The sequence below is a fragment of the Pan troglodytes genome, chromosome 13 (genome assembly GCF_028858775.2).
Source record: "Pan troglodytes isolate AG18354 chromosome 13, NHGRI_mPanTro3-v2.0_pri, whole genome shotgun sequence".
Lineage (NCBI taxonomy): Eukaryota > Metazoa > Chordata > Mammalia > Primates > Hominidae > Pan > Pan troglodytes.
Window position 1 is genome coordinate 76,384,066 of NC_072411.2, and position 144,179 is coordinate 76,528,244.

At 38.4% G+C, this 144,179-nt stretch overlaps 3 protein-coding genes and 1 long non-coding RNA gene across 7 annotated transcripts in view; 2 read left to right on the forward strand and 2 right to left on the reverse strand.

Annotated features, from left to right (window-relative positions):
- Nucleotides 1-4,169: 4,169 nt before the first annotated feature.
- Nucleotides 4,170-52,374, reverse strand: CIR1 (corepressor interacting with RBPJ, CIR1). Of its 2 annotated transcripts, XM_001148591.7 has the most exons (10): nt 52,187-52,362; nt 44,279-44,373; nt 38,277-38,350; nt 37,379-37,389; nt 37,226-37,290; nt 36,777-36,825; nt 35,497-35,614; nt 7,423-7,529; nt 6,465-6,550; nt 4,170-4,978 (listed from the first exon to the last, which is right to left on the reverse strand). In XM_001148591.7, exons 1-10 carry the CDS (start codon nt 52,256-52,258, stop codon nt 4,303-4,305), a joined length of 1,353 nt encoding a protein of 450 aa, XP_001148591.3. In that variant the 5' UTR covers nt 52,259-52,362; the 3' UTR covers nt 4,170-4,302. The 2 variants fall into 2 exon arrangements, with proteins under 2 accessions (XP_001148591.3, XP_063647379.1); XM_063791309.1 differs by lacking the exon at nt 37,379-37,389 and having other exon boundaries at nt 52,187-52,374.
- A 329-nt stretch (nt 52,375-52,703) lies between these two features.
- Nucleotides 52,704-86,691, forward strand: SCRN3 (secernin 3). The gene is given in 9 exon segments (XM_009443784.5): nt 52,704-52,839; nt 52,842-52,858; nt 54,905-55,072; nt 56,548-56,729; nt 57,613-57,812; nt 60,726-60,938; nt 79,517-79,679; nt 81,101-81,275; nt 84,334-86,691. Coding segments are annotated over 9 exon segments (1,329 nt in total). The 5' UTR covers nt 52,704-52,811; the 3' UTR covers nt 84,517-86,691.
- A 2,162-nt stretch (nt 86,692-88,853) lies between these two features.
- On the reverse strand, nt 88,854-143,240 carry GPR155 (G protein-coupled receptor 155). Of its 3 annotated transcripts, XM_016950063.4 has the most exons (17): nt 142,972-143,186; nt 139,108-139,256; nt 137,595-138,085; nt 129,393-129,792; nt 126,830-126,995; nt 125,357-125,512; nt 122,993-123,076; nt 122,234-122,351; nt 118,051-118,135; nt 117,865-117,955; nt 116,347-116,557; nt 110,038-110,142; nt 103,245-103,381; nt 101,723-101,818; nt 98,759-98,823; nt 96,537-96,674; nt 88,854-93,057 (listed from the first exon to the last, which is right to left on the reverse strand). In XM_016950063.4, exons 3-17 carry the CDS (start codon nt 138,052-138,054, stop codon nt 92,757-92,759), a joined length of 2,613 nt encoding a protein of 870 aa, XP_016805552.1. In that variant the 5' UTR covers nt 138,055-138,085; nt 139,108-139,256; nt 142,972-143,186; the 3' UTR covers nt 88,854-92,756. The 3 variants fall into 3 exon arrangements, with proteins under 3 accessions (XP_016805552.1, XP_016805551.1, XP_016805554.1); XM_016950062.4 differs by lacking the exon at nt 139,108-139,256 and having other exon boundaries at nt 142,972-143,240; XM_016950065.3 differs by lacking the exon at nt 139,108-139,256 and having other exon boundaries at nt 91,792-93,108; nt 142,972-143,240.
- Nucleotides 143,241-143,503: 263 nt separating this feature from the next.
- LOC107973834 (uncharacterized) overlaps nt 143,504-144,179 on the forward strand; it is a 2,563-nt gene continuing 1,887 nt past the window's right edge. Inside the window, exons 1-2 of the long non-coding RNA XR_001716323.4 lie at nt 143,504-143,738; nt 144,155-144,179. The exon at nt 144,155-144,179 is cut by the window's right edge and continues 853 nt beyond it. This is a non-coding gene — a long non-coding RNA (uncharacterized LOC107973834). The remainder of the gene's footprint in view (nt 143,739-144,154) is intronic.

A 144,179-nucleotide genomic window follows, 5' to 3' on the forward strand; every position in this document is an offset into this window, starting at 1 on the left:
GACCTCCACTTCTGTCTACCCCCTCGCGAAGCCCTTCAAGCCCAAGGGACTGGAGAAAGGCGGCTCCGGGGCAGCTCGGGCCGGAGGGTGCGTTTCTTTTCATTCCAGGCAGCTCTCCGCGTTCGTCCCGCACATCTTCGTCATTACTGCTACATTCTGGGCATTCTGGGGGTGATAAGTGTGGCGTGAAGGGAGGAGAAAGGGGAAGGTGCTGTGGAGTTACCTCTTCCTTTCCCATTAGCAGGAACCGGGTTTTAGGAGCCTCGATCAGGTAGGAGAGTTTTCAGAGGCCCCCGCTTTCCCAAACCTTAGTTTCCCCGGTCTGACTTGTTCCTCACAACTTTTTAAAGGTCTTTCTCCTTTTTGATCAGAGAATGCTCCCAAGGCCTGCAGGTATTGCATGCTTTTATCTCTTTTCAAGAAATGATAACTATAGCAGAGCTTTTCTTTTTCAGAAAACCTAAATAAGATTTTTAAATATCCTTCAGCTGCTGAAGCTAAAAATGCTACTTTCTTCCTGGTCTTACGTCCGGAGTGTGGAGCTGCGGCCCTCCGGAGCTACCTCCACCAGCATCTTGGCCCAGTGGTCATTAGGTAAGGAGAAGAGTGAAATGGCTCAGGTGGATTTTGAACTCTGAGCTTCAATGCCAAAGCATACGAAATGTTCAGTGATTAAAACTGGGAAACGCCTGCTCCCAGCAGCGTGGAATGATTTGATTCACTATCAGCAAGCAGTCTCATGGAAGAACAGCAAGAAAGGTCTCTTCAAGCCTTTCAGATGAAAAGCTTTCTTAAGATTACAGCCCTATGGTTCAAAACAAGATCTCCGCTTCACAATGCAAGGTAAGCAGACCTGCCACTATGCTGCAGAAACCTCTGCCCATTTTGGCCTTTATTAAAATAAATTATGACTAATTTACCACAGAGACGTTCAGATAAACAAGTTCTAACCTAGCAACTTGGTATTTCCTGATTATTTATAAATCGACAGCACCTCCTACAGGAATTAATTTGTTAGTGTTATGTTAAATGTTAGGTTAGGGGAAAAGTCCCTGCGAAGGCAGAGGGAGAAATGCCTCCAAAATGTGTCCTATGCCTTGTGCAGTTCCAGGCTCATGGATAAATAAGAAACTTGTAAGTGTGCCAAGATTTCTTTAAAGGAACTTCTCTATTAAGGGTAAGAATGACAAATTTCACCAGGCTGGTTTTCTAAAAAATATCCCCGTTGAGGACTTTTGTTTGGGTTCTTAAGTCATAGATTTATTAAACGTGGAGGATTCTTCTTGGGCTTTAGGTACGTAGAGGAATCTCTACACGTACTAGACATCCCTTTTATTATGAGGTTCATCTTATGAGGTTCGTCTCCTTGGTTTCTACCTTATATTTCAAAACAAAAGTAGAATTACATGTCCAATATTTTTATTTTGAAAAATTATTTTCCATCATTAGGGTATGTGGAACACATTAACTGAGCCTCTTTAAAGCTATTTGTTATCATGGTATGATTTTGTGTGAAAATGCCTCTCTTCCGTTTTTAAGTTTACAGTTAGAATGGTAGTTCGTTAGGGCTTTTGAGCACCCTTGGGTGACCAAGGCTGAAAGCCAAACAAAATCAACATCTTCCATAACTACATGGAAATTTTTTCTCAGAATTAGATGGTTAAAAATATTGGAGATTTTGGCAGTACTTTATAGTTTCTCAATCCTAACAATAAGGATAATTAAATCAGAGACTAAAAAAAATCTCATGGCCACTTTATAAAAAGTGGACCACATTGGCCAGGTATGGTGGTTCACGCCTATAATCCCAGCACTTTGGGAGGTTGAGGCAGGCAGATTGCTTGAATTCAGGAGTTCAAGACCAGCCTGAGCAACATAGCAAGATCTCATCTGCATTAAAAAAGTGGACCACGGTTTGTGAGTCAAATGAAAAAAGTGTAAGAAATAACGTTTTTAATTCATTTTTAATTTTAGGATGCATTTCAGCATTTCTCTTCATGAACACTGTATTGCTTCAGAAACCCTTTAAGGTAGTAAGTATTGCATAGGTTTTGACATTATAAAAATTATAAAGTCTAAAAAGGCATAAGGTAGAAAATAATCACTGCAACACTGATGAACTCAAGTTGTAAATTAGCAGTGTTTACCAATTTCAAATGCATGCTTTTTTTTAAGTGAATAAGGGATCTTTGAGGTGCGCTGTAAGTTATTTAACAATACTGTGGAAGGAATTCAAGTTCCTCCCCGCGCCCCCCCCCCCCCCACCCTGCGTCTTAAAAATCTAAATAATCAAGGGTTGTTTACCTCTTCACTTAGTTTTTCTTAGAGGACATTTGTTTTGTGTGTGTGCACAGACAAGGCAAAACATACATATCAGATGATGTGGAGTGGTTTTACTTCTTTCAAATGTTACTCCTACAGAATTTATGAAATTGTGACTGCCAACTATCAAAACCATCTAATCAGTATTTGTTTTGTATTAAGTAGCAGATGGTTAAAAAATATAGAACACTGATAAAAAAAACTTGTGTCCAAGATGTGAAGCTATGTTTTTTGGAACTGCATGTTACTTGTGATTTGTACCAGTTCTTTCTGTAGTTTTCCTTTACCATATCCTTTGAAACACAAGGGAAAATTTGCAGCTAAATTTAAATATACCTTATATACCTATACTGGTGAAATATCAAAACAGTTTGCATTGTTTCATTTGAAAATCTACCCCCTGCCCCCCGCCACGGACCACTGGTACGATCAACCAGGTATGAAGTAAAATCTTTAATAGTTGTATGCCAGTAATAGAAGGGCCAATTGTGGAAGGCAGAATAATAGTCCCTCATAGATGTACATATCCTAACCCCTGGAACCTGTGAATATGTTACATTACAAAGAAAAGAGGAATTAAAGTTGCAGATAGAATTAACATTGATATTAAAATTGGGAGATTATTGCATGATTCTTCAGGTGGGCCTGATGTAATCACAAGGTCCTTAAAATTGGAAGAGGGATGCAGAATGTCAAAGTGTCAGAATGATTAGATTTGAGAAGGACTTGACTCCTCTCTTAGCTTTGAAAACGGAGGAGGGGGGGCCAGGAGCCAAGAAATGCAGGCAGCATCTAGAAGCTGCAACAGGCAAGCAAACATATTTTCCCCTTGAGCCTCTAGAAGAAACACAATTCTATTGACATCTTGACTTTAGCCCATGTCAAACTTCTGACTTCTAGAACTGTTAATACAGCTGGACTGTTTTTTGTTTTGTTTTGTTTTTGAGATGGAGTCTTGCTCTGTCACCCAGGCTGGAGTGCAGTGGCGTGATCTTGGGTCACTGCAACCTCTGCTCCTGGGTTCAAGCAATTCTCCCACCTCAGCCTCCTGAGTAGCTGGGACTACAGGTGCGCACCACCATGCCTGGCTAATTTTTTTTTTTTTTTTTTGAGACGGAGTCTCACTCTGTCGCCCATGCTGGAGTGCAGTGGCGTAATCTTGGCTCACTGCAACCTCCACCTCCCAGGTTCAAGCGTTTCTCCTGCCTCAGCCTCCTGAATAGCTAGAACTACAGTGCATGCCACCATGCCCAGCTAATTTTTTGTATTTTTAGTAGACACGGGGTTTCACCATGTTGGCTAGGCTGGTCTCGAAACTCCTGACCTCAGGTGATCCGCCCGCCTGGGCCTCCCAAAGTGCTGTGATTACAGGCGTAAAGCCACCGTGCCTGGCCCCAGTTGGACTGTTTTAAGTTTGAGGTAATTTGTATACCTGCACAGAAAACTAATATTATCCAAATGTAAACAGCTTATTCTATAGAACAAAACACCTAAAGGGGGCTTAAAAGTCTTAAAGATTTATTAATCCTTGTTTAATTTATACTAATGAATTTGAATAATTATTACAATTCACTTCAAGCAAATTCAAATCCTAGAATAACAAATTTGAATTGAAAAAAGTAAATTATACCCATTTAAGGTACTGTCATTCTTTTAATGATGTTTCAGAACAAAGCAAATGTCACAGAGTTATATGCGGTTTTTATCTGGTATGGGGAACAAGAAACAGTTACCAACAGAAAATATTTCCACAGCCCCAAAATAGCTTACTTACAAATATTTGCAAAATTCATTCTTATAGTACTCATGTAGTTTTGTACTTGAATTGACAGTCTAGAGATGAAAAATTAAAATTGAGCTTTTTTATTAGAAAGACAACAGTACATAATTTACCCCTTGCTAAAGGTATTCAATAAAAAAGTGGAGATATTTTTATTCCCAGGTAATTGTCACATACAGTCTTTCTTCTCTACTTCTGCTTCATTCTCTTTGTGTCACTTTAGTATGTGTACCTCCTGGGTGCTCTCTGTACATTTTTTCTCCTCTATACAAGTCTGTGCCATGGCTTCTGCTGTCATTTCTTCTGCTTTGCTCTTCACCAGGATTTCGCTGTGGCCGTTTCCTTGTCTCCCTTTGCTTGTAACTACCAGGACTTCTGCTCCGGCTTCTCCGGCTCCTTTCCTCCCTGCCGTGGCTTCTGCTGCTCCCCTCCTTTCTTTCAGAGCCTCTCTTCTCTGGGCTGTGTTTATGGGTTCTGGACTTTTTGTCAGAATCAGAATGGCTCCATTTGCTGTCCTCCCTAGAACTCTCGTGTTTTAAGAACCTGGGCTTTTCCTTGGCTTTTTCCCGGTTACGGTGACTGCTAGAAAGTTCTTCATGAAGCTTTCTCTTCTTAGACTTGTCCTTCTCTTCAGAATCACTGTTGTTATGCCCTGAACACTTGTTTTTCTTTCTTTTCTTCCTTTGTATTTTTTTTTCTTTATTGTTACTCTCACTCTCACTACTGCTTTCTGAAGTCTCAGTAGAGGAAGAGGAGGAGGAGGAGGAAGACGAGGAAGAAGAGGACTTATGTTTTTTGTGTTTACTTCTGCTCTTCTGAAACTTTTTCTTTTTTCTATCTTTTTTCTTTTTTTTCTTCTCCAGTCGATCTAATTTCCTGTAATTGGGAAATAAACAGTAACAGACTGTGTGAAAAACAGTTATTTCATCAACTGTAAGTTATGAACAAACAATATATTTTCTTAGAAGTTATTAAAAATAGTATCCATGGCAGAGCGCGGTGGCTCATACCTGTAATCCCAGCACTTTGGGAGGCCACGGTGGGCGGATCACAAGGTCAGGAGTTCGAGACCAGCCTGACCAACATGGTGAAACCCCATCTCTAGTAAAAATACAAAAATTAGCCGGGCATGGTGGCACCTGCCTGTAATCCCAGCTACTCAGGAGGCTGAGGCAGAAGAATCGCTTGAACCCGGGAGGCGGAGGTTGCAGTGAGTCAAAATCATGCCACTGCACTCCAGCATGGGCAAAAGAGTGAGACTCTGTCTTAAAAAAAAAAAAAAAAAAAAGAACTGGTATCCATATATGAACGTATTGTTTACTAAATGACAACTCATTTTCTTCCTTTAAAATTATTCAAAGCGTGAATATATTAAATTAAAAAATTAAATGCATCAAGCCAATTTTCTGACTATACTTCAATAGTAATGACTACTTTTTTGTTAAATTCTTACTGAGTTGAAATTATATAGCACTCTAAAGGGTCATCCTAAAGAAAGCCTGTGAAAGGTGTGTAACATCAGTTGGAACTACTATAAAAGCAAATATATAGCTATAATCAGATGAAAAATTAATTTTATGTACTATTTTATAGTATATAAATATTAATCAACATTATCAAAATTCAAGAGAATATTCTCCAGAAATTCTGAGTAAGAGTACACATTAAACTTCTGAAATATTGGTTTTATAAAATAATATAGTTAATACTTGTTTTCAACAATTGTTTAGTTTTATAAATAGGACAATCCTATTAAAACATTCTGAATTTCTAAAGAGTACTTCACATTCTTGGAGGAGTAACTTGTTTATATGGTATGTTTGAGTTACTCTGAAAATAAGTCTCTAGGTTCTGTCTAGCCATTCTCAAAACTCTACATACTGAAAGCATCATGAGCTCCCTCTATTGGACCCAGCAGACATTTCTTGGATTCTTTTAATTCAGAGGTAGTCTGTTTAACAAAATTCACGTTTACCTTAAATTTAAGCATTCTTTCTGCATTCTCATAAAATTTTACAAAACATTTTAAAAATGGCCAAAAATGTTTCCTAAGAACAAATTGTGTGCGAAGATACATACAAATCTATTTTGAAAAGTAAAAGCTATAAATAAGTCTAATTCTAAATTAAACATTCTGAAAAGTGCAATCGTTTTGTGGTACAATCTGAGTATACAATCTTACACTCATTTCCATGTTACTGAAAAGACAGACAAAATTGTATTAGCTATGGGTGAAGAATAATCAATAAATGTGATGCATGGTATAAGGACCTTCATGAGCTCTTAGGATCAGAGTTGAATACGATACTGAGATGAATACTAAGGAAAAAATAAATCTATTAAATATATACTTTTAAATTACCTGAGAAGTTTCTGTTTTTGTTTGGTTGTTAGTGACTTTAAAAATTCAACTTCTGGATCTTCTTCACCCTCACTTGCAACATACTCCTGAGTCAACAAAGATATCATTAAATTGCTAGATTTCAACACAAGGTAGTTAGTAGATAAAAAAGAAAACATTTATAAATAAGTTTTGTATCAGGGACACACTGTAGATGAATATGATATTTTGGATTGGGAAGTGGGAGAGAATTAAAAAATTTTTTTGTAGTCTCCCTGCCGAAGTGGATCATATAGCACTAAGAGGTTAACGTGACTGCTTTGCCAGCATTAGGAAACTTTTCCAGGAAAAGGATGATAGACACACACAGATAAAATGTTTAGAGCATGACTTCCATTCTCTATCTCTTGAATGTTAACACTTGCCAGTTTAAATACTTTATTTTTAATTTAATGAAATATAAAAAAGAAGATTATGAGATTATGAGAATGTCAAAATATCCACAATTTTAGCTTTTATTATAATTTCAACAGCACATTATCAAATATATAATAATATAGCCCTTCAAACTCAATCATTTTATGGATCTATGTATAGTTTAATAAAATAAATAAGTTTAAAATATTTTCTACAATTTTTAGGAGTTTTTACATACTTCTAACCATTGGTTCTATTTAATGTCATATCAGGGGTAAGTTAGCAGGAAGGAAAAACCAACAACCTCATCACCAGTTCAGTTAGATATTTTATCCACATAAACTCAGAGGAGCAGTTTCATTTATTAAAATACAGGTTTATAAACAATTTCTCATTTAGATTAAAATAATAAAGCAAAATCAAAATACATTTTGGGCATTTTCTTTGCTCTATCTTACTTTCCTATGGATATATGCATATTGGAAAACATTAAGTAGCAATTCACAAGCAATCACATTTAGATTTATAGACATTTTCAGCTTACTGATAAAAAGATCATTACCTGTGATGGATCATTTGCGGTCAAGTTTCTCCCCAGTACATTTCGTTTCAGTGCAAACCCACTGTTTCTCATCTCCGCTATTAGCTCCGAGGGGTGCATCGATGGCCCTGTTCACAAAAATCACAGTTTGAATGTATCATTTATATCTCTCTACCTTTTTCGGACTCCACAGTAGGAATGCAGTTGAAGCTTTGTTAAGTAAAATCACAGCTAAATCAACTCAATAATCTTCTGCTGAGCAAATAATCAGATATGATTTTCTAAAACAGCAGTCTGGAGATTCAGAATAGAAAATAATTGCATTTTTCTTTACGTGCAAGGGGAGTCTTCTTATGTAACTTTGTCATATTGAAAAAGATACATTTAGATGTTATCTGGTTGGCAGTTTTTAGTATAAAATCAAAGCAAAATATTATAATAAAAAACTACAATTAAACTTTTAGTAGTTATTCTCTCAGTAAGAGTTCATTTAAAAGATGTATTTTTAAAGGTACATGAGGAATTTATCATCCTTATTTCCAATGCAAAATTCCTCATCCTTACTTGTCAAATAACAATACTGAATACATTGCCAAGTAGTTGCTAATCACACACACACACACACACACACACACACACACACACCTATGGGTAACCACCAAGTACTTTAATTAATCTTGCTTTTATTCCCAGATTTCAAAATTTTTAATTACTAGCTTGGGTTGCTAACAAGCAGTTTTAGGCTGGCTATTGGTATGTATGTTTTATATTTTTTTACACTACACTTCCACTTTTGCAAAATCTCAGACTGAAGAGTGAGCTTTTTGTTTCCCAAATATGAACTAACAATAAATTTTAAAAATTTTCAGCTGGGAGTGGTGGCTCATGCGTGTAATCCCAGCATTTTGGGAGGCAGAGGCAGGAGGATCACTTGAGCCCAGGAGGCCAACTTGGCCAACATGGCAAAACCATGTCTCTAAATAAATAAATAATTTTTTTTAAAGGTTTGCCCCCTGCCCTCAAACATAAGGTTTATGTAAGGTAAGAGAGACTCTTATCTCATTTTGTATATTCCTGTTTCATTTTGTTTTCCCTGCAGATAGCAAACTAATGACAACATTTCATGGCAGCTATTTAAAGTTGCCAGCCTAAATCACCTACACTGGCTTAAATGACGTACTCCAGCTGATGTGTCTGTCATTTAGGGAAGAATGAGACAGTTACTGCCAAAAAGGAGTTCATACGGGAGGGTAGGGGGATAGAAAAATATTCAGAAATGAGTTCTTTAGTTTGCTGGTTAAATACTTTGTCTATTTCTTTTTACTGCTTTGTTGGTCTTTTACCACTTATTTGCGCACTCACCTGCATATTATCATGGAAAGCAAAAGGCAATCAGTTCAAATTTGTTTACCTGTCAATAGCAGATGTGGTTAAAAATTTGGTGAGAAAAACTCAGTTATAAGATAATATATTTTACTGGACTTTCCAGGCTTTACCATTCCATTCATATTGCCAAGAACAACTGTAAGTTTGCCCTAGGTACTAGGGAGATGATGGGAAAAAATTGTCTATTATTGGAGTATGGGGGAAGTTATTAATGATGTCATAGTTTTAGGAAAAAAAGCCTTATTTAGTTAAAAACAAACAAAAACACCTGTCTTATATTAATATTTCATTTTAAACCAAGAGGGTTTTTAATTTTTTTCTTCTATACAAAATGTTTAATTCCTATGTATTACTTTAATGGCCCTTTAATTATTCAGTCTGGTTGCTAATATTGATAATACAATCTTAAAATTGAATTTTAAATATTAATACTGGTTGCCTCTAAATGGCATAGAGGTGCTCATACAATTAAGAGCTTTTTTGTGTGTGTGTGTGTGTGTGTGAGATGGAGTCTTGCTCTGTTGCCCAGGCTGGAGTGCAGTGGCACGATCTCAGCTCACTGCAACCTCCGCTACCTGGGTTAAAGCAATTCTCCTGCCTCAGCCTCTGGAGTAGCTGGGATTACAGGCACCTGCCACCATGCCTGGCTAATTTTTGTATTTGTAGTAGAAACGGGGTTTCACCATGTTGGTCAGGCTGGTCTCAAACTCCTGACCTCGTGATCTGCCAGCCTCAGCCTCCTAAAGTGCTGGGATTACAGCCGTGAGCCACCGCGCCCGGCTCAATTAAGAGCTTTAAATGAATAATAGAATGTTTACTTTGGTGGCTTCTCAAATTTCACATGTAGGAACTTAATTTTATAAAGTAGAAAATGTCTCTTCTGAAGTGTCAAAACTACATTTCCTTGTCAACAATTTTATTAGATATCGAATGAATTCAGACACCAAACTTGTTAATAATTAGAATAAAAACCACTCCAATAAAGGGTCACAAAGCTTGGCCATCATGATGAGAGGTTATACTAATTTCATCAGTTTTCATCACAAGATGGGTAATTTTAATAAGATGTTATAGAAAGCATGCCTTCTTTACAGTACTTCCAACTATGTCAAGAAAATGATGTATTTCCCCAGTGTTACAGAGATTATACAGACTATTAAACAATCATTACTCTTCTAGCATTTATATTTTTCAAAAACCCCAACTGAAAACTCTGTGTAGTATATAAATTTAGCACACTTTCACAATGTATGACTGTAAATACAGTTCTTAGTGAAGTGCTCGACAAATACTACTAAAGAGTAACAACTATTATTTTTACCAGTAGCTATTCAACTTTCTTATATAAGAAATTGTCTTTTTATAAGATATATATGTACATATATCACTTATATATGTACATATATATTTTATATTATATATAAAATATATATTATATATTATATATTATATATTATATATAATATATAATATATAATATATATTATATAATATATAATATATATTATATAATATATATTATATATTATATAAAATATATAATATATATTATATATATTATATAATATATATTATATTATATATGTAATAATTTATAAAATATAATATATATTATATTATATATATTATATATTATATATAATATATATTGTATTTTATATATTTTATATATAATATATATTGTATTTTATATATTTTATATACAATATAATATATATTGTATTTTATATATTTTATATATAATATAATATATATTATATTTTATATATTTTATATATAATATAATATATAATATTTTATATATTTTATATATAATATAATATATAATATTTTATATATTTTATATATAATATAATATATATTATATTTTATATATTTTATATATAATATAATATATATTATATTTTATATATTTTATATATAATATATATTATATTTTATATATTTTATATATAATATAATATATATTATATTTTATATATTTTATATATAATATAATATATATTATATTTTATATATTTTATATATAATATATATTATATTTTATATATAATATATATATTATATTTTATATATTTTATATATTATATATATATTTTATATATTTTATATATAATATAATATATATATTTTATATATTTTATATATAATAATATATTATATATATTTTATATATAATATATATTATATATAAAATATATATAATATATTATTATATATTTTATATATAATATATATTTTATATATGTATATATATATTATATATATATATATTTTTTTTTTTGGTAGAGACAGGGTTTTGCCATGTTGCCCAGGCTGGTCTTGAATGCCTCAGCTCAAATAATACACCTGCCTAGGTCTCCCAAAGTACTGGGATTACAGTTGTAAGCCACTGCACCCGGCCACTATCCAAATTCCATGACTATCTTATGGTACTTTTCATAATACAAAAAAATGCTCTTAGTAGTAATACTTTTCACAATGCAGTCTTATTCACATATTTTTTTATACTTAAACCTTCTCCTATCAACCAAAGTTCTGGGTTTAAAGTTCTAGGTTTAGGAGATGAAACAAGTCAGGTTTAATCAAGATATATTTAGCAAGTATCTTTCTACTTTCACATTATTATGACAGAGGCTATGTAGAGTTACACTGACAGAAATGACTCCAGATCTTTTGAGAACTCAAAATTTGGTTGATAAAATAGATGATTACAGATATGTTGATAAAATAGATTACACAAATATGTTCAAATGTAAAATAACTACTTTTATGTATGGTGCCTTAATAATTTCAATTATAGCTGGAGTTGGATCTTAAAAATTGTTTGGCTTATTCTTAAATTTGTCATGGTAGAATAATACTAGAGAATTCAGAAAGAAGGCATTTGTTCTAAAATGCAGATTTGTGAGGGCCCCTTTCTAGATCATCTCAGCCAAGCCTTCACAGCATGAAAACCAATGTTCCCACTTAGAAAAGCAGGTCCACTGAAGAAACTGCTTTCAACATTCATTTATTTTACAAACTTTTCTTTGCTGTGATATGGATAAGTATCAAAATACCAATTGTGTACAGTTCCATGTTCTGATTAGACCCAGGCTCTACTAGAAAAATACCATGAAATCGAGTCTCAGGAAAGAAAAAATTCCTAGAAGGTAAATTATGCTATACAAAATAATGTGTGCAAAGCGCTTAATCTACTCACTAAGAGTATTCATTTTTACAGAACAAAAACAATGAAAGGTAAAAAAAGAATGTCCTGTTGTAAAATAGGTATTTTATCAAAGAATAATATACAAACTCAAAAGTTCTGGCTATGAGGAAATGGCATACAACTGACTCCACAATTATAGTATGGCAGTCCCAGGGGAATGCCACAAATGGCATAGGAGGGAGACTAAAGCTGAAGTCAAAGACACTTGTGTTTCACTGCAAACACTAGGTCCATCTGCTCCATTCCAAGTTCATCATTCTTTTCTTTAGCCAGGATGGTCTCGATCTCCTGACCTCGTGATCCGCCCACCTCGGCCTCCCAAAGTGCTGGGATTACAGGTGTGAGCCACCACACCTGGCCCATCATTCTTTTCAAACAATGCATTATCACCTACAATTTTATGGTATTAAGTAGGAGAAAAGGGGGCAGTGAGTTGTAGGTTAGGTAAGGCTGAATTAGAAATGCCTTTCCTGGCCAGGCGCAGTGGCTCATGCCTGTAGTCCCGGCACTTTGGGAGGCAGAGGCGGGTGGATCGCCTGAGTCCAGGAGTTCAAGACCAGCTTGGGCAACATGGTGAGACCCTGTCTCTACAAAAAATACAAAAATTAGCTGGCCGTGGTGGCGCACATGCCTATACTCCCAGCTACTAGAGAGGGTGAGGTGGGAGGATCACTTGAACACAGGAGGTTGAGGGTGCAGTGAGCCTGTGATCTCACCACTGCACTCCAGCCTCAGCAACAGAGTGAGATCCTGTCAAAAGAAAGACAGAGGCCGGGCGCGGTGGCTCACGCCTGTAATCCCAGCACTTTGGGAGGCCGAGGCGGGCGGATCACGAGGTCAGGAGATCGAGACCATCCTGGCTAACACGGTGAAACCCCGTCTCTACTAAAAATACAAAAAATTAGCCGGGCGTGGTAGCGGGCGCCTGTAGTCCCAGCTACTCGAGAGGCTGAGGCAGGAGAATGGCGTGAACCCGGGAGGCGGAGCTTGCAGTGAGCCGAGATCGCGCCACTGCACTCCAGCCTGGGCGACAGAGCGAGACTCCATCTCAAAAAAAAAAAAAAAAAAAGACAGACAGAAAAAAAGACAGATGGGAAGGAAGAAAGAAAGAAAGAAGAAAGGAAGGAAGGAAGGAAAGGAAGAAAGAAAGAAAGGAGAAAGAAAGGAGAAAGGGGAGAAAGGAAAGAAAGGAAAGAAAGAAAGAGGGAGGGAGGGAGGAAGGAAGGAAGAAGGGGAAGGGGAAGGGGAAGGAAAGAGGACAGACTGACTGACTGGCCTGTCTCTCCTTCTCCCAAATTTAACATATTATGTACTTAATTTATAGGATGCCACTGTTGGCTGAAACTAAATTGCTACCCTAAAGTGAATATAGTTTTTCTTCCTATTACAGTGATGATCTATTTTTTTTCCCTTCTCATTGTGTGTGTGTTTTAATTTAACTTTATACTACGGAAAATTGCAAACCTACATCACATAGCTTCAACAATTAACAATATTTTGTCATTCTTGTCTTAGCTATTACTTCCAAATTTATTTTTTTCATAGAATATTTTAAATAAAATCTCAACCTCAATACCTTTATTATGCTTCTCAACATTGATAATTTTAAAATGTCATCGAATAGTCAACATTCAGATTTCTCAAACTGTCTCAAAAGTATCTTTTTACAGTTGGTTTGCTCAGATTAGGATACAAACAAGGTCCACATATTGTATTTGATTTATAGATCTCTTTTAATCTAAAACATTTACCTATCTTCCCCTCCCTATTGTTATTCATTTGTTAAAGAAATTGGGTAATTTGTCCTGTAGATTTCCCACATTCTGGACAGTGATGCCATTTAACATGTTTCTCTAGCTCTTATATTTCCTATAAATTGGTAGTTAAGTCTAGAGGCTTATTATTAAATTATTTTGATATTTTATACCACATACTTTGGGGGAATATATGGCAAGTTTTGTAAAGTTTGGATTTAGGAAAATGACACCTGAAAATACACTTCTGGTTAATTAAAACATGTTTCTAGCTAAAGAAAAAGGAGGCCAAGACTACTTGTATGTTCTTGTAATCACTTTCCCATGTATTTATTGCAGTCAAACTAACAGTAATATAACCATAAAAGTTGTTTTAAAATAAACCCCAACATTATCACAAATGAAAGAAAGTACAATCTTCTGTCCCTTTTTCTTTCCTAAAGTTAAATTGGCTATATCTAGCGAATAAGCCAGTCCCTGTCACTAAATGCAAAAAGGACAGTTAGACACTAGTTAGAGTATGTGATCAGGAGGGAGATATGTGTCTAACGGGACTTATCAAGAATTATCTTACACTTATATTTGATTACTAATATTACCGTAACCTTTCTGCTTTTAAGAAAGCTTAAAGTTATCTTTTAAAAGGACTAAAAAAAGGGGCTCAGTAGGAACATGCAGCATAACACCCAGGAAAAAAAGTGAACAAAGCTATTAATAAAGTGTGTGGGTGATTTTTATTTATATAGATGAGAATGTTTTATGTATGATTTTCTAAAGGTTATGCAAGAACCAACTGTACTGAATTGTAATAAAACTGCTCCATACTGGGAATTTTCCTGACACACTGCCAGTTCATCTTAGTGGAGGCTGGAAACATAGGGTTTCTTATTGCCCTCATCCCAAGTTCATACTGAAGACAGCTAATTGATGTCTATTGAAACACACAATATAAAGGAAAAATTAAACATTTCGTTTTAGTCTATGTGTCTGGAAAGTACACAAAGGCAAAGAAATATGAAACTGTCCTTATTGTATGCTAGTAAAAAAAATCACTGTTTATTAGAAACTTTGCCTTACAGAATGAAGATATTTTATTTTTATTTATTTTTATTTTTTTGAGAGGGAATCTTGCTCTATCGCCCAGGCTGAAGTGCAATGACACCATCTCAGCTCACTGCAACTTCCACCTCCTGGGTTCAAGCGATTCTCCTGCCTCAGCCTCCCAGCAGCTGTGATTACAGGCGCTGGCCACAAAACCCGGCTAATTTTTGTATTTTAGTAGAGATGGGGTTTCATCATGTTGGTCAGGCCGGTCTCGAACTCCTGACCTCAAATGATCCACCAGCCTTGGCCTCCCAAAGTGCTGGGATTACAGGCGTGAGCCACCGTGCCCGGCCTAGAATGAATATAAAGATATATGACTTATATGTAATTACTTATATTTTCAACTTAATTTATATGCAAATATTTTAGTGATGATATATCTGGCAATAATAGTTAATTCATAGCCCTACAAGACTACAAAAAATCATTTGTGCTGTGATGAACCTGAAGTATTAGAAGTTAGCATTATTATTACTATTATTTTTTGAGACAGAGTCTCAGCCTGTTGCCCAGACTGGAGTGCAGTGGCACAATCTCAGCTCACTGCAACCTCTGCCTCCCAGGTTCAAGCAATCCTCTTGCCTCAGTCTCCCAAGGAGCTGGGATTACAGGCGCACGCCACCATGCCCAGCTAATTTCTGTATTTTTAGTAGAGATGAGGTTCACCATATTGGCCAGGCTGGTCTCGAACTCCTGATTTCAGCCTCTCAAAGTGCTGGGATTACAGGCGTGGGCCACTGTGCCCAGCCCAGAAGTTAGCATTATGTTTTAAATGAGTTATGGGAATATGAATGCTCTTGAAAAGTTAGGCATCCATGAGCCTCAAAAACTTGTTGAATCAAAGAAATGAGATACAAAAGAGTACCTACTGTATGATTTCACTTATAAGAAGCTCAAGAACAGATAAAATTCATATATTGGATTAGGAATTAGAAAAATGGTTGTGGGAGGAGAAGGCAGCCTGGAAAAGGACAGAAGGGCATTTTCTAGGGTGATGGCAATGCTCTGTATCTTGTCAGGGATGTTGGTTACCTGGGTGTATACATTTGTCAAATTCAAACTCTACATTTAAGACCAGTGCATTTTACTTAAAAAAAAAGAGATTTTAAATCCATAAACAGTGATTACTGAGTGACTATGGTACTGTAGCCACTCATTATATCTATATATTATATATCTCTCTATGAGAAGACCTCTGCATAGGGAATTCAAACTTACATATCCCAAGTATATAACTTAGAAAATGGTTTAAAAAATTAGTGTGTAATACCAGTTAGAATGGCAATCATTAAAAAGTCAGGAAACAACAGGTGCTGGAGAGGATGTGGAGAAATAGGAACGCTTTTACACTGTTGGTGGGAGTGTAAACTAGTTCAACCACTGTGGAAGACAGTGTGGCAATTCCTCGAGGATGTAGAACTAGAAATACCATTTGACCCAGCCATCCCATTACTGGGTATATACCCAAAGGATTATAAATCATGCTGCTATAAAGACACATGCACACTTATGTTTACTGCAGCACTATTCACAATAGCAAAGACTTGGAACCAAAGCAAATGTCCATCAATGACAGATTGGATTAAGAAAATGTGGCACATCTACACCATGGAATACTATGCAGCCATAAAAAAGGATGAGTTCATGTCCTTTGTAGCAACATGGATGAAGCTGGAAACCATCATTCTGGGCAAACTATCGCAAGGACAGAAAACCAAACACTGCATGTTCTCACTCATAGGTAGGAATTGAACAATGAGAACACTTGGACACAGGAAAGGAGACATCACACACTGGGGCCTGTTGTGAGGTGGGGGAATGGGGGAGGGATAGCATTAGGAGAAATACCTAATGTAAATGACGAGTTAATGGGCGCAGCAAACCAACACGGCACATGTATACATATGTAACAAACTGCACGTTGTGCACATGCACCCTAGAACTTAAAGTAAAATAAATAATTTTAAAAAATTGGTGTGTAATATTGAGAGTTTATTATTTTATCTCCTTAGTACTTGAGAGAACTTGTTTTTTGCCTTCAAGTTTATAATATTTTGGGGAAAATTATTTCATAGGAAAGACTTAAATTGTAAATTTTTATTATACATTCAGAAGAGATTATAAATGGTAATGTTTAGAATAGTTAGCAAAGCCTTTCCATTCACTCACTCACTAAACCAGTAGTGGAACATGGGGGTTTGTGTTAAATTCATTAAGTATGATTTGGGTAGAAGAATTAATATTTACTGAGTGAACTAAATTTCATTCATTCTCCTTTTCTCAGGTAATCACAAGCTAATTTCTTTACTTGAAGCTGATAGACCTTGAGTAGATGAAATGATGGTAATAGGAAGAGTCATGTAGAAGAGAGTTATGACTGTGATTGGAGAATCATAATACCCCTTTGAGATTATGGGAGGTGTAGCTTCCACTAGTACATGCCTTTAACATCAAGCAGGGTCATTTACTGACAGAACAAGATTGTAATTAAAAATTTGTTCAAGTCAACAAAATTTCAAGGAACAGCCATGCTAACAACAAATTTAATTACAAAATTATAATAATGTGTATAAATAATTTGAAATGACTTAACCATTGGTAATACCTAAAATAAAATAGCCAAAATTTGAAGTACTAATAAGGAGCATTATTATGACCTTTGAAGTACTATGACTGGACAAGTTTTACTAAAATTCCTTGTTAATAGGCCAGTATTTCTTTTCAACTAACTAGCTTCCTCTTGCATAAAAAAATTTTAAACATCAAATCACCTACATATTATAAAGGAGAGACTTATAATCAACTATAATCAAGTACAATCAACTACGATCAACTATATATTATAAAAGAGGGAAATGGTGCCTAACTTCACTTCTTTATTTTGAGGTCAGTTCTTTATTTACTAGTTACAATATTTGCCTGTTTTAGGAGTTTAGCTTTAATAAAATTCTGGTAACACAAATGTTTTTCTGCAGTAGAATCATGTTGGAGGATTAAAAAGAAGTCTGCCATTAGATGCAGGGCTATGAGTAGCTATCCTGGTAGGACTTCACCTCTCCAAGGAGTTGCATAAGGGAACTGCTCTGTAACAGATTCAGGTAGGATTGCCAGAAGGGCAAGTGAGTTTGTCATCTTTCTTTCTACAGGAAGTTCCTCTGGTATGCTCCTAGGTGTCTTCCTAGCAAATATTATGATCAGACAATTATTTTGGTAAATTTCCCAAATGTGTTCCCAAGCAACAAAAATGGCTTCAACACGAAAGGTTTATGAAAAGATGGAGGAGAAGCATGTGCAGCGCTTCTTGCAAAAAATGTCTATCAGTACCATGGCTTAATGCAGCATTCTTCAAGAAAAATTAAATCAAGAATTAGGAAAAATTAGGCAAGGAGAAGAACACTGACACACAAACAAATCTTTGCAGCAAGTGTAAAATAAAACTTCCTTAGTTTAAATTGTTCATTTTCATATGGTTAGAACACACTAAAAACTATAGTGTAAACAAGATTGGATAGAAACATTTGAGGCATTAAGTCCTTATCATATTTTACCCATTTGTGGTGTGTCTAGAACTCAGACTTAGGCAATTCTTATTTTTTTTTAAAAGCAATTTTGTATATGTATAGTGTATCTGGTGACATTATTTTGAATTTGAAATTTACTTTTATTCGAATCATGAAATTTACCATATTATCCTATCTACTCAGTCCCAAATATTTGAAAAAATTAGCTAAATTTAAAAAAATTATGGCAGGGCTGGGCATTGTGGCTTATGCCTGTAATCCCAGCACTTTGGGAGGCTGAGGCCAGAGGAACACTTGAACCCAGGAGTTTGAGACTAGCCTGGGCAACATAGTGAGAGCCTGTAAATTTTTTTACAAAAAAAAATTGAAAATGAGCCAGGCATTGTGGTATATGCCTGTGGTCCCAGCTACTCTGAAGGCTGAGGTGGGAGGATTGCTTGAGCCCAGGAGATTGAGGCTGCAGTGAGCTGCGACTGTGCCACTGCACTCCGGCCTGGGGGACAAAGCGAGACCTTTTCTCAACAAAAACAAAAACAAAAACAAAAAATTATGGCAAAGTAACTAGAAATATATAATAACTTAAACTGAAAAATCCAAAACTCAATTAGTAAAATATGAAATAAATGTTAACAAATTTGGAGTCAATGTTTATTCACTTTTTGTTGCTTTTATAACTTTGAGCTTGAAAGTCCTCTTATTCTCATAACAAGAAAAAAGCTGAAACAACAGAAAATTTAAAAATCTTAATTAGCCAGGCGTGGTGATGGGCACCTGTAGTCCCAGCTACTCAGGAGGCTGAGGCAGGAGAATGGCATGAACCCAGGAGGGAGGTGGAACTTGCAGTGAGCCGAGATCATGCCACTGCACTCCAGCCTGGGTGACAGAGCGAGACTCTGCCTCAAAAAAAAAAAAAAAATCTTACATTTATCAGAGAATTGAGGTCGCAGGGCAAACCGCTGCCCTGAAAACTGGAGAGATAGGTAATACAGAGTATTATAGCTTGCTGGAATGAGAAACTACTGCTGGAGCCAGCCATTGGTAGGAATACTTAGAGTAATTTGACTAATTGTTGGAGACTGAGCATGGACTAGCTTGACAGATAAAAGCTCCTAGAGGCCCAACCATAGTAGAGCCCCCTTTCATGAGTTTTATTTCCAGAGTCTCCACCAGGTTCTCATTGTGAAGACCAAAGAACAGTCTCCGTGTGCTTCCCTTCCATCAATGGGAAGGGAAAAGTAACCATTTCCAAATATACCCAGAGCATTTTGTTTTCCTTAACAAATGCTTACTCTCAAGGACAACTATGTCACCATAGCCAAGCCTACATGGGAAAATAAAGCTGAGAAGCACATGTGAAGGTTACAGCCCACAAGCACAGGCTCACTGAAAGACTAAGACCTAATCACAGAATAAGAGAATGCTTCCTTCTCCCCTATATCTTACTACCACATCAGGAGCATTCCTGTATAATATCAGGGGATTAAAAATGAAAGAACTGCAAGGCTCAGACCCTTAATACTGAAAGAGGAGTCTTTTGGGAAAGCTAAAGATAAGAGCAGACAAAAACAAGGACACTAGAGGAAATTTAGCCTCTGACATCTACAGTGACAGCAAACAGTAGACACAGTCTTAAGGCCTAGCCAGATAAACATAAAACCTCACCTTACAGGCCTGTTTACCTCAGTTCCTTTTACCTGATACACCATGTCCAGCTTTCAACAAAAAATTATAAGGTATGCTCTATTAGTCTGTTTTCATGCTGCTGATAAAGACATACCCTAGACTGGGAAATTTACAAAAGAAAGAGGTTTAATTGGACTTATAGTTCCATGTGGCTGGGGAAGCCTCACAATCATGGTGGAAGGCAAGGAGGAGCAAGTCATGTCTTACATGGATGGCAGCAGGCAAAGAGAGAGAGCTTGTGCAGGGGAATTACTCTTTTTAAAACCATCAGATCTTGTGAGACTTAATCACTGTCACAAGAACAGCATGGGAAAGACTTGATCCCATGATTCAATTACCTCCCACTGGGTCCCTCCCATAACACATGGGAATTCAAGATGAGATCTGGGTGGGGACACAGCCAAACCATATCATCCCACCCCTGGCCCTTCCCCAATCTCACATCCTCACATTTCAAAACAAATAATGCCTTCCCAACAGTCCCCTGAAGTCCTAACTCATTTCAGCATCAACTCAAAAGTCCACAGTCCAAAGTTCCATCCAAGACAAAGCAAATCTCTTCTGCCTATGAGCCTCTAAAATCAAAAGCAGGTTAGTTACTTCCTAGATTCAGTGGGAGTACAGGTATTGGCTAAATTCAGCCATGCCAAATGAGAGAAATTGGCCCCTTTGTTTTCACAGGGGCTACAGGCTCCATGCAAGTCCAAAATCCAGCAGGATGGTCAAATCTTAAAGCTCCAAAATGATCTCCTTTGACTCCATGTCTCACATCCAGGTCACACTGATACAAGAGGTGGGTTCCCATGGCCTTGGGCAGCTCAGCCCCTGTGGCTTTGCAAGGTATAGCCTCCCTCCTGGCTGCTTTCATATGCTGGCGTTGAGCACCTGCAGCTTTTCCAGGCACACTGTGCAAGCTGTCAGTGGATCTACCATTCTGGGGTCTGCAGGACGGTGGCCCTCTTCTCACAGCTCTACTAAGCAGTGCCCCAGTACTGCTTAGTAGACTCTGTGTGGGGGGGCTCCAACCCCACATTTCCCTTCTGCACTGCCCTAGCAGAGGTTCTCCATGAGGGCCCTGCCCCTGCAGCAAACTTCTGCCTGGACATCTGGGAGTCTCCATACATCTGAAATCTAGGTGGAGGTTCCCAAATCTCAATTCTTGACTTCTGCACACTTACAGGCTCAACACCACATGGAAGCTGCCAAGGCTTGGGGCTTGCACCCTCTGAAGCCATGGCCCGAGATCTACATTGGCCTCTTTCAGCCACAGCTGGAGTGGCTGGGACACAGGGCACCAGGTCCCTGGGCTGCACACAGCACAGAACCCTGGGCCTGGCACACAAAACCACTTTTTCCTCCTAGGCCTCTGGGCCTGTAATGGGAGGGGCTGCCATGAAGACTTCTGACATGCTCTGGAGACATTTTCCCCATTGTCTTGGGGATTAACATTTGGTTCCTTGTTACTCATGCAAATTTCTGTAGCCGGCTTGAATTTCTCCTCAGAAAATGGGATTTTCTTTTTTATTGTATTGTCAGGCTGCAAATTTTCCAAACTTTCATGCCCTGCTTCCCTTAAAAGACTGAATGTTTTTAATAGCACCCACGTCAACTCCTGAATGCTTTGCTGCTTAGAAATTTCTTCCGCCAGATATCCTAAATCATCTCTCTCAAGTTCAAACTTCCACAAATCTCTAGGGCAGGAGCAAAATGCTGCCAGTCTCTTTGCTAAAACACAAGAGTCACCTTTGCTCAGTTCCCAAGTTCCTCATCTCCATCTGAGATCACCTCAGCCTGGACCTTATTGTTCATATTGCTATCAATATTTTTGTCAAAGCTATTCAACAAGTCTCTAGGAAGTTCCAAACTTTCCTACATTTTCCTGTCCTCTTCTGAGCCCTCCAAACTGTTCCAACCTCTGCTGTTACCCAGTTCCAAAGTTGCTTCCACATTTTCAGTTATCTTTTCAGCAACACCTCACTCTATTGGTACCAATTTACTATATTAGTCCATTTTCACATGCTGATAAAGCTATACCCCAAACTTACAATTTACAAAAGAAAGAGGTTTAACTGGACTTACAGTTCCATGTGGCTGGGGAAGCCTCACAATCATGGTGGAAGGCAAGGAGGAGCAAGTCACGTCTTTCATGGATGGCAGCAGGCAAAGAGAGAAAGTTTGTGTATGGGAATTCCTCTTTTTAAAACCATCAGATCTCATGAGACGTATTCACTGTCACAAGAACAGCATGGGAAAGACTTGTCCCCATGATTCATTTACCTCCCACTGGGTCCTTCCCACAACACGTGGGGATTTAAGATGAGATCTGGGTGGGGACACAGCCAAACCATATCATATGCCAAAAAGCAAAAGCCACAGTCTCAAGAGAAAAGCAAGCATCAGAACCAGACTTAGATAGGGCAGAGATTCTGGAAGTATCAGACTGGGAATTTAAAATAACTAAGATTAATATGTTAAGGGCTCTAATGGAAAAACTGGACAACATGCAAGAACAGATGGATAATGTAAGCAAAGAGATGGAAACTCTTAGAATCAAAGGAAATGCTGAAATCAAAAACACTATCAGACTTAGATTAGTTGTAAATTCATATTTACAATGCCTTTGACGGGCTCCTCAGGAGGAAGGAACCAGTGAGCTTTAAGATATGTCAGTGGAAACTTCCCAAACTGAAAAGAGAGAAAAGAAAAAGAATATTCAAGAACTGTGGGACAATTATGAAAGGTGTTACATGTGTATAATGGAAATAATAGAAGAATAGAGAGAAAGGAACAGAAGAAATATTTGAAATAACAATGGCTGAGGATTTCCCAAAACTAACGATATATAGCAAACCACATATCCAGAGCCCAGAAAACACCAAGCAAGATAAATACCAAAAAATCTATACCTAAGCATATCACATTCACACTGTGAAAAAATCAAAGATGAAGAAATTTAGTATCTAGTGCAAGTATCCTTCAAAAGTGAAGAAGAAATAAAGACCTTCTCAGACAACAAAAATGGAGGAATTTTTTGCCAGTAGACTTGTCTTGAAGGAAATATTAAAAGAAGTTCCTTAGTGAGAAGGAAAATGATATAAGCCAGAAACTCAGATCTACATAAAGAAAGGCAGAATGTTTGAGAAAGAAATGAAGTTTGTAAAATACAATCTTTTATTTTCCATATTCTTAACTGATCTAAAAGACAAGTTTGTTCAAAATAATGAAAACTGCAAAATACTGGGTATTACAGCTTAGGTATGAATGAAATGTATGGCAGCAATGTTATAAGGGATGCGAGGGAGCTATTCAGTTGTAGAACAGGAATTGGGTTACTCTGTTATGAGATACTTGTACTAACCATGAAGTTGTATAGTATTCGAAAGTGGACTTAGATTAGTTGTAAATTCATATTTACAACTGTGGCATACATACAAAAGTGGTTCTAGGGCAATCGCTAAAAAAATTTTTAGAGTATAATTAATATGCTAAAAGAGGAGATAAAATGGATTCCTATCAAATGCTCAATTAAAACCAGAGAAAACAGAAACTAAGAGACAAAAAAAGGAAACAAAAAATTAGGGTAATGAATAGAAAACAATTACAAATATAGTAGATATTAATCCAACTATTTCAATCATTGCTTTTGATAAGAATGGTCTTAACACACCAATTAAAAGACAGAGGCTGGGTGTGGTGGCTCACACCTGTAATCCCAGTGTTTTGGGAGGCCAAGACAGGAGGCCAGGAGTTGAAGACCAGCCTGCGCAACATAGTGAGAGCCTGTCTCTCCAAAAAGTTTTTAAAAAATTAGCTGGGCATTGGGCGCGGTGGCTAACGCCTGTATTCCCAGCACTTTGGGAGGCTGAGGCAGACGGATCACGAGGTCAAGAGATCGAGACCATCCTGGCTAACACGGTGAAACCCCGCCTCTACTAAAACTACAAAAAAATTAGCCGGGTGTGGTGGGGGGCACCTGTAGTCCCAGCTACTTGGGAGGCTGAGGCAGGAGAATCGTTTGAACCCTGGAGGCGGAGGTTGCAGTAAGCCGAGATCATGCCACTGCACTCCAGCTGGGCAACAGACCGAGACTCTGTTCCCCACCAAAAAAAAATTTGGTGGGCATGATTGTGCATGCCTGTCATCCTAGTTACTTAGGAGGCTAAGGTGGGAAGATAGCTTAAGCCTAGGAGTTTGAGACCACAGCGAGCTATGACCTCGCCACTGCACTCCAGCCTGGGCAAGAGAGAGAGAGATGCTGTCTCTTAAAAAAAAAAAAAAAAAAGACTATTTGAGTAGATAAAAAAAAAACAAGACCCAACTATATGTTATTGTTGTCCACAAGAAACCTACTTTAGAAATAAAGACACAGATAAATTAAAAGGACAGAAAAAGATATACCATGCTAACACTAATTGATAAGGCTGAAGTAACTATATTAATGTCAGACAAGTAGATTTCAGAGCAAGGAAAATCATCAAGGATAAAGAGAGACATCACACAAATTATAAAGGGGTCAATTACCCAGGAAGACACAACAATCCCATGTGTACGTGCCTAACAACAGGGCATCAAAATATATGAGGCAAAAACATATATAAATGTTTTTAGAAATAGACAAATCCACAATAATAGCTGGAGATGTCAACACCCCCCTATCAGTAACTGACAGATCCAGCAAGCAGAAAATCAGGAGGATATGGTTCAACTGAATAGTACCATCCATCAACTGGATGTACTAACATTAATAGAACACTTCCTCTAACAACAGCAGAATATACATTCTTCTCCCACTTGTATAGAACATTCACCAAATAGACCACATTCTGGGCCATATGACACACCTTAACAAAGGTAAAAGAATAGAAATCATACAAAGCATGCCCTCAGATCATAATGGAATTCAACCAGAAATCAGTAACAGAAAGATAGCTGGAAAATCCCCAAATACTTAGAGATCTAAAAACACACTTATAAATAAACACAGGAGTCAAAAAAGTAGTCTCAAGAGAAAGTTAAAAAATATATATTTTGAACTAAAGAAAATGGCTGGGCGTGGTGGCTCACATCAGTAATCCCAGCACTTTGGGAGACCAAGGCAGGAGGACTGCTTGAGCCCAAGAGTTTGAAGCTGAAGTGAGCTATGACTGTGCCATTGCATTTCAGCTCAGGCAACAGAGACCCCGTCTCTAAAAAAGAAAATGAAAATACAACTGCTGTGTAATAAGGAATTTGGCTGGTCTTTGTCCCTAGAGCTCTTGGGTCACTAGGTGCATTGTAAATGAGCAGTAAGATTTTAAAAGGCATCTTTTCTCCTGAGCAGCAATTCTCAACAATGGGCTTAAAATCTTCAGTAAATCATGCTGTAAACAGATGTGCTGTCATCTAGGCTTTGTTCTTCCATTTACAGAGCACATGCAAAGTAGATTTAGCATAATTCTTAAGGGCCCCAGAATTTTCAGAATGATAAATGAACATTGGCTTCAGAAATTACCAGCTGCATTAGCCTCTAACAAGAGAGTCAGCTTGTCCTTTGAAGCTCTGAAGCCAGGTACTGACTTGTCTTTGCTAGCTATGAAAGTCGTAGATGGCATCTTTTTCCAATAGAAGGCTGTTTCATCTACATTGAAACTCTGTTGTTTAGTGTAACTACCTTCATCAATTATCTTAGCCATATTTTCTGGAGAACTTGCTGCAGCTTCTACATCAGCATTTGCTGCTTCACCTTGCAGTTTTGTTAGGGTTGTGGCTTCTTCCCTTAAACCTTATGAATCAATCTCTGCTAGCTTCCAACTTTTCTTCTGCAGCTTCCTCACCTCTATTACCCTTCACAGAGTTGAAGAGAGTCTGGGGCCTTGCTTTGGCTTAAGGGAATGTTGTGGATGGTTTGAACTTCTATCCAGATTACTAAATTTTCCTCCATATCAGCAGTAAGGCTGTTTCACTTTTTTCTCATTTGTGTGTTCACTGGAGTAGCACTTTTGATTTCCTTCAAGAACTTTCCCTTTGCATTCACAAGTTAGCTAATTGGTGTAGGAGGCCTACCTTTCTACCTATCTCAGCTTTCAACATGCTTTCCTTATAAAGCTTAATCATTTCTAGCTTTTGATTAAAGTGAGAGATGTGTGATTCTTCCTTTCATTTGAACACTTAGAGGCCACTGTATGGTTATTAATTGCCTAAATTCAATATCATTGTGTCTCAGAGAACAGGGAGGCCTGAAGAAAGGGAGAGAGATAAGGGAAGAGGCAGTGGGTGGAGCATTCAGAATACACAAAACGTTTATCCATTAAGTTTGCCATCTTCTATAGGTGCAGTTTGCGGCATCTCAACACAATTACGATAGTAATGTCAAAGATCACTGAGCACAGATCACCATAATGATATAATAATACAAGTTTGAATTATTGCAATAATTACCAAAAATGTGACCCAGAGACAAAGTAAGCACATACGGTTGGAAAACTGGTGCTGATAGATTTGCTCAGCACAGGCTTACCAGAAACCTTCAATTTGTAACACAGCATCTGCAAAGGGCAAGAAAGTGAAGCATGATCAAATAAGGCATGCCTGCATTAGAGTTTCAGGGCTGGTTCATCCACTATCACTGCTGGTGTAGAGCTGAGTTCAACGGCGGGCATAATGGGTGGTTGAGAAGCAGGCTGAAGGAGAGCTAGCACTCCCAGCAACCCCAGCTCTAGCTTTCCTATACAGTAACTGTTTATTTATTTACAAAAAGTTTCTGTAGCAATAGGGTCTTGCTGTGTTGCCAAAGTTGGTCTCAAACGCTGGTCTTGAACTATCCTCCCCTCTCAGCCTCACAAAGTGAGGAGATTATGGGTGTGGGCCACCACACCTGGCCCAGAGTGACGGTTTAGTGTTACCTGTTTGCTTCGTGAAGAAATAAATCTGCAATTCAAACATGGAAAGATGTGCAAAATCTTTGTTTGCTTGGGGAAAAGAATTACTTAATAGATAGAATTTTGCTTTATATTTATTTTGACAATCTTACTAACATTAATTTGCTTTATAGGTACCTATACACAAATTCTTATCCCCTTGTGGGTTGGAAACTTTAATTATTATAAGACTATGCACTCTGCTGTGTGTATGTGTTTAAGCATCACAGAAAAATACATTCCACGGGTTGGGCACCATGGCTCACGCCTGTAATCCCAGCACTTTGCAACACCGAGGCAGGCAGATCACAAGGTCAGGAGATCAAGACCATCCTGGCTAACACGGTGAAACCCCATCTCTACTAAAAAAAAATATTAGCCAGGTGTGGTGGCAGGCGCCTGTAGTCCCAGCTACTTGGGAGGCTGAGGCGAGAGAATGGTGTGAACCCAGGAGGTGGAGCTTGCAGTGAGCCAAGATCGAGCCACTGCAATCCAGCCTGGGTGACAGAGCGAGACTCCGTCTCAAAAAAAAGAAAAGAAAAGAAAAGAAAAATGCTCCATGGATGAATGTGGGGCAGGTATCAGTGGTTTTACTTGTATTACACTGTGAAATTCAAAGGCAAAGAAAATGGTATTAAAACCACGTTCTTTCCCTCATATTATATGATTCTATTTATATAAAAAGTACAGAGTAGGCAAATCTATAGAGACAGAAAAAATTAGGTGGTTGCCTGAGGCTGGGGACTAGAGGGTGAGGGCTAACGGGTATCTTTCTTGGGTAACAAAAATATTCTAAAATTGACTGTGGTGATGGATGTATAACTCTGTGAATATACTAAAGGCCACTGAATTGTATGCTTCAAATAGGTAAATTGTATGGTATGCAAATTATAGTTCACAAAAGTTGTTAAAAGAAAACAAACTTGCTGTTGATATATCCCACTGTGGATTTAAAAATGTTTAATTTAAATATACATTAAAAACACAAGTAGCTGACAGATGTTAAGAGTCAATGATAAGAATAAGGGCTATAGAATATAGATAAAAGCCAGGTGGGCTGGCCATTTAATTGTATTGTAGTATAAAAATATTTTATAAAAATTCAGTCAGCACTGAAGCTTACAAGTTTTACATATAATTTTGAGTATCTGGAGTGGATGAAAACTTATAAAGTTAAGATGATCTTATCAGTAGAAAAGATATTCTAAACCATTTTAGCCCAAAGAAGCATTTTGATTGCCTAATTTAACTTTGCAAAGGAGAAGTAAATCTTATGCTGGTCTCTGTAAACCTCACAGCTGGAACATTCTAACAGCACCTTGCAGTTTCCAGTGATCAAAGTTACTTTATATACTAAACTAAGAATTTCATAATAGAAATAATGCAACACCAGGGGGTGCGGTTATCATGAAATAATTACACTCCTGAGAGATTACAGGTACAAGGCTGTACCCCAGGAGTGTGATTATCCCATGATAACCACATCCACTGAAATTGCCTTATTGCAAAAATAATCTCTATTCACTGGTGAGACATTATTCAATAGGTGATTTTTTTTTAAATGAAAAGACTTTTTTTGTAGCTTGAATCAGCAAGTGGATTAGAAAATTGGTCAGTTTATTTTTCATTGCATTCAAATTCAGAACACAACATCATTATTTGCTTTCCTATTTCATACAGAATTTTGATTTTGATTTTGAGAAATCTTTGAGAGTTTCTATTAGCTTTAGTTAAGTACTACTGCTAAATTTAAGTCAAACTTTAAAGGCATTAATTGAGCAATTCAATTTTAAATAATTTACTTCTATGTACAGTTTTTAATTCTTCTAAAACACTGTTCATTTAAAAAACTTATAAATGTAATGTACCTTCACTAATGGAATTACAGGTAAGCCAAAAAGATGAAATTAAAAGTCGCAAGTAATCCTACCACCCAGACACAACCACTGTTAATATTTGTCTATCTCCTTCCAATCCTTTTTCTAAAAGTATCTGTCTCTCTGTCTACATGTCTACCTAAAGATACAAAGAGAAACACAAATGTAACTACTGTTTCATAACCTGCTTTTCTTATTTGACCAAAGGTTGTAAACAATGTCCATATCATTAAGAAATCTTCATATCATTTAATGGGATAATATTCCACTGTAACAATATTCTATAATTACTCACTTAATATCATTTTATTAGATATCTAGGTGTTCTTTCTCTATTTTTTTTTCTCTGTAGCCCAGGCTGGAGTGCAGTGGCACAATTTCAGCTCACCGCAACCTCTGCCTCCCAGGTTTGAGCGATTCTCGTGCCTCAGCCTCCTGAGCGGCTGGGATTACAGGCGCCACCATCACGCCCAGCTAATTTTTATATTTTTAGTAGAGACAGGGTTTCTCAATGTTGTCCAGGCTGGTCTCAAACTCCTGACCTCAGATGATTTGGCTGCGTTGGCCTCCCGAAGAGTTGGGTTACAGGTGTGAGCCACCGAGCCTGGCCTCTCTTTTACTGTAATATTATATACAATCCTTTGTGACTGAATGTTTGAACATATCCATGATTATTTCCTTAGGGTAGATTCATGACTTTGTAATAAGTAAAACATAATTTAAAGAAACAGAAAAACGTACTTTTCTCCCAAATCATCAATTGTTCTTACATATAGTTTAAGCTGATGGTTCTCAACCTTGATGATGCCTAAGAAATAGATCAGTAACTTTCATCATTTTATGTGGCATCACAGATGGTGAAAGTTACTGATTTTTTAAATCATAATTTTATCATAGAGTTCAGACATTCTAAGACACAAGATTTAAGAAATTAAAATATCCAATGTATTTACAAGTATTTGTTCTTAAACCATGTCAGTTTGAATGGAAAAACTGGAAATGGAAATTTCCCTAGCATCTTATTCTATAAAGACTGAGACAAAGAATTAATTCAGTCGGCTAGTTATTTCTCATCATGAACATAGCCTTTACAACACACCAGTAACTCTGCTTTTTTTAGCTGTTCCAATTATTCTGAAAATAAGTTTAATACGGGAGTACAAAGGAAAACATTAGCCTTCTGAAGAATATCATGTGACAGTCAATGTTTGAAAAGCCTAAATTTTAAGTTTCTTTTTAATCACACATTTTAATATAAAAATAAAATTACCTGTAATTTCATCTAATTAACATACTATTTTAATTTTTCTGTTTCTTTCCAGTCCTAATTTACATGCCCATAGATTTATATTAGAATCATAGCATAGATTCAATTGTATTCCTTAGTTTACTCAAGATATCAACAGTTGACTTTGCCATTCCCCTAGGGCTGGATATTTAGACTGTTTACAATGGTGAAAAATTAGAAATGTTGAAAATGTCTTCCCTCACCTTAAAAAAAAAAAGCTCTTTCAACACATTACCATCTTTCCTTTTCCTCAATACTATCCTGTGTGTGTGTGTATGTTTTGCCTGTTTCTTCTCACAAGCAAAACACACACATACACACACACACACACACACACTCTTCCATGGCATTAATTTTGCTTACAATGGTTTCACCAAACTTTCGGATCGTGAACGTCATCTTGGAGAGTAAGATGCTCAGACTTCTCCCTCCTCTCAGGACTCTTCTACAACAGCCCCTCTGCAACAGGGGCTTGGGAACCAACATTTACACAAAATACTTAAGTGAACCTTTACATTAGGTAAGTTTGAGTAAACACTGGCTACAGCATCAGTGGCCAAGCCCTTTCGGCCAGCTTTTTGAGAGCCATTTAAATCTGTTGCTATCATTTAAAGTCATCCAAGTTAAATCTTCTGTGCTTATGTTTTTCTTTGAATCTTTCTTTTTTGGTCAACCTTTCTTTCTACCTAAGTTTTAATTCTTCAAAGCTCATTTTAGTCCCACCTCCTCTATTAGCTACATAATTTAACACTCAGTTACTCTCTATTAAATAGAGCCTTACATAATACCATACTTTGTTTTCCTGACTAGGTTGTAAACTGGGATTACTCTATGTTATTTTGACGTGTCTGATTAGATTGTAAATCAGGGGTTGTGCCTGTATCTTCTATGAGCTTGGGTTCAAAAAAATAAAACTTACTGGCTGATGTGCAAGATGTCAAATACAGAATTGGCAAATACAATTATTTCAAAAAGTAAGCAAAAAACTTCAGTTCTAAGAATTAAGCAAATGCAGGCAGAGAGATGTTAAGCAGCTTGCCTAAAGTTACACAGACACTAAGTAGCAAAGCAGTTAGCTACGTATGGAGCTACATAGATGCCTGGCTGTAAACCTGGCAGCTGTGTAGCTCCACAGCTCCTCAGTCTGTGTGCTTAACCGCTAAGTACATGGCTTCTCAGAACTGATGGTTTCCTCTATACGAAAGGTTATTCCTTTTGCCTAAGATGCTCAATACTCTTTTCCCATGTCTTGCATGCCAGCATCCTTCCTGTCATTTAGGTCTCAGCTTAACATTGCTTCCTTAGAGGAGCCCTTCCTGATCACTTAATCTAAAGTAATTCCCCATTTAGTTCTTATCACAGTAACCAATTAAACATTCATCACAGCACTTATAAATACCTGAGATTTTCTTATTTATTAGTTGACTGTGTGTCATTCCCAATATAATGAAAGGTTTTGGTATTGTGTTCCTAGAGCCTAGAACAAGGCCTGGCACAGAAAAAGTGCTCCATAAATGATGATTGAATAAATATGTTTATCTTACAAACCACTGATGAACATTTAGGGTTGTTGCCAATCTTTCACTACTATAAATCTTTGAAAATCTGCCTTATCACTTTTTTTTATAAATTACTGGAGGGCAAATTTCTAGGTAAAAAGGTATGCATGTTTTTCAGGCTTTTGATATATATATCAGCAAATATATAACCTCTCCAGAAAGGTTGCTCTAATTTACCAAGAGAGGATTAAAATGTTCATTTTGGCTGGGCACGGTATATCACACCTGTAATCCCAGCACTTTGGGAGGCTGAGGTGGGATGATCATTTGAGCTCAGGAGTTTGAGACCAGCCTGGGCAACATGGTGAAACCCCATCTCTACAAGAAGTACAAAAATTAGCTGGGCATGGTGGCTTATGCCTGTGAGTCCCAGCTACTCAGGAGGCTGAGATGAGGGGATTGCTTGAGCCTGGGAAGCAGAGGTTGCAGTGAGTTGAGACCCGTGTCACTGCCCTCCAGTCTGGGCAACAGGATGACACCCTGTCTCAAAAAAAACCAAAAAACAAAATAAAATGTTCATTTTACCACACTTGTGCCAATATTGGATGCATACCTTTTAAAAATCTTTACCAAGGTTCGATGGGCAAAAAGGTAACATATTATTTTAGTTTTCATTCCTTTGGTTATTAATGTTGAAAATATTTTCATATGTTTAATGGTCATCTGAATTCCTCCTTTTGTAAACTATCTTTATGTCCTTTGCTCCTTTATGTTTGCGTGTTCATCTTTTTCTTATTGACTTGAAAGAACATTTTTGTTTTTGAGACAGTCTCGCTTTGTCACCTGGGCTGGAGCACAGTGGTGCAAACCTGGCTCACTGCAGCCTCAACCTTCTGGCTCAAACAATCCTCCTGCCTCAGCCTCTCAAGTAGCTGTGACTACAGGTGCAGACCACCAAGCCCAGCTAGATTTTTTTGTATTTTTTGTAGAGATGGGGTTTCATCACGTTGCCCAGGCTGGTCTCAAACTCCTGAGCTCAAGCAATCCTCCTGCCTTGGGCTTTCAATGTGCTGGGATTACAGGCAAGAGCCACCATGCCCAGCCCTGAAAGAACATTTTATATGTTAGGGGTATCAGCCTCACGCAGAGAAACCATACTATTTCCACAAAGGTAATGTTCTCATCTTCTCCCACCCAGGTGCTCAATTCATTTAGATAGAGAAAAAGAATCACTAATATGTAGACTTCTTAAGCCTGGTTACATAAATGTTAAAACTTGATAGGAACCAAATACTTGAGCATTTTTTCTGCTTCATTCACTTGATCCTGAAAAAGTTCATTTCACTAAGGAATAGTACCACAGTAAAACCCCACCATAAGAGGGTTCCAAAAATGTCAATTGTATAAATTGAGTGACTGAGTTATTATAAGGTTAATGAATAGAAATGGAGGGCTGGAGGGCCGGGCACGGTGGCTCACATCTGTAATCCCAGGACTTTGGGAGGCCGAGGCGAGTGGATCACGAGGTCAGGAGATCAAGACCATCCTGGCTAACATGGTGAAACCCTGTCTCTACTAAAAATACAAAAAATTAGCCAGGTGTGGTGGCAGGCACCTGTAGTCCCAGCTACTCGAGAGGCTGAGGCAGGAGAACGGCATGAACCTGGGAGGCGGAGCTTGCAGTGAGCCGAGACCGCGCCACCACACTCCAGCCTGGGTGGCAAAGCGAGACTCTGTCTCAGGAAAAAAAAAAAAAAAAAAAAAAAAAAAGAAAGAAATGGAGGGCTGGAGAAGAGCCAATAACCAGCTTTATTATATCTGAATTCACATAATTATGGGCATGTTTTTTTGAGGTTTTAGTGTTTTCAATACTCTTAAAAACAGGTTAACTATTCAGTTAGCACAAGTTCTTTTGAATGTTAGCAGACTTTCTAATACAGACTCAAAGAAAATCAAGTCTACTGATTATTAAAAGAAAGCACTGAGTCTGGAGTCTATACTACTCAGTATCAGAGTTACACAAGGCTGAGGCATAAAGACAACCACTACTTCTGCCTGTCCCAAGTCAACCCATGAGTCATGCAGTTGTAGGGGCACTATAAGGTTCGAGTGAAAGAAAAGATAAGATGCAACCCCTTCCAGAAAACAGGTTATACTTCCAGATATAACAACAAATCCCTGTGACTAAAAAAGAAGTGGTCAGAAATATTTGAGCCAACGGGTATATAACATACACCACTCCATTTTCTTTGGGGCTTTATTTCCTTTGAGGCCTTTCTCCCTTCTTCTACTAGTTAGCTGGGGGCAAGGGAGGAGGAGGCATTAGGTATGTAAGCTTTTAAGGGTACCTGTACTGTGGTATCAGTGGGATGTTCTTTTGTCAGAGATTGCCAGACCTATTGTGTCACCTGACAATACTGAGCGAATAATTTCCTTCTACTTAAACTGCACAAATAGTTTCCTTCTACTTAAAAGGTGGTTACTGGCCAGGCATGGTGGCTCATGTCTGTAATCCCAGCACTTTGGGAGGCCGAGGCAGGTGGATCAATTTGAGCCCAGGAGTTCAAGACCAGCCTAGGCAACATGGCAAAACCCTATCTCTATTAAAAAATACAAAAACTAGCCAGGCATGGTGGTGTGTGTGTCGGTAGACTCAGCTAGCTACTCGGGGGGCTGAGATGGGAAGAGAGCTTGAGCCCGGAAATTGGAGGTTGCAGTGAGCCGAGATTGCGCCACTGCACTCCAGCCTGGGCAACAGAGCCAGACGCCATCTCAAAAAAAAAAAAAAAAACAAACCCAAACTTATTCATCAAATTCCTAAACTCCTAATAGGAGAACTGGCACTTTGAATCCTATAGCCTGAATCAGCTTGCTGGAAAGAAGCAGGATCTCTAGCTAGTGATTAGTGGCTGAAGAACGTATGTTGATTGAGGGTAAACCCTGGGCTCAGAATGAGGCAGCAGTGAAAGCCAAAGGAAGTCTAAGGAGGTGCATCACAGGCCTTGGTGGCCTGAGAGGACAGGGCTTCATGCCCAGAGCATCTGCTTCAATAGAGCAGCCCTGCTTTTATATGTTCTGTATACTGAGGTTTCATGTAAGATTTCTTAAAAGAAAAAAAAAGAAGGTTCTCTAGCTGCTTTAAAAATGCAGAAAATCTCTGAGTTATACTATCACCCTTATTTTAAAATAAGGAGCTGAAGTTCATAAAAGTGAAAGGACTTGCTTAAGGTTACAGGATTAAACAGATTATTTCTATTATGATCTATTACAAGTTAGGGTTGGATTATTGTGCCTGTTTCAATAATATACTAACAAAGCACTAATAAATTTAAGTTAAAACTTCTCAGTTTAATATCTCTTTAGAAAAAGAACCAAAATAATCTAAACCAAATTAGATCAATTTTTCTGAAGTAGACCGTAATATGTAGGACAGTAAGTAACTTTAAGTAAAAAACAATTTTAACATACTCAGCTTTGTTTTTACCTCTGTACTAAAAAGAGATGGCTGCTGAGGCTTTCAGTACAGTCTATTTTTATAATTCAGGATATGAATATGAGAAATAAGCATTTTTTCCTTCCATTTTTAGGCTACTAGCCTGATAAACTATGTTTAATGTATTTTACTTTAAAACTTAGTTCATAGGGCCTTTGGCTGGAAAAATTAAACTTAATCCTGTTACACAGCATTTTAATTCAACATATATGATCAGACTTTCCCATTAATCATATTTTGGGAATGGTCTTAGTCAAAAACAAACAAACAAGCCACACACACAAACCCAAATAAAACAATACCCAGAAAGAGTAAAGAAAAATGTTGTTTTATCTTTCCTTGTTTGTCCTCTCCCGAAAAAAATCATGTCTAGTGCCTACCTGAGCCATCAGTGGGAACCGAACTTGCATTGATTCCAGAAAGACCAAACAAAGGACATTCTCGATCTGTGTTGACATGACCCCATTTGTGACATTTAATGCACCTCACATTTCGAACCTGAGAAATAATGAATGTGATTTTGGTTACTAAAAAAGAAAGAATCTAACCAATGTTCAAATTCCTATTCCTTGATAGAATTTAAGCTAAATTACATTTTTAAAAGATCTCCAGGGAAAAAGACTCCAAACTATGTTTGGTAATTTAATACAAAGACTAAATCTTTCACTATAAATTTTGCCTAGAAACTAAGCTGAATCCCATTTCTTTTTGCCTCTCACTTGGTGGCAATATAATGTCATCCAAAAAGAAATGGTAAAATACCAAAAAGAATTATGGCGTTATGTGAAGAATTTAAGCTTAAATTCTCTCATTTTAAAAAGTAAACCTTACAAGTTTCAAATTTCAAAACCTGGAGCTGGTAAACATTTTCTGTAAAGGTCCAAATATAGTAAATATTTTAGGCTTTTTGGGACAGATGTTGTCTATTCTAACGACTCAACTCTGCTGCTGCAGTGGGAAAGCAGCCACAGCCAATAAGTAAATGAATAGGCAAAGCGGTGTTCCAATAAAACTTTCTTTACAAGGATTTGCCCTCTGATGATAGTCTGTCCTGATTCTAAACCAATAATAGATTTAAATCTTTTCTTGACCTTGAGCTGATTCTCCAAATTTTTTGAAAACTGCAGAGACCAATATCATTATAGCTCTCACTATAAAAGTTTGATTCCTGTCTTTTTTTTTTTTTTTTTTTTTTTTTTTGAGATGGAGTCTCACTCTATTGCCCAGGCTGGAGTGCAATGGTGCAGTCTCGGCTCACTGCAACCTCCACCTCCTGGGTTCCAGCGATTCTCCTGCCTCAGCCTCCTGAGTAGCTGGGATTACAGGCGCCTGCCACCATGGCTAGCTAATTTTTTGCATTTTTAGTAGAGACAGGGTTTCACCATGTCGGCCTGGCTGGTCTCGAACTCCTGACCTTGTGATCCGCCCACCTCGGCCTCCCAAAGCGCTGAAATTACAGGCATGAGCCACCACACCCAGCCTGATTCCTGTCTTTTATCAGCCTACTACATTTTATGTTTTCTCCTCTATTCCTTATATTATCTGATACAAATAAAAACCATAGTGCCCCTTTTCAGCTTAAACACCTTTTAGACAACAATATAAAGATACATTTATTAAATAAAAATTATTCTTACAGAGTAAAATATGTGTCACTTGCCTGAATACCAAAGGGCTGATCTCTGATGTTCATGTCATCTTTGGCATATCTATTAAATAGAGGAAATGTACAAACACAATATTAAGAATAATTTAAAAAATTAAACAGCAGTTAATCAGAAAAATAGTTTTATAGTTCTAAGAACATTATGAAATATATTACTTCAGTAAGAATACAGAACTATAAAATCTATCTAGTATTTCCAAACACCATTTAGTTATTATGTATCTAGTCTGATAATTTGTGATATTAAAAAAATGAAAAAGTATATAAAACAAAAGACTATGAGCAAGCAGATTAGTTGAATAAGACAGCTAATTAAAATCATTAAAAATAACTTTTCACATCAGTTGCCTCCTCTAATGATTGAAAAAGCAACATAAGATGGGATATCAGTAAATGTAAACTTAATGATACATATCTTGTCTTAAAAGTAAACCAGTCCTTACTTTTCTCGTGGGGCTCCTTTCTGCCATTCAAATTTGTATTCGGTCTCTCCTTCTGTTTCTTCTTTCTAAAAACATTCATTGAAAATTCTTTTAATTTTTCCATATAATACAATCAACTGCAAGTAAATTCAGACATAGAAAATAGTACTTTACCTCTTTGTTTTCTTGATTGCATATCAAAAATATGGAAGAAAAAAGGTATGACAAGTTAAAAACTTCAATATAAAAATCTACTGTATACACTATGATATCATGTTATTTAATTGTCACTTATAAGAATTCATTGGTTTGACTTTTTTTCTTCTTTCACATGATAAAAATTCAGACCATTGCAGGATAAAATACAAAATTAAAATTAATAAGTATGTTAATTCACAGTTTTTAAACTTTTCACTGTTCATTGACAGTGAATATTATGTTTTTTATTTACAAATGCATTAAATATTTAGTAAGAAGGACTAAAGATACATATGCAAATTATTAAAGAATAAGTGTACTTTGGACATGAAAGTTTCTTCCTTCTCAAAGGGCACATTATGAAATATTATCAGATTAGAAAGATATTTTTTAGTATTTATTCTGTTGTATGATTATAGTTTTTATTATCTTCACAGGATAACAGCAATTTTAAAAGATGGAGAGCAACTTTAAAAAAATATCTGTCATAGTACTTTTCCATCTTTAGCTGCAAACACATCAAAGACTTAAAAGAAAAGGAAGGAGGCCAGGTGCGGTGGCTCACGCTTGTAATCCCAGCACTTTGGGAGGCCGAGGTAGGTGGATCACGAGGTCAGGAGTTCAAGACCAGCCTGGCCAACATGGTGAAACTCTGTCTCTATTAAAGATACAAAAATTAGCCAGGCGTGGTGGCATGCTCCTGTAATCCCAGCTACTCGGGAGGCTGAGGCAGGAGAATTGCTTGAACTCAGGAGGTGGATGGAGGTTGTAGTGTGCTGAGATGGCGCCACTGCACTCCAGCCTGGACAACAGGGCAAGACTGTGCCTCAAAAAAAAAAAAAAAGAAAAAGAAAAAAAGAAACGGAAGAAGTACCTTTTTTAGCTCCTGGTGGGGCTTCATACATGAAATTAAGGCCATTCTTTACACGTTCATCTCCCATAAGCAATCTAAGTGAAACAAGACAAAGTTAATGATTTTATGTAGGACAAAAAAAAAAATTATAGAATAATCCACTCCCCACCAAAAAGCCTAAGGGAATTAAGATAAAATATTTTTGTTAGAAACAGAGTTCTAAAACTTTACTCCACTAACTAGATTACATCTGAATGGAAATTAAACAGTGCTGTCTCTTTAGTAACTGGTTATAAGCTCTGAGACTTTCTTACTACCTGAGAGATCCTACCCATCCTAACAAAAAAGGGGAAAAATAACATGGTCATTTTTCTTACAGGATTTTCTTAAACCCTGAAATGCTGTGGAAATTACGACAACTTTGAAATCCCATATGCCATCACAAATTTACAATTAAGTTAAATAGTGCCAACACTTTTTCTTGATTGTGAGGGATCAAACGGTTTTGTTTTTTCCCACCAAAAAAAGAAAAGGCAAAGGAATCAGTTTTGGAAAAAATAAGTCTCTCAGGGATTTCTTTAGGAAGTCAAATCCAATCAGGGCTTGTAAGAGTCACAGTAAATGAGAAAATAAAATTCTTTCGTGAGGCCAGTGAAAAAAGAATAAAGAAAGTCTGCAGCTGGGCACAGTGGCTCACACCTGTAATCCCAGCACGTTGGGAGGCCAAAGCAAGTGGATCACCTGAGGTCAGGAGTTTGAGACCAGCCTGGTCAACATGGAGAAACCCCGTCTCTACCAAAAATAGAAAAATTAGCCAGGCGTAGTGGTGCGTGCCTGTAATCCCAGCTACTCGGGAGGCTGAGGCAGGAGAATCACTTGAACGTGGGAGGCGGAGGTTGCAGTGAGCCGAGATCGTGCCACTGGACTCCAGCCTGGGCGACAGAGCCAGGCTCTGTCTCAAAAACAAACAACAATAGCAAAAAAGTCTACACATGCCAAGTAGTATGATGGACTCAGTGTCTGCTGCATGACAAAAATCACATTCTTTATAGTTCTGTTTTAACACTCGAAGTTCCCTGTTTGAGCTCTGTTTAAAAAAAGATACACTAGGCTTTTTAGAAAAAAAAAAGCTCTGTAACAAATGGAATGACTGGTTCAGTCAAAGTTTTAATTCATAAGATCCAAGTAAAAATAATAAAGAAGGAGGCTAAAGAGTGAATATAATTTCTCCTTATATTTGGAAAAGACAATCACAAAGGATATACGACACGATTATAATTCCTCTCCTTATATCCACTGGATTCTATAAAGACCTGTAAAAAAGAAGCAAAAGGCCACAGGGATCTACATCCAATATATGTAGATATAAATAGAGTGATATTCAGCAATAAAAGGGACTGAAGTACTGATATATGCAATACCGTGGGTCAACTTCAAAAGCATTATGCTATGTGAAAGAAGCCAGTCATAAAAGACCACATGACATATGATCTAATTTATAGGTCATGTCCAGAATAGGTAAATCTATAGAGACAGCAAGTAAATTAGTGGCTGCTCAGCGCTGAGAGGTAGAAGGAGAAAAAAGCAGGGGAATGAGAAGCGACTGCTAATGGGTAGAAGATTTCTTTTTTGGATAATGTAAATGTTCTGAAATTAGATTACAGTGATGGCTCCAAAAGTCTAAATATACTTAAAAACAACAAACACTTTAAACAGGTGTATAAGTTACATTTTAAATTCACATCATTAAAAATATCAAAATCAGTTGGGCACGGGGGCTCACATCTGTAATCCCAGCACTTTGGGAGGCTGAGGCGGGTGGATCACCTCAGGTCAGGAGTTCGAGACCAGCTTGGCCAACATGGTGAAACTCCGTCTCTACTAAAAATACAAAAATTAGCCGGGCGTGGTGGCAGGCGCCTGTAGTCCCAGCTATTTGGGAGGCTGAGGCACAAAAATCGCTTGAACCTGGCGGGCAGAGGTTGGAGGGAGCCGAGATCGCGCCACTGCACTCCAGGCTGGGTGATAGAGTGAGACTCCGTCTCAAAAAAAAAAAAAAAAAAAAATCAAAATCAAATACACTGAAAGCCAAGCTCGGTATCACTAGTTATTAGGGAAATGCAAATCAAAATCACAATGAGATATCACCTTGCACCTACTGGCTGGCTATCTTCCAAAAAAAAAAAAAAGAAAATAACAAATGTTAGAGAGGATATGGAGAAACTGAAACCCAAGTCCATTACTAGGAGGAAATGTAAAATCGTGTAGTCACTGTGACAACCAGTTTCATGGTTCCTCAAAACGCTAAATATAAACCTACCATGTGATCCAGCAATTCCACTCCTAGGTATATACCCAAAGGAACTAAAAACAAGGACTTGACCAGGTATTTCTATGCCAACGTTTATAGCAGCATTATTCACAATAGCCAAAAGGTGGAAGTAACCCAATACTCAAACAGATGGATAAACAAAATGTGGTATGTACATACAAAAGAGAATTATTCAGCCACAAAAAGGAATACAGTGCTGATACATATTACAACATATATGAACCTTGGACACATTATACTAAGTGAAACAAGCCAGACACAAAGGAACAAATATATGATTCAATTTATATGAGGCATTTAGAATAGGCAAATTCATAGACACAGAAAGTAGAATGGTGGTTGCTAGGGGCTGTGGGCCAAGGGGAATAGGGAATTATTCTTTAATGGTTTAATGGTTACAAAGTTTCTGTTTGAGATAACGAAAAAGTTTTGGAAATGATGATGGTTCACCACACTGAATTTAAGGGTACACTGAATTGCACACTTAAAATGGTAAATTTTATGCAATATATATTTTACAAAAAAACCCACAGACAAACCATTTCATTTATATGTGTATTTTTTATTTATTTCTCTTTTTTGTTTGTTTTTTTTAGAGACAAAGTCTCACTATGTTGCCCATGCTGGTCTCAAACTCCTGGACTCAAGCAATCCTCCTGCCACAAAGTGTTGGGATTACAGGCATAAGCCATTGTGCCCAGCCCAATTCATTTATATTGAAACAAAAATAATAATAAAACCCAAACTGAAGATTGTTTCCCACTTTATGCAAAATTCAAGACATATATAAAATAAAAGGTAAAGGTATAATATTGGTATTTTTGTTTCAACCTCAACTAAAAATTTACATAGATTTTTTTGACATCCCATAAAATCTTTGTATGTATCTAGACAGAATAATAAATGTGATTTTCAGCTGGGCATGGTGGCTCACGCCTGTAATCCCAGCACTTTGGGAGGCCAAGGCGGGAGGATTGCTTGAGTCCAGGAGTTCAAGATCAGACTGATCAACACAGTGAGTGAGAGACCCTGTCTCTACAAAAAAGAAAAAATTAGCCGGGTGTGGTGGTGTGTGCCTGTAGTTCCAGCTATTCAGGAGGCCGAAGCAGGAGGATTGCTTGAACCCAGAAGTTTGAGGCTGCAGTGAGACATAATCATACCACTGCACTCCAGCCTGGGCAACAGAGTGAGACCTTCCTCTCAAAAAAAAAAAAAAAAAAACAAAATTTTTTTTTCATCTTAGGAAAAAAGTATAAAGTGACTAAGGTGATTGATATAATAAACATTAAGAAATCTCTAGGACAGTAAAAACAAAAGAGAAACAATAGATTACTGAAGAATGAAATTGGCTATCAAAAACAGTACTTCTGAATGAGGAAGAAATAAACACTTGGCAAATGACCAATTACTCATAAATTTGCATTCAAATGACCAAACCTAGAAGTAATAATATCTTAGTAGCAATGAACACACTTAGTGCTCAGATCGTGGTTTCTAAATATCATTCACCAATGAAAGGAATCTGGGTGCCTTGGAAAACTGGTTGATTCCAGTGTTGCAGCAGGGAAAATAAAAGACGAGTCTGACCATCTCGTGGGACCAGAAGCAGCATTAAAAAAACAAAACAAAACAGGGTTGGTGCATGTTAAATGGATATACGAGCCAATCTAACAGAGCTCTCAATGGCCCAAACTGAAACAACTGGAGCAAGAAAATAAGTAACAATAGTATTATACTATAATCCAAAGAATTAAATAAACAGCCATGAGTCCATATTGATAGAAAATTAATAGTAACTAGATAAGGGAAATTCTTCCTTACAGAGGAATTCAAATTAATAAATGTAGAGGGAATGATAGAAATAGAAAATAACCATTAGAACATCACAGAAATAAATAATTGATGCAGGCAACATCTACTGATGAATACCAAAATTAGGCAAAAGTCCAAGGAGAAACAGGGTATTTGCAGGGCTTCAAATATTAATTAAAAGGGAAAATAGTAACTTTTTTTCAAGATAAAGAATAAACATGAACACTGTGATCTGTTTCAAACCTAGTTTTTCACCTCCACTCTGTTTTTATCCCTCTAACTCAACAACTGTTTCCTGAATACCCTCTCCATTTTCCAATATGTTTTTACTATTAATAATCTAAAAATAAGGTTTTTTGTTGTTGTTGTTTATTTGAGACGGAGTTTCGCTCTTGCTGCCCAGGCTGGAGTTTAGTGGCGTGATCTTGGCTTACCGCAACTTCTGCCTCCCAGGTGCAAGCAACTCTCCTGCCTCAGCCTCCTGAGTAGCTGGGATTACAGGCATGCACTACCAGGTTTGGTTAACTTTGTATTTCTTAGTAGAAACGAGGTTTCTCCATGTTGGTCAGGCTGGTCTCGAACTCCCGACTTCAGGTGATCTGCCTGCCTTGGCCTCCCAAAGTGCTGGGATTACAGGCATGAGCCACCGCGCCCGACCAAATTAGGGTTTTTAAACAGTGATGCTATTGACATTTTGAACTAGATAGTTCTTTGTTGTGTGGAGCTGTCCTGTGCATTGTAGGCTGTTTTGCGGCATCCATAGTCTCCACCCACTAGATGTTGATAGCACCCCAGTCCGCAGTTGTGACAATCAAAACACTGTCAAAACAATGTCTCCAAACATTGCCACGTTCCCTGGGCAGGGTGGCGGGGAGGGTGCAAAAAACGGTGCTCAGTTGAGAACCACCTATCTAAATCCTTATCATTCTTCAGAGTTCAGCTTAAATGTCACCTCTTCCATAAAGCCTTCCGTTATCCTAAATGGAACTATTATTTCCTATACTAACATGCTGTATTTTTAAAAGCAGTGTATGTTTTTAATATATCAGTTATTATATTTGGCCTTCAACTATATGTATTTGTATCTCTTACTAGGGTTTCTTAAGGATAGAGAGAAACTACACTTCACACACTTTTATAGGTCCCTATAATACCACTTATTGCCATGCATGGAGTACTCAATAAAAGTGACTAAGATTAAATAAAATTAGTGAGAAAGCTACTTAACTTTTATTTCTTTAACTTTCCTCTCAATATATTATATTTTAAATAGTAATAGTTTAGTATTACTTTGCTAAATTCCATATTTTGATTGAAAACTGAACTTCATGGACAATTTACCAAAACACCACTATTCAGTGGCTTAAGATTAACCAAGAGAAACCAGCTTCAGTGTTAGATCTGCATATAGAAACACAATAGCTAAAGGCAGGTACCATGTTAGAAGACACCAATGAAGAACTCTAGCCACGAAACAGCTTTTAACAGAACAATGACATGCGTGTCAAATAAAGTCACTTTACTTTTCCTCTTGAAAGTATGCTGGGTATCTTTTGAGTGTGTTAAAGAAATAAGTTTGTAAGAGGTCTCAGCAGTTCAAGTGTAGACATGATTGTTCTTCTAAGCTTTGCCTAATTTGAGACTTGCTCAAAGACTGTATATGAGTCACGTGAATCTATATTTTACGTGAATTATGGGTAAAGCTGGAAAAAGTGGCCATCTACAGGTATGAGAGTAAAAGAGATAGCCCTCAGGGAAAGACACAAATCCTATAATTGGGTATTTGATTCCAAAAAACTGACTTAATATATCATTCAGTAGGAAATTATTCCCATGAAATTGGTAATTCTAGATATACTGGCATAACAGAATTTCTTACCTATTATCATATGATTCTTGTTCTTTAAGATATTGCTGCATCAATTCTTCTTGTTTCTTCTTATCATATGATATTTTCTGTTCTGCCATCCATACCTAGATTAGTGAGGTAAAAATGCAAATTAAATTGTTGGATTTAAATTAAACAAACTTTGCTTTTCTTGTATAATAAAATATAAAATGCAATTGTTTAAAGCAGGAGTGCCCAATCTTTTGGCTTCCCTGGGCCACAGAAAACACACTAATACACAGTGGAAGAAGAAGAACTGTCTTGGGCCACACAAAATATACTAACGATAGCCAATGAGCTAAAAAAAAAAAAAGGGCAAAAAAATCTCATAATGTTTTAAGAAAGTTTACGAATTTGTGTTGGGCCGCATTCAAAGCCGTCCTGGGCCACATGTGAGCCACAGGCCAAGAGCTGGATAAACTTGGCTGAAAGTTTACAACATAATCCAATTTGGCCATAATTATATCATTACAAATTAACACCTGAAAAATCTGAAGTGTCTTGATACGAGTTCTTTTTATTTTTGAGACGAAGTCTGGCTATCACCCAGACTGGAGTGCAATGGCATGATCTTGGCTCACTGCAACCTCTTCCTCCCAGGTTGAAGTGATTTTCCTGCCTCAGCCTCCGGAGTAGCTGGGATTACAGGACCCTGCCACCACACCAAACTAATTTTTTTGTATTTTTAGTAGAGAAGGGGTTTCGCTATGTTGGCCAGGCTGGTCTTGAACTCCTGACCTCAGGCAATCCGCCTGCCTCAGCCTCCCCAAGTGCCGGGATTACAGGCGTAAGCCACTGTGCCCAGTCCACAGAATGCTTTATAGCAAGTTTTGGTTTTTTCAAAGCTGTATTTATAGTTTAAATTATATTAACTATATTCATAGGTAGTCAATGTTATACATTTCTTATATATCCTTCCAAGATGTTCTAATATATATATATATATGCAAAAGAACATATACCACATTCTTCTTATATAAATGGTAACATACTTTACGCAAACACACACACGCACACAAAATATATATAAAATAAAATTATATACCATGGAGATCTGATATGGTTTGGCTGTGTCCCCACACAAATCTCATCTTGAATCGTAGTTCCCATAATCCCCATGTGTCATGGGAGGGACCCGGTGGGATGTAATTGAATCATGGGGGCGGTTACACTTCATGCTGTTCTCATGACAGTGCGTGAGTTCTCACAAGATCTGATGGTTTTATAAGGGGTTTTTCCTCTTTTGTTCAGCACTTCTCCTCACTGCTACCATGTGAGGAAGGACATGTTTGCTTCCCCTTCTGCCATGATTGTTAAGTTTCCTGTCAATTAAACCTCTTGCCTTTATAAATTACTCAGTCTTGGTCATTTCTTCATAGCAGCGTGAGAATAGACTAATATAGTAAATTGGTATAGGTAGAATGGGGTGCTGCTAAAAGGATACCCGAAAATGTGGAAGTGACTTTAGAACTGGGTAACAGGTGGAGGTTGGAACAGGAAAATGTGGGAAACTTTGGAACTTCCTAGAGAATTGGAGTGCTCAGAAAACAGGAAGATGTGGGAAAGTATGGAACTTCCTAGAGACTTGTTGAATGGCTTTAACCAAAATGCTGATAGTAATATGGACAATGAAGTCCAGGATGAGGTGGTCTCAGATGGAGATGGGAAACCTTTTGGGAAGTGGAGTAAAAGTCTCTCTTGCTAGGCAAAGAAACTGGTGGCATTTTGCCTCTGCCCCAGAGATCTGTGGAACTTTGAACTTGAGAGAGATGACTTAAGGTATCCGGTAGAAGAAATTTCTAAGCAGTAAAGCATTCAAGAGGAAGCACAGCATAAAATTCTGGAAATTCTGCAGCCTGACAACGCAATAGAGAAGAAAACCCTATTTTCTGGGGAGAAATTCAAGCCGGCTGCAGAAATTTGCATAAATAATGAGAAGTCGAATGTTAATCACCAAGACAAGGGAAAATGTCTCCAGGATATGTCAGAGACCTTCACAGCAGCCCCTCCCATCATAGGCCTGGAGGCCTAGGAGAAGGAAAAAAGTGGTTTCCTGGGCAGGGTCCAGCCTCTCAACTGCTGTGTACAACCTTTGGTCTTTGTGCCCTGCATTCTAGCCACTCCAGCTATGGCCACTGCTTCAGAGAATGCAAGCCCCAAACCTTGGCAGCTTCCATGTGATGTTGGGCCTGCAGGTGCGCAGAAGGCAAGAACTGAGGTTTGGGAACCTCTGCCTAGATTTCAGAAGATGTATGGAAACACCTGGATGTTCAGGCAGATGTTTGCTGCAGGGGTGGAACCCTCTTGGAGAACCTCTACTAGGGCAGTGCGGAAGGGAAATGTGGGGTCGGAGCCCCCACACAGAGTCCCTACTGGGGTACTGCCTAGTGGAGCTGTGAGAAGAGGGCCCCTGTCCTCCAGACCCCAGTATAGTAGATCCACCAACTTGTACCATGTGCCTGGAAAAGCCACAGACACTCAACACCAGCCCATGAAAGCATCCAGGAGGGGGGTTATACCCTGCAAAGCCACAGGGGCAGAGCTGCCCAAGGCTGTGGGAGCCTACCTCTTGCATCAGCACACCCTGGATATGAGACATGAAGTCAAAGGAGATCCTTTTGGAACTTTAAGGTTTAATGACTGCCCTATTGGATTTTGGACTTGCATGGGGCCTGTAGCCCCTTTGTTTTGTCCAAATTGTCCCATTGGGGATGGGTGTATTTACCCAATGCCTGTACTCCTGTTGTACCCAGGAAGTCATTAACTTGCTTTTGATTTTACAGGCTCATAGGTGGAAGGGACTTGCCTTGTCTTACATGAGACTTTGGACTTAGACGTTTGAGTTAATGCTGGAATGAGTTAAGACTTTGGTGGACTGTTGTTAAGGGCAGGATTGTGTTTTGAAATGTGAAGACATGTGATCTGGAAGGGGCTGGGGTGGAATGATAAGGTTTGGCTGTGTCCCCACCCAATCTCATCTTGAATTGTAGTTCCCATAATCCCCGTGTATCGTGGGAGGAACCCGATGGGAGGTAACTGAATCATAGGGGCTGTTACCTCCATGGTGTTTTCGTGATAGTGAGTGAGTTCTCAGGAAATTTGATGGATAAAACCATGAGAAAAGGAGCTTTTCCTCTTTTGCTCGGCATTTCTCCTTGCTGTCACCATGTGAAGAAAGACGTGTTTGCTTCCCCTTCTGCCATGATTTTAAGTTTCCTGAGGCCTCCCCAGCCCTGCAGAACTGCAAGTCAATTAAAATTCTTTCCTTATAAATTACCCAGTCTCAGGTATTTCTTCATAGCAGCATGAGAACAGACTAATACTAATACAAGACTAATATGGATCAGTAAACAAACACTTTCTTCTTTTGGGTGGTAAAGTTGCATATTGTGGGACTATACCATAATTTATAATTTATTTATCTCCTACTGTATAAATGGGCACTTAAGAAATTTCCAGTATTTTGCTATTAAAAACTTTGCTGCAAGAACTCAATACACAGGTAATTTCACACACATTTGACAGGGTTTTGAAAAGGATCAAGGCATGGCCAAGGAAAAAAACAGGGCAAGATATAACTGGCAGAGAGAATGACTCAGGCAAAGGCCCAGAGACATAAAATAGAACGTAAGTAGTTCAATATTACTAACATATAAAATCTTAGGTTGGGCTGAGGTGGGCAGATCACCTTAAGTCAGGAGTCTGAGACCAGCCTGGCCGACATGGTGAAACTCCATCTCTACTAAAAATACAAAAATTAGCCAGGCGTGGTGGTGTGTATCTGTAATCCCAGCTACTTGGAAAGCTGAGGCAGGAGAATCACCTAAGCCTGGGAGGTAGAGGCTTCAGTGAGCTGAGACTGCATCACTGCACTCTAGCCTGGGCAACAGAGTGAGTCTCCATCTCAAATAAATAAATAAATAAATAAATAAATAAATAAATAAATAAATCTGAGGTGGGAGAATAGTAGGAGGGGAGAAGCAGAAAAACGATGGAGTGAGATTACTTGGACTCAATCCTGTAATATTTTAATAACGGGCTGAAAGAGATCAGATTTGTGCTTAAAAAAAGACAATTCTATCGAAATAACTTACATCCATATAATGGAATATTATTTAGCAATAAAAAGGAAAAAGTACCAATACATGCCATACCATGGATAAACTTCAAAAACATTATGGTGAGAGTAGCCAGTCACAAAAGACCACAGATTGCATGATTCCATTTAAATGAATTTCCAGAATAGGCAAATCCACTAACAGAAAGTAGATTAGTGCTTGCCTAGGGCTGGAGAGAGGGAGAAGAGTTAAGGAGAAATGGGAGTGACTAACAGGTATGCGGGTTTCTTTTTTTTTTTTTGAGTCAGTGTCTCACTGTCACCCAGGCTGGAGTGCAGTGGTGCAATCTTGGCTCACTGCAATCTCCGCCTCCCAGGTTCATGCGATTCTCCCACCTCAGCCTCCCAAGTAGCTGGGATTACAAGCGCTCGCCACCACACCCAGCTAATTTTTGTACTTTTAGTAGAGACAGGGTTTCACCATGTTGGCCAGGCTGTCTTGAATTCCTGACCTCGGGTGATCCACCCACCTCAGCCACCCAAAGTGCAGAGATTACAGGTGTGAGCCACCGTGCCCAGTGGGGGTTTCTTTTTGGGGTGATGACAAACTTCTAAAATTGTTTGTGGTAATGATTACTTAACTCCATGAATATATTTTAAAAACCACTAAATTGTACATTTTACATGGGTGTTTGTATGATACGTAAATTTATCTCAGCAGAGCTGTTAAAATGAAAAATGACTATTCTGATGGCTGTGTAGTGAATGGGTTTGAGAGGACTCAAGATTGGAGGCAGTAGAACCACTTAGGAAATGCAACGATATAGGTGAAAGATGATGAGAGTCTGAATTAAGACACAAGCAGCAGTGACAGAAAGGAAAGATGGATTCAAGAGATATTTGGAAGGTAAGACCAATAGCATTCAGTGATTGACTAGATAAAGGAGTGATGGGAAAAGGGATGAATCCTGAGCTTCTGGTTTGGGTAACAGGATGAAGGATTGTTTTACTATCTATATTTCTACCCATATGAGATAGCAAGTATAAAAAGGGCTGATTTGGGGTAAAAAACTTTTATATCAGATATGTTGAGTTTGAGGTGCCTATAGGACATCAAGATGCAAATGTCTAGTAGATAGCTGTCTTGAGCCACATCAAAGTTAAGAAGAGAAAACTGGGACTGCAGATTTGAGTCATGAGTAAACAGGCTAGTTAAAACAGGCTAGTTGGATGTGATTGCTTGGGGCAAGCATACTAAGTAAGCAAGAAGTGGGCCAAGGATGAAACTCTGGGGAACACTTATATTTTAGGAGCAGGCTAAGAATAAAGATCCAGTGAAGTTGATGGGAAAAGAACAGTCTAATAAGAGAGCCGGAAAACTAGAAGAGAGTAGTTATTACAGCTAAGGGAACAGAGAGTTTCACAAAAAAGGGAGTTTACAGTGATGCAATTGTCAATAGCCAGTTTATGAACTGTTTGCCAGTCCACAAGAAGACTAAAGAGCTTGGACCACAATGTAAATTAACTGCTTCCTTCATTAACAAAATCAAGAAAAAAAAAGAACAGCTGAACAAAACAGTGTATCCTGTGACATAAATGATTGAGGCAGCGCATAACAATACACAACAGAGTGACCAGCAGATATACAGCATTCACTCTTATTTTTGGTGAACAAATGAGACCTTAAAACCTACTGGACTTTTTATAAGCTTGGGAAACTGAAAACAAACAAGGAAAAAAAGAACCTACTGGACTTTAATAAACCCAACATGCCTAATTTTACAATTAGAATTTTCTTTCTTTCTTTCTTTTTAAATATAGATGGGGTCTCACTTTGTTGCCTATGCTGGTCTTGAATTCCTGGCCTCTCAAAGTGTTGGAATTATAGGTATGAGCCACCATACCTGGCCCTTAAAATTTTCATGGTGGAACTCTTTTGCACTCTTTGATCAAACTCCTTTGTTTCTTCCACTTCTATTTCTTAAAAAAAAAACACAAAAAAAACTTTACTGGAGTATGACATATAAAAAGCTGTACGTATTTAATGTATACAACCTGAGTTTGGTGACAAGTATATCCCTGTGAAACATCGCCACAATCTACACTATAAACATATCCATCACCTCCAAAAGTTTCCTCCTACCCTAATAAATTTTTCTATTTATCTTCATTTAATATAGTTCCTTTATCCTTAGTTAATAAAGAATGCTAGAGGTTACCCCCTCTCCCCATAAAGTGTTAACTATCTAGAAAGGTCTGCTAATCAAAAACATTTCATTCTTCTCCTCTATCCTGGGAAAAGTATAAAACAGATCAAAGAGGCCAACAATATTTGGTACATTTTACATAACACTTTACACAGATGAGAAGAATGTAGGTTCTAAGCCTATAACTGCTTTACTGAATTTCTCATAGCGGACTTGCAAAAGTTATTCTCCGTGGATTTCTTTTTTCTTGTAAGAAAGCTGATACACTGAAATTTATAAAGCGAAATGTCAAAAGTTCCAGTAAAAAATTATGATTTCTCAGGTATATTTGTCTCTAAATATAAACAGCAAATAAGCAAGCACCTGAATTCCATCTAATCTCTTCATTCTTGTAAAAATAGTAACAGCTGACCCCCTAAGTATGCAGAGAAAGGAAATGTCTGTGTTTGGTGTCAAAAGTTATTGAGCCAACCAAATACAAGAAACCTCTCCCTCCCACAGTTGCAACCACACAAACACAAACTGGTGCAGTGGAAAAAAATCACTGGGTTAATCAGGTGTTCCAGATCCTAGTTCTGGTACAACATTTAACTAGCTGTGTAACTCTTGGCAAATTTGTTTCCTCATTTATAAAATGAGGTGATGGGGCTGGATGGTTACCAAAGAGCTTTCAAGGTGTATCTGTGTTACTAAAATTTCATGGGGGAGTTATTAAGAAAAAATGTTTAATAAGACTCCTTAGGAAGGTAACAGTGAAAAAAAGTTGAGAATCACTGGTCTAGAAGTGAGAGTATATAGCAGTATCTCATCACCTCAACTCGTTCTAAAAACAAATAAAAGCTTAGTTATTTTCACAAGTTTCTATGTAGGGGCAATCAACATTTTACTGAGCACCTCCTCTCTGTAGTGGACACAGTGATAGATGCCTACGTTGTTTCAAATCCTTTATCTTCACTATTTCACTTAATCCTCACAATTAAGTCAATCATCCTTAATTTACAGATTAGAAGACTGAGGGTCAGATATTACAAATATTTTGTGCAAGGTCTTAAGGCTAAAAGTGACTGCTCGAATAACTAGAATCCAGGTTTGACTCCAAAGCTGATTCTTTCTACTTCACTCTTTTGCTTTTCATTACTATGATATTCACCAAAGTATTACAACTGGTAGACCTGTAATTATGTAAAACACTAAACTTCAACGAGGTCATCAAAAAGACACTAGATTATTGGGTAAATTTTTTAAAGATCTATCTTAAATAAACGGGGAGGCTTCTTTGTACAGAAAAGTAGAGTTCAGAAGCCGTGATCCCTGGGATCCGAAAAGACAAAAAACCAGAATCAGCTGAAGGAAGTACTGAGGAATTTTGACATTAGTCTTCACATATTATGGATTTGCATTCTGGCCGACAAAGATTCTCTAGGCCACCGGTCTCCTCGCTGTTGCAGAATAAACGCTGAGGACCCGCTGCGTCAGCGAGCTGCTCAGCAGAGAAAGGCGAGACCACCAGGGCTTTAGGCCTCGAGAAGCGGAGGCTGTCCTAGGGATCTCAGAGACACCATCACTTTCACTTCCAGCAGCCTCTGGGAAGGCGGTCCCTGTGGGCCTAATCCCTCCCCGGGTCTGTTTACTCACTTTTTTGATATTGGATTTGGAGGCAGGATGAAAGTCTTTCTTGCACATGAAGTTGGCGAAGGATTTCCCCATCTTGGAACTGGAACTAGGGAAAGCAGGGGCTAGATCTGTAAGCAACGTAAACAAACTCAGCCGCCTAACCGGAACTGCGTTTCCAGCAGCAAGGGGGAACTTCCGAGATCAAAGGTGACAGCTTCCGGCAACTGATGCCTCCACTGGCCACTCCTCCCCCCGTCCACCTGTCACTTCGGGTAGCTGGGAGGCCAGGTGAGGGGCGCGCACGGGGGAGGGGCGTGCATAGTTGAGACAGAAACCGGGAAGACCCAACTGTGGCGCGGCACTGCTTGACCGAGGGGCTCCGGAGCCCAGCTGCACCGGCTGCGGTTTGAGCGCCCAGGGCCGGGGTGCGGGGTGGACCGCGGCGGCCCTTCGACCAAAGGTGCTTGAAGCTCGAGCCCATTACTTTCTGTGGACTCTGACTCGAGCTGCAAAAGCTTTTCTGCACTGTTTTTCTCATCTATGTTATGAAGATAATAATTCCGGCCCTAACCGTAGTATGCTTGCGAGAATCCAACAATATGATGTTTCTGAAAGCGCCGGCTGAACTAAGAGCGCGTGAAATAGAATGACAGACAGCTCTGCAAGAACGGAGGCCCTATTTTGTACCCAGCTGTACGGTACTGGCGCCGAAAGACGTTCAATAAATACTTATTGAATGACGAATACGCGTTAGGAGTTGGTAAAGTCTCTCAAGGCTTCACCTCCTCAGTGGGCTAGGTGCAATTCTAACCAGGGGGCAAGTTTCCTTAGCTTTCCCTACGACCCCAGTTAGGCAGCTCAGGTTACTATTGCAGCTTGATGGCCCTTGGGACTCCAGGTTTTTGAGTGGACGTGGCTGCTACTGCAGCAGGTGATCCACCAACCAAGTTCTCTATCAGGGTAATGTTAAGAATAAACCTTGGCCGGGCGCGGTAGCTCACGCCTGTAATCCCAGCACTTTGGGAGGCCAAGGTGGGTGGATCACCTGAGGTCAGGAGTTCAAGACCAGCCTGGCCAACATGGTGAAACCCCATCTCTACTAAAAATACAAAAAATTAGCCGGGTGTGGTGGCACGCGCCTGTAATCCCAGCTACTCGGGAGGCTGAGGCAGGAGAATCACTTGAACCCGGGAGGCAGAGGTTGCAGTGAGCCAAGACTGCGCCATTGCACTCCAGCCCGGGCAACAAGAGTTAAACTCCATCAAAAAAAAAAAAAAAAAAAAAAGAATAAGGCTTTATGAGAAATTTTCTCTCCTACCAAATAATAACAATAACAGCTTTCATGTGAGTATCTACTATGTTCTATGCACTGTGCAAAACACTTTACGTGTTGCCTTAAGTTCTCATAACAGCCCATCAAATAGTGTCTTATTTTTCTGATGAGGCAGAAGGCATAGGTAAGAGAGAGATTAAATAGTCTGCCAAAGTTATATAGTGATAGAACTAACTATAAAACACAAATAGAAGGAGATCCAGGACATAAGAGTTGAAATACAGAAAGAAAATAACAGAAGCCATCAAGACATCAGACTTCTCGTCACTGAGGAGAAGAGGAAAACCCTTAAGAGTTTCAGTCTGAAGTTTTTATTTAGTCATTTTGTTTAAATTTTGACTTTTATTTATTATATTTAAATTTTGTTTTTAAGTTGCTAGCATCTGCCTGTGTAAAGCCATTTTAAGGTTTTGTCATTATTAAAGGAAAGAAGGAAACTCTGTAAAACAATGTGTCTGTTCTGGCAGCAAAATAAGGACCTTTAGGTGTTCTATTGTAAGTGAAGATCTAAGATTTTCCAAGTTACAACTGAAGAGGTAATCTAGATATTAAAGTATATAATTGCGATTTATTAATTAAATATGTGAACTTTCTCCTAGAAATATCAGCAATTTGGAATTATATTGACATATTTTTGTCTGAATCAATGAGTCTGTTTCAAAATTTCAGTCTCATCAGAATTATAATGTGTATTATTTCCCAGCTCAAATAAGACCCCTTCTTCCTTCCTTTGAGGAAGTACTGGGCACATAAGATTTTTTTCCATAAGACAAGTTCCAGCAAAGAGAATACAAAGATTAGTAAGACATACTGCCAGCCCTCAAGGATCTCATTGTCCAGTAAAGGGACTTATATATACACGAATGTAATGGAATCTAGCCTTTACAACAATAGAGCTAGGTACACAGATTCCCAAATATGGAAATGGTGAAACGAAATTCAGGGAAGACTTTAGGAGAGAAAGGTCTTAGAGAATAAATGTGAACTATACAGTAGAAGAAGGTAGTTCTCATTGCCATTTTCTTACTGAGTTGTAGTACAAGATTGAGTCCCAAGTCATATTCTTACTGATTTTTAGGCTATAGTATACAAAATTTAAAACTTTAATGAACAGCCAAGCACGGTCACTCATGCCTGTAATCCCAGGGCTTTGGGAGGCAGAAGGGGGAGGATCTCCTGAGCCCAGGAGTTCCAGGCTGCAGTAAGCCCTGATCATACAACTGCACTCCAGCCTGGGTGAAAGAGCTAGACCTTGTCTCCAAAAAATAAAAATAAAAAAATCAAAGCTTTAATGAACATCCTTAATTAGATATGGCAATAATATCCTTTGGTCATTGAGTAAAACTCTTTATTTTTATATACTTAAAAGTGTTTTTTTTATTTTAAAACATCTGTATAATTTTTAGTTAAAAAAAATGGAACCTTTTTCCTGTGACACTTTCGTGGCATTACCTCCAGCAACAGTCGATAACAGGATTATTTTTGGAAAAAATTCAGATAGACTCTATGATGAAGTACAAGAGGTGGTTTATTTTCCTGCTGTAGTTCATGATAACCTGGGAGAACGTCTTAAGGTAGGTGAAATAAATGTTTTGTTAGCAATATGCCTTTTAAAAATATCATAAAGTTATTTCTATAAATAGCGATTTGGAAGAAACTGTAGAAGTTAAAATTGAGGAGTTTACATTTGAAAAATAAATGAGTCAGAAATAAACTGTGATCTTTTATTTCAGTGATTTGGAGGAAGTTGAAATAACAATAATAAAATTATCCATTGTTTGAATAAATATTTGAATGCTTTCCATATGCAAGCATGTTAGATAGGGCAAGAGATTTAAAGTCAGCTGTCAAGACTCTGTTCCAGGAGCTTAGAGTCTAGTATAGGAATAAGATGTGTATGCATTATACCCCATTATAAAATAGGATGGTTTAAATGCTAAATTTAAGTAACAGTAGCATGCTGTGGCAGCGGAAGAGAATGAACATTTAATTCAGCTTGGAGTTAGCTGGAATTTGATGGACAAAAAGGATTCTGATTCTGAATTGGCATAGGTTCTACTTGATGTAGAATAGGAAAGTCATCCCAGACTTTGGGAATGACAGTTTTATGACACATCAAAAAAGGTTTATTAGGCCCTATGTTAACACTATCAATATACATTTTATGCAGTCACTTGGTAGTATACACATTAATTAAAGGATCCTTTAAAAACTTATTTAAAAAAACCATTTAATGTGGAACTTAAAATGAGAGCTTCAAATTATGCTATTGTTGCTAATTCATACTTTTTAGATTTTATTTTATTGATATTCTAATATTAAAACATATTAAATATTAGACTTTTTTCTGTATCCTATGCCATATTTTTTTCTTTTGCTAAGACCACTTATTCATCTGTGATACCACTTCCACTTTATCTCTTCATATTTAAATATAGCCTGTCCTGTAAACCAGTGGTTCTCATTCTTTTCATTGCTGTGGACGTACCTAATGGTTGACTTCAAAATGTGATGTGAGATTCCTATGGCAAAACTCTTGTGTTCGAAGGCTACCATATGAGTAATTATATCACTAATCAAGAAACACTGGATATTGAGGTTGAGAACTACTTCCTTAAGCTTCAACTCACACATCTACAAAAATGTTTCAAGATATTACAGCTAGAGACCATCTTTCTCCTGAGCTCCAATAGCACCTTGTCTTCACTTCATGACCCTAATACTTTATACTTTATTTTATCTTAATGTAGAAGTTTTAGTTTCTCAAAAGTGAGATCTTTATCTGATTCATCTTTGTAACTAACATATCTCTTGGCAGAATGTTTTATAATAGGAAATGCTCAGCAAATATTTGAATGAATAAATATTTTAGGGTTATTCTGAATATGTTTTAAGGGTAATGCCTTTATTATTGAAAATTTCAATTTACTTATATTTCCTTTACCTCTTTCATAACAGTTTTGTCTTCTGACTGATTTTTTTAAATTCTGGATTTTGATAACTTTTCTGGTTTTGTGGTTCTTGCTATGACTTTTTTTTTTTTTTACAGTGTACATATATAGAAATTGATCAAGTTCCTGAAACATATGCTGTTGTCCTGAGTCGCCCAGCGTGGTTGTGGGGGGCAGAAATGGGAGCCAATGAGCATGGAGTTTGCATTGGGAATGAAGCTGTATGGGGAAGAGAAGAAGTTTGTGATGAAGAAGCACTATTAGGAATGGACCTTGTCAGGTTATTTTTTGTTACATTTTATACTACAGACCTTGTCTAAATTTATAATTTTTGTGTAACTCTTACTTGTTTTATTTTCCTATTTTTGAGGGGGCTTTGATACTTTGCAGTTTGTGTCAAAATGGTTTAAAGTACTGGCATGCAATTTCATGACTCTCAGTTTTGCTTGGTTTTTTAAAATTAATTAATTTTTATTTTTTTGAGATGAGATCTCACTGTGTCATGCAGGCTGGAGTATAATGGTGTGATCATGGCTCACTGTGCCCTTGAATTCCTGAGCTCAAGCAATCATCCCACCTGAGTCACCCAAGTAGCTTGGATCAAAGGCACGTGCCACCACACCTGGCTAATTTTTAATTAAAAAAATTTTCTTTTCAGAGACTAGGGTCTTGCTGTGTTGCTTATACTTGTCTTGAACTCCTGGCCTCTAGCCATTCTCCTGCCTCAGCTCCTGAGTAACTGGGATTACCAGCACGGGCACCATGCCCAGCTTTCAGATATTATTATTTGGGAGAAGGGAAGAAGTAGGAAATTATAATTCATTGGAAGTACCTAACATACTTTAATCACACCTTAACTCATTCTCACAATAACCTCATGGGCTATCGTGCTCATTTTACAAATGAGATATCTGAGGTTCGGAGATAAAGTAACTTGACAGTGAATTACCAACCGAATTTGATAGGTTTGTTTGACTCCAGAAACTTTATTTCCATGATTCCAAACTGACTTCAGAAGGAAAAGTTTTAAAGTTAGATGTCATTTCATCTGTTAACTTGAAAGAAATTTTACTTTGAATCTAAAAAATCTCATGAGCATGAAATTATTTAAGAAAAATAATGGAAATTTATTTTAATATGAGAACTTTATATTTTTGTTTTAGACTTGGCCTTGAAAGAGCTGATACAGCTGAAAAAGCCCTCAATGTCATTGTTGACTTACTAGAAAAATATGGCCAGGGTGGAAATTGCACAGAGGGTAGAATGGTATTTAGCTATCACAACAGTTTCCTGATAGCTGATAGGAATGAAGCCTGGATTCTGGAGACTGCAGGGAAGTACTGGGCAGCAGAAAAAGTACAAGGTATGGACAACTTTTTGTGATTTAACTTGTTTTTGCAATTAATAAAATACACCCTTACCTATAGATATTGCATTTAATTGCTTCCAAGATTAATAATCTAGTGTAATGAAGGGTTGAACTGCAAGGGAAATTTAAAAATTTGAAAGAACAGTGAAAAAGTGCCATAAAGAGCTTTCTTGAAAAAGATAAAAAGGTAGCATTACCTCTGGGAATATGAATTTCATATAACCTGTATATACTTTCTTTGCTGCAGCTCTTGGCCATTTCATAGTACTTTTTCACTTTAATAATCCCTTACAATTTCTTCCCCTTTAAACTTTGGGCTGCACTCCAAAATCTTATGTGTAAGTGTGGAGGTGAGGAAATGGGAGTGGGGTTAGAGACAGGTGTTTGTGAGTTGGTGGTTGAAAAAGCTGTGTTGATACAATAGTAAAACACAAAAGTTTGATATCTTTGAATAAAACAACATTATTTGATTGTTTTAGAATGCTTTGATTTTTCATTCTCATTTTCTTTGTGATCATATATTCCTCTAATTTTTCAAGTGAGGAAAGCCAGAGATGTAAAGTGATTTAAGGTGGTAAATGAAAGACCTAGAATTTAAATCTTTTCATCTTGAATCTCATCACTAGAACATAGCCTTATGTTTAAGCATAATCATGTCCTTCTCGGGTATTTAACTTCTGGACTCCTAGTTTACTAGAGAGATAAGATACACATGTGAAAATGTTAAATGGTGCACGCATGATACAGACACATAGATGATTTGAACATTTAGAGAACAGAAAGGTTATTATCGTGAGCTAGAGGAGTTCAGAAAGCCTTCATGAAGGTAGCCTTGAACTTTGGAGGATTTGGGTGTTATTTTTCAAAACAGGTCATTACCAGTTGTTTTGATGGACATTTTGTTTTATGTTTTGCATATATGTTTATTAATGTATAACATTGTAGTTAGACTTTTTCTTTTTGTGATAATTGGCTTGATAATACCATTGAGCACTTTTATTTTATTAAATGTACTACGTGCAAGAGAGAACTGAATAAATACATTTTGTTGAAAAAGTGCCACCTGGCCATCTAAAATGAACACCTTCATTGGGTCTCATTGTCTAGCTGTAGATTAATTTTGCCAACTGTTTTCTCTTTCTATTACTAACTAAGCCCAAGAACTAAATTGTTAAATGATAGGGAATTATTTATTAGATGGAAAATTATTGGCTGGGCATGGTGGCTCATGCCTATAATCCCAGCACTTTGAGAGGCTGAGGCAGGAGGATCACTTCAGCCCAGGAGTGTGAGACCAGCTTGGGCAACACAGTGAGACCTCAATTCTACAAAAAATACGAAAATTAGCTGAGTGTGGTGGTGTGTACCTATAGTTCCAGCTACTCAAGAGGCTGAGGTGGGGAGGATAGCTTGAACCCAGGAGGTCGAGGCTGCAGTGAGCTATTATTATGCCACTGTACTCTAGCCTGGGCGAGAGAGTGAGACCCTGTTGAAAGAAAAGAAAAGAGGGAAGGAGAAGGGGAAAGAAAAAAAAGAAAATTCTTCCATCTGATTCTTTCATGACTTGGATCTGGTTTTTGTAATGAGGGTATCCCAAGTATGACCTCATTAGAGTAATTTCATTGATTTTTACTTGACAGACTGTCATTTCAGCTGTTTTTAAAACATTATCAATTTTTATTTATCGTGATCTGTTTCATTTAGTATAATCTCTAAGACAGGCTTTTATTTTTTCTATTTTGTATTTTAGTTGAAAACTTTGTTTATAGCTTCATGCCATAATATTTTTGGAAGTCATATATTTTGGTTCTAGACTTATTTATAATTTAAAAAAATTTATAGAAAGGACTACTATCTGGAATATATAAAGAGCAGTCAAAACTCAATAGTAAAAAAAAAAAAATCCAGTTAGAAAATAGGCAAAAGATATGAAGAGTCATTTCACCCAAAGGGATATACAGATTTGAAATAAGCATGAAATGATGTTCAACATTATTAGCCATTAGGGAAGTGCAAAACCCCAAAGAGATTTTACTACACCTCTATCACAGTGACTGAAAGGTAAGAATGTACAGCTAGCCACTCTAGAAAATAGTTTGTCAGTTAAAAAAAAAAAACTAAACATGCAACTACCATACAACTTAGCAACTGTACTCCTGTGCATTTATCCCAGAGAAATAAAAACTTACATACATTTACACAAGAACCTGTACGCAAGTATAGCAGCTTTTTCCATGATGACCAAAAACTAGGAACAATTCAGATATCCTTTACCTTGTGAATAAGTAAGCAAGTTATCATACATTCATACCATGGAATATTACTCACCAATAAAAATAATAAACTATTGATATATACAATAACATAGATGAATCTTTAGAGAACTGTGCTCAGTAAAAAAAGCCAAAAGTTTACATATTATTCCATTTATATAACATTCTTGAAATTACAGTTATAGAAATGGAGAACAGAATAGCTGTTACCTGAGGTTAATGAAGGATTTGGGGTGGGAGATAAGTAGGTGTGGCTATAAAAGGGCAACATGAGGGATCCTTGTGGTGATGGAAGTATTCTTTATCTTGACTATAGCAATACCAATATTCTGGTTGTGATATTATACTACAGTTTGGCAAGATGTTACCATTGGGGGAAACTGGGTAAAGGGTACACAGTATCTCTCAGTATTATTTTTTTATAACTGCATGTGAATCTATAATTATCTTAAAATCAGTTTAATTTTAAAAGTAATTCATTTATCTTTTTGAAAATGTAATAGATGCCCATGGCACAAAATTTAGAAGTCTATATTCATGTTTACATAGTGATTAGGAATCATGATGTACAGATACATGCTTTATGTTAAATATGACTTTTCTTCTCCTTTCTCCTCTTCTTCTTTGAAAATAGAGGGAGTTCGTAATATTTCTAATCAACTTTCCATAACAACCAAGATTGCCCGGGAACACCCAGACATGAGAAACTATGCTAAGCGGAAAGGTTGGTGGGATGGTAAAAAGGAGTTTGATTTTGCTGCAGCATATTCCTATCTTGACACAGCCAAGATGATGACTTCATCAGGCAGATACTGTGAGGGCTACAAGCTTCTAAATAAGCACAAAGGTAATTTTATCATATAAATAATATTAGGATGACAAACTATATTTTGTGTAGATGTAATATGGAAATGATAACATCTGTTTTGGGGAATTATAATTAGTAAAAATATTGTTCTATTAAAATGAAAAATATTTATTTATTGTAAACCTATTTTTTGTTTTGTTTTGTTTTGTTTTTTATTATACTTTTAAGTTTTAGGGTACATGTGCACATTGTGCAGGTTAGTTACATATGTATACATGTGCCATGCTGGTGCACTGCACCCACTAACTTGTCATCAAGCATTAGGTATATCTCCCAATGCTATCCCTCCCCCCTCCCCCCACCCCACCACAGTCCCCAGAGTGTGATATTCCCCTTCCTGTGTCCATGTGATCTCATTGTTCAATTCCCACCTATGAGTGAGAATATGTGGTGTTTGGTTTTTTGTTCTTGCGATAGTTTACTGAGAATGATGATTTCCAATTTCATCCATGTCCCTACAAAGGACATGAACTCATCATTTTTTATGGCTGCATAGTATTCCATGGTGTATATGTGCCACATTTTCTTAATCCAGTCTATCACTGTTGGACATTTGGGTTGGTTCCAAGTCTTTGCTATTGTGAATAATGCCGCAATAAACATACGTGTGCATGTGTCTTTATAGCAGCATGATTTATAGTCATTTGGGTATATACCCAGTAATGGGATGGCTGGGTCAAATGGTATTTCTAGTTCTAGATCCCTGAGAAATCGCCACACTGACTTCCACAATGGTTGAACTAGTTTACAGTCCCACCAACAGTGTAAAAATGTTCCTATTTCTCCACATCCTCTCCAGCACCTGTTGTTTCCTGACTTTTTAATGATTGCCATTCTAACTGGTGTGAGATGGTATCTCATAGTGGTTTTGATTTGCATTTCTCTGATGGCCAGTGATGATGAGCATTTTTTCATGTGTTTTTTGGCTGCATAAATGTCTTCTTTTGAGAAATGTCTGTTCATGTCCTTCGCCCACTTTTTGATGGGGTTGTTTGTTTTTTTCTTGTACATTTGTTTGAGTTCATTGTAGATTCTGGATATTAGCCCTTTGTCAGATGAGTAGGTTGCGAAAATTTTCTCCCATTTTGTAGGTTGCCTGTTCACTCTGATGGTAGTTTCTTTTGCTGTGCAGAAGCTCTTTAGTTTAATTAGATCCCATTTGTCAATTTTGTCTTTTGTTGCCATTGCTTTTGGTGTTTTAGACATGAAGTCCTTGCCCATGCCTATGTCCTGAATGGTAATGCCTAGGTTTTCTTCTAGGGTTTTTATGGTTTTAGGTCTAACGTTTAAATCTTTAATCCATCTTGAATTGATTTTTGTGTAAGGTGTAAGGGAGGGATCCAGTTTCAGCTTCCTACATATGGCTAGCCAGTTTTCCCAGCACCATTTATTAAATAGGGAATCCTTTCCCCATTGCTTGTTTTTCTCAGGTTTGTCAAAGATCAGATAGTTGTAGTTATGCGGCGTTATTTCTGAGGGCTCTGTTCTGTTCCATTGATCTATATCTCTGTTTTGGTACCAGTACCATGCTGTTTTGGTTACTGTAGCCTTGTAGTATAGTTGGAAGTCAGGTAGTGTGATGCCTCCAGCTTTGTTCTTTTGGCTTAGGATTGACTTGGCCATGTGGGCTCTTTTTTGGTTCCATATGAACTTTAAAGTAGTTTTTTCCAATTCTGTGAAGAAAGTCATTGGTAGCTTGATGGGGATGGCATTGAATCTGTAAATTACCTTTGGCAGTATGGCCATTTTCACGATATTGATTCTTCCTACCCATGAGCATGGAATGTTCTTCCATTTGTTTGTATCCTCTTTTATTTCCTTGAGCAGTGGTTTGTAGTTCTCCTTGAAGAGGTCCTTCACATCCCTTGTAAGTTGGATTCCTAGGTATTTTATTCTCTTTGAAGCAATTGTGAATGGGAGTTCACTCATGATTTGGCTCTCTGTTTGTCTGTTGTTGGTGTATAAGAATGCTTGTGATTTTTGTACATTGATTTTGTATCCTGAGACTTTGCTGAAGTTGCTTATCAGCTTAAGGAGATTTTGGGCTGAGACAATGGGGTTTTCTAGATATACAATCATGTCGTCTGCAAACAGGGACAATTTGACTTCCTCTTTTCCTAATTGAATACCCTTTATTTCCTTCTCCTGCCTAATTGCCCTGGCCAGAACTTCTGACACTATGTTGAATAGGAGTGGTGAGAGAGGGCATCCCTGTCTTGTGCCAGTTTTCAAAGGGAATGCTTCCAGTTTTTGCCCATTCAGTATGATATTGGCTGTGGGTTTGTGAGAGATAGCTCTTATCATTTTGAAATACGTCCCATCAATACCTAATTTATTGAGAGTTTTTAGCATGAAGGGTTGTTGAATTTTGTCAAAGGCTTTTTCTGCATCTATTGAGATAATCATGTGGTTTTTGTCTTTGGCTCTGTTTATATGCTGGATTACATTTATTGATTTGCGTATATTGAACCAGCCTTGCATCCCAGGGATGAAGCCCACTTGATCATGGTGGATAAGCTTTTTGATGTGCTGCTGGATTCGGTTTGCCAGTATTTTATTGAGGATTTTTGCATCAATGTTCATCAAGGATATTGGTCTAAAATTCTCTTTTTTGGTTGTGTCTCTGCCCGGCTTTGGTATCAGAATGATACTGGCCTCATAAAATGAGTTAGGGAGGATTCCCTCTTTTTCTATTGATTGGAATAATTTCAGAAGGAATGGTACCAGTTCCTCCTTGTACCTCTGGTAGAATTCGGCTGTGAATCCATCTGGTCCTGGACTCTTTTTGGTTGGTAAACTATTGATTATTGCCACAATTTCAGCTCCTGTTATTGGTCTATTCAGAGATTCAACTTCTTCCTGGTTTGGTCTTGGGAGAGTGTATGTGTCGAGGAATTTATCCATTTCTTCTAGATTTTCTAGTTTATTTGCATAGAGGTGTTTGTAGTATTCTCTGATGGTAGTTTGTATTTCTGTGGGATCGGTGGTGATATCCCCTTTATCATTTTTTATTGCGTCTATTTGATTCTTCTCTCTTTTTTTCTTTATTAGTCTTGCTAGAGGTCTATCAATTTTGTTGATCCTTTCAAAAAACCAGCTCCTGGATTCATTTATTTTTTGAATGGTTTTTTGTGTCTCTATTTCCTTCAGTTCTGCTCTGATTTTAGTTATTTCTTGCCTTCTGCTAGCTTTTGAATGTGTTTGCTCTTGCTTTTCTAGTTCTTTTAATTGTGATGTTAGGGTGTCGATTTTGGATCTTTCCTGCTTTCTCTTGTCGGCATTTAGTGCTATAAATTTCCCTCTACACACTGCTTTGAATGCTTCCCAGAGATTCTGGTATGTCATGTCTTTGTTCTCATTGGTTTCAAAGAACATCTTTATTTCTGCCTTCATTTCGTTATGTACCCAGTAGTCATTCAGGAGCAGGTTGTTCAGTTTCCATGTCATTGAGCGGCTTTGAGTGAGATTCTTAATCCTGAGTTCTAGTTTGATTGCACTGTGGTCTGAGAGATAGTTTTTTATAATTTCTGTTCTTTTACATTTGCTGAGGAGAGCTTTACTTCCAACTATGTGGTCAATTTTGGAATAGGTGTGGTGTGGTGCTGAAAAAAATGTATATTCTGTTGATTTGGGGTGGAGAGTTCTGTAGATGTCTATTAGGTCCGCTTGGTGCAGAGCTGAGTCCAATTCCTGGGTATCCTTGTAGACTTTCTGTCTCGTTGATCTGTCTAATGTTGACAGTGGGGTGTTAAAGTCTCCCATTATTAATGTGTGGGAGTCTAAGTCTCTTTGTAGGTCACTCAGGACTTGCTTTATGAATCTGGGTGCTCCTGTATTGGGTGCATATATATTTAGGATAGTTAGCTCTTCTTGTTGAATTGATCCCTTTACCATTATGTAATGGCCTTCTTTGTCTCTTTTGATCTTTGTTGGTTTAAAGTCTGTTTTATCAGAGACTAGGATTGCAACCCCTGCCTTTTTTTGTTTTCCATTTGCTTGGTAGATCTTCCTCCATCCCTTTATTTTGAGCCTATGTGTGTCTCTGCACGTGAGATGGGTTTCCTGAATACAGCACACTGATGGGTCTTGACTCTTTATCCAATTTGCCAATCTGTGTCTTTTAATTGGAGCATTTAGTCCATTTACATTTAAAGTTAATATTGTTACATGTGAATTTGATCCTGTCATTATGATGTTAGCTGGTGATTTTGGTCGTTAGTTGACGCAGTTTCTTCCTAGTCTCGATGGTCTTTACATTTTGGCATGATTTTGCAGCAGCTGGTACCAGTTGTTCCTTTCCATGTTTAGCACTTCCTTCAGGAGCTCTTGTAGGGCAGGCCTGGTGGTGACAAAATCTCTCAGCATTTGCTTGTCTATAAAGGATTTAATTTCTCCTTCACTTATGAAGCTTAGTTTGGCTGGATATGAAATTCTGGGTTGAAAATTCTTTTCTTTAAGAATGTTGAATATTGGCCCCCACTCTCTTCTGGCTTGTAGGGTTTCTGCCAAGAGATCCGCTGTTAGTCTGATGGGCTTCCCTTTGAGGGTAACCCGACCTTTCTCTCTGGCTGCCCTTAACATTTTTTCCTTCATTTCAACTTTGGTGAATCTGACAATTATGTGTCTTGGAGTTGCTCTTCTCGAGGAGTATCTTTGTGGCGTTCTCTGTATTTCCTGAATCTGAACGTTGGCCTGCCTTGCTAGATTGGGGAAGTTCTCCTGGATAATATCCTGCAGAGTGTTTTCCAACTTGGTTCCATTCTCCCCATCACTTTCAGGTACACCAATCAGATGTAGATTTGGTCTTTTCACATAGTCCCATATTTCTTGGAGGCTTTGCTCATTTCTTTTTATTCTTTTTTCTCTAAACTTCCCTTCTGGCTTCATTTCATTCATTTCATCTTCCATTGCTGATACCCTTTCTTCCAGTTGATCACATCGGCTCCTGAGGCTTCTGCATTCTTCACGTAGTTCTCGAGCCTTGGTTTTCAGCTCCATCAGCTCCTTTAAGCACTTCTCTGTATTGGTTATTCTAGTTATACATTCTTCTAAATTTTTTTCAAAGTTTTCAACTTCTTTGCCTTTGGTTTGAATGTCCTCCCGTAGCTCAGAGTAATTTGATCGTCTGAAGCCTTCTTCTCTCAGCTCGTCAAAGTCATTCTCCATCCAGCTTTGTTCTGTTGCTGGTGAGGAACTGCGTTCCTTTGGAGGAGGAGAGACGCTCTGCGTTTTAGAGTTTCCAGTTTTTCTGTTCTGTTTTTTCCCCATCTTTGTGGTTTTATCTACTTTTGGTCTTTGATGTTGGTGATGTACAGATGGGTTTTCGGTGTGGATGTCCTTTCTGTTTGTTAGTTTTCCTTCTAACAGACAGGACCCTCAGCTGCAGGTCTGTTGGAATACCCTGCCGTGCGAGGTGTCAGTGTGCCTGCCCCTGCTGGGGGGTGCCTCCCAGTTAGGCTGCTCGGGGGTCAGGGGTCAGGGACCCACTTGAGGAGGCAGTCTGCCCGTTCTCAGATCTCCAGCTGCGTGCTGGGGGAACCACTGCTCTCTTCAAAGCTGTCAGACAGGGACATTTAAGTCTGCAGAGGTTACTGCTGTCTTTTTGTTTGTCTGTGCCCTTCCCCCAGAGGTGGAGCCTACAGAGGCAGGCAGGCCTCCTTGAGCTGTGGTGGGCTCCTCCCAGTTCGAGCTTCTCGGCTGCTTTGTTTACCTAAGCAAGCCTGGGCAATGGCGGGCGCCCCTCCCCCAGCCTCGCTGCCGCCTTGCAGTTTGATCTCAGACTGCTGTGCTAGCAATCAGCGAGATTCCGTGGGCATAGGACCCTCCGAGCCAGGTGTGGGATATAATCTCGTGGTTCGCCGTTTTTTAAGCCGGTCTGAAAAGCGCAATATTCGGGTGGGAGTGACCCGATTTTCCAGGTGCGTCCGTCACCCCTTTCTTTGACTCGGAAAGGGAACTCCCTGACCCCTTGCGCTTCCCAGGTGAGGCAATGCCTCGCCCTGCTTCGGCTCGCGCACGGTGCGCGCACCCACTGGCCTGCGCCCACTGTCTGGCACTCCCTAGTGAGATGCACCCGGTACCTCAGATGGAAATGCAGAAATCACCCGTCTTCTGCGTCGCTCACGCTGGGAGCTGTAGACTGGAGCTGTTCCTATTCGGCCATCTTGGCTCCTCCAGAATAAACCTATTTTTTGAGGTAAGTATTATACAATTGTGAGAGGGTCATGATTCTTTTGAAGGTCAAGTTCAGATTTTCAATGCTCAGATGCATTTTTTCAGTTCTTATTAATATTCTTAAAACAAAATTGAGATTACTTTTCTTCTGAGAATTCATTGCAACCTGGAGACAGGCTTCTTTGACTATTGCTGCTGCTGCTGTTATTTATTTTTGAGTAGTACTCTTATCAGTTATTTTCTTATATATAGAACTTCTGGCCAGAAGGCAAACTGAGCAGATATAGGAATTCCCTCTTTCCACTCCAAAACTTGAGAGATGTTGGATAAAATATTTAAACATTCAAGACATATATAGCTAAGTTCAAATACAAGAAGAGAAAATCACCAGGTACCAAAAATGAAGAGAGGGCCCACACAATCCTCCTCATCTCTGTGTCAGTTGGGGGATTCTGGACCAGATATACACCTTAGAGGCTAGAGTGTTAACATCCATGAGAATGTAGGTGTACAGGTGAAAAAGATCCATTTGGGGAGCAGGAACTGGACTCCTTGTTACGGCTATGAGTCTGAAAAATGCTACTCCACTCCCTACCCAGAGTTTAGGATGGAACTGAGCTGCCTGCTGCTCCAGGATGTGGATCAATACAGTTTCTTGTGAGAGATTGAACTCTGAGCCACATTTATTTTGTGGGCTCACCTGGAGCTACCTGGTGAGGAACAAACACTGGTTTGTAACCAGTAAACCAGACAAGATCCCAGCATACCTGTATTTCTATACCCACTATATGAATATTTGGTATGACAGATATTTATATTTTAGTCAAATTTCCCATCCAAATGGCAAATCTGCTATAATGAATCTACATGTATTTGCCACTGAAAATATTTGTTACATGGGGGTTCAGTTGAAGATGTAGTTTCTACGACTATTATGATTGTTTCTACTGTAATGTCCTCAAGTTCACTCCTCTTTTCTTCTGCATGATTTAATCTGCTGTTAATCTCATCTAGTAATATTTTGATTTGTTATTATAATTTTAATCTCTACAAGTTCCATTGGTTCGTTCTGTATAACTCCCATTTCTCTATTCTTTACTTTCAAGTTTTTAAAAAATCCTTAAGCATGTTTTGCATCTTTATAATAATAATTAGAGTGGCTGGGTTCCGTGGCTCACGTATGTAATCCCAGCACTTTGGAAGGCCAAGGAGGGCAGTTCATTTGAGGTCAGGAGTTCGAGACCACCCTGGCCAATATGGTGAAACCCCGTCTCTACTAAAAATACAAAAATTAGCCAGGTATGGTGCAGGCACCTGTAATCCCAGCTACTTGGGAGGCTGAGGCAGGAGAATCGCTTGAACCTGGGAGGCAGAGGTTGCAATGAGCCGAGATTGCACCACTGCACTCCAGCCTGGGTGGCAGAGCCAGGCTCTGTCTCAAAAAAATTTTTTTAAATTAAAAATTAAATAATTAGAGTATAGTTCATTAACATTTAATGGAAGCTGGTTCTCATTGCAGGTAAGATGGAATAAGTAAACTCTACTCTGTCTCTCTCTCTCTGAATATAACTAAAAATCTGGAAAGAATGCATGGAGCAGCTTTCTGAGGAGTCTTAAAAGTAAAACGGAGCAGTTAGCAGGGCAAAAAAAAACCAGAAGTCAAAGTAGGAATGATCCAGGAGTGAGTTTCATGGTTGTTGTTGTTCTTGTTTTTCTCATTTCATCCAGCCTGGTGTTAAACAGCATGAATCCCAGAACTGTGTACTGGGTGTCAACAGAAAGAGCTCCAAGAGAAACCTTCTTTTTCTTGTCTGAGGAGAGGGAAGGTGGGCACCAACAAGACATAGCATGGGAGAAATCTCCTGGGAATTTTTTTTTTTTTTTTCTGCTTTCTTTCTGTCTTGTCCCAGCTCCCAGGCAAACTCCAGTCCTGAATCTGCAATCTTGTGATGGTTATGTGATGAGGGTAGCAGCTGCTGGGAGGCATCTAAAACTCTGAAGGAAGGGAATTCTCTCCCACTAGAGGAATTGTGGTCCAAATACCACAGGAGAAATTCTGTTGCTTTTTGCCCTCTCTCTGTTTTCCTGCCTCTTGGCTTCAGAGGCAGACCCAGATGTGGGAAGCAGTTGGGCAAAGAAGGGAGACCACCAAGGCTCTGTTGTTCTAGCTAGAGGACCTGGAAGGGGGATCCCTGGAAGCCAGAATGTCAGGGAGAATTGAGGAGCAGAAGTAGCTCAGGAAAGAAATCCCATGAAGTTGTGTAAGAATGCCTGGGCCTACCCTAAGCTGCACATAGGTGTATCTGACCCTAAACAGCATACCAAAGCCTTTGAGAACTAACCTATGGAGTAGACAACTGCTCAGTTTCCATATAGTGCTTTTTTTTTTTTTTTGAGATGGGGTTTCACTCTTGTTGCCCAGGCTGGATTGCAATGGCGCGATCTCAGCTCACCGCAACCTCCGCCTCCCCAGGTTCAAGCGATTCTCCTGCCTCAGCCTCCCTAGTAGCTGGGATTACAAGCGTGTGCCACCACACCCGGCTAATTTTGTATTTTTTTTTAGTAGAGATGGGGTTTCTCCATGTTGGTCAGGCTGGTCTTGAACTCCCGACCTCAGGTGATCCACCCGTCTCGGCCTCCCAAAGTGCTGGGATTACAGGCATGAGCCACCGCACCCGGCCGATAGTGCTCTTTTAGGACAGCAAAAGAGCACTGCAAAAAGGTTTTGTAAACAACTGACATGGGAATCTAGTCCACAGAAGATGGCTCAAAACCATGATTTCTGAGGAAATGAACCAGTTCCTTGAAAGCTACAAATCACCAAAATTCACCTAAGAACAAATAGATAATTCTTGTTTTAGCAGCTACTTTAGTTGGTTGTACTCAGCCTGCAAATTCTGTCTCTTGGTTGGCAACTCAAATTTCAGTTTAGCTCTTTTATCCTTAGCTGAGCTGCTTGCAGTCTGCCCCACACATGCTTAATCAGCAATCAGATGGAGATTTGGGCAGTTCTTTTACATAGAATTTGGGAATTCTCCTCTCTGACTCTCTCTTTTATGGGATTGCCCCCTCACTTTTCTTTTTTTTGTCTTTCCTTTTTTTTTTTTTTTTTGAGACAGAGTTTTGCTCTGTTACCCAAGCTGGAGTGCAGTGGTACGATCTTGGCTCACTGCAACCTCCTGCTCCCGGGTTCAAGCAATTCTCTTGTGTCAGCCTCTTGAATAGCTGGGACTACAGGCACATGTCACCATGCCCAGCTAATTTTTGTATTTTTAGTAGAGATGGGGTTTCACCATATTGGTCAGGCTGGTCTCGAACTCCTGACCTCAGATGATCCACCCACCTAGGCCTCCCAAAGTGCTGGGATTACAGGTGTGAGCCACTGCACCCAGCCTGCCCCCTCACTTCCTACTGCTTGTGGTTGAGGTCTGGTTCTTCAGGCCAGAAAGACCAAAGTTTTCTATTGCTGTCTGCATAGAATGACACAGCATTGACCATGAGCTTCCCTCAAGCTAAAGCCATAACAAAAATAAACTTACCCTATGCTTTCATTCTGTCTCCCAACTTTCACCTTTCCTCCAGAATGTTACTTCATTTGTTAATTGTAAAGAGCCTTCAGGTAGTTGTTTTTCTGTATTTTGTCCCAAGTTGATAGTTATCTGCGGGAGGATTGGCCTGATAGGAGCTCACTTAGCCACACTGAAAGTAGAACTCCTTCCCATGTCATTTAATATTCTATGATATTATTTTACTTATAAAAATTAATATATTCACATGATTCAAAATTCTAAAGTACACAAGATTATACAATGAAGTCTCTCTTTCCTACCCTGTCCCGAGATACTTAGTTTTTTTTTCCCATATGCAGTTCCTTATGTGTTCTTCCAGAGATGATATATGCTTAATGAAACAAATATGTAATTTTTCTTTTTTTACAGAAATGATAGCATGCTATTTACACTTTTCTCCACGTAACTTTAGTTAGCAATATACGATGTAGATCAGTTAGCAATATATGATGTAGATCATTCTGTTTCAATATATACAGAACATTCTCATTTTTTAAAACAGATATGTAGTATCCTATTATTTTGTTATTCCCTTATGGTAGTATTTTAATCATTGTATAATAAAGATTGATTGTATGAATCATACTTTAGCTATCAAATTCCCTGTTATTTGGGTTATTTTTAGTTTTTCATTATTGAAATTATATAACATGCTTATAGCTTATTTATATTCATATCCATGACTATTTTCTTTTCTATTTTCTTTTTTTTTTTTTTTTTTTGAGACAGAGTCTTGCTGTGTCCCCCAGGCTGGAATGCAGTGGCACCACCTCAGCTCACTGCAACCTCTGCCTCCTGGATTCCAGCGATTCTCCTGCCTCAGCCTCCCAAGTAGCTGGGATTACAGGTGCCTGCCACCACGCCTGGCTAATTTTTTAATTTTTTGTAGAGATGGGTTTCACCATGTTGGCCAGGCTGGTCTCTAACTTAACTGACCTCAAATGAGCCGCCCACCTTGGCCTCCCAAAGTGCTGGGATTATAGGCGTGAGCCACTGCACCCAGCCAAGCCACCGCACCCAGCCCCATGACTATTTTCTAAAAATGAGTTTGTAGTAGAATGTCAGGTCAAAGCTTATATACATTTGAAGGTTTTTGAAACACATTGTTAAATGACCACCAGAAAAGTTACATAAATTTAAATTACTGCCAATAATATTTGAGTACCCATTTTCTAACATGCTTATCAATAGAGGATTTTTTTCAACCTTTATAAATTTTGTAGGCAAAATGGCATGTAAATATATACACCTACTATGTACCCACAAAGAGAAATAAGAAAAAAAATGGCATGTTACAATTTTAATATTTTTTTTAGTGAAATTAGATATATTCTTACATTTACTGAGAATTTGTAATTGCTTTGTGAGTTGTTTATTAATGTATCCTTTTCCCATTTTCATGTTGGGTTATTACTAACTCTTAAAAAATAACTTCCAACGTATTTTCTCCTTTTGCTTCCAAATAATTCCAGCAAAGTAAGCTTTATTTAGATTACTGAGTGGCAGATAATTGCTAAAAGGGTCATGCTACTAATAAAAATGTGACTAATATACCCTCCTTCACTTGAAGGATAAAATGTTTCTATTAAAAAAAATTTTTTTGAGACAATGTCTCGATCCAATACTCAGGCTGGAGTGCAGTGGCGTAATCTCAGCTCACTGCAACCTCTGCCTCCCGGGTTCAAGCTATTCTCGTGCCTCAACCTCCCGAATAGCTGGGATTCTAGGTGTGCACTACCATGCTAGGCTAATTTTTGTATTTTTTGTAGAGCTAGGGTTTCACCATGTTGTTCAGGGTGGTGTCGAATTCCTGGGCTCAAACCATCTGCCCACCTTGGCCTATCAAAGTGCTGGGATTACAGGTGCGAGCCATTGTGCCTGGCTGGTAAATGGTTCTATAAAGCGGTCAGAAAGCAACTACTCTGAGATGGATCAGTGATTGATATTTGCTTCTCATGTATTCATTAAACAAATTATATGGTAGTTATTATGAGGGTGTGGCCAAAACATTACGGAATTGATTACAACAGTACAGGATGGCTTGGTCTGGGGTCCAGGGCCACCAAGCAAGGTTATGGAGATCATGCCCTGCACAAGGGGGTAAGTAGGGCTGAAATCCAGCCCCACTATCTGCCCCAAAGAAGAGGCTCCTTTCTCTAATTTTCTTAAAGGTTAGCTAGCCCAGAAATAGCAGTGGTGGCATGGAGTTGGAGCAAAGTGGACAGATTTGGCATATACTTTGGTGGCAGAATGGACAGGACTTAATTAATTGGAGTGAAGGTTAGAGAGAGAAAGATGTCATAAATGAATACCAGGTTTCTGCTGGGAACCAGTGAACAGTTGGAAATGCCATTTGTAGAGATAGGATAGATGGAAGATTTGAGGGTAAAGAGTGTAGTTTTCCATCTTAGAAGAATCAACTACTCTGAGATAATAACCTAACCATCCCAGAGGGATGATTTGCATCTTCCTTTGTCTGAGAGGACAACTCATCCTCTTCCCTTCCTGGGTTTAGAACTTCACCCAAAAGGTGTTGGTGATTGAGGGTGGAGCATAGGGTAGGAGTAGTCTAAGGAGGTGGGCACTCCTATCCACTTGAAAGTCAAGATATTAACTCAGACCTGTAGCAAAAATAGAGTGAGACTCTAGAATAAAGCTGATGCTGTTGGATATTTTCAGTCTTTTATTGACAGGTACACAGGAAGTGGCAAAGGATCTTTTTACGTGAAGTTATGAGTACATTCCCCTGTATATATGTTTCTTTTACTTTTTATTATTAATGTTGTTTGGTGCTAATACAGCTATTTAAATAAATCCAATCTCAATATAAAAAAAGGAAAAAGTTTGACAGAATATTTGTAGAATGCCTTTACATTATTGTTTTCAAAGTAGTTAATATCTTATTTATATTTTAATTTCCAAAAGAACATGTTATAATTTGAAAAGTTTTCTGTAAAGTTTCTTAATGTTATGGTTTAATAAATAGGTTATCTAAACTATCTTTTTCCCCCATGTAGATAGATATGTAGAAAATGCTAAAGCATGTTATACTAAGGATTTTAATTTTAGACTTATTGTAAAAGGAGAGCATCAGGAAAAATAGCTAATGCATGTGGGGCGTAATACCTAGGTGATGGGTTGATAGGTGCAGCAAACCACCATGGCACACGTTTACCCATGTAACAAACCTGCATGTCCTGCACATGTATCCCGGAACTCAAAATTTAAAAAAAGAAAAAAAAAGTAGATCAGGAGTAGCTGTTGCAGCAACACCTACTCCCATTTATTAAGTGCTTTTATCAAGGGCCAGATACTGTGCTAAATGATATAATTATATTATTCTTTTTTTTTTGAGGCAGAGTCTTACACTGTCGACCGGGCTGGAATGCAGTAGCCTGATCTCAGCTCACTGCAACTTCTGCCTCCCGGGTTTAAGCGATTCTCCTGCCTCAGCCTCCCAAGTGGCTGGGATTACAGGCACTCACCACCAAGCCCAGCTAATTTTTTGTATTTTTAGTAGAGACAGGGTTTCATTTTGTTGGCCAGGCTGGTGTCAAACTTCTGACCTCATGATCCGCCCACCTCGGCCTCCCAAAGTGCTGGAATTACAGGCGTCAGCCACCGCACCTGGCCTAATTATATTATTCTCTAAGCAACCATGTGAAATAGATATCTTCATTTTACAAATGAAGAAACCAGCAGTGTTTGTGCTCTTCTCTATGAAACTGAAAAAAATGGACTTTCTTACTTGTCGTATTTTTCTCTCAGCACCTAATTCATTATGTTGTGTGTGCTTAGTAAGTATTGAATAAATTAACAAAGTGTTGTTAGTTGATTTGAATTAAATTGTAATTTGCAGATAGCTTAACAAAGATCACTGTTGTGTACTTTTTGCTAGTAATAAACTTAAAGGCTCAGGAAATAAATTTAGCAGATATTCTTTAAAAATGAAGAACAACAATGCATAATCAAGATGGAGAGGAAAATGCCAAGAATTCTAAGGTTTAGGGTAATTGGACAAAAGAAAGAAAGAAAAAAGAAATAATTATAAGCCAATTAGCTACTACATCATAATAATAATTCAGTTATATTTAAGAATAACTGAATCATAGATTTGAAATGCATACATGATTATAGGAATAGATGCATCTGACATGAAACTTACTTTTTCTCAAGTGTGAAATATAGTTCATCTAGCTTTCTGTGCTTTGACAAAAGAATATGTCTTTCTAATACTTTCACAGAAAATTGTCTACCAGTACATTATAGTTAATTTTTCCTATGATTTTTCTAGTTAGAACAGCCTACCTCTCTTCTTTCCAACTATCCCTACCTGATAGCTGTTAACTGTGCTGCATGTATATCCAAATTGAATCTATATTCACTCATATATTTTAAATAACTAGCTTAAATTGCAATGAAATTACACCCTATGTTTTGCATTTATTTTACTGAACCCTGCCACTGCAGTCTCAGTACTTACTCAGTGCTTGCTAGTGGATTACTTATGGCTATCCCACTCAAGTGATCATGTAAATCCTCCTTTCATTTTGAGAATTGTAGGTTTTGAATACAGAAAATATTTTCATAATACCTGTATTATCACAGTATTATGGTTCTGGCACTGTTTTTTATTAAAACTTGCCATTTATAGGAATTTGGATTTGAATCATTTTTAAGGCTCACTAGGTGTTGAAACTATCTGCCTGATATATAGGTGTGGATGGCAGGTTTTTGCTTTATTGTTTAGTTTTAATATTAAGGGCTGCTTTTAGGCGCACCTTCTTTACTGTGTTTTTCAAAACTAACAGAAATATATTATTTCTGTAACAAGTTATCTATAAATTCAATAAGTTATTTTTCTTGATTTTGAAGTAATGGCTATATTGTGGAGAAACTGGATAAGAGAATGTAGACTTGTATAAATCTGTTGTCATTAACATAAAATAGTTGGTAGCCTGCATAATTAACTGAGGGCAGAACATTAGATTATTTTATATGGAAGTCAGTTTTAATTTGAAATATTGTGAATTACAATTTGGATACAGGCTTGCTGTGAGCTTTTTCTTTTAATTCCCAATTATGGGAATAGTTGGGGGAGAGATTCTTGCTTTTCATGCTCTCTTTGTTTTTATGAGTTACTTCATTTTTTCATTCTTTTACTGTCATTATAGGGTTTTGAGAGAGAGGAAGGAGATACCTGTGTTTAATCAACCATGTTAAATGAAAGTTTTTTTGTTTCTTTAGAACTCATGGAAATACAATAATTAAACATTTCCATATAAAGTATCTAAAAATATCTGTTGGCAGAAACTATGTTTTGTGATTGATTGAGTGATTGACAGGGTCTTGCACTGTCGCCCAGGCTGGAGTGCGGTGGCACGATCATAGTTTACTGTAACCTCAATCTCCTGGGCTTAAACAATCCTCCTGCCTCAGCCTCCTGAGAAGCTGGAACTACAGGCATGCATTACCACACCTGGCTAAATTTTTTTTTTTTGGTAATAGACGGCAGACTTGCCATGTTGCCCAGGCTGGTCTCAAACTCCTGGGCTCAAGTGATACTCCTGCCTCAGACTCCCAAACTGGTGGGATTACAGGCATAAGCCAGCTTGCCTGGCCTGTGTTTTTTGTTGTTGTTGTAGTTTTTTAAACTGTACTTGTTACTTGTTACCTGGATTCACCACATTCATTACTGTTATTAAGAAATTGGTACTACTTCAGGATAAAAAGAGACTGATGTATTTAATAAATGGGAGGCATAATAGTGCAGTGGAGTGGTTAAAAAGCAGAGGGCTGGTTATGAAGGAGTAACTGGTATTAGACCAACTTCCTTCCAGGAATAGCTATGAGATCTGCAGGGAAAAAACCTCTGTTGTTAGAAGACATGGATGAATACCCAAAAGAGTACACAAAAGAGTAGAGACGAAGAGCCTAGATCCTGAAGGCTGAGAGAAGACTCTACACATTGAGAAGACCTTGACTTTCTATGTCACAGTTTCTTAACACAATTGCCAACTTCTAAGCAGCACGTAGGTAGGATGAGACACAACACTGAGAAATCAAGCAGAAAGTAGCTGCTAGGAGCCTTAAAAGCTAAGCAGAGATTTTTTTTGCAGTCTCACAAGGCCTTAGGGACAAAAATTTGACTGGAGGGCCAGCCGAGAAGAAGGTACCTGGGAAATACCCCTAAGCTTTCAATTGAGATCCCAGAAATGCTACTCCTTAGGAAGAGTAAGAACAAACAAGGGATAGACTAGTCTCAACACTGGATCAAGGTAATCTACCTATATTCTATCTGGTTGCCAAAAGAATATTAAATGCTCTGCAAAAGAAAATATCATGCAAAGCCTCTGTAAAATTTCATTCAATGGAAAGTATCAGGCATGCTAAGAAATAAGACCAAATGACTGAAAACCAAGAGAAAAAGTAGATAGTAGAAACTGACCCACAGGCTGTCTACACATTAGCTTTATTGGAAACAGACTTTGAAATTACTATTATATATTCAAAATAATTAGAAGAAAAGATGGAGAATTTCATCAGGGAACTGGAGTCTGTAAAAGAACCAAATGGAAATAATACAACTGAAAAATTATAACTGAGATTAAGAATCCAATAGATTGATTTAACAACAGATTAGGTATAACAGGAGAAAAACATTAGTGAACTGGAGGATCAGTAGAAAAGATTCCAATTCAAACAGAAATAAAAGTTTAGAAAATATAGACAAGGATCTGAGAAGCATGTATAGGACTCAGTGAAAAGGTCTCACATACATAAGATTGGAGACTCAACAGGAAAGGGAAGAGAACATAGGGAAGGGCAAAAGCAATAGTTGAAGGATACTGGCCAAGAATTTCCCCAAACTGATAAAAGTCATCAAGCAACAGCCTCAAGAAGCTCTGCAAATCCCGAGAAGGACAAATAAGAGGAAGCCACACCTAGGCCCATCATAGTAAGATTTCTGAGGGGGAAAAAAGACAGAAAAATCTGAAACACATCCAGAGGAAAAAAAATATCTTCAAGGAACAAATATAAAGCTGACAGCTAACTTTTCAACAGAAGGGAGGGGATTCTAAAGATTGTAAAATGACAACTTTAAGGTGATGGAGAAAGATAAACTACTAATTTAGAATTGTATATCTAGTGAAAAATATCCTCTAAAAATAGAGATGAAATAAAACAGAGAATTACTAGCTGATTGGCACTAAAAGAAATGCTAACGGGCATTCTTCAGGCAGATAGAAGCAAGGTACGCAGGAGTAGATGAAGAGCAACAGAAACAGTAGATACATAGGTAAAACTAGACAAACATTGTTGAAAATAATAATAACTTTCTAACCAATGGCCACAGCTGCAGTGCTTAAAGTCTATTGTGCATGGATTTCATGGAGCACTCTATTTTTCACAGGATGCTTTTAGCCAGTGACTGAGAGCAGCAGGGAGACAAAGGCAGGTCCATTCTAGGGATACACAGGACTCCTCTAATGGCTGACTTGGATCAAGGACTCCCTGACAGCCTGGCCCAGCTTTCCTTAGATGGCATGGCAGCCTGGGATACTTCTCCAACTTCTCTTCCTTCTCTACTAAACTCAGACTTCAGATTGTATCATAGTCTGATGATTCTCTGAGGCTTTCCAGGTTCCCTCCCCATTTTCTGTCACAGGCATTTCTCCTAAAATATTTGATCCCATGTTGTGGCATCTGCTTCTCAGAAGACCCAGACGAACACAGTAGAAATTAAAGTGCATTAGAATAGCACAAAAGATAGGCAGTAATTGGAGCTAAGTTCTGTATGGGTCCTGCTTGTGTTAATTGGTAAGTGGTAAAGAGTTAATTTAAGGCCCACTGTAGTAAATCAAGAGAAAGTAATAAGATTTTTTTAAGTGTATAAATAATAAGCTGATGGGAGAACTGGAGTAATAAATAATTGATAAAAAGAAGACAAGAATGGAGAAAAAGAGACAAAGAATAGATGGAATATATAGAAAACTAATAATAAAATGGTCTACTTAAATCCAAATCATCAGTAACTATATTATATTTACTTAATTTTTTCAATTAAAGACAAAATCCTAGGCACAGTGGCTCATTTCTGTAATCCTGGCACTTTGGGAGGCTGATGGGGGAGGATTGCTTAAGGCCAGGCGTTGGAGACCAGCCTGGGCAACATAGCGAGACCCCCATCTCTACAGAAAAATTTTAAAATTAGCAGGCATAGGCTGGGTGCAGTGGCTCACACCTGTAATCCCAGCACTTCGGGAGGCCGAGCTGGGGAGGATCACCTGAGGTCAGGAGTTCAAGACCAGCCTGGCCAACATGGTGAAACCCTGTCTCTACCAAAAATACAAAAATTAGTTGGGCATGGTGACATGCGACTTTAGTCCCAGCTACTTGGGAGGCTGAGGCACGAGAATCACTTGAACCCAGGAGACAGAGATTGCAGTGAGCCAAGATCGCACCACTGCACTCTAGCCTGACAGAGCAAGACTGTCTCAAAAAAAAAAAAAAAAAATTCTGTAAGGGCAATGGGATTGAATATATTTTTGTGTTATTAATTCCTTTTTCTAGGGATTTTTTACCTGTTACAATGGCTTTGAGACTTTGCATAGTTTATATTTAAAATAACATACCTTTCCTGTGACAGTGGAATGAATCTAATTGTAGTTGATACAAAGTTTGTTTATAGTCAGTCTCTTAATTTATGTCAAGACTAATATCTCACATATTATCAGTAGAGAAAGCAGTTCATACTTGCAAGGCATCCGTATATGCATATGTATTTGATGATTTTAAAAATTATTTCTCTAGGAAATATAACTTTTGAAACAATGATGGAAATTCTTCGAGATAAACCAAGTGGCATTAATATGGAGGGAGAATTCCTGACCACTGCAAGCATGGTTTCTATTTTACCTCAAGACTCCAGCCTTCCTTGCATTCACTTCTTTACAGGGACTCCTGATCCTGAGAGGTGAAGCCACAAAATACTATAAACCAGCAAGGGGTCAGGGGATGGAGTAGAGTCATTAGTATGTTAATAATTTTGTCAGGATAAATTTTTGTTATACAACTAGGACAATAATTTTTAATATATTTTCGGTTCAGGCTTTAATCTGCAATATCCACAAATGTGTAACTGTTCTCTTTTTATGGGAAGGAAATGTGAATAGTTTCTTGTATGCGTTATCCCTACTCCTTCTTCCTACAAATAGATTTAACATAGTCAAGAAAAGAAAGTAGATAGATTTTCTTACTCAGATTTCAGATATGATATTAGATAATTCGTAACAGTAAAAATGTTAAATGATGTAGTTGTGCAGGATTTACTTATGCACTTGTATCTAGAAAATACATGTGAAACTTAAAATACCAATAGTTCCAGTTTTATTTGATTATTATTATTACTATTTTGAGACAGAGTCTCGCTCTGTCACCCAGGTTGGAGTGCAATGGCATGATCTCAGCTCACTGCAACCTCTGTCTCCCAAGTTCAAGAGATTCTCATGCCTCAGCCTCCCTAGTAGCTGGGATTACAGGCGTGCGCCACCACACCCAGCTAATTTTTTGTATTTTTAGTAGAGACAGGGTTTCACCGTGTTAGCCAGGATGGTCTTGATCTCCTGACTTTGTGATCCGCCCGCCTCGGTCTCCCAACATGTTGGGATTACAGGCGTGAGCCACCGCACCCGGCCAAGTCTTCCTTTTTTTTTTTTTTTTTTTTTTTTGACACAGGGCCTTGCTCTGTCACCCAGGCTAGAATGGAGTGCAGTGGCACAGTCAGCACGCTGTAGCCTTGAACTCCTGGGCTCGAGTGATCCTCCTGCCTTAGCTTCCCAAATAGCTGGTACTGCAGGTGCATGCCACCATGCCTGGCTAATTTTTAATTTTTTTGTGGAGATGGGGGTCTGGCTATGTTGCTCAAGGCTATTCTTGAACTCCTGGTCTCAAGAGATTCTCCCACCTTGACCTCTGAAAGTGCTGGGATTACAGGCATGAGCCACTGTGCCCAGCATGTGTTCTCCTTTACTGACACTGGCGCTGATGTTCACCCCAAGTCCTAATCCTCTTCTGTAACATTAAAGGTTGTTCTTATCCTCCAACTGTGGAATGTGAAGTAGGAAAGACAAACTATTACTTTGCTGACACTGTTTATGTGCCAGGTCCTCTGTTAGGTTCATGGGAACACAACACTAAATAAAGTATGGTTCCCTGCCCCAAAAGAGATCCCAGTGTACCCAGGGAAGACAGGCATGGGTATAACTGATGTGACAGGAACAAGTTAGTATGTAGCATCATTAACAGAAACTTCTAATTGAGAGAATCTTAGAAGACTTAGAATAATACTGAATATTTTTATATATTGACATGATAATTTAATAAAGACTCTTCTAGATCTGTTTTTAAGCCTTTCATATTTGTGCCACATATTTCACAACTATTGGATACCAGTTCACCAACATTTGAACTTGAAGATCTAGTTAAAAAGAAATCACATTTTAAGCCTGACAGAAGACACCCACTCTACCAAAAACATCAACAGGCATTGGAAGTAGTAAATAATAATGAGGTATGCTAGATTATATTCTTTGTTATATCATTAAGTGTAAAGTTAGATTCAACCCGTATTTTGAACTTTGGAGTATCAGCTTTCCTCCCTTCTTATAAGAAATAGTTTTAGGAATAGTTTAGATGCTCAGACTATAGTAGAGCTGTATTATTTTTATCTTTGGTTATGAATACATGTATGTGAATCTTGTAGAGAAACTTAGTACATTAAACATAATAATAATAGCTAACGTTTGTTGAACACTTACATAGCACTTTTACATGAATTATTTTATCTAATCTTCACAACCACTTTATGAAATGGGTACTATTTTGATTCCCACTTTGCCGATAAAGTATCTGAGTCTAGGAGAGTTTAAGTAACTTGCTTAGTATATATCCCACACCAAAAATTACAAAGCCTCCAAAGAGCAGTTGACCTGGTTTCTTAACGTAATGTTCTTAATGATACAGACCCAGATTAAAATTAATTGAAAGTGACTTAAAACCCCAGAGACTTAAAATGAGTTTTAGTTTTTAAAAAGTGATACATCCTCATTATTTTAAAATGTAAGCATTATAGAAGAGCAATATATCACTCAAAATCTCTTCTCTAGAAATAAGGATTTATTTTTTTCTGGTATAGATAGATAGGTCATTTTATAATGTCTATACCTATTCAGCTCGCTAAAGAAAAATAATGGATAAGAAGCGAATGGAAAGGCTGCCTAAAGCCATCCATCTGTTGACCCCCTGCAATGAAAGAAAACATTAACCATCTTAAATCTTTTCTTGTCTGTTTCTACCTCCTGGTTTTTCTTGCCTGTTATTCCTTTTACTTTGTCAAGGCATATACATTTACATTCTGTCCACACTGGAACGGATTAAATGAATTTTCCTCCAGGTAATAATTTATTTATTTTTGTCTGCAGTGTTGGCATTGTTTCTATGCCTTTTTTTCTCTCACCTATTTCACTTATGCTCAAAGCAACAAGCTCTGCCAGACTTCCTATTTTTATTTGAAAATTTTTATTTAAATTTTTTATTTTTAAATAAAAATTCTAAAGCTGTAAGTATTTTAGGCTTTACTTAAAAATCATAAGATGTCGATTGACAACTTAAAGTAGTGGAAAGATAATGGAATTTGAGGGAAGAAGAGTAAAAGAGCTGGGTTCTGGTCCTGGCTCTGTAAATAACTACTTTTGTGTGTTAGGGAGAGTCAATCCTATTGGTAGTTTTAATTTACATTTCTTGATTACTAGTAAGATTAAACACCTTCTCCTATGTCTATTGGTCATGAGTATTTTATTTTAAATTACTTGTCTATTTTTTCCCTTAGGCTATTTTTCCATTGATTTGGGGTTATTTTTGTTTTTTGGTTTAAATAGGTAAAAATATGTGAATATTAACTGTTTGTAATAAGGCGGAATTTTATCCCAGTTTATTGTTTGACATTTAACTTTTTTGTCAGACAAAAATTTTAAACTTAGTCAATTATATTTATTAGTCTTTTGCTTTAAGGCACCTTGATTTCACGTTTCAAAAGGCCTGCCTCACCTCAATATAAATATAACTTCTAGCATGTATATGTGTTTTTTAAAAATTTAGTTCTTTAGTCCATCTGGAATTTACTTTTGTGTATTTCATGAAGTAGGGATTTTAACTCTGTTTTCCAAAAAGGTAACAAATTATTCCAATACCATTTATAGACAAAATCCATTTTTTTCCCACTAATATGAAATGTAGTGTTTCCTCAGAAAAAAGCTGCATACAATTTCATACTGAAGTCCATGTTAAGGTCATTTGTTTTGTAGAGTTCTACCCCATAATGGTTCAAATTTTAAAAATTATGCTCACAGGCCGGGCGCGGTGGCTCACGCCTGTAATCCCAGCACTTTGGGAGGCCAAGGCGGGTAGATCAACTTAGGTCAGGAGTTTGACACCAGCCTGACCAACATGACGAAACCCCGTCTGTACTAAAACTACAAAAATTAGCCGGGCATGGTGGCGGGTGCCTGTAATACCAACTACTCGGGAGGCTGAGGCAGGGGAATCGCTTGAACCCGGGAGGCGGAGGTTGCAGTGAACTGAGACTGTGCTATTGCACTTTAGCCTGGGCGACAGAATGAGACTCCATCTCCAAAAAAAAAAAAACAAAAAAACAAAAACAAAAACAAATTATGCTCACTTTCTAGTAACTTTTTATTTATTTATTTATTTTGAGACAGAGTCTCACTCTGTCGTCCAGGCTAGAGTGCCCTGGTGCGATCTCAGCTCACTGCAACCTCCACCTCCCAGGTTCAAGCGATTCTCCTGCCTCAGCCTCTCGAGTAGCTGGGACTACAGGCGTGCGCCCCCACACCCAGCTAATTTTTGTATTTTTAGTAGAGACGGCGTTTTACCATATTGGCCGGCTGGTCTCGAACTCCTGACCTCGTGATCCACCCACCATGGCCTCCCAAAGTGCTGGGGTTACAGGCATGAGCCACTGCGCCTGGCCAAGTTTTTTCTTACATACTTTTTCTCTAGATAAGTACCTTATAACTGATCATGGTGATTCATCAACAATTTAAAAATTACTTCTGTAAGAATCATAGACCTTTTTTCTCCCTTTATTGAAATAAGGACGAAGTCATAGAGGAAATGTCTTCTTTTGGTTGATTTTTTCCTGAACATTATTGTTCTATTGTATTAATCTGATAATATTGGTTTTAAATGTAAAAGATCAAAATTGATAAAAACATTTCAGCCTCAGTTTTCAGCAACCTTCCACATACACAGTTCATATGAGATTTTCTATTGTCCTGTTGTCTTTTAGGTTTTTTACTTATAAACTACTCTTATAATTGTTTTTGTCTTTTCTACTAAAAATAATTTGGTATTCATGCATTAACTCAATCTAGAGCAATGATTTTCCCAAAGAATTTCATTTCGTTCTTTCTGTCTCTAAAGAACAAGAAGGGAACCAAACCACAATCAGAAGCCAGCATGAACAAACCTTATCTGTAGAGATGGGTTGAATTTGGTTAGATTTATGTGTATATGTATATGTGTTTATCTTTATATTTTTAATTGTTTAGGAAAAAGCCAAAATAATGTTGGACAACATGAGGAAACTGGAGAAAGAACTATTCAGAGAGATGGAATCAATCCTTCAAAACAAGCATCTTGATGTGGAGAAAATTGTTAATCTCTTTCCTCAGTGCACAAAAGATGAAATTCAAATTTATCAGTCAAATTTATCAGTCAAAGTTAGTTCTTAGTGATCATATGGTCAGCTAATATTAGTTCTTAGTGATCAGTGGTCAGTAATCTTCAAAGTCAGAATCTATCACCTTGGTAAATTATATAAACCTAACTTGAGCAGATCTGATTATTCTTGGATAGTATTCAAGTGGTATCTTGACTATTAAACTACGTATAGTGTTGCTGAAATAGAAAGAAAACAGCATTGGAATTGGATTCGTGTATCGTGGGATACAGGTGTTATTTCAGGTGATGTACTTGCATTATTTTCTTTAGCCATAGTAACTTTTCGTCACAATAACTAAGTATTCGATTATATATAAAGAATGAAACATGAAAATGATGCATGGATTATATTTATTATAATTATGTAGTACCCTCAAATCATTTTGTCAGTTACATCAAGAAAGCAGATTTTTCTTTAGTCATGAAAAATATCTCAAGTGGTAAGTTGTTTGTGCTTTAGGCAAATATTAACCAGCTCTAACAAGAAAAATGTCTAGATTTACACATTGTCAATACAGTATATTAGTTCTGCAAATGCACTTTTGTTAAACTCAAACATGCTCTTTGTCAAGACTTGGCTAACCAGTGAGCTTGTAGCTCTGATTATCTAGCATTTTTAGGGTCATTCTCCTTAATAGGCTTTTATGTTAATAAGATATATTTTTAGAAGAGCTTGTTTGGGAGATTAGAGAATAAGATAAAAGAACCAAAACCTTAGGATATACTATTTCTGGGTCTGAAATCTCTCTCATTGTTTACTTCTGTTCACTCAGTGAAAACAGAAACAAGAATGAGGTAGTGGCAATGAAATAGAATTATTAGTATATTATGAACATTATAACATTTTGAACACTATAATGCATTATATATTATGAACTTTTATGAACTTTATACATGAGTAATAGCTTCCTAAAGTTTATAAAACATTGTTTAGGTTACATAAAGATTACCAAGTAAGACTCAAAATTGCAAATATAAACAAAAGAAAAATCCAACTGAAAATAACACTAAGTATTTTTGAGTTTCTAGAATGTCCATTTTGGTATTTGGTTACATTATCATATTTACTAGTCACTATCAGCACAATTAGGTTAATAAAGAAGTGGGTCATTATATTCAAAGAGTGCTCAGGAAGTTATGTGTTCAAAGTTCTCTCATAAATACCATGGTCTGCCTGATACTGCTCTTGTCTAATATAGGGTTGACATTACAAAAGAAAAGATGTCTGACTCAAGAACTCAGTTGATTCTGTTTGCCTTAAGTTTGGTTCAGTGATAGGCTGTCTTCTAACCCCTATACTCCTCTTCTCTCCTTTAATAGATGAGGAAACTAAGGGCAAACAGTTCGTTACACTTACGGGAATCTTATTTCCCTCTCTAGGGGCAGCATGTTTTCACCTTCTCCTTTGCTGCCACCTTGGCCTAAACTAGCACCATCTTTTAGCTAGACCATTGCGTTAACTGTTCTCCTACACCCATTTTTGTTCTTTATTTCCACCCACATGAGTCACTGCAGCCAATCTATTGCAAATTTAAATCTGATTATGAATTCCCCTCCTAAAACTCTTTTTTAAAAGAGACTTTATTTTTTGGAGCAGTTTTAGGTTCACAGCAAAATTGAACAGAAAGTACAGAGTTCCAATATAGCCCCTATCAGCATACATGCATAGCCTCCCCCACTATCAACATCCCAGCACCAGAATGGTACATTTGTTACAATCAATGGCCCTACATTGACACATTATCACCCAAAGGCCATGGTTCAAGTTAGAGATCACTCTTGATGTAGTACATCCTATGGGCTTTGATAATTATAAAATGACATGTATCCACCATTATAGTATTATACAGAGTAGTTTCACTGCCCTAAAAATCTTCTGTGTTCTGCCTATTTATCCCACCCTCCCTCCAACCCCTGGCAACCACTGATCTTTTTACTGTCTCCATAGTTTTGCCTTTTCCATATGTCATATCATTGGAATCATACACTATGTGACCTCTTAAGATTGTCTTCTTTAACTTACTTAGTAATATCCATTTAAGGTTCCTGCATGTCTTTTCATGACTTGATAGCTCATTTCTTTTAGTGCTAAGTAATATTCGATTGTCTGAATATACTACTACTGAAGGACATCTTGGTTGCTTCCAAGTTTTGAAAATTATGAATAAACCTGCCGTAGACATCCATGTGAAGGTTTCTGTGTGGACGTGTTTTCAACTAATTTTTTGTAAATACTAAGGAGCACAATTGCTGGATCATGTGGTAAGACTATGTTTAGTTTCCCAAGAAACTGCCAAACTGTTTTCCACAGTGGCTACCATTTTGCATCCCTGTCAGCAATGAATCAGAGCTTCTGTTGCCGTATATTCTTGTCAGCATTTATTGTTGTCAGCATTTTGGATTTTGGCCATTCTAATAGGTGTGTAATGGTATCTTGTTTTAATTTACAATTCCCTGATGATATATGGTGTTGGACATTTTCACATGCTTTTATCTGTTTATCTTCTTTGGTGAGTTGTCTGTTCAGATCTTTTGCCCATTATTTACCTAGGTTGTTAATTTTCTTATTTTTGAGTCTAAAACTTTTTTTTTTTTTTTTGAGACAAAGTCTCATTCTTGTCCCCCAGGCTGGAGTGCAATGTTGCATTCTCAGCTCACTGCAACCTCTGCCTCCTGGGTTCAGGCGATTCTCCTGCCTCAGCCACCCGAGTAGCTGGGATTAGAGGCGCCTGCCACCACGCCCAGCTAATTTTTGTATTTTTTAGTAAAGACAGGGTTTTACCAGGCTGGCCAGACTGATCTAGAACTCCTGACCTCAGGTGATCCACCTGCCTTGCCCTCCCAAAGTGCTGGGATTATAGGCGTGAGCCACTGTGCCCAGCCTAAACCTCTTTAAATACCAAAGGGATCCCACTGATCTGCCTCATTTATATCTTATTACACCTTCAACCGTTGTTTTTTAGGTTTCTACTATGCTGCTCTTTCATGTCCTTGAATGTGCCTTCCTCATGGCCGTATTTGTCTGCTTGCACTATTCATTCCATGTGCTCCCTTTTATATAAGTAATACTTGACACCCTTTAGAGTTTTGCTAAAACATGACTTCCTCAGGGGAGTTTTCCTCACACCAGAAGGTCTCTCTTACAATACTCTTGGAGGCACAGGTGATCCTGGTCACAGGTCAATCATGTTTAACATCTGTTTTTCACAGAATAGAAGCTCCATGCAGATAGGAATCATATTTATTCCCACTGTTGTGTGCTCAGTGTTCAGATTGTGTCTGGCACATGCTAGATGCTCGATACATATTTGTTAAATGAATATTCAAGTACTGATGGGAAGAATTTACACAGCCCTCTTCTCTGCCTGTAGAAATGTAAAGTTGAAGAAACTAGCTAGACAATCTATCTGCACAACTTGGTATCCTTTGATAAGTCTCAGGTCAACCTGTCACCTCTTAGATACTGGTATTATTTACCATTACTTAATAAGCCAGGGGAATAATACGAGTATTCTAGACAAGGCTATTTTGTTTGATCTTTGATGAAAACACCAGTTTATATATGTTAATCATGAATCAAAAGTTTTGCTTTAGAAATAACTACATAGCCTAGAATTTTGGAGAGTTAGTTTCTGCTTGTAAAATGTGCCCAAAACAGGTCTACAGAGCTAATGTTTTCTTTTTCATTAATTAATTCAACCTTTTATCATACCAATTGCAGAAATTTATAATCTCATCTTTTCTTGAAGAATGATGATAACATTTATGATCCTGAACTTTTCTCCAGGCATCACTCATGACAGGACTACCTATGTGCAGTGGCCTAAAGTAATTTAATATTTTACATGATGAGATATGAAGGGGCAAACACTAAGAGCTGCCTTCTGCTGCATAACAAACATATAAAACACTAGTTTCACATTTTTCTTGCTTTAGAAATTTACTGACCATTAATTGTTGTTCTCAAAATGCCAAATACACTTTGTCTTAGTCTAAAAATATTGAAAGCTAAGCACAAGCTAGGCATGGAGTTACTCATTGAGAGTTAAGAAAACAATTGACTATGCTGAAGAAAAAGAGATAGGTTTTAATCAAAATTTTATCATTTTTCTAGCTGTCACTCTACATATTGGAAATGATGAAATGTATGAAAAGGACTCAATGTCATATTGACTCATTCATAAAAGTGTTTATAGAATGCGTAATTGGGAAACCCTGTTTGCAGAGCCCAGAGTCATGAAGAACAGAACTCAGGAAACCCATTTAAGAAAGCATTGAGAATGTATAGAAAAGACCTCTATGATGGCTTCTGCATTATTCAGATTACTCAAAGAAAAGATGTCAGTAATGCAAGTTAAAATAGGTATTTTATTGAGAAACTTGCTTTGTCAGTGAGAAAGTTAACAGTTACAAATATTTTCATTTAATAAAATTAGCATATTTTTAATTCTAAAAATGTCTCTTAAAAGCCTTTATTATCTGAAACTGCAGATCATTCTGATCCAGGGTTTTCTTTTAGGGTCTCCCATGGAAAAAGATATTGCAGATTCCATTCATGCAAATAACAGAAGTAGTATGACTTGGTCACAAACAAATTCTCCACTTGAGTTTCAGTTGTCTGCATGCATGTGAATTAACATCTTTATTACTGTAACTAGAAAAATCTCCTGGTAACAGCAATGAGGCCTTAGACTTACCCCTGAGCATTCAGAGTCATAATATGGTCTTATTAAAAAAGGAAAGTTCCGCAGCAAGACAATTCAGCTTAAAAACATCCCCATTCCCTAATCACAACTTAAAATTGGTATAGGTTAATAGTACACTAAAGTATAATTTATTTGTTATTAAGAAATATACTAGGCTTCCATGCAGGTTTTGTTTTGTTTTTTTTTTTTGCGATGGAGTCTTACTCTGTTGCCCAGGCTGGAGTGCAGTGGTGCGATCTTGGCTCACTGCAAGCTCCGCCTTCCGGGTTCATGCCATTCTCCTGCCTCAGCCTCCCAAGTAGCTGGGACTATAGGTGCCCACCACCACGTCTGGCTAATTTTTTGTATTTTTAGTAGAGATGGGATTTCACCGCGTTAATCAGGATGGTCTCGATCTCCTGACCTCGTGATCTGCCAGCCTCGACCTCCCAAAGTGCTGGGATTGCAGGTATGAACCACCGCGCCTGGCCCCCATGCAGGTTTTTAAAAAACTGTTTATTTGTTGCATTAAAAGGGCAATGACTCTAACCCTATAAATTATTTTATAAATAACTTTTTTACATGAGACACTTAAAGTATAATTAAATAAATATCTGAAACGCTTAAAATAAGTTAAACTAGCACTGACATCTAATAATTAAGATGCTCAAAGGTCATCTAAATAGATCTGTTTAATTTACTGAAGATAAAGTTTACCTGAAGATGCTATGGTCTAAATGTCTGTGTCCTCCTAGAATTCTTATGTTGAAACCTAATCCTCAATCATGTTTAACATCTGTTTTTCACAGGAGAATAGAAGCTCCATGAGGATAGGAATCATATTTGTTCCCACTGTTGTGTGCTCAGTGTTCAGATTGTGTCTGGAACATGCTAGATGCTCGATAAGTTATTTGTTAAATGAACATTCAAGTACTGATGGGAAGAATTTACACAGCCCCCCTTCTCTGCCTGTAGAAATGTAAAATTGAAGTCACATCCTCAATGTGTTAGTATTAGGAGGTAGGGCCTTTGAGAGGTTATTAGATCATGAGGGTGGAGCCCTATTGAGTGGAATTAATGTCCTTATAAGGGGCCAATGAGACCAGTTCTTCCCATCTACCATGTGGGGACACAGCAAGAAGGTACCATCTATGAGCCAGAAATTTGCCTTACCAGACACTAGATCTGTTAGTGCCTTAATCTTGGACTTCACAGCCTCCAAAACTGTGAGAAATAAGTTTATGTTGTTTATAAGCTATCCAGTTTATATTTTGTTTTAGTAGCTAAAATAATAGACTAAGAGAAAAGGCAACATTTAGTAATTTTAAAAATTATATATTTTTATACATGGACACTTTAAAAAGACTAAATTCTAAATGTAATCTTTAGAATTTTTTTTTTTTTTTTTTCTGAGACAGAGTCTCACTCTGACACCCAGGCTGGAGTGCAGTGGCACGATCTCAGCTCACTGCAACCTCTGCCTCCTGGTTTCAAGCAATTCTCCTGCCTCAGCCTCCTGGGTAGCTGGGATTACAGGTGCACACCACCACACCTGGCTAATTTTTTTTTTTTTTTTTTTTTTTTTTTAGTAGAGATGGGGTTTCACCACGTTGGCCAGGCTGGTCTCGAACTCCTGGGCTGAAGCAATTCACCTGCCTCGGCCTCCCAAAGTGCTGGGATTACAGGTATGAGTCACCATGCCCAGCCTAGCTTTAGAATTTTTAAATATTGGCTTGAACTATATAGTTTTTTTTTTTTTAACTATAGGGAATAAAGTAGAAGTTATCCTGCATTACGATGCTTTGTTCAAACACAGAAATGATACATCATATGGCAATAATTTTGTTGATAAAATTCAAATTAATCTACTCAAATTATTATTTGTAGCATGAAAGTTAAAGATCAGATTGTACTTCTGCAGAAGGACTGTGGAGATAATAATACATATGGAGGTTCTTATTCCTTTCCTTAATGGCATAGATTAGTAATTTGGGTAGAAAAGAAAAGACAAACTTTAAAAAAAAATAGTGCCTATAGGTTTTTTTTGCTTGTTTTTTGTTTTTGAGACAGGGTCTTGCTCTGTCACCCAGGTTGAAGTGCAGTGATGTGATCTTGGTTCACTGCAACCTGCGCCTCCCAGGCTCAAGGGGTACTCCCACCTCAGTCTCCGAAGTAGCTGGGACTACAGGCATGCACTACCACACCTGGGTATTCTTTTTTCTTTTTCTTTTCTTTTTTTTTTTTTTTTAGTACAGACTGGGTTTCACCACGTTGCCCAGGCTGGTCTTGAATTCCTGACCTCAAGCGATCTGCCCGCCTCAGCCTCCCAAAGTGCTGAGATTACAGGCGTGAGCCACTAAGCCTAGCCCTCTAGTTTTTAAATGAGTACTATTTGTCAAGGAAATGGAAAAAAGAAAAAGAACCTCTTATTAGAATCATTAAAATTCTTTTTCAAGAGATGCTATCAAAAAATATAAAGTCATAATTTAAGGTCCATCTCCTGCTAGCAATACACTTGCCAAATTTGATAATTTATAGGAACAGTTAATAGGATATTAATTTTGAAATTATAGTAAACGGTTGCAGAAAGCAATGATTATATAATGTTGGCATATTTGTATTATTTATAGTACAGTTGACCCTCCATATGCACAGGTTCCACATCCATAGATTCAATCAACTGCAGATAAAAAGATGTAGTCAGGCTTACAATGGTTGCATCTGTAGTGAACATGTACAGACTGTTTTTCTTATTGTTATTGCCTAAACAATACAGTATAACAACAACTATTTACATAGCATTTACATTGTATTAGGCATTATAAGTATCTAAAGATGATTAAACTATATGGGAGAATGTGCATAGGTTATATGCAAATACTACACCATTTTATTAATTATTTTGTTTTATTGTATTGTATTTTATTTTATTTTATTTTTGAGATAGAGTCTTGCTCTGTTGCTCAGGCTGGAGTGCAGTGGCACGATCTCGGCTCACAGCAACCTCTGCCTCCCAGATTCAAGCGATTCTCCTGCCTCAGCCTCCTGAGTAGCTGGGATTACAGGCACCCGCCACCACACCCAACTAATTTTTTGTATTTTATAGTAGAGACGGGGTTTCGCCATGTTGGCCAGGCTGGTCTTGAACTCCTGACCTCAGGTGATCCACCTGACTCGGCCTCCCAAAGTACTGGGATTACAGGCGTGAGCCACCATGCCCGGCCTACACCATTTTATATAAGGGACTTGAGTATCCTCAGATTTTGGGATCTTCAGGAGTCCTGGAACCAATCCCCTTGGATACTAAAGGATGACTATATTATATTCATTATCAGAACTTTAATTTGGTTTTCTCTTTTTCCTAAGTCAGCTTCCTATGTGTTTTACATACATGTAAAATCACAGACCCTGAGCATGTGGTGGGAGCACATCTTTTCACATTTTACAGAAGAGACAACTGAGGCTCAGAGAGGTTGCCTCTGTTAACTTGCCCAAGGTCACCCAGCTAAAAACTAATGAATACGCGGCTAGAATATGATTCCATGTAGGGTTCTCCCCTGCATAATTTAGGTCTTAGGGGAATGTGAGGGTGGGGATGAATGCTCAATTTCTTTATATCTTTCCTGTTGGAGAGTGTTTGCATTAATAGCAGGAGGACTCTGTTCAGGACTCTTTTGAAGAAATCTGTAAAACAAGTACTCATCCCGGAATTCATACTCGTTGGTAATATGTTGGATGACTCCCCCTTGTACCAGCCTGTCTCCATATATCACAGCTTCACCACGGTCGGAGGCAAGGCCGACTTCAATTAGCCAGTTCACCAGGTCACAGCCACAGAAAGTTCCAGCAGAAGTCTTTGCACCACACCTGTGTCAAAGGAATGATTCACCCATATTTTCTGTAAATCTGGTATCAGCACTGCATGATAGAGGACAAGCAAGAAAAAACAGAAGGAAACAAGGAAAGACAGCATGGTAGTTAAAAGCATGGCAGGAAGGAAACTGTTCTGAATAGAAAGGGTTTGTTAACTCTCCTGACCTAGAAAGACCCACTGGAGAAAAAGAAAATATGCCAGTAATGCTTGTGAAAACAGAAATGCTTAAACAATACCAAAAAAAGTCATAGATAATGTAAATGCACTTACAAAGAAATACTTTTTATAGTAGCCTGTTATCAGATCTGTCCTGTAATAGCTGAATATGATATATTTTATAATTTATACTTTTAGTTATACTAAGTAATTTGTGTCAGGAACACTAAATATTTTTCACGAGCTCTTAAGAAGTGATTATTTTCACTATTCAAATCAAACTTTATTTTTAGCTCCATATACATCATGTATACGTATGCACTACATACATCATAGTGCCCCACAAGTAGCCTTTCTTCTTGCCCTCAGCAGGCAAGACAATCCTACTGATATGTTTGTCAGAAATTTGCTTCATTAGGAAGCAAGGAAAGAATAAGTGAGATCTAACTTGCTACAAATCTAAGACTTTTAAAATGTGCTTTGTGAATCTACTTCTTGAATATTTAAAAATCTGTCTTCCTGATGCAAATATGGGATGTCTTAAGTATGTACAAATAAACAAAGGATAGAGAGATACAGGGAAAAAAATCCAATTACACGAGTGCTGTACATTTCCACACAAATACACTATAGATAGACAACATGAATCTGTCCACAAGCATCATTCAGGCTACAAAACCTAAAGTGCTTGACGTGGGAAATGGTGGATGAAGATCAAGGTGAAAGGAGAAATAGGTGACAAAAATTTAAAAACATTTCACCATAAATGAATATTCATTAGAGTTTATATAAGAATTAGAAAAAAAGGTTAATACTCATGAAAAGTTTTCTCAAATACATAAAACTACATTATTTTAACATCAGTATTTCATTTAGAGATAAGTTATCTTAATTTATGCCTTGCAACTAGAAACACCACATTCGACAAAAGCCTGGATATTATACTCTGTGTTAGCCTCCTTTTTGCTTGTTGATTTTTTTATTTATGGCCTAACACCTTTTTTTTTTTTTTTTTTGAGACAAAGTTTCACTCTTGTTGCCCAGGCTGGAGTGCAATGGCACGATCTCAGCTTAGCCCACAACCTCCGTCTCCTGGGTTCAAGTGATTCTCTTGCCTCAGCCTCCCGAGTAGATGCGATTACAGGCATGCGCCACCACACCTGGCTAATTTTGTATTTTTAGTAGAGACGGGATTTCTCCATGTTGGTCAGGCTGGTCTCGAACTCCCGACCTCAGGTGATCTGCCCACCTCAGCCTCCCAAAGTGCTGGGATTACAGGCGTGAGCCACCGTGCCTGGCCTATAGCCTGACACCTTCTATTCCAGACACCAACAGAGTATTTATTTCCTGATGACTGTGATCAGGCAGCTATAATAACAGCCCATGGCTGGGTATGGTGGCTCACGCTTGTAATCCCAGCACTTTTTTTGGGAGGCCGAGGTGGGCAGATCACTTGAGCTCAGGAGTTTGAGACCAGCCTGGCCAACATGGCAAAACTCCATCTCTACTAAAAAAATACAAAAAATTAGCTGGGTATGGTGGCACGCACCTGTAGTTCCAGCTTCTCAGAAGGCTGAGCCCAGGAGATTGGGGCTGCAGTGAGATTGCGCCACTGCACTCCAGCCTGGGCGATGGGAGTAAGACTCTGTCTCAAAGAAACAAACAAAAAAACCAGCCCATGGAGCTGTACAAAGTGGCAGAGAATGTGACACTGTACAGGCTGTAGAGCCTGGAAAGGGGCAGGAAACAGGCTGGCACGCTCCCAGCCAGTGTCCATTCAGCCAAATGGGACTGAGGCAGACTGGCAGCCCTGCAAATTGCAAAAGCTATGCTTCCTTCCCAAGAGCTGGCAATCACACTGGGCCTCAAAGAGCTAACCTGGAGTTCTCTTTTTTAATTTTAAAAAGCAGGGTTATTTTGTGGGTTTTTGTTTGTTTGTTTTTGAGACAGAGTCTTGCTCTGTTGCCCAGGCCAGAGTGCAGTGGCATGATCTCAGCTCATTGCAACCTCCACCTCCCGGGTTCAAGCGATTCTTGTGCTGCAGCCTCCTGAGTAGCTTGAATTACAGGCGCCCGCCAACACACCCGGCTAGTTTTGTATTTTTAGTAGAGACAGGGTTTCACCATGTTGGCCAGGCTGGTCTTGAACTCCTGACCTCAGGTGACCCTCCCACCTTGGCCTCCCAAAGTGCTGGGATTACAGGCGTGAGCCAGCACGCCCGGCCCTAAAAAGCAGTTTTAAATTGTCGAAACTATTCATAGATGGCACTTTGAAATAATTGTGCTCAGAAGGGTGAAAAACTAACTTTTCTTCATAGTTTACTATTGCCAGAAAGTGGGCTATGCCTATCACAGACATTCTGTCATCTAATTCAACAATCCCAAGAATTCGATATTTTAAAGAAGAGGAAAACTAAAATTTAGAGAATTGAACTTGCCCAATGTCACACAGCCAACAAGCGGCAGTTCAGGAGCTGAGTTCTAGTATTAGTCCACACCCACTGCAGCCCCTTTTCCACTCTCCGTACCAGGCTACCTTCTGATTATAATGATATATATGTTAAATACAGTGGCATAATATATGTAAATAAATTATCCTCCATACGAATTTTCATACATTTCATATTTTCAGTTATAGACATAAAAGTATTTGGTTCTTTATATTTTGTTTTGTTTTCTCTTTTATGACAAAGAGAAATACTGGTAGTATAGTATTTATTCAAAGTTCATAATTTCCTGCTGTATACTTCGTTTATAAAAAAATTTTTTTCCTCATCCAAAATTAAAAGAGAACCTGCTATATACTTCATACCTTAAGGATTACTATAATAAATATTATGTCACAGACTAAAGATTAGAACTTGAAGTGAAACATAAGCAACAAAATTAAGAGGCAGAAATTTCATTTCATTTTCTTGACAAATACATTTGTCAAGAAATGCTGAGGTGGGAATATAACATCACTTCTAAATCCAATGTATCTCAAAGTTTTGTGAGAGACACTACTGGCCAACTTGAAATGAGTGTCAAAATTCTATGACATTTTGGTTCACTCTAAACTGAAGTGTTCACATTTTATATGGCAATCAGAAGTTATATGACATTTTTAAAATATTAAAATCAACGTAATATGGTTCTTTTATATGCCATTTCTGAAACTATAAACTCACTCATAATTCCTTTAACTTTTACATGCATATGTAAAAATAATCATGTAATCAGTCACAACCACCTCATTTAGCCTATTACAATCCAAAATTAATCAATTAATCATTTAAAATATAATTGTCTAGAACCTGTACTGGCACTTTGCTTACCTTCTTTCTTTGACAATGTTTCGGATACAGAGGTCACGGTGATAATGGATAAATTGTTGACAGGTCATTTTTATTTCCTCTGAAACAGGAGAATCCCTGTTTTCTGCTGTTTCTTTATTGTTCCATAGGAATTCAAGTCTGAAAATCAAATTTATGGCCATTTTTAAGGAAAGAAAAGCACTGAGAGAGAACTCTTCCTGCCTTATCACCCCATCAAAATGGCTGTTCCAAAGCTGTCGATCACCAAAGCTGTCATCTACAATACCCAGACATCGTTAGTCTCAGAAGCAAAAACATTCTACATTCCAGACATCATTAGTCTCAGAAGCAAAAACATTCTACATTCAATTTCCTATTCAAAGCATACTGGGGTGGAAGACTTAATCATTTTATAAACCCTCCAGACATGTTTGATCCATTTCAGGTTCTACTAATAAATGTTCCTTACTCTACATTCTACTGTTTTGAAATGCAAAGATAAATTAGAGATCAAATATTTTGTTTAATCACTTTTCTATTTTAGTACCACAGAGACAAATACCAAAAACTCGTACTCCAAAAACTGGAGTACGAAACAGTTTTGTTTCAGCAAGCCTACACATTAGAATCATTGATTATTTTACCCAGTCAACAAATGAAGCTGATAACTAAGTTCAATGACTTTCCAATTATGCTTTTCTTCTTTCATGAAATGATTATGAACCTAGCAACTACATCTTGATGATAATGATAAAGATGAAGAAGAAAGAACCATTAGCATTTACTGGGCACTTTTCATAGCGCTGGTGGGATACATTTCTTTAGCACTTCCAGTTTCTACAAATTTTGACTTTGAAAACACAAGAAGTAGAAAGATTTGTCCCGGCTTCTTCCTCCTACCCCCACATTGGAGTATTACTACTTGTTATTTTTCATAAAGAAATCCCTGATCTTAATTCAAAGAAACCCTTCACTAAGCTGATAAAAAAACCAACAATTTAGAAAGAAACTTGAGTTTTCTGTAAGCTGTCAGTTTGATAAAAAGAGAAATTGTGTTGTCAAAGGAGACAGACAATCAAATATAGACCATGGGGTCACACCACCTACTACTTCCATTTCCAAAGACATTTTCAAGTTTCATTTAACTTTATGTAATAGTTAATAGCATAGATAGAAATCAATGTCCATCAATTCTTGTTAAAGTGCAAATTACAATGCCAGATTTATAATAGTTCCTCCAATTTTTTTTTTTTTGCAGTTGTTTATAACCTTTGTGTGGCATTTAGTGGTGTCTTCGCAGTTACTAAAGATTTAAAAACATCAGTATCTTTTTTTAAAGCATAATATAGCAAATTTTTATTTGACATTCAAGTGTTGAAATTAAGCATTTTATGTACCATCATTTGGACACTCAAATATATTTTCTTAGGTTTATAATTTAGGCATTAAAAATACGTCCTAGTAAAAGTTTCACCATACAAAGCCTAGGATAGGGGCATCACAGGGCTAATTTTACCAATCAAATAAAAAAAGTATATATTTTAAAAATTTATTTTTATTTTTATTTTTATTATTATACTTTAAGTTCTAGGGTACATGTAAAAAACATGCAGGTTTGTTACATATGTATACATGTGCCATGTTGGTGTGCTGCACCCATTAACTCGTCGTTTACATTAGGTATATCTCCTAATGCTATCCCTCCCACCTTACCCTACCCCACGACAGGCCCCGGTGTGTGATGTTCCCCACTGTGTGTCCAAGTGTTCTCATTGTTCAGTTGCCACCTATGAGTGAGAACATGCTGTGTTTGGTTTTCTGTCCTTGCGATAGAAAAACATCAGTATCTTTGTGTGTGTGTGTGTGTGTGCGTGCGTGTGTGTGTGACAGGATCTTGCTCTGTCGCCCAAGCTGGAGTGCAGTGGCACAATCTTGGCTCACTGCAACCTCTGCCTCCCAGGTTCAAGCCATCCTCCTGCCTCAACCTCCTGAGTAGCTGGGACTACAAAAGCATGCCACCACACCTGGCTAATTTTTGTATTTTTTTTTTTTTGTAGAGACTAGGTTTCACTATGTTGCCCAGGCTGGTCTCGAACTCCTGAGTTCAAGCAATCTGCCCACCCTGGCCTCCCAAAGTACTGGGATTACAAGTAGCCACCATGCATGGCCCCATATCAGTATCTTAATATAATGGCTTTGTCATCACATTTACGGATACAGATTTATTTCAAAACTTAATTTACCTTCTTTTGAAAGGCAGGATGATTAAATGTTTATCTAATCCAAAGATTCCAAAGGAAATAAATCCCTAGGGAAGAAAACAAAGTTATTTTTTTCAGAATTCAACAATAACATTTTAAAACAGAGAAGTTAAGGAAGTCACCAAATTTAGTGTTTGAGGAGACAAATCTATAGTGACAAGAGCAACATTTTAAGTGGAACACACAAAGTAGGCCCTTCAAAGGCAGGTATGATGCTTTGCTGCCTTTTCCCAATCATTCTATCCCACTCATTGTGATGGGTGATACAAACCAGGGCTGAGCAGCTGCATTTACATGATAGTAAAATGAAAACGTTTAAGGGCATATATGTCTTTGTTTCCCCTTTATAAAAAGAAAATATTTCCCACTGTGCGTAAGTATTTATTATTTTTCCATGAAACCTCACAAATTATATAATTAACAAGTGTTGCAGTATCTAATAATAATGCAGTAATTGAACAGACTTTATGTAAAGTGAAACTGGCTAGTGGTTAGGGGAAGAGTTCAAGGATTTGTGAGTGTCAAGGCAAACGCCTAGCACCAGGTATCAGCCACAGGTTAGGACAATTTAAGACTCTTTTTGAGAGACAGGAAGTTGGGAGCTGCCATTTGTGTCACACTGGGATAAGGATCTGAGTGCAAGTTGGTGGAAGTAGAATGGAGAATGCAGAAGGACCCAAATTTCTTCATCCCCCATACTATAAACAGCCAGAAGGGAATGAGCTTACCATACCACCTCCCCAAGAGGAAAATGGGATGGGAATGGGGTTTCTGTCTGTCTTGCTCCATTGAACCACTTCGGCCTTAAGTTGTGGGGCAGCATTTTAAATGCAACATTCCTGGCATTAGCTGCTGTTGATGACACAGCCCTATGGAATGAAGCTCATCCCAGTCCCAGTTCTGGATAGCTCAGCTTAGAATGGGCTTTCTGAATGCAAAATGCTAAGTCAGACTATGATTTTTCAACTCAGTATTTTATAGTTCTTAGATACAAAATCAGATCTTAAACAGTATCACAAAGTGAGATATCAAGTAGGATGCTCATGTCTGTCTGTAATAAACTGATTAAGGTCATTTGTCTCTGTGGGCATAGCCATTTTTGCTCCCATCATAATGGCCAAACAAACTGTAAATATTGTAAGAAATTAATATTAGGAAAAACTTACAGCGACATCTATTGACAAATGTTAACTCATTCATATGGCAAATTATTTTAGATTTAATAGACAAACTCAGTGATTTCAAATGTGTGGGTTTTTTTGTTTTTTGACCTGATACTCAGTCTGTGGACTAATATTCTGTAGTGCAAAAGTAAGGGCTGGGTGCGGTGGCCCATGCCTGTTAATACCAGCACTTTGGGAGGCCAAGGCGGGTGGATCACTTGAGGTCAGGAGTTCAAGACCAGCCTGGCCAACATGGTGAAACCTCATCTCTACTGAAAATACAAAAATTAGCTGGGCATGGTAGCAGGTGCCTGTAGTCCCAGCTACTCAGGAGGCTGAGGTAGAAGAACCACCTGAACCCAGGAGGTGGAGGTTGCAGTGAGCTAACGCCAATGCACTCCAGCCTGGATGACAGAATGAGACTCCATCTCAATTAAAAAAAAAAAAAGTAAGGAGTTAAAGGTCAAAATTTGGAATTTGCACATAAAAAATATTTTCCCAATATGTAAGATGTAATTTATCCTTAAGTATCCATTTTAATAGTGACATAAACATAGACAATAGCACCTATCATATTACTTGTTTATGGAATTTTAGTTTCCTAATTTATAAACTGGGGGTGATAATACTACTTTGCAGGTGTTGTCATGATGTTTAAATGAGATAATGAATGTAAAATGCTTAACGATGGTTGGCACATAGTAGACTATCAAGGAATGGTAACTGCTATCCCTATCCAAAATTTATTTATATACCACATGATTTTTCTTTTTAAGATTTAAGTATCTATTGTTCAAGAAACATCAAAATGTAAATGAAATGATGTCCACTAATTTAAGGAGATGGCCGGGTGTGGTGGCTCATGCCTGTAATCCCAGCACTTTGGGAGGCTGAGGTGGGTGGATCACCTGAGGTTGGGAGTTGGAGACTAGCCTGAGCAACTGGAGAAACCCCGTCTCTACTAAAAATACAAAATTAGCCGGGCGTAGTGGTGCATGCCTGTAATCCCAGCTACTCAGGAGGCTGAGACAGGAGAATTGCTTGAACCTGAGAGGCAGAGGTTGCAGTGAGCTGAGATCACGCCATTGCACTCCAGCCTGGGCAACAAGAGCGAAACTCCGTCTCAAAAAAAAAAAATTTAAGGAGCTAAATTAAAAGTTCAGGGAAATTAAGTTATTTTCCCAAAGCGACCTTTTTTTTTTTTTTTTTTTGAGACAGTCTCATCTCACTCTGTCACCCAGGCTGGAGTGCAGTAGCACAGTCTCAGCTCGCTGCAACCTCCACCTCCTGGGTTCAAGTGATTCTTGTGCCTCAGCCTCTGCAGTAGCTTGGATTATAGGCATGGACTACCATGTCTGGCTAATTTTTTTGTATTTTTTGTAGAGATGGGGTTTCACCATGTTGGCTAGGCTGGTTTTGAACTCCTGGCCTCAAGTGACCTGCCCACCTTGGCCTCCCAAAGTGCTGGGGTTACAGGTGTGAGCCAATGAGCCCGGTCCCAATGTGACTTATTAAGATCACACCAAAGTTACTACCTGGCATTTTTCTGGTGGAAGCACTCAGCGTACATTCTGATGACTTTAACCAATATAATAATTCGTCTCTACTAGAAGACAAGCAGCAGCTGTCAGCTGCCATGCATACCAGCAGCTGGCAAACAAACTAAATCCTTTTTATGTGAAAGAAAACAATATCCTAATCCACTCCCCACTTCCCCCGACCCCCTACCAATCAACCTATCCAGGAAGACAAAAACCCCTCAAAGTTCTCCATAAATAAATACCTGACCAAAGTTAAACACGGCACAGAAAAACTGTAACTCAACATAAAGTCTTCCAGGCTCTTGGTTGAATAGCCACCATAAACAACTGGAAAGATTCTGTAAAGAAAGGAGAAAAGAGTATTTTAAAATCAAGCAAGCTGATAATTCCTCTCCATCCACAGCATAGTACAATAACTTACCTACCTAATAATTACAGGGAAAAAGACTAGACGGAAAAACACTGAGAGAATATAGAGGCTTTATCTTTTCAATAAGAAAGTTTCAACCTCTCCTCCTGACAGATGTCATTCAAACAGTTATCTATTCTGATCAGATTTGAAGCAAGAAGACATGAGCCATAATACAGAAGCTTACATAATGTATCAAGATTGCCAACTAGCCTAAGACAGGCCTGATTTTAAATTTAGTTCTACACAATGAAAACAATTACATCACTAAGCAATTCTTGGCAGCGTTTCTTATTTTTTGATTTTTGTTCTTAAATGGTACTTAAAGTGGTATTGGCTGATATCACACTATCTCACGAGCATCCCAGTGTGCAAAGCGTTCCTTCATAGGTTATCTGGTCCATCTCCTACCTCTGGACGAGTTACACTTGAACCATCTCAAAGAATTATATAATAAGAACTGATAATTCACAAATAGGACATTTAGTAATCAAAGAAATGCATGTAGTCTAAAAATAAAATACTGTATTTTAATTTTCTCTATTTTGTAAGGGTCTATTATATGAAGTAGTTATGTTATTTTGATAATTGAAAATTATTTTTTAAAGTTTATCTGAGGAATATGTTCTGAGAGGTTTTTTGGTTTTCTTTTTTTTTTTCTGGTGGACACTGAGATTTCATGTTCTGAGACATTAATGTAGGCATTTATCCACTTTGGTCAGTCAGGTATGTTAGGAATAAGTGGCCCTGTGTACATTATTGAAATAGCTGCTTTTGGGCCTGGCGCGGTGGCTCACGCCTGTAATTCCAGCACTTTGGGAGGCCAAGGAGGGTGGATCACCTGAGGTCAGGGGTTCAAGACCAGCCTGACCAACATGATGAAACCCCGTCTCTACTACAAATACAAAAATTAGCCAGGCATGGTGGCACGCGCCTGTAATCCCAACTACTCAGGAGGCTGAAGCAGGAGAATCGCTTGAACCCGGGAGGCGGAGGTTGCAGTGAGCTGAGATCATGCCACTTCACTCCAGCCTGGGCAACAGAGTTAGACTCTGTCTCAAAAAAAAAAAAAAAAAAAAAAAAAGCTGCTTTTACCAAATTCTAGGTTCAGAGCATAGAATGAATAAATGATTCTAAGCAGAATAAGCTATTGGAGCACTCAGGCCTCAGAGTAATGTGAATGATTCATCTCTTCCCCTCACACCCGCAAATATTTAGCTCAAGATCCAAATTCAGGTGACCTAGCTACCACACTTCTGGAAAGCAGCAACTAAGTTTTTCCCGGATGCCTGAATAAAACCTTAGCCAAAAATTTAAAGAAATGGCCCCAAAACAAAACCAGAAAAAACCATTACAGCGAACAGGCCAATGATGAGAAGTAAACACAGCAACACATGTCGGGTCAGTTGCTGGTCTCCACTCTGTAGATACTGTTCTTCTTCCTGGGCTAATATGCAGCTCTGGGAGTTACAGCGACTCACACAATGATTGTCTATAAAAGAGTAAGCACAACAATTTGTAATCAGAGCTTTTTATCTAAATGCATTTTAAATTTGTAATGACTTCCTAAGAGAAACAACAGAAAAGCACATTCAGCTAAGAATCAGTATATTATTTTAGATGAAATTGGAAGAAAGCTCCTTCATGTTGCTTTAGAAGAATTCTAGCTGAAATGTTTTTATCTCAAAAAACATAAGTAGAATACAATAGTTCCCTTTTATACTATTCAACAATGTTATATATATAATTATCTAACATAAGTTATATAATTTGGTCTTTAAAAATTATACATAATTTGCCTGGGTGCGGTGGCTCATGACTGTAATCCCAGCACTTTGGGACGCCGAGGCAGGCAGATTACTTGAGATTAGGAGTTCAAGACCAGCCTGGCCAACGGTGAAACCTCATCCCTACTAAAAATACAAAAATTAACTGGGTGTGGTGGCGGGCACCTGTAATCCCAGCTACTTGGAAGGCTGAGGCAGGAGAATCGCTTGAACCCAGGAGGAAGAGGTTGTGGTGAGCCAAGACTGCACCACAGAGTAAGACTCTGTCTCAAAAAAAATTTAAAAAAAATTAAAAATTATATATAATTTTTATATAATTAATATAATTAAGTATAAATTATATATAATTTTTATTTATTTTATATATTAGTTATATAAATAATATATACACATTACATATATAATTATATAAAAATTATATATATTATGTTATAAATGTATATTATATATAAGTATATATTATAATCATATAAATTTATATATAATTATATATGTAATTTGTGCATATTATATAAATTACAAATTAGTATATAAGCATATATAAATAAAAATTTTATATTTAATTATATTTATAATTTACACATATAAATTATATATTAAATATAATATATATATTAGATATTATATATATCCTAAGTGAATTAACACAGGAACAGAAAACCAAGTACTGCATGTGCTTACTTATAAGTGGGAGCTAAATATCAGATACTCATGGACATAAAGATGGAAACAATAGAAACTGGGGACTACTAGAGGTGAGGAGGGAGGAAGGGGGACAAGGGTTGAAAAAGTATATAATATATATTTTTATTTTTATATTGTATATATTAAAATTATATACATATAATTTTAAAGGCCGAATTAATAACTCAACTTTTATCACTGATAAATCTACATATTAGTCATGAATACCCTATTTTGGCTAACTGTAAAACAAATTACTATTATCTCTTAACCTCTCATTAAAGAGTTTACAATTTGCCTTAACCCCTGCCTTTCACCATATACAAAAATTAACTCAAGATGGACTAAGATTTAAATGTAATGTCTCAGCCAGGCACGGTGGCTCACGCCTGTAATCCTAGCAATTTGGGAGGCTGAGATGGGCGGATCACTTGAGGTCAGGAGTTCAAGACCAGCCTGGCCAACATGGTGAAACCCTGTCTCTACTAAAAATACAAAAATTAGCCAGGCATGGTGGCGGCCGCCTGTAATCCCAGCTATTTGGGAGGCTGAGGCAAGGGAATTGCTTGAACCCGGGAGGCAGAGGTTACAGTGAGCCAACATCGTGCCATGGCACTCCAGCATGGGCAACAGAGCAAGACTGTGTCTCAAAAAAAAGCAATGCCTCAAACTATAAGAATCCTAGAAGAAAACCTAGGAAACACCATTCTGGACATCGACCTTTGGGAAGAATTTATGACTCAGTCCTCAAAAGCAATTGTAACAAAAACACTTTACTGGGAAGTTTTAAGGTAAAAACAAAAACAAAACCAAAAATTGACAAGTGGGACCTAATTAAACTAAAGAGCTTCTGCATAGCAGAAGAAACTATGAACAGAGTAAATAGACAACCTACAGAATGGGAGAAAATATTCGCACACTATGCATCTAACAAGGCCTAATATCCAGAATCTATAAGGAACTTAAACAATTGAACAAAACACAAATAACTCCATTAAAAAATGCGCAAAAGACATGAACAGACACTTCTCAAAGAAGACATACAAGCGGCCAACAAACATGAAAAAATGCTGCACATCACTAATCATCAGAGAAATCAAAACCACAATGAGATACCGTCTTGCATCAGTCAGAAGGGCTATTATTAAAAAATCAATAAACAACAGATGCTGGTGAGGCTGCAGAGAAAAGGGAATGCTTTATACCATTGGTGGGAATGTAAATTAGTTCAGTCACTGTGGAAAGCAGCCTGGAGATTTCCCAAAGAACTTAGAACAGGACTACCATATGACCCAGCAATCCCATTACTGGGTGCATATCCAAAAGAAAAAAAATGGTTCTACCAAAAGACTCATGCACTTGCATGTTCATCACAGCACTACTCACAACAGCAAAGCATGGAATCAAACTAGGTGCCCATCGATGGTGGACTGGATAAAGAAAATGTGCTACATATATACCATGGAATACTATGTAGCCATAAAAAGAATGAAATAGGCCAGGCACAGTGGCTCATGCCTGTAGTCCCAGAACTTTGGGAGGACAAGGCGGGCAGATCGCTTGAGCTCAGGAGTTCGAGACCAGCCTGGGCAACATGGCGAAACCCTGTCTCTAAAAAACTAAACAAGTCCAGATGCGGTGGCTCACGCCTGTAATCCCAGCACTTTGGGAGGCTGAGGTGGGCAGATCACCTGAGGTCAGGAGTTTGACACCAGCCTGACCAATATGGTGAAATCCCGTCTCTACTAAAAATATAAAAATTAGCCGGGCATGGTGGCAGGTGCCTGTAGTCCCAGCTACTCGGGAGGCTGAGACAGGAGAATTGCTTGAACCTGGGAGGCGGAGGTTGCAGTGAGCCAAGATCGTGCCACTGCACTCCAGCCTGGACGACAGAGCGAGACTCCATCTCAAAAACAAAACAAAACAAAAATTAGCCAGGCATGGTTGCACACGTCCGTAGTCCTGGCTACTTGGTAGGCTGAGGTGGGATGATGGCTTGAGCCTAGAAGGCAACAGTTGCAGTGAGCTGCGCACTCCAGCCTGGGTGGCAGAACCAGATCCTGTCTTGAAAAAAAAAAAAAAAAAAAGAATGAAATAATGTCCTTTGCAGCAACACAGATGCATCTGGAGGCCATAATCCTAAGTGAATTAACACAGAAACAGAAAACCAAGTGCTGCATGTGCTCACTTATAAGTGGGAACTAAACATCAGATACTCATGGACATAAAGATGGTAATGATGGAAACTGGGGACTACGAGAGGTGGAAGGGAGGGAGAGGGCAAGGGCTAAAAAACTACTGGGTACTATGCTTAATACCTGGGTGATGGGATCATTTGTTTGTACCCCAAACCTCAGCATCACACAATATACCCAGGTAGCAAAACTGCACACGTACCCACTGAATCTAAAGTAAAAGTTGAAAAAAACTTTGCCTTAGGAAACACCTTTGAGGAACCATAAAAGTATTATATGCCATGTTTTGTTCACATATGGATACAAACACAAGTCACAGGCATGACTCTTTTCTGGCCAAAAATAGAGGTGAGGGACTTTTCACAGGAAGCCTTTGTTTTTCTACCTTAGCTCCATTCTATATATGGGAGCAAAAGCAAAGAAAAACATTTTTTTTACAAAATAGATGTCTAGTCCAACATATAGTCTTATACAAGTCAGTGATTAAAAACCACAATTCTATAGCTCTTGCCCTCAAGCTAAAAGAAAAAATTTGTATTTCCTAAAACCACATTTTAGAAAAGGCCATGTATACCCATTAAACATGGTCTAGCACAATTGCTGATGGCATGGGGGAAGGTTCATAATGTTGCTAAGTATAAAGAAAGTAGGTTGCCAAACTGTCTCTGTAGTATGATCCTATTTGAATAAAAATTATTTGTATATATGTGTGGAAAAATCCTGGAAGTATACCTATATATAATAAATCTGGTTTTAAAATATTGTGTACAAGCCAGGCACGGCAGCTGACGCCTGTAATCCCAGCACTTTGGGAGGCCGAGGTGGGAGGATCACTTGAGGTCAGGAGTTTGAGACCAGCCTGGCCAACATGGTGAAACCCCGTCTCTACTAAAAATACAAAAAAAAATTAGCTGGGTGTGGTGGCAGGTGCCTGTAATCCCAGCTACTTGGGAGCCTGAGGCAGGAGAATTGCTTGAACCCGGGAGGCAGAGGTTGCAGTGAGCCAAGATTGCGCCACTGCACTCTAGCCTGGATGACAGAGCGAGACTCCATCTCAAAAAAAAAAAAAAAAAAATTTCTACAGATATTACAAAAATGGATAAAAATAAATCTTCTATCTTTCATTTGCTTTTTCATACATTGTTGCCATTCAACAATCTAAATGTGATACTTATTTTTGCCTTTGTACTATGCCAAGGGGTAGAGAATAAATTATATTGTCAACTCTAAAAATTCTAATTTGCCCATGGTTTAATTTCCTTCAGGCTTTATTTTAGGCTTAGGGATGACACTAAATTGTATGATTAGATGAAGTCCCTATATAATGGCTCTCATTCTATATAATTTTTATAAAATATGATCAGAAAATCCAAGCCCCTACAATTTAAGAGAATTTTCAACGATCAACTTTTTGTTTGTTTATTTTTGAGACAGGGTCTTGCTCTGTTGCTCAGACATGATCATGGCCTATTGCAGCTGCAACCTCCTGGGCTCAAGCGATCCTCCCACCTCAGCCTCCTGGGTAGCTGGGATTACAGGCATGAGCCACTGCATTCAGCTAATTTTTTTGATTCTTTGTAGAGATAAGGTCTGGCTATGTTGCCCAGGCTGGTCTTGAACTCCTGGGCTCAAGCACGATCCTCTTGACTTTGCCTCCCAAAGTGGTGGGATTACAGGAGTGAGCCACCACGCTCAGCCGAGAATCAACATTATTAATGAAGAAAATGACAGATAAGCAAAGCCTAAGGAGATTTGGGGAGGGAAAAAGAAATTTGCCAAATCAGATTACATGTTGAATTTGTTAATGGATTTTACTACTAGGTATATTGTGTAGGGAGATAACAATAAGGAGGAAAACCTTGGGAATTCTGATGTAAAGAAACGATTTTAGAAAGAAAGCAGACAGATAAAACAAAGACAGTGTAACTGCCAGAAAGAGTTTCTTGTAAAAGAAAAAAAAGTCAATGAATGTTTCATATCTGATATGTTTTCACTACTTTTTATGGAAATGTGAATTCTATTATTATTTAAGGTTCATTCCTTGCCAGCAGATAGCCAAATATAAATCCCATCTGAATAACAATAATTACTACTGCTACTACATATTTTAATGACCATTTACTATGTATACCACATACTGTGCTAAGTGATTTGCATACATTGTTTTCTATAATCCTTACATTTCTTATATAAAAACATAATGCCTTTAGCAATAATACAGTTGACATAGGCCTTATCAAAAAGAGCATTTTTGGGGGTTTCCCTTTTTAGTTTGATTATAAATAAGTATAATCAATGAAAAATGCACTGCAATTCCACATAAGTATGTTCGGTTGTTTTGAATAATTTGAAATTTAGGCCACAAATGTAATTCAGCCTCTTAGTCAAAAGGTTATTACTTTTTTTTTTTTTCCCCTAGAGGGAGTCTTGCTGTCACCTAGGTTGCAGTGCAGTGGCATGATCTTGGCTCACTGCAACCTCTGCCTCCTGTGTTCGAGCAATTCTCCTGCCTCAGCCTCCCAAGTAGCTGGGATTACAGGTGCCCACCACCACACCCAACTAATTTTTGTATTTTCAGTAGAGACGGGGTTTCACCATGTTGGCCAGGCTGGTCTTTAACTCCTGACCTTGTGATCCACCCACCTCGGCCTCCCAAAGTGCTGGGATTACAGGTGTGAGCCACCTTGCCTGGCCAAGAGGTTATTACTTTTAAAGGTGTTTGTTCCTTATTTTATAAGAATGGCCATATTTAAAGCATAAAGATTCAAAATATAATTAAGAACTAATTAATTAGTCCTGGTCCTAGGGGATGAGAATGGGGGAAAAGTCTGTTTCTACAACAAGAAAAAAGCTTCCCTCTCTCCACCTCCCACCAAAATGCCCTTTAGGGCAAACTTCCTGGATTTGTCACTTGGGTTAAATTTATTGGAAAATGTGTGTATGACACTACCTATTATCACTTTGTGAGAACTTTATTTTTTAAAGTGAGTATTCTGTCTATGCACAATTATTCCCTATTAGCACTTCTTTGCTCTTAATTGAGGATCTATATTCTTGATGTTTGTAACTTCTATAGATATTCTATGTAGAGTTCTTTTGAGGGATAAGAATAAGGAATCTTCTGGCCGGGTGTGGTAGCTCACGCCTGTAATCCCAGCACTTTGGGAGGCCGAGGCAGGCAGATCACGAGGTCAGGAGATCAAGACCATCCTGGCTAACACAGTGAAACTCCGTCTCTACTAAAAATACAAAAAATTAGCTGGGCATGGTGGTGGGCGCCTGTAGTCCCAGCTACTCAGGAGGCTGAGGCAGGAGAATGGCGTGAACCTGGGAGGCACAGCTTGCAGTGAGCCAAGATAGCGCCACTGCACTCCAGCCTGTGACAGAGCAAGACTCCGTCTCAAAAAAAAAAAAAAAAAAAAAAAAAAGAATAAGGAATCTTCTGTCCCTTAATCCCATCCTCATAGTCCAGAGGCACTTACTTTTCTCAAACGAAGGAATCACAGGCTCACTGGTGCTTGTGTTTGCTATCGGCTCTATTGATGGGCAGTGTAATTCACCATTTCCCATGGAGCAGGAGCAGCAACCTATATCAATCAAATAGTATGTGAGAGTAGAGCCCAACCACAACAGAAATGGACAATTTTAAGAAATGCCAAAGAAAACAAAACAAAATCCACTCACACACACTTCCCATGTAGCCTCAATAGTTTTCACATGGTATCTATCCAAAAGTATTCAAATGTTCTCACTCATATACAAAATAAAAAAAACTTAATCTCATAGAAGCACTGAATGTGGCCAGGCATGGTAGCTTACACCTGTTGCTTCAGGAGGCTGAGGTGGCAGGATCACTTAAGGCTAGGATTTTGTTTTGTTTTGTTTTGTTTTTTTGTTTTTTGAGGTGGAGTCTCACTCTGTTGCCCAGGCTGGAGTGCAGTGGCGCAATCTCGGCTCACTGCAACCTCCGTCTCCTGGGTTCAAGCGATTGTCCCGCCTCAGCTTCCGAGTAGCTGGGATTACAGGCACCCGCCACCAGGCCCAGCTAATTTTTGAATTTTTAGTAGAGACAGGGTTTCACCATGCTGGCCAGGCTGGTCTAGAACTCCCGACCTCAGGCGATCTGCCCGCCTCGGCCTCCCAAAGTGCTGGGATTACAAGTGTGAGCCACCATGCCCAGCTGAGGCTAGGAACCTAAGATCAGCCTGGGTAATACAGCAAGACTCTGTCTTTACAAAAAGCTTTTTAAAAAATAGCTGGGCATGCTGGCATATGCCTATAGTACAGCTTCTTGGGAGGATGAGGTGGGAGGACTGCTTGAGTCCAGGAGTTCGAGATTACAGGGAGCAGTCACACTCCAGCCTGGGGAAAGAAGGAAGGAAGGAAGGAGGGAGGGAAGAAGGGAAGGAGGGAGGGAGGGAGGGAAGGAAGGTAAAGGAAGGAAAGGAAAGGAAGGGAAGAAAGGGAAGGGAAGGAAGGGAGAGGAAGGAAGGGAAAGGAAGGGAAGGGAAGGAAGGGAAAGGAAGGAAAAGGAAGGAAGGGAAGGAAGGGAAAGGAAGGAAGAGAAGGAAGGGAAAGGAAGGAAGGATGAGTAGCGGGTACCGGATACTTGGGCGGGTAGGGGGTGGCAGGGATGGGGTCAACAGGTACAAAGTTACATTAGAATAAGTTCTAGTGCCCTATCATACAGTATGGTGGCTATAGTCAACAAAGATACTGTACATCTCAAAATAGAAGAGAGGATTTTGTATGTTCCTACAAGAAAGAAATTATACATTTTGAAGTGATAGATATGCTAATTACCCGATTTGATCATTACACAATGATCTCCAGCCTGGGCAACAGAGCGAGACTCCATCTCAAAAAAATAAAAATAACAACAACAACAACAACAAAAACACAAACAAATGACCAAACAAAGAAATTAGTGAGCTTCGGTTTTAAAGGCCCTGAAGAGAAGTGATAACATGAGTGCCGAGTGCTGGACGGACCAAAGAATGGAAGGTTCACTGGGTAGCTCAGGCAGCTGCAGGAAGAGGTGGCAGAATAGGCTCGGAGAGGGATATGGCTGGCAGTGGAAGGGCTTGGGCACTACGGGCACTGCAAGGCCCTTGCAGCCTCTGAAGCAGGAGCCTGATGTGGCCAGAACTCCGTGAGGAAGGTTAATTTGGCCATTTCCCTTATAAAAAAGACTGGACCAGAGTGACAAGAAACAGGAAGTTCAGTTAGGAGGGAATTACAAGAATCCAGCAGAGAGACTGGAGGCCCAAGTGGGGAGATGGGAGGTCAGGGGGAGGAGGGGGACCCTACAGAGGGAGAACTCCACGCCCTGAATGGCTAATTCACCTCAAGGGGAAACAGCAGAGATGTTGCTGAGCTGGGAAGTTCTAAAGAATGATGGAACCACTAAAAGAAAGATAATTGTTTAAAAAGCTCCAGTACCTTTGACAAAGAGAACAAGTGCTGTCCACATATTCAGAAAGAGACGTAAATAATTTTTTTTTTTTTTTTTTAGATGAAGTTTCGCTCTGTCACCCAGGCTGGAGTGCAGTGGCACAATCTTGGCTCACTGCAACCTCTGCCTCCCAGGTTCAAGCGATTCTCATGCCTCAGCCTCCCGAGTAGCTGGGTCTACAGGCGTCTGCCACCACAGCCTGGCAAATTCTTGTATTTTTAGTAGAGACGGGGTTTCACCATGTTGGCCAGGCTGGTCTCAAACACCTGACCTCAAGTGATCTGCTTGCCTTGGCTTCCCAAAGTTCTGGGATTCCAGGTGTGAGCCACCACGCCTGGCTGAGATATAAATAATATATGTGTAGACAGCAGGAAATCTGGGATTGGATCTGTATAAAGGGGTCAGGTTAGAGATGAAACATTAGGAACAAAGTACAAAGGGTTCACATTAAAGCCATGGGAACTTACCTATTTCCTGTGACCCAGGAATTACCATCCTAGGTATAATTTTTTTTTTTTTTTTTTTTGAGACAGTGTCTCGCTCCGTTTCCCAGGCCAGAGTGCAGTGGTGCACTCTTGGCTCACTGTAGCCTCTGCTTTCCAGGCTCTGGTGATCCTCCCACCTCAGCCTCCTGAGTAGCTCGGACTACAGGCACATGCTACCATGCCTAGCTAATTTTTTATTTTTTGTAGAGATGGGTTTTGCCATGTTGCCCAGGCTGGTCTCCAACTCCTGAGCTTAGGCAATTCACCTGCCTCAGCCTCCCAAAGTGCTAGAATTACAGGTGTGAAACACTGCACTCAGCAACATCCTAGGTATAATCTTGATGTATCTTGATGTATACTCAAGGAGATGTGAATAAAGCTGTTCATTACAGCATTGATTCTAATAGCAAAATATTTTAAAGCAACTTAATCCATCAATAAGGAAATTAATAAATAAAATTTGGTATATGCATATAATTGATTACATCTACAAAATGAATTCAAAAATATTGAGTGCAAGAAGACAACTACAGTATAAGATTTATATAAAAATGTAAAAGCATATAAAAATACTATATATTGTTGATGGAAAACCACACATATTGTAAAAGTATAGTAAAATTGTGCTCTGGAAGGATACAATCCAAATTCATAATAGTGGTTACTTCTGGAGTTAACAGGAATGAAAGATTCTAACAAACATTCTGACTTTATTGGTAAGTTTTATTTCTTTTAAAAAAGAAAACTGGGCCAGGCGCAGTGGCTCATGCCTGTATTCCCAGCACTTTGGGAGGCTGACACAGGCAGATCACTTGAGGTCAGAAGTTCGAGACCAGCCTGGCCAACATGGTGAAACCCCACCTCTACTAAAAATACAAAAGTTAGCCAGGCATGGTGGCACACACCTGTAGACCCGGCTACTTGGGAAGCTGAAGAGGGAGGATTACTTGAACCCAGGAGGTGGAAGTTGCAGTGTGCCAAGACTGCTCCACTGCGCTCCAGCCTGAGAGACAGAGAAAGACTTTGTTTCAAAAGAAGAGAAGAGAAAGACTTTGTTTCAAAAGAAGAGAAGAAGAGAAGAGAAGCACCATACAATAAATAAGTTAATATATTTGATTACAAATCAAGACACAAAGAAATCTCAGTCCTGATAGGCTTAGGCAAATACTGAAGTCCTGTCTTAGACTTTTTTTGAGACAGAGTCTTGCTCTGTCGCCCAGACTGGAATGCAGTGGCACGATCTCAGCTCACTGCAACCTCTGCCTCCCTGGTTCAAGCGATTCTTCTGCCTCAGCCTCTGGAGTAGCTGGGATTACAGGCACCCGCCACCACACCTAGCTAATTTTTGTATTTTTAGTAGAGATGGTGTTTCACCATGTTAGCCAGGCTGATCTCAAACTCCTGACCTTGTGATCCGCCCACCTCAGCCTCCCAAAGTTCTGGGATTAGAGGTGTGAGCCACCGCACCAGGCCTTGACTTTTTTTTTAAAGACAGGATCACGTCTATTGCCCAGGCTGGATTGCTGTGGCGTGACCATGGCTCACTGCAGCTTCGACCTCCTGGGCTCAAACAATCCTCCTGCCTCAGCCTCCTGAGTAGCTAGGACTACAGGTGTGTACCACCACATCCAGCTAATTTTTTATTTTTTGTAGAGTCAGGGTCTCACTATGTTGCCCAGGCTGGTCTTGAACTCCTGGGCTCAAGCAATCCTTCCAAAGTGCTGGGGTTACAGGTGTGAGCAACCATACCCAGCTTTGTCCTAGACTTTTAAAAGCCAGATGCAAAAATTCAGGATTGGAGAGAAATTGTTCAGTAATGTACTCGGGGTGGGAGGCAGGTTTTTAGTTGCTCATAAATTCAAGATGAAATCATCAGAGTAAGTTAATGCAATGTTAGGCAGAATTAAAAGTTCCTTTTCTAAGTAAGGACAGGAATGATTCTCTTATTCTTCACTCAGTCAACAAGCATTCATCAAATATTGAATGCTCACTGTGTCCTAGGACCATGGTAACTGGAATGTTATATTCAGATCTAAGCATCCCATTTTAAGAGGTACACTGAGAAACTAAAATGAATCCTTGGTGTCTCATGCATCTCAAACTTAGAAGGGTCAAATTGAACTCATTATCTTCCCCTACATATTCTGTTCTCTGTGAATTCTTCTTAGGTAATACCCACAATTATACATTCACTTAAACTAGATTTCTGGAAGTTGTTCTCAGTTTCTCTCTTAGCCCTCACCCAGCTTCTAATCAATTACCAAACCCTGTCAATACAACTTTGCCTGAGTTTGGCCTCTCCTGTTTATCCAATACCTACTGCCTTAGTATAGGCCCCAAAGACTCAACTCTGCCATTATAGCATGAAGGTAGCCATGCTATGGCTTCGTTTCCTAGTTAGGGCCTTCCTTCAGTTGTTACTTTTTTCTATATTCTCAGGTCCAGGGAAGTTTTAGGATTTAACAAAAGTGTATACTCACAATAAGACTTATAAACAAAAATCTAATGAATAATTTTACAAGCAAGTTTGTTGACTATGATTCAAATTCTTCATTTGACAAGCACTCATGATATTCAAACTAGTTCAAGGAAGTTTCCCATAAACAAAACAAATATGGCTATCATATTTAGATGATATATAAATGAATGAGCATGGCTATGTTTCAATAAAATTATGGACATGAAATTAAAATTTCATGTAGTTTTTAAGAGTCACGAAGTATTTGTCTTGTTTTAATTTTTCTTCAACCCTTTAAAAATGTAAAAAACATTTTTAGGCTGGGTGCAGTGGCTCACACCTGTAATCCCAGCACATTGGGAGGCCGAGGCGGGTGGATCACCTGAGGTCAGGAGTTCTAGACCAGCCTGACCAATATGGTGAAACCCCATCTCTACTAAAAATACAAAAATTAGTCAGGCGTGGTGGCGTGCGACTGTAGTCCCAGCTACTGGGGAGGCTGAGACAGGCGAATTGCTTGAACCCAGGAGGTGGAGGTTACGGTGAGCCAAGGGTACTGCACTCCACCCTGGGTAACAGAGCGAGACTCTGTGGCAAAAATAAATAAACAAACAAACAAACAAAGAAAAAAAAACATTTTTAGCTGGTGGACCATACAAAAACAGGTGGTAGGCCAGATTTGGCCTATGGACTATAGTTTGCCCAAAACTGACTTACATCATTAATCTGGCTTTAAACAGGCATCCTTTAGTTCATATTATTGATGGTGCTTGCCTGATACAATATTGTTAAATTAACTTATGTATGTGTTTCATTTCCTAGTTAGGGCCTTCCTTCAGTTGTTACTTTTTTCTATATTCTCAGGTCCAGGGAAGTTTTAGGATTTAACAAAAGTATATACTCACAATAAGACTTATAAACAAAAATCTAATGAATAATTTTACAAGCAAGTTTGTTGACTATGATTCAAATTCTTCATTTGACAAGCACTCATGATATTCAAACTAGTTCAAGGAAGTTTCCCATAAACAAAACATTTAGGATACATGCTATAAAGGCATGTAGCAGTTTCTTTATATTTAAAGATCAGGCTGGCTCATGCCTGTAATCCCAGCACTGTGGGAGGCCGAGGCGGGTGAATCGCCTGAGCTCAGCAGGTCGAGACCAGCCTAGGCAACATGGCGAAACCCCATCTCTACTAAAAATACAAAAATTAGCAGGGCATGGTGGCAGGCACCTGTAGTCCTAGCTACTCTGGAGGCTCAGGTGGCAGAATCGCTTAAACACAGGAGGCGGAGGTTGCAGTGAGCTGAGATCATGCCACTGCACTCCAGCCTGGACGATAGAGCAAGATTGTCTCAAATAAATAAAAATAAAATTAAAAAGATCATACTTGTTTCTGGAATAGAGCTTGTAAAAAGTTCTGGTTCATTTATTGGTGCTGGACTCTCCTCAAAAGCAGTATTTCCAGGCTCCACCACTTTGTGGCTCTGAGACTGATCGAAACCTTCATAGCTTCCTGCTTGGGCAGTCCGGTTCATGCACATGAGGGATATGCCAGCTATCAGGATGCTGCAGAACAGGGTGACCGCTGTGGTGATCATCTGCCGTCATGAAAAAAAGATATCAGGCCACTTTTCACAACTTCATCTTGATAATCTTAGGGCACATTTTTTTTTTTTTTTTTTGAGATGGAGTCTTGCTCTGTCGCCCAGGCTGGAGTGCAGCAACACAATCTCGGCTCACTGCAACCTCTTCCTCCCAGGTTCACGCCATTCTCCTGCCTCAGCCTCCCGAGTAGCTGGGACTACAGGCGCCCGCCACCACACCCAGCTCATTTTTTGTATTTTTTAGTAGAGACAGGGTTTCACCGTGTTAGCCAGGATGGTCTCAATCTCCTGATCTCATGACCCACCCGCCTCGGCCTCCCAAACTGCTGGGATTACAGGTGTGAGCCACCGCACCCGGCCATCTTAGGGCACATTTTTGATGGACAATATATCTCCACAGTTTTAAATACTCTAGAACAGTAGCTCTTTTAAAAAGGTAAGTGTATATAAGGAATGTAAGTTACTTGGAGAGAAATTAGGGTTTGCTTGTAATTACACAAGGTTTTAGATGCTTCTTTCATTGTATAACAATTGGTTACCAACATAGCGACTGGTTTCCTTTACAAGGAATCTAAATGATTTCTCTCCGATGTTTTCTTTACTCATGTTTCTGCTCACTTTCACATATAATTCACGCATACTTCAGTCACTAAGATGTTTTTCTGGTAATGATATTAAAAATAATTATAGCTAATATTTACTGAGCACTAACCAGATGCCAAGACTAGTCTAAATCTTTTATATGTATAATCTTATTTATTCTCACAAAAACACAATAAAATCCAAAACTGCAAAACAGAAAAAAAGAGTAAGAAATCAAAATTATGTGGAGAGGCTTTTTAAAAACACATCTTTGGACTCCACCCCTAAAGAATTCTGCAGGTCCCACAAGCCACCTACTCTATAGCTTTTCAAGAATATTTTTCCTAGATACGTTTTGTCCTGAAATTTATATTTATGATAGGATTAAGAGTCAAGAATTTGACCTTTATTATTACTGCTAACTTATTAAATGGTTTTAAATTAATCACTCTTTTCTCCAGCACAGGAAACACAATTCCTAAGTGTGATTAAGAACATTCAATAAGTTTTAAGCATTTAGAAATCTTCAGCTAAAAATGGACTTAGACATATAAAATGTTCATGTTCTAGATGAGACAAAGTGATATAGGATCACCAATCTGATATGCAATAAATTGAAATAGATTTTCAAAGTTAATTTTAATGTAAGTCTAGCAAGGCACATAACGAGCTAAAAAGAGACATTCTCAAGAACAGAACTGCCAGTAAACTCTTCCCACCTGTTCTTTTCCATAAAAGAAGGCTGAGTCAATGCTATCTCCATTGTGTTTTCCAGTTATCAAAAGAACACCAACAAGGAGAGCAGGAATTCTGTAATCACAAGGGATATTGGGAGAGAAAAAGAAAGGATGAATAGTAACTGTCTATATGGAAAGGTGTAAGCAAACAGAGAACTACCAACTTACCCCCAGCCAGATATTATGATTATTCCAACAGGAATTTGTACCCTCTCTCGCTTTTTCAAAAGAAACAAAGAAATTGCTAGAAGGCCTAAGAATAAGAAGATTGAAAGAGAGACAGTTACTCAACATTGATCAGACTTCATGAAACTTTATTTCCTTTTTATTTTTTTAAACCAAGCTTATTTCATAGTAGTGTGCAGTTTTTGCTTTAGAATTTATTCCTTCTAAATAAATGCTATCCTCAATATTTTGAAGCAAGTTTTAATTCAAAATCATTCATTGTTTCCCTCATATATTGTTTCTTTACTCAATTCTTTTTATCTGTGAGGATTTATTTTATTTTCTCTCTGGTTTTTGTTGTTTGTTTTTTGGATAGGGTCTCACTCTGTTGCCCAGGCTGGAGTGCAGAGGTGTGATCACAGCTCCCTGCAGCCTTGACCTCCAGGGTTCAAGTGATCCTTCCACCTCAGCCTCCTGAGTAGCTGGGACCACAGCCACATGCCACCATGCCTGGCTAAATAAGAATTTTTTTTGTAGAGACAGAGTCACACTATGTTGCCCTAGCTGGTCTTGAATTCCTGAGCTCAGTGGATCCTCCCACTTCTGCCTCCCAAAGTGCTGGGATGACAGGCATGAGCCACTGCGTCTGGAGAAGTATTTCTTTCCAAAAGCCCTAATCATTTTATTGTTTTGATTCATGTGTTTGGAATCTAAGTATAACTGAAAAACTTTTTTTTTTTCTTTAGACAGAGTCTTACTCTGTTGCCCAGGCTGGAGTTCAGTGGCACGATCTTGCTTCACTGCAACCTCTGCTTCCCGGGTTCAAGCAATTTTCATGCCTTAGCCAAACACATAGCTGGGATTACAGGTGTGCACCACCATCTCAGGCTAATTTTGTATTTTTAGTAGAGATGGGTTTCACCATGTTGCCCATGCTGGTCTTGAACTCCTGGCCTCAAGTGATCCACCTGCCTTGGCCTCCCTAAGTTCTGGAATTATAGGCATAAGCCACTATGCCCAGCTGAAAAACATTTTTTAATTGAATACAGGACAATTCTAAAAATAAAAACATCCCCCTCTTCTGGTGCTAAGAAGTATGGGCAACTCTTACCCAGGTTATGTTTTTAGAAAACGCCCTAAGTGTAATGATAGCACTTAATACAAACACACTCTGAATTTAATACAAACACAAATGTTTTGAAGTTCTTGAACTTTCCTTACAACTTATATGTAATTATGTATGCAAGTAACATTTTATTTAATAAGTTCTACATAGTTATAGGATCTTAGAACTTTAAAGTTGAAAGGGACCTCTATTTTTAAATGAGCACCTTAGATGTGGAAATGAGGGTTTGCCCAAGTCATACAGCCAGCAGAGGGCAGAGTGAGACTAGAAACCTAGGCTTTTGACACAAGCTAAATTCTTTGTTTCTTGAATCAGTTTCTCAAACTCAGATTTGTGGACCCCTAGGGTACCTAAGACATATTCTTCAGGATCTGGGAATTTCTATGAGAAATTTTAAGTCTTTTTTTTTTCTTTTCAATGGTAGTCAGCTGTGTATCCACCTTGCAACCAACGTGCAGTCTCATGATTTCAGAATTTACATTGGGTTTATTTTAATTTTATTTTAGAGATGGGGGTCTCACTTTGTTACCCAGGTTGGGGTACAGTAGCACAATTACTGCTCAAAATTCTGGGCTCAAGGGATCCTCCTGCCTCAGCCTCCTGAGTAGCTGGGACTAGAGGCATGTACCAGCATGCAAAGCTAATTTTCAAATTTTTTATAGAGAGAGGGTCTTACTATATTGCCCAGGCTAGTCTCGAACTACTGGCCTCAAGCGATCCTCCTGCCTGGATCTCCCAAAGTGTTGGGATTACAGGCATGAGCCACTGTGCCTGGCCAGAGCTTACAATGGGTTTTATATTAAGTTTGAGTCAAGTGAAGGCCAAATGATATTACAACACACAGTCCAAATGAAATGGTAGTTTGAAGAAAGAATACCAGTGAGATAACAAGGTCAAAACCCCACATATGGAAGTAAAGGCAAGGCAAAAAAGCCATAGCAGTGAGTTCCATTTTATGTTTCAAGCTATGATTTACATTAGCAAAACAAGATCCTTTGTCCTGTTAATTAATGTTGCTAATTAGAATTACTGGGTTTGTAGTTTTGTTTGAATAGAATCTGTGAATTTGCTTTGGTTTTAGAATTGCATATCAGCTGTATATAAAGAATACATACCTAGATTTAAGATTGTCCAGATTAAATAACACTGTGCTAGATTTAATATAAATTGACATTGAGGTCCTTGAGAATTGGTTTTCTTTACCACTTTTCCTCCCTCAATCCATTTGTACACTGTGTAGTTGCAGTGCCAGGGAAACAAGTAACCAATCACAAAAGGGTGCCATCTTTGTTACAGTAGCAAAGGCAGTCTTTAAAATTCTAATGTGCATCACTCCTGCCTTGTGAAAAGAACTATATACAAACAGGCAGAATCCAGCTAGCCCTGGATGTCTCACTGAAGCTGTGAGAGCTCCTGCCTAAATCAGTCTATCTTTTTGGGCCTATTTCTCAGTTTGCAAAATGAAGGATTTAAATTAGACCAGTGTTTCCTAAGGTGTAGAGATTATAGGTGTCACAAAGGTGAAAATGTTTTGACTAGTTATATGTTTATTTTAATGCAAATTTGAAAAAACTAATTAGCAAATGAAACCTGGGATTTTACTGATATAAGGCTCAACTGATTAAAGTTTAAAAAAAAGTAAATCAATTTTAAGGAAAAAAGAACAAGTAGTATGCAGACATGGCAAAAATTGTGGGGATGGTATGAAAATGAGTAGAACTAAAAATGATCGAATGGGATGACTTAAAATGACATTTTCAGGTCTAAAATTCTGTCATAGCATAATACTCTGATGGTTAAAGGGCACCTTTATTGGGTTTTGGGAATTCAGAACGACTTCTTTGAATAGACTTTGGCGTGCATGCTTGAAGGGGGTTTCAGAGAGACTTAGGACATTTTAATTGATTGATCTAGTTGCTGCTCTCTTATTCTGATTATAAAGTTAACCTGAATAAGCCTAGTTATTAGACATCAAGTTGGTCCATCGATATTTTGAAATATAAAGTCTTTAGGCTCTTTTAATTTGACATTGCATAAAAACTCATGCTATGCAAGATGTAGTTGCCTTTAAGAAGCACAAACCATCTTCTGTTTGTGCTGAATTTTTCATTCCATGATTCCTCACCACATTGTTGCTTCACTTCAAAAGGCTGTTGACTGAGATGGGACCTGCTTTTGATCCTGAAGGCATGAAATCAAAGGTCCGTCCTTTGTGGACACTTCCTGACACCTGCCTCCTACCATTCTACTATTTCCTTTCATGTGCCATTTTATAGGTTCAAATTTGTAGGATGAATACAAAACAGCCAGACAGAATTTTTCACAAACATACCAGAATGCATGCATCCACATAAATATTATATTTCAAAATAGCAATGTGCTACAACATTTTGAATATCCTTTTTGGAGCCAGCTGAAATGAGAAACAGTCTTTCTCACTGGGTCCTTTTCTATTTCCATGCCTTTTTATTCCCCTAGTTTTCTTCTTCTCTTATTACCTCTAATTCTTCTATTTAATAACTAACATAGTTCCATTTATTTAATGCCTACCATGTACCAGACATAAATACTCACATTTCATTTTGTCCTCAAAGTAACTCTGTAAGGTGCTGTAACCTAGTTTTACAAATGAGGAAACTGAGGCTTCAGAAGTTAAGTAATTTGCATGAGGCAGAGCCAGAATTTCCCTGTTCAGCAGGACTCGATAGTGAGCTCTGGAGCACACCTCACGCATCTTTCCCATTCCCGCCTTTCTCCATCTGCCTTCAGTATCTTCCCTCTTGTCTCCAAAAGGGAGCAGCACTGACAGCAGCCTAGAGCCACAGGCCCTGGGGAAAAGGACCATGTGACTGGAGAAGTCTCTAAGCCCAGGCAGGAATAGAGTACATTAGGAAACAGAACTCAGCTTTGCCGATGGCCTCTGTGGGTGGGCTGATCTGCCTCAGTGCATGCCTTGATCCTGTACTACCAGACTTCAAATAGATCACTAGAAGCTCAGGGCTATTAGGAATGGGGTGGGGTGGGGAACAGATCTCAATTTCCATTCATAATCCAACTCACCTGTCCACAGGTAGGTGCTATAGAGGGAGCTGTACAATAGAACAAACACCAAAATTTGTCCAACAAAATTTTTTTCTTTAACAAAATTCCATATCATCATTCCAGCACAGACAATAGACTAAGGAAAAAATTATTAAAAGACTTTGTAAATAGCTAAGAAAACCATATAATTCAATACTGCAATAGAAAATTCCAATTAAGCCAGCCATATTCATCTTTCATTCACAGCAAATATAATTATTTGTTTAAAATTTTTTGTGAATAATTATCAAGCATTACACACTACTTATACTAAAACTTCAAACTTTATGTTAAAAATCCATTTTATAACAGAGCCTTTGACAATATACATATCCAATTGAAACAGATGACTACATTCTAAATATTAATTTTATACCTGTATTTAGTAATGGCTTACATTAAAATTGCTAAAGTTCTTTCCATTATAATTTGAGACATGCAAAAATTAATTAGAAAAATGATTGTGAAGAAGTTCAATTATTAATGATTAAATTGTTTCTATTAAAAAATGCAAAGTTATCATCAAATGCCATTATTAGCCTCAACTATAGATAGTTTAAGACATTTTGCAATATTAAATATGTTAGGCATATACTAGTTGTAATCAAACTGTAATTGACTGCATTTGGTAATACTTCTGACTTCATAACTGGAAAAACCTAGCAAAGTTATTTTCTCCTCTACAGTAGAATAATCCATTAGAAAAACATAGTTCTAAATATCAGTAGTTTTACTAACCTGAGCAATGAGTAAATTAGTTGTAAGCATATGAGGAAGCTGTTTATATTTCTTACTCAAAAGAAGAATAGCCAGAGACCAGATCTTGAAGACAAAAGGTTCAAAAGTTATTCATGTTTCTTAATCTTTATAATTACTTATTAAATAACACAATGATTAGCCTCTTTAAATAACCCTCTTTGTCCTGGTTTGGAAAGAATTTCCAATATTTTATTTAATCTGTCTAGTTCCAAAAAGGTAAATTATTATAACCAATGTAAAATAAAAAGCATGGAGAGATCCCATAATAAATTAACTCTCCAAAAATTACAGGGTCTTTAAGAACTTATGTGGCCAGGCATTGTGGCTCATTCCTGTAATCTTAGCACTTTGGGAGGCCAAGGCAGGTGGATCACCTGAGGTCAGGAGTTCGAGACCAGCCTGGCCAACATGACAAAACCCTGTCTCTACTAAAAATACAAAAATTAGCTGGGCACAGTGGCGGGCGCCTGTAATCCCAGCTATTCAGAAGGCTAAGGCAGAAGAATTGCTTGAACCTGGGAGGTGGAGGTTGCAGTGAGCCAAGATTGCGCCACTGCACTCTAGCCTGGGTGACAGAGCAAGACTCCGTCTCAAAAAACAAAACAAAACAAAACAAAACAAAGCAAAACAAAAAAAAAACTAATGCCTTGGCCAGGTGCAGTGGCTCACGCCTGTAATCCCAGCATTTTGGGAGGCCCAGACAGGCGGATCACTTGAGGTTAAGAGTTCGAGACCAGCCTGGCCAACATGGCGAAACCCCACCTCTACTGGGTGTGGTGGTGTATGCCTGTAATCCCAGCTACTTGGGAGGCTGAGGGAGGAGAACTGCTTGAACCCAGGAGGGAGAAGTTGCAGTGAGCCAAGCCAAGATCATACCACTGCACTCCAGCCTGGGCAACAGAGGGAGACTCTGTCTCAACAAAAAAGAACTAATCCCTTGACCAGGGCCATGTTCTAACTATGCCTACCTTCCGTGTCTGGGGTGGGACACAGGGTCACAGACAACTATTCAGGGAAGGAGCTTTAGTGGGAGATAGTTATAATAATGCACTATTCTAAGTTTTTTTCCTTTTCTATTTCCACCATATTGTCTCATGGGGTATCCAAATGCCAGGCTGTTTTACTTCAAACAACACATACCACCCACCTTTAAGATTAATCATCTTACATTCTTCATTTTTTATTCTTTGTGTGTGTGTGAGACACAGTCTCACTGAAGTGCAGTGGTGTGATCTCGGCTCACTGAAACCTCTGCCTCCCAGACTCAAGTGACTCTTGTGCCTCAGCCACCCAGGTAGCTGGGATTACAGATGCATACCACCATGCCTGACTAATTTTATATTTTTAGTAGAGATGGGGATTCTCCATGTTGGCCAGGCTGGTCTCGAACTCCTGGCCTCAAGTGATCTGCCTGCCTCTGCCACCCAAAGTGTTGGGATTACAGGCATGAGCCACGGTGCCAGATCACATTCCTCATATTTTAAAGGATTGGGTTTCCATTCTACCTACGTAGTGGCCAGGTAAGTATCCTGGCTGACTTCCTTCTTTCCTCATGGCCAACTGAAATGTATATGGTCTCTTTCCCCAAACTGCCCTGTTATGAATGGGTGTAGTAGATTTTAAGAACATGTGACAGAGGTGGAATTTCTTTAAAATTAATCACACATTTATTTGTTACCAATATACGTATTCACCCCCACCTCCATTAACTATACACATTGTCTTTTTTTTCAGCCAGAATATCTGTAGTTTTACTAACATGAATTCAATAGGCCATTTGATCTGTAAGATACTCTAGCTGTCATATACTTAATTATTTAATTTTAGTTAGATATATTCAGTTTGAGAAGTAACCAAAAGTTTCATTAACATTAAATAGGCGGTTGGACTTGAACTCAAAGATACCTTCTGACCCCATGATTCTAGAACAGCTAGGAATTCTATAGTGATTCATCATTTGCAGAATGCTTTTCACATATATTATTTCATGTAATCCCTTAAAAAACCCATGGAAATATGTGAAATTATTGTCATTATTTTATGCTGGAAAACAGAAATTTAGAGAGGTTAAGGTAACTCCACAGAGGCATACAGCTAGTTTGTGAGAGGGCCAGGAATAAAATCCAGGTCTGACTAAATCTCATGTCTTGTCTGCTATAGAACTCTAACTCCCAAATAGAAAAACAAAACTCAGTTAATCAGAAGGCTGACATTATATTTTATGGGCAGGCTTTAGCTTTCTTTATTTCATAAGAAACTAGATTTTTAAATCCCTTCTATTAACAATCTATTCTCAAAACTCATTCTGTGGTTTCCATTCATTTTGGGATGCAACGTACTTACCAAGGAGATCAGGCTGACAATACTTATATCAAAACTAACATTCTGGATGGCATATGCCAATGGCTTAGGGTCCATAGTGGGAAAGGTCAGTAACCAGGCAGAAACATACATGATGGGAGCAGACACAAACGTGCTTATCACCATCCCTGAGGTTATCTGCAAAAATGAAATCAAACGGAGGAGTTACAATCTCAATTAAACAGTATTTTAAACTTTAAATAACCACGGCACACTAAAGCATTCTAAAATAAAAATGAGACACAGTAAAGACATTATAAAATCCAGCATGTTATCCAATACCATACTTCCGCTTTCTGAGAATCCTTAATACAAAATACAATTGAGTTACCTTGGTTCCTCTTCTAATCTATGCTTAATTTATATTTACGCATAATAAATACTAGAAATTTACTGTTGATGGTTAGTTATCCTCTAAGTTCTAGAAAATAAACTGTAGCAATGATATAAATAAACCTGTTTCACAAACTATGCGGCAAAAAAGAAAAGGAATTCAAAAAAAGAAAATTACGATGCAAATATTTATTTTACAGATTAAATAACAGAATTGACCTCCATTAAACAACTTAGTTCCTTTGTATTATATTTAAAAATCATTTACTCTGATGCTGTAGATACCATTTACAATACATTTAGACACTTAATAATTTGGTGTCAATTGATTTTAGCTATCTGCTGCAGTTATGCGGTATTTTGCATCTGGTGCTTGAAATTATCAATGATAAAATAGGCATTTTTTTCTTCAAAATTTCAAAGTTACTTTTCTGTAAATAATTTTTAGGTTTCAGTCTAAGTACAGAAATAAAATAGTTAAAACTAAAAAAACTGATTTAAAAAAGTCATGGCTGACTAAAGACCCCAGATTAAATGACTGTTGTTACATTATGTTACATGATGCCTATTTCTTATAATGAGATAGCTTATAGGCATCAAATTCTCATAAAAAACAATGCTGCTTGCTCTGTCACCCAGGCTGGAGGGCAGTGGTGCAATCTTAACTCACTGCAACCTCTGCCTCCTGGGTTCAAACAAATCTTGTGCCTCAGCCACCCAAGTAGCTGGGATTACAGGCAACTACCACCACACCCAGCTAATGTTTGTATTTTTAGTAGAGACAGGGTTTCGCCATGTTGGCCAGGCTGGTCTCAAACTCCTGGCCTCAAGTGATCTGCCCACCTCAGCCTCCCAAAGTGCTGGACCTCATAAAAAACAACATTGCTTTCTATGTTTAGAAATTAAAATGGGCTGGGCGCGGTGGCTCATGCCTGTAATCCCAGCACTTTGGGAGGCCAAGGCAGAAGGCAGGAGTTTGAAACCAGCCTGGGGCAACATAGTGAGACCCCCGTCGTCTCTATTTTTTCATTTTTAAAAAAGAATTTTAAAAAATTTGAAATGAATTTAAAAATTTTTTTCTACTAAACACACCATCAAACTTAGAAAGTACTATATACATACAATTTCTACTTCCATGTTGAACTGTGTTGCAAAGATAGCCACTCCTGGTGCTACAGGAAAGACACCATACAGAAATGCATAATTTGATAAACTTGTATGGTTCACCACACTGTCGCCCTTGTCCAAGAGTTCCACCATTTCTCTGCACAGAAGTGGCAGCACCAGACTGAAGAAAAAAGAAAAACATCATTTACCTGATATCAAAGCATGGTTGTCCCCAGTAGCAGGCTGCTCTGGTGAATTTGGCATCAGGTTCTCCTGCCCAGAAGGTATGTCTATTTGCATGCACATATTCTGTGCATGTCTACCTGGGCACATTTTGTTGAAAAAATCAAGAATTCAACTTGGAGCCATTTAAAGTGTAACAATATTCTGGAAATACCTCACACATCAGGGATTAGGAGGGAAAAAAAGATGTTTTTGGTTCTACAAATAATTTTTGTTTTTTGCCAAAAGATGGTAAAAGTTGCAATTCTAGCTACTTTCTTGCTTCCTCTATCAGTTTACTGAAATGTTCAAAGAAAGAAAGAAGGTTGACAATCTGCATAAAAACTTCTTTCAAGAGAATCACTAAACTCTTTTTCTTTCTTTCAAAGTATTCTAGAGAGACAGAAACTCCTGTGTTGAAAAAAAAAAAAAAAAAGCTGAACTTTATCATGATTAGGGGTTGAAATGGTTCAGTTAATAACAACATTGCTTAATAAGATTCTAAAATCCTGCCGGCATGGTGGCTCAAGCCTGTAATCCCAGCACTTTGGGAGGCTGAGGCAGGTGGATCACGAGTTCAGGTGAGTTGAAGACCAGCCTGGCTAACATGGTGAAACCCCATCTCTACTAAAGATACAAAAAATTAGCTGGGCATGATGGCACATGCCTGTAATCCCAGCTACTCGGGAGGCTGAGGCTGGAGAACTGCTTGAACCCAGGAGGTGGAGGTGCAACGAGCTGAGATCATGCCATTGTACTCCAGCCTGGGTGACAGAGCAAGACTCTGTCTCAAAAAAAAAAAAAAGATTCCAAAATCCTGTAGAAAAATAGGTATCTTCAAGTAGCTCTTCATCTTTGTAAAAAAAAAAAAAAAAAAAAATTAGCAAAGGAACTAAAACAACTGAGATGGAGCAGAAAACTAGTGAAATGCAGACCTGTTGAAGAGTCAATTATTAAACAAATTTTTCAGGATTTCATAGAATGAGCAAATCCACAGTAGTTGAGCAAATAGGGCTCTCCTTTAAAATCAGCAAGACCAAGATTGTTAACATTTTCACAGCAGCACCTAGCAAGGCCCTCTGGGATGGAGTAAAGAACTACTTTGATCTGTACTTTTTTAATTAAAAAACTTAAATATCTAATTAAGTATCAAAGATCCCCCATCTTTAAAATTAGAATATTTAAATTCTACTTATAAGCAAAAGTTGATAATACCATTATTGTTAAAACGATACTTATTACTTCCACAATACTAATACTTTGTTTCTGAAGAGCATAACATCGCCATAAATAATTTTCAGTACTTATATTCATTTTTATTATTATGAAAACAGTAGATTATGTTGTACTGGTCTCATGAATATAACTGTCTATACATGAGGGGAATTCCATAGTTAAGTATGCCTCAAGTACTTTGGGATAATCTTGCAGTAAAATTATGTCACCTGCACCATCAAGTAGAACTCCATGGCTAATGGACCAAGTAAGCTGAAGAACTATTAACTAAGAAGTTGAGGCTGGGCACGGTGGCTCATGCCTGTAATCCCAGCACTTTGGGAGGCCGAGGTGGATGGATCACCTGAGGTCAGGAGTTTGAGACCAGTCTGACCAACATGGTGAAATCCCGTCTCTACTAAAAATATAAAAATCAGCCAGGTGTGGTGGCAGGCACCTGTAATCCCAGCTACTTGGGAGGCTGAGGCAGGAGAATAGCTTGAACCTACGAGGTGGAGGTTGCAGTGAGCCAAGATTGCATGACTGCACTCCAGTCTAGTTGACAGAGCAAGACTCTGTTTCAAACAAAAACAAAAACAACAACAACAAAAAAGAAGTTGATGAGCACTTTTCATTTGGCAAGCCAGGATCATATGGCTGATAATAATCATTCATATTGACTTGGCTGTATTTAGAAAATTTGGCCAACCTCAGAACTACAAAATACTTTTCCCAAATTCATGAAAAAAAGTTTGTATTAGAAATTATTGTTCTGGTTATCACTAAGATGCTTTTGTCTTTAGGGTCTTTATGGATTTGGAAAAGTCAGAAATGCTGCAAAATTTATTTGAAAATCCTGTCAAACTGGGACATGAGGAGATACTGAGTAAACTTTATGTAAAAGCTGAAGGGAAACCCATCATCTTTATCCTCTGACAGTAAGATGGAAAGAATAAGCTACTGGGAATAAGGAAATGACTTTCCACAATACACCATCACATTTTCCTTTATCTCACAACTATTCTACAAGGAGGGGTTATTAATATTCAAAGGGGAAAATGGTTGCAGACATACCCCTGATGAATTGGCTAAATACGGCTTTCAAAAAGTACAATTCTCAAGTTAAATAAGTGATGCTTACAGTTTAGCTGTGATGAGAAGAATTAGTACTACAAATGCCGACTTCTTCAGTCTCTTTATTTTTCCCACCATCGTGAGACCAAGATAAAATAGGGCTGATCCAGAAAAAGAATTTCCAAGTCCATCAAGAAAATTTTCGACATATACAGGTACCTTTCGATCAAGAATAAAATTGAAGGCGATGCCAATGAAGACCATAAATACTATTGGGTTCTGTAATACACGCAGGAGTCCGAGTCCCACAATTTTTATTTTATTTTGAGAAGCATTTTGAGTGTCTTTCCACTTTTGGATTTCACAGAAAATAAACCCTATAGGGTTTAACATCATAAGAGATATTGGTGCCACCAAATAAATGTACTGGAGATATTCTGGGTATGTAGTTTGATATAAAGCTTCAACTGTAAAACAAGAATATTGATTTTTAAATGATGACCACAGAAATACAGATATATGTTATGTATATAACATTTTCTGTACTTTATAGCAATGATAAATCTAAAATTTTCAAAATGACCCAAATAGCCTATTTTGGAAAAGTACATTTTAGTAATAAAGCTGAAAAAAGAAAAACGTGATAAATATCATATAGCTTATAAAATGATAACCAAGTTTACACATTATTTTTAAACCTCACTAATTTTTACCATCTAAGGGTTAAAATTAGTCTCCAAAAATGAGCAGAATTGTAGAATTTTTAGAAGAAACAATTCAAAGTAAAAATCTAGGGACAAACTAAACATTTAAGTAGTAATAGCAAAAATGTGTTTATTGGTATCCATGGAGAGAACAGTTTTACTGGAGTGGTAAGAGACAGAAGTCAGATCACAGAGGGTTGAGGAGAGAGTAGGAGTTATTTCAGGAACTAAAAAGGAGCACGGATGTGGAATCCAAGCTGTGTAAGAAAAGAAATGAAGATGGGAGATGTTTGGAGGCCTCTAGGAATTAGGGGCAGTTGGAAGTGCGGGAGTTCAGAGTAAAACAGCTAATGAGCTACTCAGTTAAATATTTTCCAGATGACAAGGTCCAGGATGTGGCTATGGGACTTAGTGGCTGAAATGGAGTAAAGGAAAACATCACTGGAGAAGAGGAGGTCAAGGAAATGACAGGGCAGAGAATTTCATGGTAGTTCACAAGACAATGACAAAACTTGGGATAAAGGTAAATGAGAGGGAATGCCTAGAATGAGGTCAGCAGGTAACAGCAGAGAGGATCAGTGGTCTAGCCGGAAAGCATGAACCTCAAAGCAGTTTTTAACAGCAGAGCAGAGGGATGGTCTAGCAATGGTCCACAGTAGCTGTGGGGATGCCAGTCCTACCTTCCACTGCTCATGTGGTGTGCTGGCAATGGGAAAATGAACAACCTCCATTTGAGAGGAATGAAAAGGAATGAATGCCTTCAAAGAAGACCAGTGGAGATACTTAAGGAGTAGAGATAGAAAGGTGGATCTTACAATGTTTGGGAGGGAAATACAGTAGAGTCACATCAATGCACATTTAGTTAACACAAATTCAACCATACCCTCTTGGGAAAACAAAAGCTTCATTTCCCCCTACCCCCCATAGCATGTTTCCAAGTGCAAACATTATTTCAACTGCTGTTCATTGAAGAACAATGCTAGCTAAAAAAATCTGGCTGTGTTAGACTTATGAAAAATGGTACAATATAGACAAAGTATGTGTGCTGTATTTGGTGGGCATTTTCAAGAGTTTGAATATACAAGATGACTTTAGGACTTAACCACTGCATAAGATGTGTTTTTTTTATCTCATGAGGGAGGTGAGTGAGTGGGATCAGACTTCTAGAGTTTCCTGGTAGACGTGAGGGTTGGTGACCTAGTCTTTAGTTTATTAGAGCAACTTAGGGCCTTTCAGTAAACAACTGGTCTCTAGCACATTTTTGGCAATGGGTCCCGAAATTATACAATCTAATGCAAATAAAGGCTGATTTATAATTGATTTGAAGTTGAGAAAGATAAAAAAGAACAGCCACAATCGCTCACAAGGAGAGAGGCAAATGTGAAAACATGTAAAAGATTAGGTTTCTCAATTTACACTAAGATAAAATGATATAGGTAGGAAAATACACTTGTTTACTTACTCAGGATATGTAAGTTCAGTTAATGTCATGCACATGTCCCATTAAAGTTATATAACTAGATTATGTAACCTTTAGAAGGTCACCTTTTTCCTAAAAGCTAAAACCTATTTTTTTTTTTAACAGATTCAATCCCCATTTTCTCAGCTAAGTAAATTCAAGATCTATAATATCTCCAAAATGAAGCAGTGGCTAAAAAATATTTGATTACATAAAACTTTATAAGTTCTTTCCACTGGTTTCCAAATTAGATATGCTAGTTATATAAGTTAGTGGTTTTCTTTCAGGTTTCATAAGGCTTCATCTTTTAAACAAAAAGCAGCACTTTTGATAACTATTTTTAGATAATTATATTTCTGATTCTCTTGAGATATTTTATCTCAAGAGAAAGATGTTCATACCTGCCCACCAACTTTTATAATAGAGCAAATATTTTCGAAAAGTCTTATGTTTTCATCTGAGTATCAGAATTTTTCCTAACCAGCCACAACAATAAGATGCATAACATGTTTTCCTTTGACAACACAGCTATACAGTTCTGTGATCTACTCAAAGCCCCTTATATTAATGCCTTTTTCCAGAAATTTACTTTCCTGGCACACTAGCATTTAATCACTACCGCATAATGAACTTTACATTGTTTTAAGAACTCAGTGCAAATTTAAGCAACAGTTTTTATATTTGGCCATTCACCACGTACTTTCTTTCTTCTTTGGAAGGATGTTCTCCTCTTGATTGCTACTACAATTATTAGTCAAAAATCTCAAAATTAGATTACTTCATGTGTTTACCAACCAACATTCTCTTGGATTTTCTCAACCACCTTCTTCATCCATTTTATTCACAGCTAACAGTACCATCTAAATCTAAACTTTCAAAAGGTAAGATTTTCTCACGGTTCTCACTGCCCACAGAAACAGCTACAAAACCTTTCTTTTACCGGGCATGGTGGCTCACGCCTGTAATCCCAGCACTTTGGGAGGCCAAGGCAGGCAGATCATGAGGTCAGGAGTTCAAGAAGAGCCTGGCCAACACGGTGAAACCCCATCTCTACTAAAAATACAAAAATTAGCCGGATGTGGTGGCGCACTCCCGTAGTCCCAGCTACTTGGGAGGCTGAGGCAGGATAATTGCTTGAACCTGGGAGGCGGAGATTGCAGTGAGCCAAGACTGCACCATTGCATTACAGCCTGGGCAACAGAGTGAGACTCTGTCTCAAAAAACAAAAAACAAAACAAAAAAAACCCTTTCTTTTAACATCCACAGTCCAGTCTCCACAACTGGCCTCTTGCTTATCCACCCCATCCTTAATGCAAAGACTCCATCAGCCAGTTTAATAACAGTTATACGAGACAACCACCACATTCATAATTAGTAGTTCTTTATGCTGTTCATACCATCACCCCCTAACTTCTTAATATCTCTTTTTTTTACCTAAATCTCACCTACTACTTAAGGCCTGTCTCTGGCACTACATTTCCCACCAAGTCTTCAACCTACATCATTAATCTCCCCTCCTCTGCTATTCTGTAGTACTTTGTTTCATACTAGTGCCACCTCAACAAATTCTAAGTTCCTTGAAAGCACCATTTTAATAGCCCTCAGTCCCTGGCATAATGCTTGAGAAAATCTGAAAATACTTGCTGAATGGTACGAACACATCAATGAACGTCAAAAGTTTCAGATGTAGTAAACATGTATTTACTAATACACAGCTCTTTACAATGAATTGTTGTCAATGAATCCATTTTTATATCCATTTTTAAACTTTATTTTTACTTTTAAAAATTTATTTTTAATTGACAAATATAAATTATATATATTTATAATGTACATAATGTTTTAAAATATGTATACATTATGGAATGGCTAAATCAAGCTAATTAAAATATGCATAATCTCACATATTTATCATTTTTTCTGATGAGAACACAAAATCTATTCTCAGCAATTTTCAAGAATATGTTGTTATTAACCATCGTCACCATGTTATACAATAAATCTAATGGAAATTTTGTAACTTTTTTTACATTTTACACATTATGAATATTTATAAAGCAGGTTACTATTGAGGTATTTTAAGTCAGCTGAACAAGCATAGAGGCAGAAGAAGTGTAGTCTAGAGGGAACACACAGAAAAATTGTGATTAAATAAATACATGTTAAATTACTAGAATAGGGTTCAACATGGGAATTTCAGTCTACTTTCTGCCATTCATTTGCATAATTAACATTACATCTTTATCTATAAATTGGCAGTGCTTTTTTTGCTATCAATCTGAAGATGGTTTTTAAAACCTGAAAAAATATACATGAAAGCAGTACGGTATAGTATAGTAACTAAAATTAGGTTTACAATCATTATATCAACTTTTAAGTTCTAATTAATTAATGCTTATAAATAAGGCTCTTGGAGGGCGGGGAGAATCCCATTATGAGGAGTTATTATATAGCTTTGAAGAACTAAGAGACAAAATTAGCCACCCACTGTGCTTCCTATTTTGATTCCTGCAGGGTTTCAGTCCCTAGCATATAACACAAAGACCCAGATAAAATCATTCTATTATGTAATGGCATATAGTTAAATGCTTCATTTCCTTTCTGTTTACAGCTCAAGCACTAGACCATAATTATGATTAGTCAGAGTACTTATGCTATCAGCATTGTTTGAAGAATAAATTATAGGACTTAACTATGCTCTATTAGTATCTTTTAATGACAGAGGCAGGGAACCATTCTGATATGCTGAAATCAACATTTTGCCACGGGAGATTCTTAGTTTCTTCTCATACTTGGATTTTTAAAAGTACTTTAGAAAAGAATTGCTCTAAAACACAGTGAGCTTCTTTTATTTTTATTTTTTGAGAGACAGGGTCTCACTGTCACCCAGGCTGGAGTACAGTAGCCATCTGTGGCCTTGAACTCCTAGGGTCAACAGATCTCCTGGCTCAGCCTCCCAAGTAGCTGGAACTACAGGCTTGTACCACACCTGGCTAATTTTGCTGTTGTTGTAGAGACAGGGTTTTCACTATGTTGTCCAGGATGGTCTCAAACTCCTGGACTTAAGGAATCCCTCTGTCTCAGCCTTCCAAAATGTTGGGATTACAGGCATGAGCCACCATGTCCAGCCTTCTTTTTTAGTTGCAACATGCACTATTCTGTTACTGGAGTAATAATACATCATTTTAATGTAATGTCATAGACTGTTATAGTTGTCATAGTATGTAGCGAAAGAAAACGTAACTATCTTTTTTCTTTGTTCATTAACTTATATGTCTTCTCCTTGCCAGCATTTCCTGTGTTACCTGTAAATTGGACAGATGTGGAACAAATGCAGTCTTAAAAAGGACATTTCTTATAACCCATGATCGATGCTTGTCTGTGAGCAAGAGAGTGGGAATTCCTTGGAGAGGCCAGGAAACAAAAGACAGAAAGGTCTTCTCTCTGGGGACAGTATTCTTTCTCTGTTCACCGAGAACAAGGCCAGAAGGCAGATGGGCACAGCAGCAGTAATAAGTTACCTTATCAGGCAGCAGATACTCACCCCTAATAGTTCTACATCACACCTTCCAACGTCTAGATATATGAAAAAGCACTTGTCTAATATATTGGTTTTTAGCAAAGTTATATTCTACAACTTAATATTACAAGAGCTTTTGTTATTGTGATTTAAAAAAACAAAAACATAAAAACAAAAATTATACCTCGAAATCAACAAACAACCATCAGGGAAATTTGGGCTGGCACACGGCTAGAAACATGATTATTACCAGATTCACTGATTTAATGTGGGACATAAGAAAAGCAGTGACAAAATGGCTGATGACATTTTTTATTTGGAAAGTCTGCCTCAATATGACAATAGATTATTCTAATAGGTCTTTTTCCACTACTACTCATTTTATGGAATATTTTAGAGGAAAAAAACCCTTTGATTTTTTCTGGAACTAGTATATTACAAGGCTGGTTGGGTCTTCTGAAAATTGAACTGGCACATTATGTAACTGCATGGCATAAGAGAATGCCCAGGATTTGCAACCAGAAGACCTAGGTTTGGGTATCAGTCACCTGCTAGTTATATGACCTGGGATAAAATAATTAAATCTCTGTAAGCCAGTTTCCTTATTTGAAAATGAGGATAAAAATATCTGCCCTACCCAAATGAGATAAGTATATAAGAAAGTACTCTGTAAACTACATAGTTAGAAATGTTAGCTCTATTTCATTATCGGCTCACTAATCTATGGGAGCATGAAACTATATACTTCTAGTTTATGTCTAAAGATACATAATATTTGTCAGATATTTAACACTGTGGTGCCGAGTCAGTTCTAAGGTCCTTATACCATAAATACCTTGAGAAATTTACCTTATTAATTCTCCTGAGGAAATGGACAAACATGTTAACTCCTTGCTGTTTTCTTTCCAAAAGTCTTTATTTCCTTTTGAAATTCAATAACCTTAAAGGAACACCTATCTAGTTTCTGACTATTTATAGCTCAATTATCTATGAGCCCAGTTTTTCCTGTCTCTTAAACCTCCAGCTTTACTGACAGTTATTTAACTTCTTAGGTGTTTCTCTCTTTCTGGTAACAAGATAGAGGAAAGTCAAAAGTAGAGACAGAAGTGAAAAGTATAGTTAAATAGAATCTTTTTGGTACCAGCAGTGAAATAAGTTGGGGTTTGAGGGGAAAGGATAAAACTGCTAGATAAGAAACTTGAAAGTTAATTGTAGATTTCAATTGTATCCTTCAATAGGCTCGAGTCTCTGCTCAGAAGACATATCATCAGAGAGGCCTTCATTGACCACCCTACCTCAAATAGCACCTCCACATTCCTATCCTTCTACGTGACTTTATTTTTATGGCCCTTGTCACCACCTGACATGATTTTAATTTTATTATTCTCCCATTACAATATAAATTTAATATGTGCAATAACTTTGTTCACAGCTATAATCCCAACAGTCAGCACAGCCACTGGCACGAAACAGTTCCTTATGAGTGAGTGAATGAATGAATGAATGAATGAATATATCTGTAATATTCAAGTCCTCATACTTGATAGATGATCAAAGTATATATAACTTTAATTTAAAATATAAAAAAGTAATTTAAAATATACATTTTCTTGGTGACAGAGTGTTCTGAAATATAGAATGTTTCCTTTCAAGATATGTCAATATCCCAAACCGGTACGTTTACTGTTTCATTAGTAAAACATATACACATAGAAACATAAAATTAGGCTGCTGAAAGAGTCAGAAACATAAAAAAGGAAAAGTTAGAAAGGTAAAAAAGCTCTCACCATTTTTTTTCTTAAACAAGAAATTAACTGCAACTAAAATACATTAAAATTTTGAATAACAAGCTCAAAAACAATTTTTTTTTTAAATTTGAGACAGGGTCTCACTCTGTCACCCAGGCTGGAGTACAGTGGTATAATATTGACCCACTGCAACCTCTGCCTCCTGGGCTCAAGCAATCCTCCCGCCTCAGCCTCTTCGGTAGCTGGGACGACAGCCCTGTGCCACCACAGCTGACTAATTTTTTGTTGTTGTTATTTTTTTATACAGACGAGGTTTCACCCTGTTGCCCAGGCTGGTCTCGAACTCCTAGGCTCAAGTGATCTGCCCCCCTCGGCCTCCCAAAGTGCTGGAATTATAGGTGTGAGCCACATCTGGCCCCAGAACAATTTCTGATATAAAATAATACATATTCTAGATGGTAGGAAAAATAAATTCCTTTCAAAAACACTTAATAATAACTATTTTTATATAGACATAAATCTACTTTTTTAACATAATTTAAATCACAATTGGATCCTTTCTAAAAATTAAGCTTCTTTCATATGTGCTTACCGGGAAGAAAAAAATACAATTAGGACTGTTCACAGTGGTTATTTGAATATGACCATTTATTTTAGGTAGATGTTTAAAGGATCCTCAAACTCTGAAGTTTAGGAAAAACTATGATTCATCCTAAGACATATTTGAGAAAAAAATGAAAAACTTCTTAGATATGAGAGTAAGAATCTGTTACTAACAAATGCCTAAATAAATTAAAATTGAATTTTTTAAACACTTGAAAAATAAAAAATAACTTACCTATAGGGTATCCCAATGCGAAGTCATTACTTTGTGTAGCAAAAATAGGGAATAGTCCAGCTTTGCTAAATCGACTATCAGGACTGGCAACCAATAAGGTTAATACACATACAATAAAAAATACAGAAGCTTTGGCAATTAAGATACTATATAGGAAGGACCAGTCCACATTGGAAAAATTAAGTACAACCATGTTTTTGAATAATAAAGCTGGAAGTGCAAATCTGGAGACAAAATTTCCTAGTCCTTTGGCCTGGGTTGATGTTATGACATTGGCCCTTCCTGCTATGTAGCCACAAAGGACAATGCCAAAGCATTCCAGTAAGGCTGGAAAAAGCCTTGTAATTGACATTGAAGGTGGGTCATTAGTGGAATTAAATCCATGCGTTACTGCTGTAGGCAAAGTCTTGGTCATATTGACTGCAATGGTTAAGTTCTCTGCAGGTAAATTAGAATTCATTTTCTCTCACCCTCCAACTCCAACCAGATCTCTGGAAAGAAAGGAAGAAAGATTCAGTATGGCCATCAACAAGAATTCTAGTTGAAATAATACACTGGCAAACCTAGATTTATTTACTTATTAAATGGCCAAATAAATATACATACCCCTAGATTTATTTACTTATTCAATGGCCAAAGAAATATACATACCATCAGGGAAAATACAATGGAAAAAAAAGTGGGGGGCTGCTAACAATAATTGCTTCACTCTCAAAGGCAGGTCAGCTCAAAATATTTATGTTGCTAAGTTCTATATTCAGTATTAGACATGAGTAAAATAAGATCCGCAAATATTAGAGCTGCAGTGATGCCCTGTGGTTCTCTCCAGTGATTCTCTCCATCAGTTGAGCTCCGCCTGGTGGATAAGGGCATTGGGCACACATAGTCTCCGCTGAATGTCCCCATGCATCCAAATTCTCTGGAAATTTCAGAAGTTCTCAAGGCTACATTGAGGAGTCACCCAGGGACCAGAGTCCTTTCCAGCCCGTGGTCATATTTGAGTATAGGATGTGAAGAAGGGTATAGTAGAGAACTACTAATCAACTTTAAACCAATAACTTTCTTTCCTAAAGACAGGGTCTTGCTCTGTCTCCCAGGCTGGAGTGCAGTGGTGCAATCTCAGCTCAGTGCAACCTCTGTCTCCTGGGTTCAAGTGATTCGTGTGCCACCATGCCCGGCTAATTTTTGTATTTTTGTAGAGACATGTTGCTTAGGCTGGTTTTGAACTCCTGACCTCAGGTGATCTGCCTGCCTCAGCATCCCACAGTGCTGGGATTACAGGCATGAGCCACCGTGCCCGACCTGAACGAATTAACTTTAACTTTTCTGTGTCTCACCTTCTTCACCTGTAAAATGGCAATAATAGTAATACCTACTACACGGGAACTTGCGATTATTCCACTGAAGACTTTATAATCACATCTGGAACAGAGTAATTACTTAACGGAAGTTAAATATAACTTTTGGTAGAATATGAGAGAGAGAAAAAAATGACGACCTCCCACCAATATACCTTTAGCTCCTTCTATACCCGCCACACACACTGGCCCCAGGGACTCTGTGCCACAGGGACTTTGCACATTCAGTTCACTCAAGTGTCACGGAAGCAGGGACTATGCATGTTTTTGCTCAATGTTGTGTCCTTAACATCTAGGACAGTACCTGGCACGCACGAGACAGAAAAAAAATTTTTTTTAATGAATAACTGTAATAACTTATACTTAAATAAACCTTTTACCCTTTCATTGGATCAATGTTCCCTTTCAGGCACTATTTAGTTTACAGACAGAATTTTTTTGTTGTTTTCTGAATGATAAAGTATTATAAGTTTTCCACTACAGCAACAGAACCAAGAACACAAAATATGTCTAAAGGTGTTCATGAAATGTTAAAAAATACAAAATGTTTTGTAAAATGTTCTAAAGAGGTTCAGAAAATGCTAAAGCATGGAACAAATTCAAAACACGAATAGTACAATAATTATCAGACCCCCTCTTGCTGCCAGGAACACAATGAACATGAGGTCTGGATAACTCTAAAGCTAATCAGCTTTTATTACTATCTTGAAATTAAAATGACGACAATTGCCAATTTCTTTTTCTTTTTTTTTTCAGATGGAGTTTTGTTCTTGTTGCCCAGGCTGGAGTGCAATGGCGTGATTGCGGCTCACCTCAACCTCCGCCTCCCGGGTTCAAGAGATTCTCCTGCCTTAGCCTTCCCGAGTAGCTGGGATTACAGGCATGCACCACCACGCCCGGCTAATTTTGAATTTTTAGTAGAGACAGGGTTTCTCCATGTTGGTCAGGTTCGTCTCAAACTCCCAACCTCAGGTGATCTGCCCGCCTCGGCCTCCCAAAATTCTGGGATTATAGGTGTGAGCCACCATGCTCAGCCAACAATAGCCAATTTCTAAGTGATTATTCTGGGTTTACCATCTAAAGTAGACTGATATAAGGTAGAAAGTAAAAAGCTCATGCTTCCAGAAATTTACAATGCTCAGGTTAAGTCCTCAAACATCTATATCACATTAAAAAGACTTAGATGGCAGCCCAGAGATCACCAACAACTGATACCTGGCGTGGGTATAAGGGAATTTTCTCTGTGCTACCCTTGTATAAACTGAACCATTTGAAAATCTTATATTTAATCTGGATTAGGACAAGTATTTTTCTACTAGGATTAGATAGCAGTGGTCAATATAGTACATGAAACCTACACTACTCACATACTTGAAGTTTACCAAATAAGCATCAAATTATATCTTGGGAAAGCTACCAGTTGGTACAGATACACATACTTGAAGTAAGGAGCTGGTAAACAATTAAACAAAGGCGTTAAACATTTGGAGCCCTTAAGACAGTGTGTACTTGGAAAGGCAGTGCTAAAGAGGAAAGTGATAAATTAGTCCAGTCTTCTGTTCACTTTCAAAAGTGCCTAGAGTATTAATAACTCATTCTGCTTATAAGCCCTTACTTGTACCACAAGAGCATGTCAAGGCATTCCAATAATATTTTTTAACCAACAGTTTTAACTAAACTAGCAGAAGTTCAGTGGAGAGTCAAACAGATTCTGAGCTTTATGGTTTATCAACTCATAAGTTACTTAGCCTTTCTGAACCTTTGTTTCCTCAACTGTAAAATGAGAGTAAAAACCTCCCTATAGGGGTCAGTCATAGCAGCTCACGCCTGTAATCCCAGCATTTTGGGAGGCCCAGGCAGGTGGACTGTGTGAGCCCAGGAGTTTCAGACCAGCCTGGCCAACATGGCAAAACCTTAGTCTCTACAAAAAATTAGCTGAGCTTAGTCATGCGTGCCTGTTGTTCCAGCTACCTGGGAGGCTGAGGTGGGAGGATCACCTGAGCCTAGGAGGTCTCTGCAGTGAGCCATGATCACACCACTGCACTCCAGCCTGAGTAAGACCCTGTCTCAAACAAAGACCTCCTTAGAGGGATATTGTGTGGATAGAATATTTTATATACAGCTTCACAGAGTAGGCCTTCAAAAAATGGCAGCAATTGCTATTAGGAACTGTTGTCTTACTACTAATAATGATAAAAAAGTAAACATGTTAGTTCTTCAAACATAACTGATAAAAGATCCACCAACTAAAAAAAGAGGGATGGGATGCGTCATAAATTTATCAGTTTTTGTTTTATACCAAACAATTAAGATAAGTTGAATTTAATTTGGTTTGATAGTAAATGGTTAACAGTGAAGGCAGAGCTCTTCATTTTTCTCAGGGTGATGGTCAAATAGTCGTAGCAATGTCCAAGATTAACTTGCAATTCGTTGAAAAATTAAAAAAAAAAAAAAAAAAGGGGGCCGGGCGCAGTGGCTCACGCCTGTAATCCCAGCACTTTGGGAGGTCGAGGCGGGCGGATCACCTGAGGTCGGGAGTTGGAGACCAGCCTGGCCAGCATGGTGAAACCCTGTCTCTACTAAAAGGACAAAAATTAGCCGGGCTTGGTGGCAGATGCCTGTAATCCCAGCTACTCGGGAAGCTGAGGCAGGAGAATCTCTTGCACCCGGGAGGCAGAGGTTGCAGTGAGCCGAGATCCTGCCATTGCTCTCCAGCCTGAGCAACAGAGCAAGACTCCGTCTCAAGAAAAAAAAAAAAAAAAAGCAATCTGCCCCTCCCCATGAGGTTTCTTTTAACGTTTTTCAGTATTATAAAAGAAATACCTGCTGAGGTAAAGTCAAAATAATCAAAATGACTTTAAAAGTTTCATTTCATCCTAATCTTTTTTAAACGGGAAGATAATATGCTTTCTAAAGCATATTTTAAAATGAACAGGAACCACAGCAAGGGAAGTTTTAAAAAAAAAATTACATCCAGCCTTTTTATCTATAAAAACAAAGCTTGTTACAGAACAAACACGTTCACAGTAAAAGACCACTCGCTGAGGCACGAACTGAAGAAATGCTACTGTACTTACAAACCGCTTCTAGCCACATCATATTTGGCTTAGATCACATAAACGAACCACTGATACTGTAAATAACTGCTATTAAGTGAAAATGCGGGGGGAAGGCGAGGGTTGACTAACTTCATAGAGAAAGCTTTAAACTCTCAGGCTATTTCTCAAACATTCAACATCCTTTATCCCGTGGGATAAGTGTAATACAGTGTGGTACTATTAAAGCACTCTTCAACATTAGTAGTCGCACCATTCACCCACTCCTACCTACTTGCAGGGCGCCAAATGTCCTCCCTAGAGACCCAGGGTAGGGAGCGCTGAGCACTGCCTCCTTGCCTCGTCTGCAGGGACAGACTGTGGCCCTCCAAGATAAGGGGCGCAGAGAGTTCCTAACCGAATAGGCTGCTCGGAGAGCAGCTGCCAGCCAACGCCTGGGAAGGCAGCTGTGGAAGTGGAAAGGCAGCCACGGGTCTTTGCCTGGCGTAAGAAAAACGTGGTCGCTAGTCTTCCCAGGGCACGGGAGTCACAACGTCATGGTAACTAACATACCCCAAAAACGGGTAAGGGAGAAAATTTGGCGCAGTGCTCCAGATGCCTGGGCAGAAGCCTTCGGAAGGGCCAGATACTGAGGGTACCCTCGGGATAAAGGGAAGAGTCTAAGAAAGACAGGGTGGACGCCCGTGCAGTGAGGAGCTTCCCAAACTAGGGATGGCAGTTCTGTCTCCCGAGGGGACGAGACACCCCTTCCCCCGCGCGAGCCTTCCCGGGTGATCTCACACGTTCCACAGGCAGGCGCTGCGGGGCAGAGACAGCAGGTCCAGACAACGGGACGCGGGGCCAGGGCGCAGAGGGTCGGCGGCTGCCCACGTGCCCAGGCCTGAGGGGCAGAGGCGGGGGTACCCCGTGCCCGCAAGGGAGAACCAGGACCCAGCAGGTCCGCGCTCCAGGGGCCCATCTCACCTGCTTCGTCTGCAACCTTGGAGTGGCGAGGAGAAGGGAGCTGGTGCTCGCAGGGTGCCAAGCAGGGAGAAGACCACCGTCATCTCCCGCCCCCAGCCCTCTTCGCCGAGCGCAGCCGGGTGCCAGCTGCAGCAGCTTAGGCACGTTCCGATAAAGTGAGGTGGGGTAAGCCGCTGCGGCCCTGTCAGCTCAGCCCCGGGCCGGCCGCGAGGCCCCGCCCCCGCCCCGCCTTCAGGCCCCGCTCCCTCCCAGTCCCGCCTTCAGACCCCGCCCCCAGCCCCGAACTTCCAGCAAGACGGGCCGCTTCCCGCCCTCGAGCCCCGCCCATTTCCACGAGCCTTGAGCCCAGAGTCCCCGTCCCGCCCTCAGGCCCCACCCACAGCCTCGGGCCTCCGAGCCACACGTTCCCCAACCCCGCCTTCAGTCCCCGCCCCCTCCTCCAGCCTCGGAGCCCCAGTGTACCCGGCCCCGCCCTGCCGGCTGGGAGCCGCCCTGCCGGCTGGGAGCCTCCCAGCCGCGATCCTCCGGGGCGGGACTTCCGGCCTCCCTGCTCCCACAAAATGGTAGCCGCCGTGGGGGATGTCCAGTTTTTTTTTCCTCTTCCCAAGTACAGACGCAGAGCGGGCTTGTCTTTCCGCTTAACCTCAACCTCGTGTGATCTGCCAGTTTCGCTCCCGGTTAGCCCAGGACTTTTTATAGCATAGAATTTTAAAGCAAGGGCTTAGAATCAGACCTGGGTCAAAATCCTGCCTTCCACCTTCACCAAGGTAGTGTGACCTTGACGTTCCTACATAAGAGATTAAAATGTAAACCCTTAGCCCTGGGCTTGTTTTAGAATCTGGGCCCCGTCCATGACTGCTTCTATTCTATTGCGGTACGGGGGTGGGGTGGGGGTGGGGAACTACATGCATGTCCACTCAGTATACTGAAACTGGTTACATTGATGGAAAACTTCCAAAGCTTCTTGAAATAAAGGTATTGCAACTATCCTCACAGGGTTTATAAGAATTCTGGACAAAAATATAATTAAGCATTAATCAGGCTACACTTTGACCCACTTCCTTGTAACCCAAAAGTCGGGTAGAGCTAGATAGTACATTTGTATCCCCATTGTCCCTATAGATAGGCTTTCTGATGTTAAGAGTTGTAAGGCGTTTTAAGAATTGCTTAAGATGTTTTTCAGACCCCAAATTCCAGCGAAACAGCTG

Bases quoted from the DNA above. Each gene is read 5' to 3' on its own strand.
- CIR1 (XM_001148591.7), bottom strand. From the start codon at position 52,258: ATGGGGAAATCCTTCGCCAACTTCATGTGCAAGAAAGACTTTCATCCT. The intron at 38,351-44,278 runs GTAAGAAATTCT...TGTTTCACTTAG, and splicing joins CAAGAATCATATGATAATAG to ATTGCTTATGGGAGATGAAC. The intron at 7,530-35,496 runs GTAGGCACTAGA...TTTTGTGAACAG, and splicing joins GGTTCCCACTGATGGCTCAG to GGCCATCGATGCACCCCTCG.
- GPR155 (XM_016950062.4), bottom strand. From the start codon at position 138,054: ATGAATTCTAATTTACCTGCAGAGAACTTAACCATTGCAGTCAATATG. The intron at 126,996-129,392 runs GTAAGCATCACT...TTTTTTCTTCAG, and splicing joins CTTCTCATCACAGCTAAACT to TCTGGTGCTGCCACTTCTGT. The intron at 123,077-125,356 runs GTAAGTACGTTG...TTTGTCTTCAAG, and splicing joins TTGTCAGCCTGATCTCCTTG to ATCTGGTCTCTGGCTATTCT.